The following is a 134593-nucleotide window of genomic DNA, read 5'->3' on the forward strand; positions in this document are numbered from 1 at the left end:
TAAAATGTCTATACTACCCAAAGCAATCTATAGATTTAACACAATGCCTATTAAAATACTGATGGCATATTTCACAGATCTAGAACAAATATTCCAAAAATTTATATGGAACCTAAAAAGACCCCCAAATAGGCTCAGCAATCTTGAGAAAGAAGAACAAAGTTGGAGGGATCATAATACCTGATACCAAAATCTAATCAATAAAGTAACCATGAATCCTTTTTGAAAGAAACTATTTTAAAATGAAATCCAGCCCATTAATAAATGAGTCATCTGCAACTCATAACAAAGAGCTAATTTACCTAAAATGAAAAGATCTCCTATAAATAATTAAGAAAAAGTCAACAACCTCAAGAAATAATAAACACTACACAGATGACTTTTAAACATACGAAAAAATTCTGTACCTCCCTCCTAAGAGAAATACATATGAAAACTATGTTGAGCTATCATTTTCACCTGCCCATTCACTCTCCTCTGTGTATAAATGCAATGAAAATTTATTCTATTTTTCTAATATTAATGGTAATAATTTGTAGATGGTAAGGTTTGGGGGAGCTTTTAAAGCATATATTGTTGTACTTTCTATAGCATTTATATTCCTTACAATAAACATACATAAGTTTTGTAGTGGTTTTTAATTAAATAAAAGTGGGCATAAATATGCAAGATGAGGACATGGATGAATTATTTTCTTCTGTGCACTTTTCAGTATTTTAAAAAACTCCTCCAATCTCTTCCCAAAATTTCACATACTTTTAATGTAGTTCATTCAGCTCCTGACATGACGCATTCCAGTTTTATATTTTTCCTTGACACTCCTGCCTTTATCCATACATTGCCCTCCTTTGTCTCTGATTATCCCAATGCTATCTATGTTCAAGATTTACTTCAAGCACATGCTCTCTCTGGGTGGTACTATGACTTATTGGTGAAGTCCCCACACTAGAAGCAGATATGTGGTCCATGTGGTCCAGAATATGCTTCTCCACTGACTAGCTCAGAAAGTTGGGGCAAATTACTTAATCATTCTGAGACTCAGTTTCCTCACTTATAAGTAGAGGGCCTATCTCATTTGGGTTTTTATATGGATTAAATTAGGTCATGCATATGAAGTGCGTAGCAGTACTAAATTTGTGTTAACAATAATAATATTGTGAAGACAGTAGCACAGATAAACATAACTTGCCTCCTCCCACGACCACATCAAAATTAACTAAACTATACAACAACCATCATTCAGAACCATCAGAAATTGAGCTGAATGGAAGTCCTACACCTATGGAATTAAAGAAGAAACCACATCAAGACTGAAAGGAGGGGCTGAGATGTGGAACAAGGCTGGCTCCATACCCACATGTGTCAGGGGGGATATCTCAGGAGCAAGGGGTCCCAGCCCCACACTAAGCTCCTCAGCCCAGAGTTCCTGTGCCAGGAAGATAAGCCTCCATAACATCTGGCTGTAAAAACCAGCAGGGATTGAGGGATCTATAAGACAGAAACTGCTGGAGTCCCAGGGAGTTCCTCTTACAGGGCCCATTCACAGACTTACTTGGACTCACTCCCTCTGAGCTCCAGCACTGGGGCCGCAGATTGAAAGGCATCAGATATACATGGGGAAGGAATTGAATTGTCCAACATCAGGGTGAGAGCTGGGGGGCAGCTTTCTCTCAGACAGAAGTGCTGGTAGAGATCATTGTTCCTTTGCTGAGCCCTCCCCTCACAGAGCTGGTAGGCGGATGCCATATCTTAGACTCCATCAACCTAGCTCATACTGTTTGCCCCACCCTGACGATTTTCTGAGGCTCTGCCCCACCCAACTTTCAGGCCCACTCAAGCTATTTCCAGTGGCTTTTCCATACAAATGGCTTATCTTGGCTCATGCTTCCGATTTTCCTAAATTCTCTCAAACAAGGAGCATATGGCTTCAGCAAGCCAGGCCAGGCACAAGCAGAAGCTGGCCTTGGTTCACAGCTTGGCCTCACCTGGGCACCTCCAAGTCCAGCACAAGTAGCAGCTATCTGCTGATTGCTCTGTGGCTTATGCTGTGTGACCCTGGACAGAACACAGGCATTGTGTCCCACTGACCTTAGACATGCCAATAACAATCAAGGCTCAGCTACAACAGAAGGGCACACACAGCCCACACTGTGGGTGCACCTTGAGTACCCAGTGTGGGTAATAGGGGAGGCTATGCCAGTGGACCCTACAGGACACCTCCTACATTAGGCCATGCTACCAAGACACAGAGTCAAAGCAGCTCTACCTAATACATAGAAACAAACACAGTGAGGCTGCCAAAATGAGGAGACAAAGAAACTGCCCAAATGAATGAATAGAACAAAACTCCAGAAAAGAACTAAACAAAATGAAGACAAGAAATCTACTAGATGCAGAGTTCAAAACACTGGTTACAAGGATGCTCAATGAACTTAGTCAGGACCTCAACAGCACAAAAAAGATCCATTCAGAAATGAAGAATATACTAATTGAAATAAAGAACAATGTACAGGGAATCAACAGTAGAGTGGATGAAGCCAAGAATCAAATCAGTGACTTGGAATATAAGGAAGAAAAGAACACCCAATCAGAACAGCAAGAAGAAAAGAGAATTAAAAAAATGAGGATAGTGTAAGGAACGTCTGTGACAACTTCGAGTGTACCAACATTTGCATCATGGGGGTGCCAGAAGGAGAAGAGAGAGAGCAAGAAATTGAAAATCTACTTGAAAAAATAATGAAAGAAAACTTCCCTAATGTGGTGAAGGAAATAGACATGCAAGTCCAGGAAGCACAGAGTCCCAAACAAGATGAATTCAAAGAGGCCCACACCAAGACACATCATAATTAAAATGCCAAAAGGTTAAAGACAAAGAGAGAATCTTAAAAGCAGCAAGAGAAAAGCAGTTACCTGCAAGGGAGCTCCCATAGGACGTCAGCTGATTTCTCAAAAGAAACTGCAGGCTAGAAGGGATTGGCAAAAAATATTCAAAGAGATGAAGAGCAAGGACCTACAACCAAGATTACCCAGCAAAGCTATCATTTAGAATGGAGGACAGATATAGAGCTTCCCAGACATGAAAAAGCTAAAGGAGTTCATCACTACTAAACCAGTATTACATGAAATATTAAAGGACATTCTTTAGGAAGAAGAAGATAAAAAATAATAAAATGGTAATAAATACATATCTATCAACAATTGAATCTAAAAAACAAAATAAATGAACAAGCAGAACAGAAACAGACTCATAGATACAGAGAACATTTTGATGATTTCTAGATGGAAGGGGGTCTGGGGGTAGGCAAAAAAGGTGAGGGGATTAAGAAGTACAAATAGGTAGTTACAGAATAGTCATGGGGCTATAAAGTACAGCACAGAGAATAGAGTAGCCAAAGAACATATATGCATGACCTATGGACATGGGCAACAGTGTGGGGATTGCCTGAAGGGGTACTGAGTGGAGGGGCCAAAGGGGGAAAAGTTCAGACAACTGTAATAGCATAAACAATAAAATATAATTTAAATAATAATAATATCGCAGTTCCTTCTGACCTCCCTAATGTAATTGTCAACTCTACAAATCATTAGTCCTTATTATAGTCTCTTTGGTTCCATAAGGGAAATTATACCTTTGGGAGAAGAATACAGGTCTCCTACCCCCAAGATACTTAAGCAGTACATTCACTTTACATTTTGTATTTGGTTTGTTTTTTTAATTTTAACAAATATGTTTACTTATTCAACCATCAATGAGGGACAAAGCCCTCAGGAAAACATACCTTATCATGGCCACACCTACCTCTTTCTTTTTTAAAAATATTTGATTTATTTATTTTCAGAGAGAGGGGTAGGGAGGAAGAAAGAGGAGAGAAATATTGATGTGAGAAAGAAACATCAGTGTGTCAGAGAAATATCGATTGGTTGCCTCTTATACGTGCCCCAACCAGGAACTGAACCCCGAAGCCCAGGCATGTGCTCTGACCAGGAATAGAACCAGCAACTTTTTGCTTTGTGGAACGACACCCAACCAACCGAACCACACTGGTCAGGGCTTCTTTCTTTTCTTCACTCCAAGCACACTAATGGTTCCTGGCCTTCCTGAAAGCGTGCTAACAAAACATGTAAATCATGTCCTGTCAGCCTCCACACTTGACCATGGGATGGGTGTGGGCTGCTAGGGTCTCCGAGCTGACCTACGAGAGCTCCGTGTTAGGTGATTTTGTTCAAGTCCATTTCAATAGCATGAGTCAATGCTGGCCTGAACAGCTCTGCCTGCTCACGGGGGATTCACTCAGACAGAATGCCTATGACTGCAGTCTCCACGGCAGGGCCATCCCGTGCCACCAAGCTCTCCAAGGGCACCTTGCTCAAGGAGACAGAGGTCAAAGGAAGAGCACCTTTGGGAGTACTAGCTTCTGTTCCTCACAGAATAACAGAGCTCTCCATTGGTGTTGCCAAATATGAAACTGCTTTTCTTCAGGAACACTTATGAAAGGCTACTCCTTTTCCCCAGAAAACCAGGGCCCTCAAAACAAAATGACTTACCTTCGGTTGTTCAAGAACAATTGCTCACTGCCTTTCTATGTTTTGATTTTGCTTCCCCCTCAAGAAAGTTAAAGGATATTTTTGCAATTGGTAAGTCATATTTTCCTAGAGGCAAATAGTTCTAGTATTGAGTTCTAAACTGAAGTTCAGAAATTATCCATGCAACAAGAACTTCCCAAGGCCAGGCACTAACTCACACAGATGATAGAGATGATTGTTTCAGAACAAAGCACAAACATGTATTATGATAGGGGAAGTAGATATGGAGGTTCTCTGCCCACCTGACACACCACCCAACACATGCAGAATCTAAGCCCTCTAAGACCTGGTCCTTTTCCAATATTTTCCAGCTCAATAAAGGGCATCATTGTGTCCATTTTGGTCCCCCTGGAGCAGACAACAGCAGTTCTGAGAAAGTGTTGGCCACCTTGATGGGACCCCCAGAGGAGAGACTGCCTGTTAGTGGAGCCCCACCTTGGGCAGAAATGACCTGGCTCTGGTACCCCTACTACGCTCATTCACTGACTGGGAACAACCAGAAAGTGTGGCCTCATGTGAACACTGCAGTGGATCAGAAGGGGCAGCTGCTGGCAGCTATGTTCTTTGTAGTAGGCTCCCTTGAAGAGAGGTCTGAGTACCTGCATGGCTGCCACAACCAGTCATTCAATTATGCTCCCTGGGAATCATGCCTGATATCTCTTTTCCCTTATCTCTAAGACCCAATCCATCACCGTGTTTCAGACCATTTTACCTTCTAAAGCTCTCTCTCATCTGTCCATTTCTCTTCATCTCCTCCACCACTACCACCATCATCTTGCTCCCAAATTGTTACTATGCTTCAATCCATTCACTACACAGCAAAGTTTAACATCAGTGCTCGTAAACACCTAAGTCCTTAGCATGACCTTCAAGACCCTGCCTGTTATAGCTTTTGCCTTACTCTTCAGTCTCCTGTGGACTCTCTGCTCCATTTAACCTTTAGGTGTCAGATAGAGGATAATGGTTCAAATCCAGCCTGCTTCCAGTTCCCCAAATGCTCCAAGTTCTTTCCTTCCTCAGGACTTTTGCACGTGCTATTCCCATCCACCCCCACCACATTTACCTCTTCTCCAACCCTAGTCCCTTTACCCAGTTAATTAATCCTCATTCCTTTGCTCCAAATTCAAACAACACTTCTTCAGTGAAGATTTATCTGACATCAGACAAGTTCAAATTCTCTCCAATTCCCTCACATGCAATCAAATCCACTTTGTAGCATCTACAATAGTACTGCTTATGTGACTGACTCCCTCCCTAAAGCGTGCTCCCTGCAGGCAGAGACTAAGTCTCTTTTTGCTCATTACTGAATCGCAGCATCTCAGAATGGCTGCATTTTGTAGTTGTCCCAAAATATTTGTTGAACAAATGAAGTAGATAAAAGGGTTATTTGACTCTTTTATTTTTCCTTTTTTTTTTTTTTTTTGAATCACACACCAGGTTTTCCTTTTCTAATCAGCAAATTCTATTTTTCTTTTCATTTTATTGCTCTCCTGCTATGTTGCCTGATCTCCCCAACTCTTGGAATTTTGAGTCTTTGTTAATGAGCATTTTTCAGCCTGGATAAAGTGCTTGTTCCAGAACTTTGCTATTTGCACAAGATTTTATTCTAGAGTTAGAAGGTAAGGGAAAAAAGAAAGTAAATTTTTCCCATAGAGTTGGGATATAAAGTTGTGTGATAAGTAGAAAAAGAAAAAAGTGCCTCTCAAATGTAGAGTAGAAAATTACTAAGCACCCCTCCCAAGCTAGCTGTCACCTGCCCCAAGAGTTACATGCCCCAGATGGAACTAGAGTTAGGCAACCATAAAACAAATATCGCCTGCAGTCTTGCAGGACTTGAGCCAACACCTGTGCTAAAACAAAGAGGGTATCCATCACTGGCCGTGTACCTGATCATGAAGTTCCCTGTTGTCAAAGGCAACAAGGTATAGCTGCCAGCATCCTGCTGAGACCTGGTTTCTCTCCCCTTGAGCATTTCCTAGGAACGAGGGCCATAAATCTCCTGGACTTTCTGTTCCCACAGCAACCATCCCTAACTGAGGGTGTTGTTATTTCACCTACATCCTGGACTCTGGAGCTCACCACCATGGTGACTCAGTGGAACCTATCAGTTTTAGACACCTTGAGCTTAAAATGTAACTCTGGGATAACCAGCCAATGGGGAAACAGGGGAGGGCACCCTGCATTAGAGCTTAAATACTCCTGTCTGCCTTGACAACGGTGTGCCAGCCTCTGGCTGCACACCCATTTCTGCAGAATCATGAAGTGAATAAATGTCTCGCTTTGCTGCTGAAGTCCTGTGTCCCAGTGTCTTAATGTGAGCATTTCTCACAGCTGCTTTTTGAAAGTTAAGTTATATATCAAACCAATCAGAACAAAGCCATACAAAATGCTTCCATAAAGAGATGTAAGGACTCCAGGATCCAAACAGTACTGTTACACTTGGTAAGGCCTTGCCCTATCTTTAAAAAAGAAATGTGTGCACCTGAGGAGGGGCAGGCCAGGTAGTATAATAGAGACACTAGGCAACACAGATGCAGGGTCTACCAGGCATCATCCCAAGGAGAAGAGTTGGCCGGGCCAGCTGGAATGAGTGACCAGTCTTCCTATCAGGTTGTTTGACCTTTGGTCTGGAGAAGACACCATGCCAGGCTGCCCAAAGCTGACCTCATTAAATATTTAAGTCAGATAATTCACTCTTGATTCTGATTTCAAGTTTGCTGAGCTACCTTCTGACAATTAGGCTACAAATTGCACAGTAACAAGAAGAGAGAGCACTCAGCAGGCAACCTGGTGACAGGTTTGCTTCTAATGGGAATGGTTAAGCTCCAGGTTTTGGAATCAGACAGCCTTTATTTGAACCCCAGTTCTACCATTTACGTACACACTAACTGGGAATTTCCTTCAACTTTTCCCCCCAACTGAAAAAAATTACAACCCACCACCTGATTATAGGTACAATTAAATAAAACAACATATGTTATGCCCTTGGCATAGAGGTTAGCAAACAGTTAATGAAATCAGTAAGTTGGCATTCTAATTATATATAATGTTGACTTCTAATCAAAGGCAGAACACTGAAAAGTTGAAAATTTTGATCCCACACGGCGAAGGACCAGATCTAGACCTTGGGAAATCAACGCAAGGATAGACTCCAGACTAGCCCTCACCTTGTGGTAACTATCTGCTCACTTGTGCAACATCTATTAACAGGTATCCAGGATTTGACTTCATCTTCTTTTGTCTCTACCTCTTTTTTCCTGACCCTCATCTCCCAGAAGCAGTTAGCTCTATTTTGCTCTCCTAGAGTCAAAAATTATTGTTCTATAACAAGGAAGAGCCTCTAAGCCTTGCCTTGATTTTTTTTTTTCTTTTTCCTTCATATTACGGAGAAAAAGCATCATCTTCTAGAGGGAAAGTATGGGCTCCTGTTTTTCTAAGGCCATCACTTGGACTACCCCACTTTCCCACCTGCTCTTGAGGAAAATTCTGCCACTACACGTGGAAAGCCACAACATCAGACACATATCAAGGAACGTGTCCGAGTTACAAACAGGCAAACCGAAGAGACTCTGGCTGACTAAAGAGCTTTTTTCTGTTGCATTCTCAGACTGCTGTCTGACAAATACAAACAAACACATGGCAAATTGTGTTTGGAGTATGGAGTCTTGTCAGTGTTTTCCAAATAGAAATGCTTACAGAAGTATTTTCAGATCTCAGAAGCGGATGCTGGACCGAGCTGTGGGGACTTCCTCTGACTTCGATTGGAGCAGTGCTCTCTACTCTGATAAAAACTTGATGCAGTGGCATAATTACAGAGCTAATGGTCAAGTTTAGTGTAAGATGCCTTACAAAAAAACTGCAGAGCCCCCTCAGTCCTTCCAAGTCAAGATAACACAGCCCAAACCCTGAAGAAAACTTTCTTTCCTATGATCACAGAGACCTCCGATTTTATCAGCTGACCATAAAGAGAATGTATATCAAGCATCCAGAAAAACCATGACTTGGTGGCTGCCCTCAAAGAACCCACTTTGAGCCTGAGATAAAATACCATGTCTTTTCTCCTTTACATGGTTTCATTTAATTCCTACAATCCCGCGGTAGGTATGGTTATTATCGCCTTCCTACAGGGAGAGAAACTAAGGGTCAGGGAGTAAATATGTTGCCTGAAATCACAGAACCAGTAAGTGAGAGCAGGAGTCTCTAAACCTTGGGTATTGAGACCAGGGGTTCCAAACCTTAAGCTTGCTGTTCCAGTCTTTCCTATCCCTCATTTCACTGACACCATTGACTTTCGGTTTCTCCGCTTACCCAGGATAAAGAGTCCTGGTACCTCGTGTGCCTGGACCCTGCCTGCGCCGGCGATCCGGGCTGACCCCCTGGGGTCTGCGAGAGAAACCGGCCCCTGTTCGCTCAGCGCCTGCAACCTGGATCCACCTCCTCAGTAAGAAACCCAGGAAGGGGCGCCAGATGTCAGGGCTGGCTGCCGCCAGCCACGAAGCCCAGGAGGCGCTGAACGAAGAGAAGCAGCCCTGACGGACCGAGGCGCGCGGGCTGCTAGCTGCCGGCCTGGCTGGCCTCCTGCCCCGGCCCCTCGGGGGTACCCGACCGCCGCCTGGCCGGCCGCGCGCAGCCCCGAGGCCCCCGCCTCTGGCTCCGGGCCCGCGCTCGGCGCTCACCGCGCGCTCGGGCCCGGGCCCGCCTCTCGGCGGTTTTCGCTTTCGTTTTCCTGCCGATATAGTTGAGGAAAATGAAAGTGGCCGTGGCCAGGGTTGATGCGGCTGCCGTCGGGGCGAGGGGCGCAGAGTTCGGCGTCGGCGGCCGGGCTGGAGCCGGGAGCCCGGAGCTGGGGCGCAGCCTGCGCCGCTCGAGGTAAGCGCAGCCCCTTCGCGGTCGCCTCGCGGGCTCCTCCTTGCGGACCCGGCAGGCGGGGCGCCAGGCGGTCGTTCGACGCGGGCCCTCGACCCGGGGTCGTGCTTTGGAGCTGGGAGGGCTGGAAGACTGGGAGGCGGGGACAGCTCCGACGAACGTGCCGAGGATCCGGCATCCTGGGGTCGGGGTGGGACTGTACCAAGGCAGGCCACCGCTCCCAGCACACGTTCGCTTTTTGTAGGACACCGAACTCCACTCCCTGCCCCCAACATTCGTTCCCCAGCCCGGGTTTTGAAAAATGGAAGTGAGGGGATGGCTGCCTGTGAAACGCTTCACCTAGCTCAGCGGGGGAGAAAGCCGCTCATCATTTACGCCTTCTGATCTGTCAGACCCATCCTCTTCCCCACCCAGCTTGTCCCTCCTGCTGTTGGCCTTCGGCGTTTCTCAGCTCTGGTGCACTTGGGCGCCCCTGCGGGGCCTTCCAAGCGTCTGGCAGCTCCCCTCTCTTGTTCTAGGCTTGGAGAGTTGCTAGACCAGGATGCCGCCCCTCTCCAGGGCCCTGCCCATGTGAAGACCGGGCTCCTTCTGCAGGGACCCCAAACCCAGGGCTGGCATAAATGGCCAGGGGTGGGTGCACTCAGGAAGCCAGTTCTTCCCAAACAAGGAAACTCTCTGTCCACTGGTGGGCCAGCAGAAGGGTGAAAGATAAGGGCCCTGGTCTGCCCTCAATCAAGTCTACCGCTCACGTGTGGTATGAGAGAACTGAGTGCCACCTGGATGCTGTAGAGACAGCCTCTGCGCTCGGGGTGCTCCCCATCCCCTAGCAAGAGACGGTGTGTCTGCAGGCTGCTCACTAGGCCGGTTGTGTGGGACATGCATAGAGCAGAGAGGCGCTGAGTGGTGAAAGTGACAAAATCCACAGGCTCTTGACTTACCTTTGAGTGATGCCAGTTTTTGTAGCCAAGAACCCCCTTCTACTCTTTTGTCTCAATAAAAAGGAATTCGGTTTAATCACATGGATCTGATCATAAGACCCATTACTGAAACAAAACTGGAATGTTCTTAACTTTGAAAACAGCCATCTGAAATTGATGAAATGACTCAACACCCTAATTTTTAAAACATGAAGTCCCCCTTCTGCCCCACCCCAGGAGGGTGATGAGTATTCATTACTTTTAGAAAACACTGCCTTTATCATGAGCCAGAAAACCAGATTCTTTGACTTTGTGACTAACCTTCACTGAACTATTCCCTTTTTTTTGAATTCCCCAATGTCCTTCTTTCTCCCTCCTATTAACTAAAATTTAACTATCATGGACGGTTCTCTCCCTTTCCTCTTGAGGGGGACCAAAGTCCACCACCCCCAAAAATGCCTTTTGGGATATTGACTTGTAAGATGGCTATTCTGAAGAAATAAAAGACTCAGCAAGAGCCTTTTCTGCATACAGGGATTCAGATAGGAAAGCCTGCTTCGGGAAGGGAACCCTAGCATATTGGCCTTGGTATGTATATTCACGTTAGCACTTGTGAACTAAGTGTGGCAAACAGGGAGAAATCTAGCAAAGGCGGTTTGTTGGACTCCCCTCTGTGTCCGGTTGATTCTGGGTGGCCCAGCAAGAATTTGTGGACCATGTGTTTACTCTTTCTCATCTACCTATGAATTGCCAACTTTCCCTTTGAAAGCCTAGACCCCTGCTTCCCTCTCTCTAGACTAGAACAGCATATAAGCCTCAACTGCCCAGGGTATCCTCAGTCTTATATTCTTATGGAACCCCCATGTGCAATGAAAGTTCACGTTTTCTCCTATTAATCTGTCTCATGTTGATCTGATTATTAGTCCAGCCAGAAGAACTTAGAAAGGTGAGAGGAAATTTATTTTTAACCCCACCCACCCACAGACACACACTCTCTTACCTTCTGTCTGAGGGTAGGAGGGTGTAGTACAGTGGGCACCACCCCTGCATTTTCACCACCCAGGCTTCTTGCTCCCATGTTCCTGAAAACTGATGCTCAACTGCAGACCAAGCAAGCCCCCATCTTTCCCATGCCTTTCTTTCCTCCACCAGCACATGATGGCCTTTGTTATTGCATTTTTTCCCTAGAAAGTAATACAGGGATTTTATTTCTTTTCCCCAGTCTGTCTTTCATTTTGTTTTATTTTGTTATCTCCCCCCTTTATATTCATTGCTCACCCTCCTCCCCGGGCACAGACACACAAAGGCAGCCATGATGGCATGTTTGTGTGTTCTTCCAAACTACCTTTCATTACATCTTCTTAGAAAGTGTGTATGTTTGAAAGACAGGTCATGTTTTGCTTTGGTTGTACTTACCTAAGTAAATAGCATTGTGCTATAAATCTCATACTGCTTATTTTTTCCTTCAACATTATGTTTTTGAGTCAAACCACGTTGCTCTGTGTAAGTCTAGTTCATTACTCCTGGCGGTTGCATAGTTTTCTATCCAGAGTGGGCACCACAAGTACTTAAGCAGTCTCCTGAGAGAGACTTTGGGTGGCCTCTTGACTCCTTGCTTTCATAAACAGTGCTGCACCACACATCCTTTCAGGTGTATCCATGTGGTCTTGTGCAAGAATTTCTCTGAGATAGATAGAAAGATGATGGGAGATTTCTAGTTCTAGGACATTAGTATAATGTCATTTTCTAAAAACTGCTACTTTGTGTTGTAGAATGTCTCCATCAGTTTCCTCCCACCAGGAGTGCATGAAGAGTACTTTTCCCAACATCTGTCACCACTTACTATTGTCTGCATAATTTTTGTCAAATTGGTTAGCAGAGCAGTGTTCTGTTTCTGTTTCATTGAACATCCCATCATATTGTCTGCCATCAGTGAATTGACTAGCCAACTCATTTGCCTTTATTTTATTTTAGGTTTCTGATATTTTTCATTCTGGTTTTCATTTTGTTCCTTATATATTAATATCCTTACACAATAAAGTGTTAATCCTTTGTCAAAGGTAGATGTTGTAAGTCTTCTCCTCGTCTTGTCGCCCATCTGTTAACTTCATGTGTGGTCTTCTTTTTACTAGTAGTAATAGTGTAACTGAGATTCATTTACATACCATAAAACTTGCCTATTTAAAGTATACAGTTCAGTGGTTTCTGTAACTATCACCATAATCTAATTTTAGAATATTTTTATTACTCCATTAGCACTCACTCTCTTATATCCCTCAAGATGCTCCTCCCCAGCCCTAGGAAAGCACTAATCTATTTTCTCTCTATATATATTTTCCTGTTTCTGGATATTTCATATAAATGGGATTATATAATATGTTATTTGTTGTGACTGGCTTCTTCACTTAGCATAATGCTTTGGAGGTTTATCCACATTACAGCATGTATCAGTACATAGTTAGTTCCTGTTTATTGCTCAGTAATGTTTCATCATATGGATATACACCATTTTGTTAATTTTTTCATTAATTGATGGACATTTAGGTTGATTCTACTTTGGGGCTATTATGAATAAAGCTTCTGTGAGCATTTATGTACAAATTTTTGTGTGAACATATATTTTCATTTCTCTTGAGTATATACCTAGAAGTAGAACTGCTGAATCATGTGGTATATCTATTTAAACTTTTGTGAAACTTCCAGACTGTTTTCTGAAGCAATTGCAACATTTTATAAGCAGTGCACGAGGGTTCCAATTTCTCTACATCCTCACCAGTACTTGTGTTTTTTTATTATAGCCATCCTAGCAGGTGTGAAACAGTAGCACACTGTGGTTTTAATTGTACTTCTCTGGTGGTTAAGGACGCTGAGCATCTTTTCATGCACTCATTAGTCATTTGTCTATTTTCTTTGGAGAAATGTTTTATTCAGATCTAGTTTTAAAATGAGGTTATTTGTTCCTTATTGAGTTGTGAGAATGCAAAACAGAGTTTATTCTTGTATTATTATTCGATAATTATTGTATTATTTATTTGTATTGCAACTGTAAACCTACTTTTGCCCACTCCTGTAGTCTCGATACCTGTCCTTTACCAGATATGTGAGTAGTAAGTAGTTTCCCCCTTTTTGTGAGTTGACGTTTCACCTTCTTATTTTTTTTAAGTATATTTTATTGATTATGTTGTTACAGTTGTCCCAATTTCTTTTCCCTTTGCTCTCCTCTGTCCAGTACCACCCTTCCCTCAAGCAATTCCACCCCCTTAGTTCATGTCTATGGGTCGGGCATATAAGTTCTTTGGCTTCACCCTTTCCTATATTATTCTTAACTTCTCCTATTTTGTACCAACCAATTATGCTTCTTAGTCCCTGCACCATTTCCCCATTTCTCCCCCTTCCCCTTTCCAGCTGATAACCCTCCAAATGATCCCCATACCTATGATTCTGTTCCTATTCTGGTTGTTTGCTTAGTTTTTTTTATTTTTTAGATTCAGTTGTTGATAATTGTGAGTTTGTTGTCATTTTAATGTTCATAGTGTTGATCTTCTTTTTATTAAATAATCCCTTTAACATTTCATATAATAATGGCTTGGTGATGATGAACTCCTTTAGCTTCACCTTGTCTGGGAAGCACTTTCTTTGCCCTTCCATTCTAAAGGATAGATCTGCTGGATAGAATAGTCTTGTTTATAGGTCCTTGCTTTTCATCACCTTGAATACTTCTTGCCTGCAAAGTTTCTTTTGAGAAATCAGCTGATAGTCTTTTAGGCACCCCTTTGTAGGTAACCCTTTGTTTTTCTCTTGCTGCTTTTAAGATTCTTTCTTTATCTTGAAACTTTGGCATTTTAATGATGATGTGTTTTGGTGTGGTCCTCTTTGGGTCTAGCTTGTTTGGGACTCTCTGTGCTTCCTGGACTTGTATGTCTATTTCTTTTGCCAAATTTGGGAAGTTTCCCTTCATTATTTTTTCACATAAGCTTTCAATTTCTTGCTCTCCCTCTTCTCCTTCTGACACTCCTATGATTTATATGTTGGCATGTTTAAAGTTGTCCCAGAGGTTCCTAAGCCTCTCCTCATTTTTTTCAATTCTTGTTTCCTCATTCTGTACTGGTTGACTGTTTTTTTCTTCCTTATGTTCCAAATAATTGATTTGAAGCCTGGTTTCCTTCCCTTCACCATCGGTTTTGTGTAGGTTTTCCTTCATTTCATTTAACGTAGCCTTCACTTCATCCCTTATGCATTTGACATACTTAAGCATATCTGTCAAGCCTGTGACCATCTTTATCACCAGTGTTTTGAGCTCTGTATCTGTTAGGTTGGTTATCTCCTGGTTTGTTAGGTTAACTTTCTCCTTGTCGCTTAGCTCTCCTACTGGAACCTTGATCCGTTCCCACTTTTGGACCATACTTCTCTGTCTCCTCATCTTGACAGGCTCCTGTGTTTGTTTGCCTCTGTGTCTTAGGTAGAGCTGTCACACCTGTTACATTGTAAGGGACAGAGCCTTAGGTATTCGTCAGTACAGGGAGACCTGTTTCACCACATTATGGCACTGTATGTAGGGGAGGGGTCTGAGAGGGTACAATGCCACTTGCTCAGTACTCGCCCCTTTTCCAGGCACTTCAACTTCTGTATGGGCCTGGCGCCTCTCAAGCTGTCGCCCTGGCTGTCGTTCCCAGAGTGAGTGGGTTTGCAGTCATTCTAGGACCGTGGAGGCCCTTTAAACAAGTGGACTCTACTGAGAGACCAGCAGTTTCTGCCTTCGCCCCAACTCTCACTGGTTTGCACAGTCAGAAGCAATGAGGCTTTAATTTCTCTGGTGCTGGAACTGTGAGCTGTATGTTGTGGTCTGATGCTGGGAGTGCTCCCCAGGTGTCCCTCTCGACTTTTTTAAATGTTTGACTGAGCTTTCCACTGGCCTGCCACTGTTAACACCACCACACCACATCCTCTCCACCCTGGCTCAGCATCACCTACCTGTCTGGATGAGTATTTTTTCTTTATATCTTTGTTTGCTGGACTTCCATGCAGCTCGATTTTCTGGAACTTTTGGTTGTCTCTAGTTTTGAGGTAGTTGTATTCCTTCTTAGTTGTGGAGGGAGATGCAATATGTCTATCTAGGCCTCCATCTTTGCCGGAAGTTGACTTTTCACTTTTTTGATGGTGTTCTTTGAAGCAAAAAATTCAGTTTTATTGAGGTCCAACTGATCAATCTTCTCTTCTTCCTTGTACTTTGGTGTCATATCTAAGAAATCCTTGCCTAACCCAAGGTCATGAAGAGGCACTTCTATGTTTTCAACTAAGAGCTTTTATAGTTTTAACTCTTATATTTAGGTTTATGGTCTACTTCTCTTTCTTTTCAACATAAACATTTAAACTGTAGATAGTCATATCCATCATTTTTTTACTTTTAATTTGTGGTATCTTTGTCTTATTTAAGAAATCCTTGCCTACCTGAGGATTGTAAAAAATTATTTTCCCATATTTTCTCCTACTGACTTTATTGTTTCTTCTTCTACATTTATATCTTTAGCCCAACTGGATTTTGTGTTTTTATTACAATGACTTTGTTATATATCTTAATATGTACTTCTTCTTTTTTGAGCTCTGCTTAGCTTGTCATGACTTGCTCTTCCATAAACATTTTAAAATCTGTTTGGAAAGTTAACAAAAAGTCCTCCTGAAACATTCATTGGAATTTAATTGAAATCATATGTTGATATGGGAAGAATTGATACCTTTCAATGTCAAGTCATCTCACCCATGAATGTGGTCTGCCTCTGCATTTATTCATGCTTTCTTTTATGTACTTTAATCACATTTCAATTTTTCTGCACAGACTCTTATGCATTCTTTATTAAGATCATTTCCAGATTCAATAATATTACTATTATAAGTGGTGTATCATTTTGTTACATTGTTGCCTGCTACACTGTTACATATTTTCTCTGTTTCGGATGGGAGTTAGTTACTACTGGTTTGGAGAAATACAACTGATTGGTTTTTTGTGGATTCTCTTGAGAGTTCTATGTAAATAATTTCACTAGTTGCAAACACTGATAACTTTTGTCTCTTTCCTTCTGATTTTATGTTTGTTTTTCTTTTTATTATTTCCTCATAGTGGCTACTGCCTCTGTAATTGTATTATGTGGTGATGGTGACAGCAGACATCCTGTTTTTGTTCCATCCCTTAAAGAAAATAGATATAGTTTCTCTATTAAATATGATGTTAGTGATAGGTCTGTAGATGATAGCATTTATCAAGTAACGGAAGTCCCTTTCCTTAGGATCTGAGATAACAAGGAGAATAACTAGAACCCCATGCACTACTTTCTAATGAAAAATATAATCACAAAATGTGGTGACTAAACCAATGAATAATCCAGCCATGAAGAAAAGAAGGCGGTGGGAAAAGAATGAGCTTGGGCTCCTAGTTCTGCTTCTCTAAGAGTTGTTGCTATTGTTGTTGGATTTTTTTTTTTTTTTAATCATGAATTAGTCATTGAACTTTGTCAAATGCTCTTTCTGAATCTGGTGAGATGATCGTATGATCCTCCCCCAATTTTTCAGGTATTATTAGGGTATATGATGTTGGCTATTGTAACAACTTCAGCACTTCAATGGCTTAAACCAATACAGCTACTTACTTATCACCCATGACAAGTCTACCTATATTGGCGAGGTGGTGGGCTCCTCTGTACTTAGTGGTTCAGGAACCCAGGCTCTTTCTAGCCATTGCTTCCCTAGCCACTAGGACCTGAGTCTTTCATCGGATCCTCTATGTTGGCTAGAGATGACAAATATCACTAATACTGGCATCCCATTGTCACATGGCCTCACCTAGTTGGGAGGTAGCTAGGAAGTATAATGGTGTTCGCAGGAGGAAAAGGAAACCAAAGAGGTGGTGAGCAGCACTAACCTCTCCTATAATCCATTAATGTAATGATACACATTAAAAGGTATTCTGACTTTGAACCAATTTTTATTACTTTGTCATGATATAATCTTAATGCACTTTTATATTTGATTAGATAATATTTAGGTGTTTAGCATCCATGTTTATAAGTGAAATTTTTCTGTATTTTTCTTTTTTTGAATAGTCCATATTCCAAATTTTGAAATTATAGTAACCTTAAATTGAATGGTGTTTCCTCTTTTTTTTAATTTTCTGAAGCAACACACTTCAGATAGAGATTTTATGTTCCTCAGAAGTTGGTAGAAGGCACTTTTAAAACCTTCTTGGCCTGAGACTTTATGGGGGAGAGGTTCTTAAAATTATTTCAATTTCTTAAATGGTTATTCACATTTTCTATCATTTGGTGCTATTTTTTCTAGAAATATATTCATTCCATCTGTGTTTTGTTTCCAAAATGTATTATCATATAGTTATGTGTATTATTCTTTTATAAGTTTTGCATTATCTGCTATATTTGTAATTTCCTCTTTTTTCTGTGGTCTTTGTTTTTTTTTTCCTTCCATTTTCTGTCAGCTATTCTTGACCAGTGTCCCTAGAGGTTTATCTTTTTTCAAAGAAATACCTTGGGTTTTGTTAACCATTTTTATTTTGTTCTCCTCTATGTCTTCTACTTCAGTAATTCTTCTCTTATATTTATTATTTCATTTCACCTTGCCTTTTTGGCTATGTGCTGCTTGTAATAGATTCAAACAATGTAGACATGTATAAAGTTAGATAGGAAAGTCCACTCCTGTTTCCTATAATTCCACTCTTGATAGGCAACCACAGTTACCAACTTGTATTTTTCTGGATTCTTTTCTATGTTTATACATTTTTCTACAACTTTCTAACCTCTGTAAGGCCTGGACCTCTTCCTATGGTGTACACACATCCACTGCAATGGAATGTCATCATTTGTTTATTCATCTTTCCATTTGTGGGCATTTAGATCAAAGTCTTAGTTTTTTTAATAGTGGAATATAATTCATTCATATTTAGTTTGATCACTGGTAAATGTGGCCTTCTTTCTGCCATCTTGTTTTGCCACATTTATCACGACTTCTTCCTTTTTTTCTTGTGGCTTTTTCTGGATTCATAAAGGTGTCTTTGTCTTCCTTCCTTCTTTTTATTTAGTGACTTTGAATTCTGTATCTTACTAGGAAGGCTTCATTAAGTTCTTAAGCATAGATAAACTTTTATTTCCCTACAAATGCCAAAAAGTAATCAGAATCTCTAACCTCCTTCCAAACATAAGAAATGTTTTAGCGTGTTTTTAATTATCTTCTCCTCCCCAACTTTTCTCCCTTGGGCACATACACGCATGGGTATCTACCCAGAATTATTGAAATAATCTAGAAGTTTCCCATTGTTACTAACTCTTCGTACTTCAAAATGCAGTTTTCTATTTTCAAAATCTTTTCTTAACAATTGCATTAATCTATAATCTGTCAGTGCAGTTGCCTATCATACCAGGATAGGAAGGCTTCAACATTGTTTCTTTTAGAGTTTTTCTTGACTTACTGATAGTTTGTACTGATTTGTGTCTCAGAACTAATGCTCCTCCAGCTCTCCTATTTCTCATACTTTAGAATCCATGCTACTCTGATCCTCATTTGACCTTTGTTGGCACAAAAACATTCTGCAATATTTGCAAGTGCTAGAGTCTCTTCATCTTGTTGCACCACGCTTACTTTAGCTTGGTTAAAAAGTGCAGTATCAGTTTGTGTGGTCTTACCACTCGCTGCAGATTCATGTACTGGCCCAGCCGCAGGACCAGAGACTGGCAAAAGGAGTATGAGGATAGCTTTGAAAATTCAGCTGCTGAATATGTGACACTTAAAAGCTTGACACTTTAACATTTTTGTGTATCATGCTTACTGTTTGAAAGGAAAGTAAAATGGGCACTCCCATAGTAAAATGATGGATGCCTTTTGTCCCAATAGTTCGTGTTCTAGTAGTCCATCCTCAGACATGTTCCCGTGAGGTCATCTCAGGTGCTGCAGAGTAATCCTAGGTTGAGCACACTTGCAGCCTTGTCTAACCTTCCCTCCACAGGGAGAAGTTATTCCCCCTCTCAATCTTCTGTTCCAGGGAAGGAGAAAAAAATCTCATCTTGGTGCTAAGTAGGTCTTTAATACCTCTCTAAATCTTCCTAATCTCCCTTTTGTTTTAAAAGAATGACCAGAGGGATAGCAGTATCCTAACTGCATTTTTACCGTGCTGTTTTGTTTTCCACTGTATTTATCTTTGCAATTGCCTTTATTTAGGACATATGATGCTGGATTTCCATTTGTGACAGTAAATAAAGTTTGCTCTAAAAACACATTTAGTTAAGGAAAAAATGAGTTGATTTAAAGAGAAATGTTAAGTATGGTACAGATGGTCTATGATGGCAAACTAGTCATGGTGATGTATGGATTACTGAAATGTGCAAACATGACCCCAAGGAGTGATCAGAGCTTCAGACACACATTTTAAGTGGAGGTGGTCTTACATATGGGACTGTTCCTCCCACTGTGACTTCTTCTGTCACCAGGTTAGAAACCACTCAGTTGCCCAGCAATAAAGAATTGGTTAAGTGATTTTGATACCATTCCATGATGAAATACTGCCAACTATTTAAAAAGTATATTTCATGACATGGAAAAATGATCTGCCACTAGATGAATCTAAACTGGTTGCAAAAGAAAAATATACATAGTCTCCTAATATTGTTTTTTTAAAAAAGTATAGATGCACACACAAACACACACACACTAAAATTATTGGAAAAAAGATTGCAAGAAATATTTCCAAATAAGTTATCTCTGGATGGTTGGGACTCAGGAGATTTTTGTGTTTTCCAATAATGAACCCATGGCACTCCTGTCCCCAGAAAAACAATACACACATACACATTTATCTACTTTTTAATTAACCTGTTCTGACCTTGACAGGACTACCTGGTATTTGCCATCTGCAGACACTCCTGGGTCTTTACCTGCTCCTAGAATCCACTTAAGTCCCCGAGGCCTGATGCAAAGCCACCTGGTGTGGGGGTAGGGAGCATGGTGCCCTCAAGCCTTCCTTGTCCCTCCTTGGTAGACTCCAGAGTACTCGGTCTTGGTGGCTATATGTTTATACTTTTGCAGTGAAATAGGGAGAAAATATCTAAAATTCTCTGGAGTCATTTTTATTGCCTTTTCTTCTCAATAGCCCTATGAGGCCAGGACCAAATTAAGATTCCATTTTTTCAGTAGGCCTGGATTATTAAACAGCAGTGGAGTAGATGCTGAGAGAGGGTCTCCTAGTTTCTCGTTTGTTCTTTCTTTCATTTATTATTCCACTGACCGTGAAATGTTGACATGTTGGATATAATTGTGATTATGCGTCACCTGGATTGGAGATGTGTGTATTTAAATTTGAATGCTTCATTTCCAGGATGACGAAATCCCTTTGTTTGGAAGAAAATAATGTTCACTGTTAGGCCTAATGCTTGGCAGAAAAAAATTGCTACCTTTTGCCCAGGAGAAATTCCCAGGCTGTTACTTCTTAGAGCTTGTCCCTGGAACTCCCTGGCTCCTTTGTGGGAATGGAGTTGGCAAGTCCCTGTTGAGTGAGTCCAGAAGTGGCCTTCCAGCTGGGTGCAGCTTCCTCCTTCTTACAAAGGGTGCTGGGTTCTGCCCAGAAAGACCCAGCCATGTTGTCCTGAGCCTGGAAGAAGCCTGATGTTGCATTCCAATAACATCTGCCAGATTGCAGCAAGACCTCTGACTGGCTGACTCCTCCTTTCCTGGAGTCCCTCCACTCCTCTCCACTCTGACTGCCACCACTGTGGTTCAAACTCCACATTGCTTGCCTGGGTAACACAGTGACCTCCAACTGGTCCCTCCCTCCCCTTCCCCTTCCCTCCAATGTGTTATTGCTCAGAAGCCAGTGTGCATTGGTCTCCTATTGCTGTTGTAACAAATGAAGGCCTTTCCAGCATCTAGAGGCTTCCTGCATTCCTTGGCTCATGGCTGCTTCCTCATCTTTCCAACCCACCAGTCTTTCTCACATGGCATCACTCTGACTCTCCTCCTCTGTAATCAGATCGCCCTTTGCCACACTCTTATAAAGACCCTTGAGATGGCATTGGGCTCTCCTGGACGCTCCAGGATAATCCCCGCAACTCAAGATTCTTATCTTAATCATATCTGCCAAGTCCCTTTGTAAGAGGACATATTCACAGCTTCCAGGGATTCAGTCAACATTCCGCCAAGCTCATAATGTGATCTTTTAAAAGCACACACACCCAGCCACATTACTCCTCTGCCAGACCCCTTGAGTGGTTCTGCCATTCTCAGAGGATGGGGACCTGTCTGGGCTGGGGTACCATGCACGAGCTGCCTAAGCCCTTCTCTACCTCCCTCTGCCTCCTCTGTCCCCACTCCACTTCTGGCTCGCTGCTCACAACTCAGCTTTTGCACACGGTATGCTTTCTGCCAAGGATGCTTCTTCCCACATTCCATAGCAGGCCTTCCCAAGCCTTCAGACAAGGTCAGCCGTCTCTGGGATGCTCTCAGAGGGACCAGTGCCATTCAGTGGTCACACTTACCATAGGTTAGCAGCTTGGCATTTATTTAGGGGACCATGTGACTCACAGGTGCTTCTCCTGTGTGTTAAGTACTCCATGCAAGCAGGGAGCCTCTCTGTTTCCTGCCCATCACTGCATCCCGGCACAGGGCTTGGCTGTGGTAGGTGGTTAGTGAGTGCTTGGGAAACCTGGGAATGGATGAATAATCGAATGATTACTAATATCTTTGTCATCTCTGCCTATCCCTTTTATCCTGCACACCATCTGTCACCTCTTCCAGTGTTGCCTCCCTCCACCAAAAGGGAAGCTCCACGAAAGGCAGGACTTTGTCTTTGGGTTCATGCCTCTATTCCCAGGTCCTAGAGCAGTGTTTGGTCCCTGACAGGCACTTGACAAAAATCTAGGGAGTGGATGACCTGCAAGTGCTCAGTATCTCACAGTTTTCATATCTGACCCCTCTTTGAAATCGGGTTCTTCATTTTCATGATCCAACCTAACTCAGTAACCAGGCAAATTGGCAGAGATCTTCTAAAATATTCACCTGTTTTTGTGAGGATAAAGGGAGGTAATAAATGCAACCCATTTAGAGCAGCGTCTGGCACATGGGGAGCCCCATGTAAGAGTTTGCTCCTGTGATTACGAAATATGTGAACTCTTGATAGTTTAGAATTTTTACTCTGTCTGTCGCCACTCTGTGGTGGGATCCCACACACAGAACTGAGGGACTGCTCCTGGCCCTTGCACCAGGATGGGACTCAGGTCTTCCAGCTGCTCCAGGGAGCCCCAGGCGGGGGCTTGACTTGGGCGATAGGAGCCACAGCGTGTGCTTTTCCTCGTTATGCCTGCAGGTGGCAGCACGCCCCGGACTTCTCTGCACAGCAGGCAGACCTGAGGCTGGACGGCAGGGCAATAGGAAAATGGACTCCCTTCTCCTAGACACAGGAGTGAATGCCAGCCACCAGCAGTGAGTGAGTTTAGAGCTTGACCGGAGTTTTCTGTTTATTTGTTCCACGTTTGTTTGTTTTTTAAATATAGGGGTTGATGTAAATCACACATGCTGGATTTTGAGGTCATTTGCTGATTTTCAGTTTGTTTACAAAAACAACAATCACAGTGGTACCAGAAATATTACTAGAATGTTACAGAGGGGATGAGGGGCGAGGGGTCATCCTCTGCACCATGATTGTGGTGTCCCTTTAGTCTGCACCGCAGGCCATCCCCTTTGTCATCCAGGGAGGCAGTACCCACCCAGAACAGTTCCCTTGAATTCAACAAATATGTGGTCAGCGGGAGCTATGAGGTGTTCTTTGCAGGGAACTTGTGCTCTTTCTTCCAGTTGTTTGAAATTTAAAGGGACAATTTCTTTGTGCAGATGCAGAATTGCATGCAAAGAGATTAACTATCTAATATGAAGTTTCAATCAAAAGATATATCCAATTCTTCGTATCAATTGAGTTTTCTCAGTTTTGTCTTTTAAAGTCTTGTTTGAAAAAGCATAAGAAAGAACAATGTGTTGGTCCTGAGGTCTCATTTGAAGTAATGTGGAATTGCTTTGAGTGGAAGGTTGTGCAAGGACGTTTTTCCAGCTGTATTTATTTAGCAGGTAGGAGGGGAAATGGAGGCATGGAGGAGGAACCAGGCAGGGGGAGAGTCTGGGTGATATGGGGCACCCATCTGCTGTTGGTTCAGTTTCCCTACAACCCACCCTGGTGGCCACAGAGCACTGGCCAGTAATACTGTGGCTATTGCCTGCTGTCTGGGCAATGTGCGTCCCAGCTGAGTCCCTCTGTGTCTGGTTTCACTCTGCTTCTGACTCACAAGGAGCTGGTGTTGGCCTGTTGGTCTTTAGTAAAGCAGGTGTCAGAAGGACGAAGCCACCCCTGAGGGACTTTGACAGACACTCCTAAAAACATTTCCGGGCTGTTTGCCGTGTTTGTTTCTTCAACACCAGTTAAGAGTTTTCAGTTTAACTGTGTGTTCCTTCCTGAAATCTTGAAGTGAGGCTGGTCCTTGTGATTTATTTTGTGCATTGTTTTTAGGGTTGCTCTCTACTCTTCAAGTCTGGGTTGGAGATAGAGATGATTTTTTTTTCCTCACGCAGGGCAAGCATGCAGAAATAGGAATGATTTGAATTTGTCTCCAATTTAATTTATTTCTATATCTTTCATTTCCTTCCTTTGGGAGAGAGAGGGAATATCTGGGGGCATATTAACTTCAAGTGAGTCAGTGAGCAGGGATTCTTGTCTATTATTTAGTGACTGGTAGGGGAAAACCTCCTAAGAGAAGAGACAGTTGCCTTCAGGGATCCCATGATCTGGTTGCAGTGTCAAAACTTAGTTTCTAGTTGGGTACTGGAAATATGAGGGAACACTTTGCAAAGTATATGATTGTCTACACACTATGTTGTACACCTGAAACTAATAGAAAATAATGATGAATGTAAACTGTCATTAAAGAATAAAATTTTTAAAAGAAACCCAAATTTAAAAAACTGAGTTCCTTCCTGTTAACATGCAACATATACACCGCTGGGTGCACGTTTTGAGTGCCCAATCAAGCCTGAGTCAGGGAAGACTTTGTGAGGCCGGCTCCTGGGGCTTTAGGAAACCCAGATGGGAGAAAAGAAGGTGCTGGTGGTTCCTGGCACACAGGCGAGAAGGAGCAGGAATGTCAGAAGGGATCCAGAGGCGTCACATAGGTTGAGTTGACCCAGTTTTGGTGGTGGTGGGTTTTGATTGTCAAGCCAAAAAATATTGACTTAAATATTGTCAAGAAGACAGTAAGCTTCCTGTTAAAGTAGGGACTTTTATTTCCATTTTACACCTGAGAAAAGCAGTGCTTTTATTTTGTCTTTTCAAGTAGTTCTCCAAGGTCATGTGGCTGGTGGAGGGTGGATGTACCAGACCCTGGGTCTGTACACACCCTCGCCTATGTTATCTGCGGAGCACAGGTCGGTCTTGGGATTGCCAAGGCTTCATCCAGCTCTGACCTTGTGTGACCCTGAGAGTCTAGACTTAACTGCATGTGTTTGTCAGCATCACTCCCTGGGCTGAACCAGATAGGGAGAGAAGGAAGACTTTGGGTTAGTCACTTGCCAGGCTTTCTGAGACCCAGGGAAAGTAGGGGCAGGAACCCAGCCAGGTCTCCATGGTCTGCACAGCAACAGTCCAGACAAGTCCCAAGAGCTGCAGATGTTTCAGGGAGTTTTGGAGCTACAGGTCCCCGAAACAAGTCTTCCCTCCGAAGTGGAAGCCGCAGGGCTGATCACGATCCGGGCAGGGTGACAGCGCAGCTGCAGCCGCAACGCAAGCTGACTCTTGTTATCACCCTGCTCTTCTAGCACAGGCAGGGGGATGTGTGCACTTAGTTTGTGCTGAAGTTTCCCATTTATTCCTTTCTTCGTTCCTTCACAGAGTATCAGCAAATAGCTAAGTTCCAAAAAGAAACCAGTCACCACTCTGGGCTGCAGGCTGACAGCAACAAACAGAACCCATGCCCCTGCCCTCATGGAGCTTTCGATCTCATGTGGGAGACAGACAGCACTTAACACAGTGCCAGGGAGTAATGGGTGCTCTGAGGAAGAGTGAAGCAGGGAGAGGGCACAGAGTGACAGGGCAGTCCAGGAAGACTTCTCTAAGGAGGGGGTGTTTGACCAGGAACCAGGGAGCAAGCCATGTGCATGTCTGTGTTCCAGGCAGAGGGAACAGCAAGTTCATAGCCCTGAGATGGGGTTGTTTGGGGAACAACAAGGAAATCAGTGATGGGGAGCCAGCGAGCAGAGTGGGAGCAGCAGAGGCCACAGAGGGAGGAGGGACTGGCTACCAGCTTTGCAGGCCACCTGAGGAAGATAAGACAGTGTTCTGGCCCAGCAATAAGATGTGTTTGAGGCGTGTTCCTGACTGCTTGGCCTCTAAATCTGCAGCCCTCCCAGGGAGCCTGTGGATCTAACCTATATCCTTTTATACACATAGCCTCTTTTCTAGCTATATTATCAGTAGTTACCATTAGTTCTGCTGCCTGCCACCACCAGCGCTCTGCTACACAGAGCTTTGCAGTGAGAGGAGGAGGTCCAACTACATTCAGAACTGAATGTTGACCAGCTTGGTAGTGAAATAAAATTTGTGTTTAGGGTTAGAAAAGATATACTTGGATATTATGCTAAAATGTCTACATTTTGGTTGGAGGGGCTCCACTTTGACACAAATGGGCCTTTTATCATCATTGTCCTCGCCCGCAGGAGCCCCACTTCTGTCTTCCTCCTTACCTGCCAGCTGAGAGTCTAAACTTGACCTTTCTGGTCTCACCTGTAGAATTTGGGTAGTCATGGCATTCCTGCCCAGAAGGAGGGGGAGATAAAAAATATAACTTATTGTGGGTCTTTCTCCTCTTGGAGGTCTCTGATTCTATGGGCAGTTTCCACAGGATGTGCTTAAAGGGATTAGGAATATTTCATAAGTCATGTCCAGGGGTTGTAGTTTATATTTGTATTATTGCAACCCCCCCCCTTTTTTTTCTTTCAAAACACTTTTACATCTGTCCTAGATCTTTATAAAGTAACTCTGTATGCCACAGTGGTTAAGAGCTTGGAAAAACCAAAGCCGGTCACCTTTCCTAACCGTGTGACGGGGGACATGTTCCCCTGACTTTCCTAAAAATGGGGAATGAAAGTCCTCACCTCAAAGGGTACTCTGAGGAAAACTGCTGGTGCTCCCAGAACAGGGCCTGGCTCAGAAGAAAACCTCAGTGAATGTCAGCTGCAATGATGATTATGTGTAATTATTCCCGTTTAAGAGGAAGCAAAGCTGAGACCAAGGAGGTTAAGTGACTTGCTTAAGGTCATATAGAGAGTTAGAGGAAAAGCCAGAAATAGAAGCCTCACCTCACAGGGTCCTAGGCCAGTGTTCTCTCCATGGAATTCACTCTGGTCTCCAGGAAACAATATTAATATATGAGGGCAGTTCTAGCTGAGTTAAACCCTTGGGCAGCTGGTTTTGGGTCTTGTAGGGGTTTGGCGGACAGGGCTCCCTCAGCACACAGGACCCTTAACCCTAGGCATTCGGAGCTCCCCTGGGTGGGGCGTCTGTGGAGCAGAGGGCAGGGGTGGAGGTGGTACACTTCCAGTACTCCCCACCTTTGCTCCCTGCTGGTCAGATCCTGCAGGGCCCCCATCCTCCCCTTGGACCCCCACCTCGGGGCATCACAAAGAACATACTTGGTGTGGGGAGGGAGCCGGGACAAGCCTGCAGGTGGCAGGGGGGCCCTCTAGAACTCTTCCTGCTCAAAGCTGGGCCCTCACTCTTGTGGCTAGACTCTGTGGCTGAGGCCCAGGAACTGGGTGGGGGATGCATCTCCCAAAGGCCCTTTGGAAAAAGAGGCCTGACTTTGGCCCTAGGGGGCAGGGAGAACAGATGATGCCCTTTTCAGCTGCCCCAGTCACCTGGATTGTTCCCCCGGTCTTAGATTCACAGTGGTGCCCATGCTCCTGGCAAATTAGACTTAAGGACCCCCCAGTGGGTTTCCCCAGGAAATGGACGGCACTTAGACTCTTGCTGCAGGCAGCATGGCCCAGTGGAGATGTCCACAGTCAGGCTGAGATTTGAATCCCAGCTCTGCCTCTTTGTGTGTGGGGGTGCAGGTGGGGGTGTGCCTGAGAAATTATTCAACCTCTTCAACTCTCAGTTTCTACATCTGTAAAAGGGGAACAAAAATACCTATCTCACAGATTTGCAGTACAAACTAAATAAAATAACTTGTGTGAACTGCTTAGCATGTGCCTGGCCGGTGGCAGCTATTTTTTTTATCATCCTTTTCATTATTATTAAGCATATCAATGGGCTCCACCAGTGTGCGGGGAAACAGCTTTTGCATGCATCTGCCATGACACAGGAGCCTAATACGACTGAGCCAAAGAGCTCAAGACCTCTTTGCCACATTGTCATTTGAAGTCATTTCTGTTACTCGGGGTGGATGCTGAAGCTTCTGCCGTTGTGTGATGACATGCCGCTTACTTCCCGGCTTCTTTCCTATTCTCAGTGTTTTTGAAGGAAAAACTTGTTTTGTAGCTAGCATGTAGGAGGGTTTACTGTACTAAAATTTTACATGTACTATCGTCTTTAACTCATATAACAACCACATGAAGAGACTGAGGTTAAATGATGCTGAAGGCTACATGGCCTTCATGCAGCCAACCTGGACTTTGCAGGCCCAGCTCCAGAGCCAGCCCCCAGCCCCTGTGCTGCCTCCCTGAGCAGGGCATGGTCCACACATGGCCTGGCAGGCAGTCTGCTCCCCCCAGCCCCCTTCTGGACTGAGCTGTGGCCCACTTCCCTGAGGACACTGTGGGCCCTCCTTCAATAGTCATTTCAGGGTCTGCAGGACAGTGGCTTCTTCTTTGGTATTCTTGCAGCGTCCCCGTGAAGCCAGCATCCATCCTCGAGAGTAGTTAGGGATGCAGTTTGAGCATGTGCTGGGTGAGTCCCGGGGTGAGCACGAGGACAGTGAGGGTGACATCCCGCGGAGTTCAGCGGCTCTTACCATGGTGTGTGGCACCCAGTGCGAGTGTAGCCAGATGTCATCCCCACCTGCTGTCCAGGCGAGTTGCCTGGAAGCAGAGGAAGTGGTCTGTGGGTCAACTGAGTCACTGGAGGGGCTAAGTGGCCATGTTAGGCCTGGCCTGCAGTCCCTGGGATGACTTGGGTGACAGGTAGGAGTAGATCTGCTCTAGTCACTGTAGCCACCGAGGGGTTCTCTAGGGTCCTCGTTGCCTTGGGGTACCTTCAATCAGCAGGCATTTATTGAGCACCTACTGTGTGCCTTGAGAGACCATGTGAAAGGGACCTCAGGTGTGAGGTGGCACAGGGCTGCCTCCAGCCCCGAGGGCAGGGCCGCCAGTGGCCACCAGGGAGCTCTGCCTCTCTCAGAAGGATCCCAGGCTGGTGCGGGGGAGGGGAGGTGCGAGAAGCAGGTTGGCCATGTTACTGTGTATCTGTGCAGCTTCCATGACAACCAGAAGATAAATACCTGAGGTTAAGTAAAGCCTGGAGCAAGATTAGGTGTCTGGGTAGGGCGGGGCCTATACTGTGATTTGGAGACCCTTAAGTTACCAGAATCTTCTGGGTGGCATACTCCTATGCTTAATTAGTTTGTTAATTAGTTAATTTAGGTCCCATCCTACTCTGGAAGGGATTCAAGGTAGCTCCAAGCAGCAGGTGTCTTGGAGGGAAGAAGGTGTCCTAAGCTTGCTCTGAGTAAAATGTTGGGGTTCAGGCCCTATGTGGGTCCTTTACCAGCTGCCAGCTCAGCTCAGCAATGCGCTCACAGGCCTGGCTGCCTGGGAAACACAGCTTCTGCCACCAAAGCTAGTTTGCAGCGGTTCTGTGATCACCTCCTGGTCTCTTTGCAACCAGTGGCCCCACCACCTTCCTGCCTGAGGCAAATCATGTGACTTAAAGGAAGCAAATTTGACCTCAATTACAAGGTGCAAATATCAGTCACTGGGAGTAAGTAACCTGGAGGCCAGTGCCTCTGGTTGGTCATTGATCATGGGGTTCATCCTCTGGCGTTAACATTGAGTGCACTGTTCAGGGTGTGATAAAGGCTGTCTCCCATACTTTACGATTTCCAGGAAACTAGAGGGCTTTAAGGAAGAGCCAGGGGCAGGTGTGAGACTCCTTGCCTGGCCCTCTGCTGAGCTGGCAGAACAATTTCTGCAGGAGCGGGAGGGGCAGGGGCCAGGCCACAACTTCTCAATCCTAGCCCTGCTCCACAGCAGAGCAGGGAGCCACACTGCCCCGCCCCAGGAGGCAGGGCCACTTTCAGCACCCTGCCAGGCAGCTGCGTGGTGTGCTCACAGTGGCAGTCTTCTGTCTGCAGTGCTAACCACTTCGCCTGTTTCCTGCTGGGTGCCAGGCCAGCTAGGAGCCTTGGGCATATTCCTCTTTCAGGCTGGGCCACAGGCAGCTGGAGCTGCTGTCACAGAAAGCTGGAGGAGCACTTCCAGCATCTGGGGGCTGCAGACACATGAGCTGAGAGTCCTCAGCATCTGGCCACAAGGAAGCTGTAGGCAGACAGCATAACCGACTTTGGCCTAGAAGGGAACTGAGCTCCCCTCCCACCCTCCAATGCCATGAGGGAAGTCCTTTTGAGTGCCTCTGGAGCACTTAATCCAACAGCAAAGACAGAAGACATACATCCAGCTGAATCAGAATGCAGCAACAGTAGCATGCATTCATCTAACAGATATTTAATGAACACCTTGCTGTGTGGCACACACTATACTAGATGCCTGCCATACGACCATGAACAGACAAGGCCCCTGTTCAAATAGAGCTAACAGAAAACAATTAAACAAATACATGAATCAAATGTTAAGGCCAGAAATATGTGCTATACAGCACATTAAAACACACTGATATGTACGCAAGTGACTGAGTAACTCCTTTGGATTCAGTGGTCAGGGACAGCCTCCAAGGAGGTGGCATGGAAAAGGATATTTGAAAAAGAAGACTGAGAAAAGAACAAGTGAATGGTCATAAGGTTACCTGTCCTGATGGCTTTTGGGGCAGGAGATCCAGGGTGACAGGAGATAAAGAAGAATGTTCTAGAACATATAGCGTGGCTAACTAGATGCTTTTGGATTTGTGACACTCGTTTTCTTGAATTATGCCCCAAACATTCATTCAGTAAATCTTCACTGAGTGCCAGCGACTCTGCTGGACGGGGCTGGAACCAAGATGAATTTGTCAAGGTCTCTCAAGAGATGTTCGATCTGTTGAGAGACCTGGGCCAGGACGCCAAGACAGTGTGGTTAAGTACTGTGGGTAAGAGGCTCAAAGAGAGTAATGGGAGCACCAGAGGGGAGGAGACAGGGTCCAGTGAGGCTCTTTCAAGGAGATGATCCCTGAAAGGTCTTGGAGGATGAGGTGAGGTTAGCCAGACAAAGAGGAAACAGTGTGTGTTCCAGGCAGAGCAAGCAGCCGTGCAGAGGCCCAGAGGGAGGGTCCACGAACGTGAGAAGAATGCTGGAGGTGGAACAGGTAGCTGACGAAGCTTTGCTCTGCAGCCTATACCAGATACTGAGAATAACTTGTGGCGTTAACTTGTGGAATAACGTGATTCCTAAGGGGCCAAGTCAGCAGCAGGCAAAGACTTGATGAGAGGACACTGAGGGTCATGAGCTCAGACCACTCTCTCAGGGCCTCCCTTCCCACCGGGAGCCACCCCAGGAGAGGACCAACTCGTGCCACCCAGCCATTTCCCAAATCAGAATAGCACACTCACCTGACCCAGGCACCCAGATGGGAACATGGAAGGATTGGAACATCCATGTGAACACATTTGACTACTTGGTTTTGGAGGGAAGGGGCGCCGAGATAAAACCTGTTAATCTAGAAGTAACAATAAGGTTTTGCATCTAGGGCAGGAAGATCTACTTTGCAAGTCTCATGAGGCTGTAAATTGCAAAGTCACTATTTATCTTAAGGGGAATGCATAGTTTGATCATAAAGTCCGGCTTTCTCTCACTCTTTCCTCTTACCTTCTCCCCTTCTTTTGTTTCCCTCTCTCATCCTCAGCCCCAGAGTCCCTGGTTGTTGTTTTTTTTACACACTCATTACTTGGAAGTCACCTCAACCATTTGTGGTCTCTTGAAAACTAGGAAGTAAGCAGTAAGTCAAAAAGGCAGCCAGAACAAGGGAGAGAGAAGACCAAAGTCCAGAATTAATTAACATTTATTGAGAACCTGTGGACTTGTTTTACTATGTTCAAGGTACTGTGCTGAAATCATCATATCATCTATTTGTTTAATCTTCCCCAGAGCTCTTCTGTTTGCCCCTCCAAGTCTGCTGTCCACCCTTGCCACCTGCTCTGTGCCTCAGAAGGCTGGCGCATAGTGCACAGCAGTACCATCTCCCTGGCCTCTGGCTGCTGGCAAGGTGTGGCCAATGGGAGTGCTGTCAAGAGATCAATGGACACAGGAATTTATGTCCCTGGGTCCCCTTTGGGTCACTGCAGGCCAAGTGCATCCTCCACTGAAGCCCACAGATCCTGCCAGATGCCCGTTCCTATAGCTGCCATCTCTGGGTTCCCTTGCCTCTTTCCATCCTTCACACCTTCAGGTGGAGGTAGTAACAGCTCCCCTCTGGGGCTAGCTCTCAAGTTCTTCATGCTGCCATATTGTTTTTCTTAAACACTTCCAGTCTGAATGTGCCATCTGTTTCCTACAAGACCCTGATAGTATGATAAACCGTCTGAGGTGAGCTCTGTGGTATCCCCATTGTAAGACAAGGAACCTGAGGCTCAGAGAAGTTCCATAACTTGTCCAAGAGCACACAGCTAGTGAATGGTAGAACTAGGACTCAAATCCAGGTGTATGTCAAGTCATTATATCACATTGCTTCCCACACACTCAAAACCCTTTCCCCCAGACTCCACAAAATATCCACTCACTCCTATATTTTGTTCCCGAATCCACAGCCATTTAAAAATAGCAAAAATTAAAAATGGGGGCTGAAATCAGGCTTTCAGGTAAATAGTGAGAAGTGATTGGTAACAGTATGAGATGGAGAAAAGGTATAGCAACTATTAAAGAAAGGCCTAAGCCATAAAAAAAGAAGGAACTCTTACCTTTTGTGACAGCATGGATGAACTTAAAGGGTATTATGCTAGGTGAAATGAGCTGGTCAGAGAAAGGCAATAACTATATGATCTCACTTATATGTGGAATCTAAAGGACAGAATAAATAAACAAACAAAATTGAAATAGATTCATAGACTGATGACTGCCAGAGGGGAGAAGGTTTGGGAGACTGGGTGAAAAAAGTAAAGGTATTAAGAAGTACAAATTGGTGATTACAAAATAGTCATGGGGATGTAAAATACAGCATAGGAAATATAGCCAATAATATTGTAATAACTGTGTATGATGCCAGAGGGGTACTTGAAAAATCAACAAATCGTATATTTTCTTAAGTATATAATTGTCTAACCACTATGCTATACACCTGAAAGTAATACAAAATAATATTGAATGTAAACTGTAATTGAAGAATTAAAAGAAAAAAAAATTTTTTTTAATGGGCCTAAGAACTTACAAAGCCTTCAGGGCCCACACTGGCCATGCCTTCTGTATTTTCTGAGGGACGATGGCATTGACATTATAGTCCTCTAGAGCCTGGGGTAAAGTTCTGAATTTGCCAAAAAAAGGTTGATTTGTGGTTGCCCAATTTTCCCCAATACTGGCCTTTATTTTAATGCCCATTTTCATGCTTAGTTTGTGATACCCCAAGCACAAGGAAGAGATTCTTTTTAGTTCTGAAACTGCTGATTCAGTTTGCATGAGGATATTACTTTTTAAGGAACTTTCAAAAACACCTAAAATTTAATTGTAGCCATAGTTCAGCTAGAGAATCCCGGGTGCAGAATTTTCTCCACTTCCTAGCATTTACAGAATCTGATGTCACTTGGGGTTGGAGGGAGACTCTGGGGAAAAGGTCCAGGAGCTACTCAACAGGCAGAAGGGCCTTTACCCCAGAACTTTTACTAAGACAGTAAGTGTTTGATTGCCCTCTTGATGGCATGTCTGGCCAGCCCTTCAAGATCTTAGCTGAAGGAGACCTTAAGAGGGCTGCTTTACATTTATTTGATTATTGGTAAGGTTGACCCTTTTTAAAAATCTTTTATATTTATATTTATCTTGATAATTCTGTTTACATGTATATTAGAAACTACTAGTTGTTTTCGAATATCCATCCCCCTCGTCTTCCTTAGTAACAGACCCAATTTTTAGCTGAGCCCTTTACTGCCCAACTCAATGACCGTGTTTCCCAGGCTGCCTTGCAGCTAGGTATGGCCATGTAACTGAGTTCTGGCTGTGAGATATAAGTAAAAGTATTGTGTGGGCCTTAAAGAAGACTCCTTAAAACCAGAGGGACATGCCCTTCTACTCACCCTCCCTTTCTCCATCCCATATCCTTAAATTAAGGCACATTGACTAGAGCTCTAGCAATCAATATGGACCATGAGAGCTGCACCCCAGGGGTGGGGCAGAATGAGCTGAAAGAAGCCTAAGTTCCCTAATGACTCTTGGAGCCACCATACCAGCCGTGGACTGACAACCTCTGGACTTTTTTTTTCTTGATTTGAGAAACTTCCATCCTGTTTTTTTTAATATATTTTATTGATTATGCTATTACACTGTCCCAATTTTTCTCCCTTTGCCCCCTTTCACCCAGTACCCATGTCCCTCCAGCAGTCCCCCCACTTAGTTCTTGTCCATGGGTCCTGCATATAAATTCTTTGGCTTCTCCATTTCCTATACTATTCTTAACATCCTCCTGTCTGTTTTGTACCTACTAATTATGCTTCTTGATCCCTGCACCTTTCCCCCATTCTCTCCCTTTCCTCTCCACGCTGATAATCCTCCGTATGATCTCCATATCTATGATTCTGTTCCTGTTCTAGTTGTTTGCTTAGTTTGTTTTTTTAGATTCAGTTGTTAGTAGTTTTGATTTGTTGCCATTTTAATGTTCACAGTTTTGATCTTCTTCTTTTTCTTAAATAAATCCCTTTAACATTTCATGTAATAATGGCTTGGTGATGATGAACTCCTTTAGTTTTACCTTGTCTGGGAAGAACTTTATCTGTCCTTTCATTCTAAATGATAGCTTTGCTGGATAGCGTAGTCTTGGTTGTAGGTCCTTGCTTTTCATCACATTGAATACTTCTTGCCAGCCCCTTCTAGCCTGCAAAGTTTCTTTTGAGAAATCAGCTGATAGTCTTATGGGAACTCCTTTGTAGGTAACTCTGCTTTTCTCTTGCTGCTTTTAAGATTCTCTCTTTATCTTTAATCTTTGGAATTTTAACTATGGCGTGTCATGGTGTGGTCCTCTTTTGGGTCCAATTTGCTTGGAACTCTCTGTGTTTCCTGGACTTGTATGTCTATCTCCTTTACCAAATTAGGGAAGTTCTCTTTCATTATTTTTTCAAATAGGTTTTCAGTTTCTTGCTCTTTTTCTTCTCCTGGCATCCCTGCAATTCAGATGTTGGTACATTTGGAGATGTCTCAGAGGGTCCTTATACTATCCTTTTTCTTGTTTGTTTCTTTATCCTTGTTTTTGTTTTGTTTTTTTAATTCTTTTTTCTTCTTGCTGTTCTGGTTGAATGTTTATTTCTTCCTTATGTTCCAAATCGTTGGTTTGAATCCTGACTTCCTCCCCTCCACTGATGGTTCCCTGTAGATTTTTCTTTATTTTACTTAGTGTAGCCTTCATTTCTTTCTTTATGCTGTTGCCAAACTCAATGAGCTTTTTGAGCATCCTGATCACCAGTGTTTTGAACTCTGCATCTGATAGGTTTGTTATCTCCATTTCATTTAGCTCTTTTTCTGTAGTTTTGGTCTTTTCTTTCATTTTGGCCATATTTCTTTGTCTCCTCAATTTGGCATCCTTCCTGTTTTGTTTCTGTGTATTAGGTAGAGCTGTTTTGATTCCCTGTCTTAGTAGCATGGCCTATTGTAGAAAAGACACCTGTAAACTGTGTGGGATGGAGCTTTAGGTAATTGCCAGCATGGTGCAGCCTTCTTCACTACTTTGTGGCTCTGTATAGAGAGGGGACAATACTGCTACCTGGCTTCTGGAGGTTTGCCCGGCACTAACCTCATTTCCAGTCACTTCACCCACTTTTCCTATGTGACTGGCACTCTTCCAGCTGTTGCCATGGTGTTGAATCCCAGAATGGGTGGGTTTGCATACAGTCTAAGTCCATGCAGGTGCTTTAAGCAGTGTCCGGAAAATCTGGCAGTTTCTTCCACTACCCTAACCGCCACTGGTTTTTATAGTCAAAAGTTATGGGGATTTATCTTCCTAGCACTGGAACCCTGGGCTATGCAGAATGGCCTGGCACTGGGATCATTCACTCTCAAGGTATCCCTCACAGTTTTTATTCACACATGTGAACGTGAGATCGTCCATTCCACCACCGCCACCTCTCCACACCACACCACATCTCTGCGCCTCTCTGCCTGTCTCCACGACTCCACCCCTCCTAAATCTGGATGAATGTGCCTTCTGTCAATCCTTGGTTGTCTGACTTCCATACAGCTCAATTTTCTGATGGTTCTGGTTGTAATTTATTTTGATATCTGGTTTTAATTCTTTCTATGGTTGTGCGAGGAGGTGAAGCATGTTTACCTACGCCTCCATCTTAACTGGAAGTCAACTTCCACCTTGTGTAAGCCCTTTTGTTTTCTGTTTTATGTAACCGAACCAAATTTTAACCAATACAAAATAAATGTTGTAGTTTTTCTTTTTTCTGGAGTCTTCTTAAACTACTAATCTAAGTTTTTTTTACATATAAAGGTTATTTCCTCACTGTAAGTGTTGTGAATATTCTCCCTGTTTTTGCTTGCCTTTTGATTTTGTTTATATGCTCTGTTTTTGAAAGATAAATATTTATTTTTAATATTAAAATTTTATAGACTTATTCATAGCAGCACTGTTTACAATAGCCAAGTGCTGGAAACAGCCTAAGTGCCCATCTGTAGATGAGTGGATTAAAAACCTGTGGTACATTTACATAATGAAGTACTATGCAGCAGAAAGAAAGAAGTCCTGCCATTTGCGACAACATGGATGGAACTAGAGAGAATTATGCTTAGCGAAATAAGCCAGGCAATGAAAGACAAATACCATATGATATCACCTGACACAGGAGACTAATGAACAACACAAACAAATGAACAAAATTGAACAAGGAACAGAATAACAGTTATTGGGGGTGGGAAGAAGAGGGGTAAGTAGGGGAAGGGGCTAGTAAAGGAACTAGTATAAATAACCCATGGACATGGACAACAGGGTGGGGATTGACTGTGGGCCAGGTGGGGGGGAGCAATGGGGGGAAAAAATGGGACAACTATAATGGAAAAATGATAAAAATAAATTTAAAAAATTTTTTACAAACTTAAAATGCAAGTTGCTCTTGTGTTTAAAGCCCTTATCTCTTCAGATCAGATAAATATTCACCAATTTTTTTCTAAGGTTTTTTTTTTTTTTTTTTTTTTTTTTAATGATTTCACTGTTTATATTTAGCATTCTAGTTCATTGGGGAGTGCCACTGGTGAGTTTTGAATCTTTTGTAGGTCATGAGTTTCTAGCCCTGATTACTCTCCTGGGCTTCAGGAAAGGATCCAGCATCACTTCTCATTTACACCACTTGTCCTGGCCTGAACCTCAGCACACATACCCCCTCCTGCTACCTACCTGTTACCCAGGACAGTACTCTGGGCTTCTGGAACTTCTCTTTACCACCCTGTGTTCAGCTCTATTCTAGCTCAGTTCTAATTCCTGTTTACCTAGACTGGGCCACTGATGGACGTCCCAGCTCCCCCAGGAGCTTTTGTTATTCTTTTCTTCTGGGAAGGCAATATGAAGAATTTTAGATTTTGTTTTTCCTCAAGTAGAAATGGAGCTTTTTAAATTAAAATTTTGTTTTCTGATAAGAGAAATGAACCATGCTTGTCATCTCAAAAGTTAGACAATATAGAAAAACACCATGCAAAATAAAAATAAAGCCAGAATCTACTACTACTACTTTGTAAACACACATAAAAAAGTGGTAGTCCTACCAGCCTAAGGAGTGACCTGTAGCAACAGCTGATGTATCTTCTTCCCAACTTTTAAACAAACAGATGCAAAAGATATGCATAATGTTGTACATGAGAATTGGATCACGCAATATAATTTGTCCTGCAACTGGCTTTTTACAAACAGAAATAAATTGTGTGCCTCCTTCTAACATAGTACAGAGACCCAATACATTCTTTTCAAAGGCTGCATAATATTCTACTGCTTGGATGTGCCATTATTTCATTTTTCTCCTATGGAAGAACATGGGTTTTCCAATGCCATGCCAATACATACGAGGCTACCACAAACATTCTCATCCTTATTCTCTTACATATTTGTGTTAGTGTTTCTATAAGATTTCTCAAATGGCAGTTGTTGAGTTCAAGAGTACATACATAGTAAATTATAAATGCTGCCAGTTGCCTCTCATCAAAACCTTGTACCAATAAATGCAGTGTACCTTTTAAGTGGTTTTTCACCAGCCCATTACCTCCCCACTGGTTCATTCCTCACTCTGCTGCTTAATTACTTTTACGGATTCAGATCTGATCACAGCTCCCCCTGTTTAATGGCTCCTCACTGCCAACAAGCTCAAGTTCAGACACTGAGCATTCATCCGGGATCCTTCTCAGTCATTTTGGGGCCTCTGAGAGGCAGATGCTGAGATGGACTTGGAAATGCAGGAGACTGGAATGTGGGGGCGGGTATTGCCTCTGAAAGGGGAAGGGAAGGGACTGGGAGCAGGCAGGGAGAGGAGAGTCTTAGGCTACAATCAAGGTCTAACTTCTGGGAAGAGAGAGGCGGAAGGGAGGAGGATTGAGTAGGAAGATCCCCCAACTGTGATGCAACTTCAAGACCATCTCAACCAGTTCAACAAGAGTTCCACCGCAAAGATTGCCCATCAGAGGAGTCCCACTTTGGGCAGAAATGGCCCTAGCACCCCTGTCATAGTCTGCCATTAGCTGGGAGCTTCCCAGGAGGCAGTGTGGCCTTGACTTGAATGTTAAGGCAGATTCTGAAGCTGAAGGCTGTCACTCCGGGCAGCAGGTTCTCTGAAGGGCACTTGTCTGTGGCCAACATAAACCACAGTCTGCCTTTTCTCTTCTCTTTCCCTGATCCCAAACCCCACACGACCACCTGTCCATGCCGCCTCCCATGCCCAGCCCTGTCCTTTGCTCACACACTTCTGTCTCCCTGGGATGCCGCTCCTTCCCAGCTGTACCCATCAAACTCCTAATATGTTTCAAAGCCCATCTTGTTCATGCCCCCTCTCTGGGCCACCTTCCCTGGTCCCGTGGTGCAGAATTAATTGCTCCTTGCGCCTGTGGTACTCGTTGTAGATCAGTACTCCCCAGGTTGGACTCGTTTTTCTCAGATTGTTATCCCCTCAGACCTCAAAGCCTTGCACAGTGTAAGCACACAGTAAATGTTGACTGAAATGTTTCCCTGCGCCTCTCAAAGCACCTCAGGGTGGCAGAAGTCCAGCTCCTGGCATGGTTGGAAGCACACAGTCAGGGGTCATCCGTGTTTGTGGAGTTGTCCGGGACCTCATATGGATGGGGAAGGGAGGCAGAAGGGTGCTGGAGAGAAGATACTCACTATTGCTGGGGATCACTTAGTTTGGAACCAAGTCAGAGTTTTAAGACTAGAGCGTGTCCCCCTCGGTTTACGTTTCCCTCCATGATTTGGAAAGGCCCCAAAGGTTTTTTTTTTTTTTTTTAAGTCATCATTTTAATTGCCTCTGGTTGACAGATGGGAACTTTTGGGGGGCTTCCCTTTCTCAACCACATTTTTATGAGTTGGGAATTTGCAGGTCTTCATCACTCCTTATGCTTGTGGGTGTGAGAAGAGCCCTCATAATACCTGCAAGGAGATCTTCAGGTTGGATGAGCCATCAGTTTCCAATCGGGTGTCCGTGGAGTGGAGGGGGTTGGCAGGGATGGAAATAGCTTTTCTCTTCCTCTTTCCCACACCCACCAGTTAAAGAACTCGCCGGGGAGGGGCCTGTGGGAAGCAGCTGAGGGTTTCCGGGGCGGGCACAGTGGGGCTGACGTCAGGGCTCGAGGATGAGGGTGGGTGCGGAGAGCAGAGAGGAAGGACCTCTGGAGCAGTCTCCCCACCCTCCTTTAGAAGTCTCTTGGCTGCTGTCCCTCAGCTGAAGGGGACTAGGACTGTGGTGGCCACACCCTCTACACTTGCTCCCTTTCACCCCTCCAAGCTGCTGGGCCCTTAGGGGACACTCTAGGAGGTGGGGGCCATGTGCCCTTGCCTTCTCTGTGAGGGCACTCAGTGCTGGTGGGAGCAGGGAGGCTCCAGGCTGAGGCCGTGGCTGCTGGCGCTGGCTTGACAGCAGGTAGGTGTTCTCGGATGCTTTGTAATATCAGGAAGCCTGTCGTGAACCCTTCTTGCCAGGTCCACAGGCCTGTGTTCAGGGGCTGTGAACCTATCCTCTCCCCTCAAAGGGTGTCAAATTGTGCTCTCACTTTTCCAGAAAAGTCTGTGATCCAAACCACTGCTTTAACCCAAAGAAGAACAGCCTTTCTAATAAAGAAGAGGATGTTTGCCCTGGCCGGGTAGCTCAGTTGGTTAGTGTCCTGATGCACCAAGGTTGTGGGTTCAATCTCCAGCCAGGACACATACAAGAAGCAATCAATGAATGCTTAATAAGTGGAGCAACAAATCAATGTTTCTCTCTCACTCTGTTCCTCTCGCTCTCTAAAATCAATAAATTAAAAAATGTTTACAAAGATGTTTTTATGCAAGAGACAGATGCTAGCTGGATTGTCAACACTGAGTAATGAAGACCCTAGGGGCATTCTAGAATGAAGCCCAGGCCATCACCTTCAGACTGTGATTGTTCCCCAGGAACCTCGCTTTCCCCTTGTAATCAGGGCTTTTGGTTTAGGGACCATATTGATCCAGTTGGCACAAATCCAGAGAGCTGAACCCCTGAGAGCTGGAACGAGTAGTCTGACACCCACCTCCAAGGAGACAGAGCAGCCCTGCCGACGTGTGCAGGGGTAGGAGGGAGCTGTGTTGACTTTGGTAAGCATGGAATATCTATGAGAATAGAATATTCCTAGGCTTTTAAATGAATTCCAGCACAGTCATTCTAAAACCACCGAAATACCAAGTTGTGAGTAGATTCTGATCTCTATTTCAGGAAGACAGTTCTGATGTTTCCAGAAACTCTCAGGAGTGTACAGTGCACAGTAGTGGACAACGAAGGAGAAGAAAACCAGAATAGGGGGGAAGTGCATAAAAAGAAACTTCTCAAATTTGAGTAAAATATTGAACTTGGATACCAAAACACCGAACTTGAACATGACAGCCTCTCTGATTTTGACAACCCCATACCTCTATTTTTTTAATCCTGGCCACAATTATAAGTAGGGAACCATGTCTGTTGAGACTTTCCAAGGGTTACATAAACGGTTTGGATGGGTTTTTTTTTTTTTTTTTTTTAAACAACCGTTTCTGAAAACACTGAAAAAAATCCCACTTATTTAACAGTCTGCTGTCTGAGCTAGCCCTGAGTCCCTGGGAGGCCTTGAAGAATCACTTCCTCCTGCTGGTAGCGGGGGCAGGGCCCTGGCTCAGCCAGGAAGCTCTGGGAGTCTGGGAGGAAGAGCTGTGCCTGGGAGGAAGGAGGAGCCCTCAGATTGCTGCTGCTGAGCACAGCTGTGAGGTGTCACCAGCAGAGGGCGGGGCCCAGGAAGCAGCAGGCGCAGGAGGGACTCTGTGCTCCAGGCAGGCCTTCAAATTCTAGAATCCACAGGACAGTAGAAACAACGTTCCTGGGCCTGTGTCATGGTGGGAATCGCCTGGCTTTTTTTGTTTTAATTCTCGCCCGAGGATGTGTTTATTGATTTTAGAGAGAGGGGAAGGGATCGGGGGAGAGAGAAACATCAAACATCCATCGATCAATTGCCTCCCACATGCACCCCGACCCAGGATCAAACCCGCAACCTGTGCCCTGACCGGGGATTGAACCCAACAGTGAGCCACCCAGCCAGGGCTCCCATCTTTCTTAAGGTCTTAGCAGCCTCAGTTGCTTTGAAGTTTTCTCAAACCTGAGGGACTGGGCTTCATCGGAGAAATGCCTATGTCTCTTTTGACACATTCTAGTCACCAACCCTTGGCCCCACTCCAGTAGCCTCTAAAAAACCATCTAAAGAGAAAACCTGGCCTTGTGCACCAGAGGGAATGGCTTCAAGGCTAGATAGCAAAAAGGCTCTCCTGCCTCAAAGTCAGCCTCCCTCCGGTTTCAACTGTAGCTTAGGTTTGCCACCAGGGATATATTTGCAATTGAGTGTTCTCCTTCCTCACGTGTTATTCCAGAATGCAGGCAGCTAAAGATGCGTGACTCAATAGGGTAAATTAATTTTACCAGACTGATACACTCTGTTTAAAGAGGGCCTGGTTCCTAGCCTCTTTGAAGTCACAGACCCTTTCTAGAATCTAAAAAACTAGATGGACCCATTCCCCAGGAAAGTGCCCAAATGTCCAGAACTGTGTGTATCATTTGTGGATTTCAAGGACTCCTTTGACCCTACCCTGGATTCTGAGTGCTTCTTATGAGAGGATGGTAACTGGGGAAATGTGGTAGTGAGGGGTGGGGACCAGGGACAGACCAGGAATCTGGGGGCTGCGAGAGATCACTTTGTGGCTTTCCCCAAGACCAGTAATGTGAACATATCAGAAGTGAGTGAGTGTCACCCAGCCATAGTCACTGCCCTGCCCTGGAGAGAGGTAAGCTCTGTCAGCAATGGGGCTGGAGACTTGTGCACCGTGTCTCTGAGCTCCCGGGGCCTTGTGCAGTCTTACCTGCATGAAGCTGGATGGGGAGGAAACGCCCTGGGGATGCTGGAGCTGGCTTTCTGCTGGAGGAGGCAGGAGTCAGCTTGTGTCATGTGATGGGTTGAAGTCCTGTTGGCAAGGTGATGGGCCAGCATCCTGCTACCACCGCCCCCCAGCAGAAGAGGTGGGGGCTTGGTCACTCCAAACTGTATATTTGTAACCTGAAATCTGAGACCTCTTTAATTTTCTTTGGGGAAGTCGATTTGAACAGGCAGCTTGTGATTCCCTGGGTATTTGAACTGGGGGAAACATGGGGAAAGTTTTTGGATCTAGACTTCATCCAGCAGCATCACAGGGGATTTTGGAAGTGAAGCAGCATAGTGAAACAAGTGTAGTAATCAGCTGTAGTCCTGTGCTTGCTCTACAAAGCTCCTCTTGTCTGTGGTGACTCAGGGAGGGGAGAATTTCCTCTTTTTGAGCCAGCTGGACCCGTGTTAACATTGTTCTCTCAGCAGGCTCCGGCACAGAGGAGCAGGAGCAGGGCCTGAACGAGGGGGAGTCTGCAGGGTTTGGGAGGCTGGACCCAGTTTAACACACATGAAAAGAGGTGGTCCTTCTCTTGCCTGGTCAGCCAGGGTCTCCCTCCCCCACAGAACTATCTCCAGCACCTGGCATAGCACCCCAATCAAACTGGGCACCAGATTTGCTCACTGAACTGACCAGAGGCTCACCTCTCACCCACATCACGTCATAGGACAAAGTCCAGGCTTCTCACATCATACTCAAGTGGCAAGCCATCCCGATCACGTGCCATCCCTTCTCTGACACTTCCCATCAAACTCTCCTTCACTTCTTTGTGCTTTTAATATGAGTGAGTTTTATTTTATTTCTGTGTTCACTGGATGTTAAAATACAGATTTCTTAGCATACAAAAAGTACCATTCATAGATGAAAAGTAGATAAATTGATCTTTCATGAACTTTGTTCATCAAAAGGATCATTAAAACAGTGGAAAAGCAAACCACAGACTGTATTCTCAGTACCAAACCACGACAGAGGACTTGTATGCAAAATGTTCAAAGAACTCTTACAAGTTAGTAAGAAAAAGACAGACAAAATGAGTAAGAGTCTTAAACAGAAACATCTTAAAGTGGATATCTAAATAGCCTATAAGCAAATTAAACTTATAAGATACCTTATGTACCCACCCAAAGGACTAAAACTTTAAAGACTGATAATACCAAATATTAACAAATCCTTATACATCGCAGGTAGGAGTATAAATTGGTATAAACACTTTGGAAAACTGTTGAGCAGTGTCTACTAAAGCTAAGATGCTGTCCATTCCATAAACCGCCAGTTCCACTTGTAGGTATAAACTCAAGAGCAGTGAGTGCAGAGGTCCACCAGTGTTGGTAGTGTTTTTATTTGCAGAAACCCCAAGGTGGAAATGGCCCACATGTGCATCCGTACCTTGTGTCACAGCCATACAGTGGAACACACCAGTTAATTCTAAAAAAGAACAAATCATGGAGACCCTTAACAACATTGCTGAATCTCACAGAAGTGTTGAATGAAAGAAGCCAAATGCCCAAAAATTACATATGCTATGATTCTGTGCCCCTGGAGGACAAGAACACACATTTCTCTTTTGAAGCCTCATGGCCCAGTACAGCTCCTGCCGCATTCAGTGGGCCCTTGGTAGATGTTTTCTGACAGACTGAGGAGAAAGTAAGACGTGACCTTTACTCCTGAAGGTATTTTCAGGGTAACGTGTGTGTGTGTGTGTTGAAGTGGAATCAGTCTCGGAGACAGTTAACAAGGGAGCCCCGTTCACTGTAAAATGAAGCAGAAAAGTCGTGCTGTAAAGAGAAGCAGAAATGAAGCCCTTTCACCAGAATGGGGCTGCGGGTTCCGGGAAGAGGCTTCTCAGGTGCCTGGCAGACCAGCAGGGCTTCCTAAAAGGGAGCATATTGATCTGAGCTTTGAAAGGTGGTTAAGGCGACAACAGGCAGCCCAGGCGCAGGCAGTGCCTTTCAAGCTCTGGTGTGTGTCCGAATCACCTGGAGGACTGGCGAGAACACAGATGCCTAGGCCCTGCCCCGGAGACTCTGATTCAGTGGGTCTGCTGGTCTGGGAACTGCACTTGGAGAACCACTGGCTTAAGCCGAACCCAGCTGGTCCAGGCAGTGGCATCTCCCCTGAGCCACTGTGTTAGGTAAGCGGCGTGCAAGGTGGAAGGGGTTGGGGAGATGGACTGGGCTGTGGCCTGGAGGCCTCTGGCTGCTATCTGAGGAGTTTAGACCTAATTCTGTAAGCTTAGTTTAGGGCCACATGGATGGTCTCTGGGATGTCCCACTCCAGGATCTGGGTACCCTCAGCCTGAAGCTGAAAGCTATACACATATGCAGGTGACAAACGCATACTGAGTTTGGCCTTGTAGAGACAAGCCCCACACACAGCATACCTGCAGAGGAAGTCATGGTTTACCCTGATGGACAGACAAGGATTTAAAAAAGGCATTGTTTTAACGCCACCTCAGGAGTCTTGCGGCCATGTGATACATGCATGCTGTGGGGATGGCCGGGGCAAGAAGACACAACTGGTTGACTGTTCAGGCAAAAGTAGCGGCTTTACTCTCAACAGAGATAATTGCTCTGAATTCTTCTCTCTCGTGGCCACAGTCCTCCCAGAGTCTCAAGGGCAAGGATGTCACACCACATGCCTAGTCCCTTTATGTGGCCAGGGAGACACCTAGATCCAGTAGATTTCCCCATGTGGTCTGTGTTTGGCTAAGGGAAGGGGAATCAGTCGCCTGGGTGGGATTTGGGAGGGAGGTGCATTCTGTGAATGACACAGGTGAAGAGTCTTCACCCCTCCTCAGGGCCGTCCTGAGCAGGACACTGGGCCAGCAGAATTGGCCATTTCCTGCATGACACAGGCATGAAAAGCAGATGCCTTCTGTCATCCTATGGGCGGGCTTCCAGGGATATCTCCAATAAGCTACACTTACTGAGGACCAACTGTCTGCAAAGTAATCTGGTAGAGACTGAGATGAATCAGCCACAGACCAGCCCTCCAGAAGCCTGGGATGCAGTATGGGGGACGGCAGACAGCGCCACTCTTGCTCATCAAAAACCCTCCTACCCGATCACCCGTTTCCTCCTCTGCATCCCTGGCTTAGGTCTGGCTGCCTCCTCTCCCCCCTCCTCCTTCTCTCACTCACTCAGCAGGAATTTGGAGTCACAGAGATGAGTAAATCAAGATGCTTGTGGTTTGGGTGAGGAGCCCTTCTTGTCTCATAGCTGGAAATAGGTCAGTCCTGAGCAGATACCCTCAGCCCTCCACCCTCTGCAGCTGGGACTGTGACCATTGTCTCGGGGCTGAGGAAACCCAAGCCCACGTGCTGGCTGGGCTGCCCATAGAGAGAGGCAGCCTGAGGGCCCCACCTTTGCATCAGCCTCTCCCAGACCAGCCAAACCACAGGCCTTCAGGGGCCACCGCTGCTGCTCGCATGATGGTCTGCAGGAAGCTGAGATGGGGCCCCCAAGACTGTTGGTGTCCGTCCTGCTGACTCCCCGAGGACCTCCCTCCCTCTTGGAGTTCTGCATGCCTTTTCCCTTCGGGACATGGGACTGGCCTGCTGCCTCCTCACCCCGACTCCCATTTTCAAGAGAATCCCCTAGAAGAGAGCAGGGGAGAAGACATCAGAACCAGGTTTAGACCTTGCTCTGCCACGCCTCAGCTCCGTGACTTCGGACAAGGCATCTAACCTTTCTGAGTCTCTTTCCCTATCTGCAGAATGGAGATAAGGACCTTGCTTACTTCATAGTATTGTTCAGAAGCACGGAGCATACCAGGCAAAATTCCTGTCTCTAAATGCCCTGAAGCATAACAGAGGAGCTGGACAAACACACATGTACAGTGTGATGTGTACCATATCAGAGGCATGTTTTGGGTGCAATAGTAGGCAGAGCAGAACCAAACTAATTCTAACAATGGGAAACTGCAGAGCTTCCTGCCCAGGCTGGGCATGTGGCAGGGCGAAAGCAACTTTGCAGGTCTTTGTTGAACACCAGACATTGTGTTAAGTATGTCACATATGCTTGATAGCGTTCTCAGAACAAGCTGGTGAGATAGGGGTTATCACCCCCATTTTACAGATGAACAAACTAAGGCTCAGAAAGGCTCATGCATTGACCTGGCTTAGTAAATATTTATTGAGCACCCACAACGTGCTAAGTGTTGCAGATACAGCAGTAAACAAAACAGACCCAAGTCCCTTCCTTGTGGCACTTAATTCCATGAAGCCACTTGCCCAAGATAAGCCTGGAATGTGCCAGAGTTGAGATTCAAACCCAAGTCTGGTGGCCTCCTGGGCCTGTGCTTGTCCCATCTCGCCCCAGAACTCACTGCCCCTGAGGACATTGCTTCCATGAGGGGCAGGGTCTGTTTCAGACTTCAGGAGCAAGGCTGGGTCAGGGACATGAGAGGAGCTGCCATTTCTGCAGAGCCCTGCCCCAGAGGAAGGCTAAATGCCTGACCCATAGACATTTTCCCCCCGGAAGGGGAGGAGGAGCCCCCCCCCCACACACAAACACACACACCAAAGGGATACAAGGGAGGATAGGGTGCGGCCTGTGCTGTCAGAGTGACACCCTCTTCCTGGCTGAGGTGGGGAGTCCCTTTGGATTTCCCTGGGTTGATGGGAGGGGCCTACTGTTTTTCTACTGCTCTAGCCCTCCAGGGAGGAAAACAGGCTTAGGGTAAATGAAAGGATTAAATCAACCTCTGGCATCTGAATGACCTCTGGGCTCCACTCTGCTCTGCCCTGGGCCTGCGCTGCCCCTTGATCTCAGGAGACCTGTGGCACGCCTACTGGGCAATGACGATTCCTTGTAACCCAAGGAAACAATCTGAGTTTTGTAAGCCTCCCCAACTAAGAAAAAAAAGATACAGGATTGTTTATTATAGCATTTACTCAGAGTAGCAGTCACTTGGAAACAATCTAAATGGCCAATGTTTGAGTATTAAATAAAATATGATAAAAGTATACATTCAAGCCCTGACCGGTGTGGCTCAGTTGGCTGGGCATTGTTCCACAAAGCGAAAGAGCACCAGTTTGATTCCCAGTCAGGGCACATGCCTAAGTTTTGAGTTCAGTCCCTGGTTGGGCGCATACAGTCAGGGTATGTACCAGAGGCAACCAATTGATATTTCTCTCTCACATCGACGTTTCTCTCTTTCCCCCTCCCTTCCCTTCTCTCTAAAAATAAGTTAAAAAAAAAATTTTAAGTATACATTCAATGCAATACCATGAAGCCATTGAAAATCATCATATTGGAAAAAATTAAATGACATGAGAAGGGTGCTCATATGGTTTAGTCAAAGTTCATGACAAACCATATACACAAATCAGAATGTACAATAGAATCTCATTTTTTTAAATATGCACCTAGAAGGGTGCATACCAAATGTGAACATAGTTATCTCTAGACAGTGGAATTGTAAGTGACTTGTTTTCTTCTGTTTTCCATATTTTCCACTTCCTCCAGTGAAAATGCATCTTTTGTAATCTGGAGGGAAAAAAAATCCCCACGGCACATTTTAGACATAGAAGTGAGAGAGAATGTCATCTTCTGGCCCTGTACTTAGATACTCCAGGCCCACCCAGACTTGGGAGATTTGGAAGCCCCAGAGTAGTCGGGGAGGGACCAGCTTGAGGAGAATTAGCGGGCCATCATCGGCCATTGTCATCCAGGTCTTATCTTAATGTCATCTCCCAGAGAGGCCACCTGACCACACAACCTGGCTAAAGGAGGCACCTCCCACACTTTTCTCCCTCTTTCACCCCATTTTACTGTCTTCATTGCACTTGTCTGCTTGTCTGTTTCCTTGGTGATTATTTGTCTCCAACAGAAGGCAAGCTCCCAAGAGCTGGGCCTGCCTCTTGCTCCCTCTGACTTAGCATCTGGAGAAGGGCCTGAGTGAGATCTTGGTTTGTGAGGAACAGAGCAGCCCCAAGCTGTGGCCATTGATCCTACGGCTCCATGCAACAGTGAAAACACGGGAATAATTTTGTGGGAGTCTAGAAATAGGCAGAGAGCCAGCTCCTGGGGCCAGAGCTGCATGCAGCTCGGCAACCTGGAACACCTGGTCCAAGCTGGGTAACAAGGGCTGCCGTTGACAAGTGTTGTGGAAGTGCCAGCCTTGTGCTTTATGTTTTATAACTGAGTGGAGGGAAGGTAGAAGCAATTGATCTTCTTATCCCTTTCCCCTTTGCATCCAGCGCCTCTGTCCTCCAGCTTGTGACTTCAGCTCCTGTTCCAATCGCATGCTCATCCCAATCGTTCCACTTGATCTGCCCCTTGACCAGGATTACTTGTGACTCTAAGGTGCTAAATCCAATTATTAATACTCTGTCCTTCTATGACTTGACCTATCACAGTGGATTGCCATGTCTTCCTTGGAGACTTTGCTTCTGGTTTTCCTCCTATTGTACATGCTACTCCTTTTTCTTCCTCTTTTTCTTTTTTTAAATCCTCACCTGAGGATTTTTTTTTTTTCATTACTTTTAGAGAGAGAGGGAGGGAAAGAGAAATCAATGCAAAACAGAAGCAATGATTGGTTGCTTCCTGTACATGCCAGGACCAGGGGTCATATGCCAGGACCAGGGGTCATATGTCAGGACCAGGGGTCATATGTCAGGACCAGGGGTAAAGCCCGAAACCCTCTGGTTATGGGACGACACTCCACCCAACTGAGCCACATTGACCAGGGCATTACTTCATAATCTCCCTGGCTGAGCAATTGAATGGGCCTTAGTCCTTGGACAGCTTCTCTGTTGACAGTCACCCCCTTGGTGATCTCATCCTAAAAAGCTACCTGCTGGCCCTGGCTGGTGTGGTTATTAGTGGGAGCATCATCCCGGAACCAAAAGGTTGCAGGTTTGATCCCCTGTCTGGGTGCATACAGGAGGCAGCCAAGCGATGTTTCTCTCTCACATCGATGTTTCTCTCTCTTCCTTCCTCTCTTTCGAAAAGCAATGAAAAATTGTCCTTGGACAAGGATTAAAAAAACAAAACTAAACAAAAAAACCCTACCTACTGAGCACTCAAAAATATTCATTTCCAGCCTGGACTTCTTGGAACCCAAGACTCAGATATCTGCCTGCCTACAGGCCTCTCCACTTGAACATCAAAAAAGCATCTCCTACTTAACACGCCTGAAACTGAGTTCCTTATCTGGCCCCAAACATGCTCCATCAGCAGCTGCTGCAGTTCGGTAACAGCAGTTCCATCCTCCCATTTGCTCAGCCAAGTATCTCAGAGTCCTCCTTGACTCCTTTCTCTCACACCCCATTTCCAATCCATCAGCAAATCCTGTTGGCTCTACATACTAGTATCTGACATATCTCAGTGCCTTCATTCTGCCTCTTGAGCCCAAGCCGCCTTTGTCTCTTGTCAGGACTTCTGCCTGTGTTCTACCTATGCTCCCCAATTTATTCTCAATACAGCATCCAGATGTGAGTCACATCATGGCGCTTCTCTGCAGAACTTCCCAGTGGTTCCAATCCATTTCAAAGCTCAAGTTCACATAGGACCTTCTTTTAATGCTCTGCACACTCCGGAACTTCTCACTGCCTCTCTGATTCTTTCTTTCTTCCCTTTGCTCACTCAACTCTGGCCACTCCACCCTCCCCACTGATCTTTACTGTGCTGGGCAGGCTCTTAACTCCGGGCCTTTCACATTCTGCTCCCTTCATCTGGAAATATCCTTTCCCATTAATTCTCAGGATTTGTGTCCTCATTTCTTTCAGGTCTTTATTCATAATTCAGCTTCTCAGATGTCTGGACTCCCCTGGCCTCACTATTTAGAATTTTGGCACTTCTTCCCACCTTCTGCTCCAACACTCCCCTCCCCGCCCCGCCCCCCGCTGCCCTCCTGCTTTATTTTTCCTCCAGAGCACTTGACTACTATATATTTCACTTATTTATTTATCTGGTCATTGGTCTTTCTCAGTAGACTGTAAGCTTCATGAGGGCAGGGGGTTTTGTCTGTTTTGTCTGCTGCTGTACCCTCAGAAGCGAGGACAGTGCCTGGCATGTAATAAGTGCTCAATAAATATCTGATGACTGGCTGTATGGATAAAAATGTATGAAAGGACCACTCACTATTTATACAAAGCCTTGAAACAGGATGGAAAGAGCACTGGGGTTCCTGCCAGCATGGGCGCATTCACAGGCCAGTGACAAAGAAATGGCCCAAGCAGAGAGTCCCTCCATTGCCTCCCGTGTGGAAGTCCCGGTACCTGTGTCTGTCCCTGGGGCAGCGTGTAGCCGCTGCTACCTTGGTGGCTTCTGAAGAACTCACACAGGTGAGCACACTTCACTCAGTTTCCATCCAGCTTGCTTTGGCCAGAGGTCCACTTTAGTGCTCTGCCTCGATCATTTATCACCACCCCTTTTTTTCTAGGTACCAGAGTTTGCAGCCTTTTGGAGGGAAACAGCATCAAGGTAAGGGAACAATAAGACTGTGTCTAGTTTGGGACTCCTCAACGTAAAAGGCTTTGGAAGGGATTCAGGGAAGACCAGAGAGCTGAAGTGTCGGCCTGAGCCTTCTGCTCTGCCCCCTCTAGACCCCTCGCCTCACTGGTTCTCTCTGGAGCTTCTGCCCTGCATGCTAAAGTCAGGGCAGGCCTTGTTGGAGTGTCTGGGGCCTTTTTTTGGTTCTAGATCTAGAAACAAAGCATGGAGGTTCTCTGAGGTTCTCTGAGTCTGTGTTAAATCACAGTCTAAATTTCAAAAACTGAAAATACCAGTTAAAAAAAATGGATGTGGGGAAATGTGCACTGCTGTGTACTGCTGATGTGATTAGAAATGGGCAGCTTTTAAAAATGTGTCCTGCCCTGACCAGTGTGACTCAGTGGGTTGGGTGTCATCCCACAAAGCGAAAGGTTGCCAGTTCAATTCGCAGTCAGGACACATGCCTCAGCTGCGGGGTCCCCGTTCGGGGCATATGGGAGAGGCAACTGACCGATGTTTCTCTCTCACATGGATGTTTCTCTCCCTCTCTTTCTCCTCCCCCTTCTCCTCGCTCTAAAAATAAATAAATAAAAGAAAAATATGTCTAGGTTTTGACCAAGCAATTTTGCTCTCCGAAGTTGATCCTAGGAAAATAGTCCCATTTGTGCAAAGGTATATGTCGAAGATATTTATAACTGCATTGTTTGTGATAGGAAAAAAGGAAACAGTGGAAAGTCCAACAAAGTGGAATTGGTCATTTAAAATCTGGCACATCCACAAAGGGCATGTCATACAGCAGAATGGCCTAGGTGTAGATTTATTGACAAGAAGGATGTTTGCATATATTGCTAAGTTAAAAAAAAGAAAAAGAAAAATGGAAAAAGCTTACAAAACATGCAAGGAAAATAGCTTTGGACTCAGCCTGGAGGGCGGAAACCCAGATCAATCTCTTAACCAGTTTGGGAACTCCGGCAAGTGATGTGATCTCCCCAGGTCTCTGCTTCCTGCCTGTAAAAAGCACACAACACCAGCTTCACAGAGTTGTGAGAATTTGGTGGGATTCATACAGCTAAAGGCCCCAGCAGTGTCCGGGCACAAGGTGAGTGCTTAGCAGATGGGTACCTAAATGAGCTGTGGACCAATAATAGTATATTTACCTGTGTATAAAGCTGGAAGCAGTCTGGACATTTATAAACAAATAGTGGTTTTATTTGGCTGGTAGAATTATGGGTGATTTTCAATTTTTTCTCATGTTTTTACTTGGAATACATGTTACTTATATAACAATGATGTAATTTTTAAAAAGGAAGTAACAATTGAAAAGATTTAAAAAATACAAACAAAACACTGCAGTGCCATTGGCAGGCAGGCCAGCTGAGCAGTTCAGGGCTGAGCCTAGAGGATGGGCAGAGGCAGGAGGGGGAATAAAAGGGCAGTGGTGAAGCAGAAGAACAATGGAGAAGTCTGTTAGAGCCAAGGACTGGGGCCCTAGGGGTGTACCTCATAGGTAAGGCTCAAGCCCCTGCAAGCATGGTACCCACATCTGCTCCTCCTGGGTGGGGGGGGCGGGGCTGGTAGGAGATTTAGTGACCCGGGGCCCATCTGTCCCATCAGATGACGCTGAGTGTGTGCAGTCCCGTTCAGCAGCTGAGATGACCAGCCTCCAGCGCATCCCAGGAGGGGCCCTGAGACTCCAACCCTGCACTGGGCTCCTCGCCCACCTTTAAAAACCCAGCTTCTTGTCCATGCTCGGAGTGAGAAAGGCAGGGAATACTAGCTGTTGGTTTGGGGGAGCAAAATTATGCTTAGAGACTGGATTCTTTCTGCTGATAGTTTATTTAACATGGGTTCACTGAGGGAATTGCACAAACCAATAGCATACAGGTTAAGGTCTCTTAATAAGTCAATAAAAATACCATACTCCAAAGCAATGATGGATTAATTACACTCATGTTCCAGGCAAGGGGAGATAAAAGGGGGAAAGTCCAAGTTTAATTGAGGTGTACCTTTGTGCCTGGCCGACTGGGAGCTGATGTCCAACCACCGGAGCACAAAGTAAAAGTCCCTTGTTGCTAGAGCATGCTGCTAGGAGACAGTGGCACCAGTATGGAGGGCAAGGCGAGCTCCTTCTTTGGGTGGCTGCATGGCTTTCATCACTGTCAATGAGAGCCACCTTCACAGGAGCAAGAGCTTATGCCCCAGGTCTTCAGAGAGGTTTTAAGTCAGCAAAGAATTGCCTTGCCCAGCTCAAAATGCTCAGACATTCCTCAGAAACTGGCAGTATTTATAGTCTGCATATCCCTGGCCTCAGTGGCTGCTCCACATGATCTCATGAATGAGCCCCAGGCAAGGCTTCCCAGCAGCTGAACCACTGACAACAGATGATGCCATCCTGATGATGATGGCGCCTGGCACACTTACTTCGTTCTTATATCAAAACAACTTAACTCCAAAAAACACCCCTTTTTTCTTCTTTCTTTTCTTTTTAAAATATGCTTTATTGATTATGCTGTTACAGTTGTCCCAATTTCTTTTCCCTCTGTTCCCCTTCCACCCAGTGACCCCCCCTCCTTCCAGTTGTCCACCCCCCTTAGTCCATGCCCATTGGTTGTGCATATAGTTCCTCTCAACATCTTCCTGTCTACCCCACTCCCTCCTACTATTCTCCTTAATTCCTGTACCATCTCCCTCCCTTTCACCCCTTCCCCCTCCCCGCTGACCTCCCCCCAAAATGTTCCCCATACCTATAATTCTTTTCCCACTCTCATTGACTACTTAGTTTGCCTTTGTTTCAGTTCCCTAGCTTCTGTTGTTGGTTGTTGTGATACAGTTTTCATTTTAATGTTCATAGTTTTGATCCTCCTTCTCCTAAATAAGTCCCTTTAACATTTCATAGAACAGTGGTTTGGATCTGATGAACTCCTTCAGTTTTACTTTGTGCTGGAAGCACTTTCTCTGCCCTTCTATTCTGAATGACAGCTTCGCTGGATAGAGTATCCATGGCTGTAGGTTTTTTCTTTTTGTTACTTGGAATATTTCTTGCTAGTCCCTTCTTGCCTGCAGTTTCTTTTGAGAAATCAGCTGATAGTCTTATTGGGACCCCTTTGTACATGATTCGCTTCTTCTCTCTTGCTGCTTTTAAGATTCTTTCTTTATCCTTAATTTTTGACATTTTGGTTATAATGTGTCTTGGTGTGGTTCTCCCTGGGTCCAGTTTATTTGGAACTCTCTGTGCTTCCTGGACCTGTCAGTCTATTTCCTTCCCCAAGTTAGGGATAGTCTGCTTCATTATTTTTTCACATAATTTTTCAATTTCTAGTTCTTCTTCACCTTCTGATTTGGATGTTGGCGCAATTATAGATGTCCCATAGATTTCTGAGCCTCTCCTCATTTTCCTCACTTTTTGTTTCCTCTTTCTGTACTGGTTGACTGTTTGTTCCTTCCCTATGTTCTGATTTGTTGATTTGACCCCTGGTTTTCTTTCCCTCACCACGAGTTTCATATCTGTTTTCATTCATTTCAGCTGGACTAGTCTTCATTCCTTCCCTGTCTTGTTTAAGATCTGCTGTTAGGTCTGTAAGCATTCGTATAACCAAAGCTCTGAACTGAGCCTCAGAAAGATTTCCTATCTGCTGCTTCATTAGATTAGATATTTGCTGTCTGGTCAGCTGTGTGATTGGGATCTCTATCATGATCTGTGCCATCCTGACAGTTTTGTGTTTACCTTTGCTTGCTGGGCAGGGCTGTCACACCTCCTATGCTATAGGGGGCAGAGTCCCCTGCACTCGTCACTACCGGCGACCCTTCTCACCACGCTGTGGCGTTTTGTGTGGGGGAGGGGTCCAAGATGGATTCCTGCTGTTCACTCTCTGCTGAGAGACCAGGAGACTCCTCCTCCGTCCCCACCCCCTCTGGCCCTCACAGTCTGCAGCAAATGGGGATCTGCCTTCCCTGGTGTTGGAATTGTGAGCTGACAGGTTTGGTCTGTAGCTGGGGGTGCTCCCCAGGTGCTTCTCGCCTCCCCTTAAATATGGTTGTCTGTGCTTACCGCTGTCCTGCCGCCATTGCCGCAGCTGCTGCCGCCAGCGCAGCTTGAGGTCTCTGCCCCGGCTTCGCCCCTGCTACCTGTCCGGACGAGCACCACTTCTTCATAACTTCATATGTTGGACTTCCATGTAGCTTTATTTTCTGGAACTTCTGGTTATTTCTGGTTTTGTGGTAGTTGTATTCCTTCTTAGTTGTGGAGGGAGATGGAGCATGTCAGTCTAGGCCTCCATCTTGGCCAGAAGTCCAAAACACCCCTTTTTTCTTCCCTTTGCCATTAACAGGTGAATTAAAACAACTTCAGCTGAGTCATAAACAAGTGGGTTTGAAGTCATATCAAACCAATACACAGCACTAACGAATTTCCAGAAGTCATCCTGAAAGGACGACCCACTCCTCTCTTCCCCTGGCAGCCTGGTAGGATCCATAGTCAAGGGCAGGGTCCCCCAAGCAAATACAACGTTCTGAGAAAGAGAACCCAAGGGCTGCTGTACAGGCTCCCATCCCCACCCCACCCCACCTCACCAGCTGCCTTACTGCTCAGTGCTGTCAAGAGAAACTCCACATGAACAAGGTTTATGCCAGACTGTGCAAATTTATTGAACATTTTTGAGGCATAGCTCATCCACATGAATGAATTTTCCAAATAAATAAATTTCGTTTTATCCCATGCCAGTTTTTTATTATATTCATTTCAACTAATTTCTGTTTGATCAAATGAATTAAAATAAGGCGTGCATTGGTTTAACTATCAATAGTACAGAGAGACTCTTAATCAGAATCCCCTCCCTGCCTTTTTCAGTCCCACACTCTCTAGAGGTATCTCTTTCAACCCTCTTATTAGTTTCTATTTCTGTTTTAGATACCTGTTGACGTCTTGTGATTAGATGGGAATTGCGCTTTACTACAAAACCCCTCTCATCTCCACTCCCCATCCTCCCAATGAGAATATAACGTGAGTTTGGGTTAAATCAATAGTGAATGTAGACATATTTTTCACTGCTGAGCTAAGTAGTGTCTTTGTGTTTTTGGAAAAATTTTACATTCTTTGATAATTCTCTCCCCTCTATTTTATCTGTTGGGTCTACTGGATTAACCATCTAAGTATTAACAAATATTTTTCCCTTCTTTTTCCTCCCTTTGCCTTTTGGGTTTACTTCCTTGGGAAACCTTCCTTGACTTTATCCTCCAACTCTTGATTTTTTTTTTAAATTTTGGCTTTACTACTTTTAATATACAAGTACTGAGTCTTGTTTTCTGACTGTTCCTTTTTTCATAATATCACATTCTTATTATGGATCTACTATCTCCCTCTTAGGCCTCTGAAGGTGTTATTTACTTTTTATTTGTCTATTTGTTTTGTTTCAATAATCTTCCATTCTCTATATTGTCTTTGTTTCCCCTTTTCGTTTGGTTTTTCTCTCATGTTGGAAGCTTTCCTCAAACATCAAATACCCTAGCTGTCTGTTTTATTTATGAATGAAGCAATAAAAAAACTGAATTATACTGTGTGTTTGGGGAGGACTTATCAACTGGGGTCTCGCTGTAGCATGCAAGCCAGTCTTTCATTAAACAAGCCTCTAACTGTCAGCTTCTTTTCTCTAGAGCCAGGTTTTCAACCTTGGCACTATTAACATTTGGGTCCAAATAATTTCTCTGTGTCAGAGGCTCATGTGCATTATAGAATGTTTAGCAGCATCACTGAACTCTGCCCACCAGATGCCAGTAGCAACCGCTCCCCTCCAGAGCTGTGATAACCAAAATTGTCTATAAACTTTGCCAAATAACCCATGTGTGGGGCGATCTGCCCATTGAGAACTATGAGCCATTCAGCTTCTCAAAAGAAGCATTCCAACTCCTTGTTCAACTTATCTATGACTGCATGACCAACCACCCCAGAATGTAGCAGCATAAAAAACCTTTTTTTTTCTTCCTGTGAGTCAGGAATTCAGAAAAGGCACAAGCCTCCTCTTTGCCACAGTGTCCCCGCCCAGGCTGGGAGGACAGGAACAGCTGAGGGTGGCTCGGGTGGCTGGGAGTTACAAGAGCTGGCACTGAAGGATCTACCCCTAAGATGCTTCTTCTGTCAGCCAAGAGCGCTGAAAGACTGGGCTCCTCTGGGCCTGGTAACCAGAAAGATGACATGTGGCCTCCTTAGCACAACAGCCTGGGAGTTGGACTTCTTACGTGGTGGCTCCAGGCTGCAAGGTGAACGTGCCAGCCAGCAACATGGAAGCTGCGTGGCCTATTATGGCCTGGCCTTGGGCGTCACTCAGCATCACTTCCACTGCAGCCACAAGCCTGCCCAGGTTCCAGGAAGGAGACAGAGACCCACCTTTCAACGGAAGAAACATACAAAAAAAATTTTTTTTTTTGCAGCTGTGTGTTAAACTCATCATGTTCCAGAACAGGGTGATAGATGTATGTCCAGGGCAGGGAAGAGAGGGGGACACTGAGGCTCACTGTTTCTGCTCAGGCTGGGCCCCCGTCCTCCTGTTTTCACCCTTGTGTTCCCTGCCTCTCTCCTTGCTGAGTCTCTCCACTCAGCATCTTCAGTCTCCCCCTGAGCAGGGCAGAGTGTGGGTGGGGCCTAGAGGATCCCAACCAATTTCCCTGGTTGCCTCCCATACCTGACCCCACCATCATCATAGCTGGTCTCCCAACGTCTGAGCCCTTCTAGGGTCTTGGGGTGGGAGAGATGCAGCTTGCCCTCTGTCAGCATCCCCCTCTGTGGCCCTTGAGAGACTAGCCTCCCTCATGTCAGCCATCATTCCTCCGGCTGCTTCCCAGCTTCCTGGAGTTGGCTGAAATCTCTCCTCCACCGATGTCACCTTCACTGTTCTCTTTGCCCTGGAGGGTTTATACCACTTCATTTCTTGACCAGCGTGTTCATGGTACTTCAGGAGAGAGAGGAGATCCAGACGCAGATGACCTGCCATGTTTAACAGGGGCCCTGTTGTACTTATTTTGGTTGGAGATAACTCTATATTGTGTTATAATCCCCCTGCCGTGTTGAAGCTCTGTTCAGTAGTCCAGTGACCACATTGAACCTTTTCTCTTTTTTTTTTTTAACATACATGTTTACCTTGAAATGACTCAGCTAAGTAGAGCTATTTGTCCCTCCATGATGGGGCCCAGATTACTGGGATAAAATCCCTTAGATCTTTTTTCATGGTCATCTCTTTCTCTGGCTGTCCCTCGTTGCACTTATTTGTGATGAGGGTGCCACACTATAGCGTATTAATTTCTAGATGATGCATTTTAAATGGTTAAGCCAGATGACTGTGCAGGCATTCTCCCCGCTCCCCACGCTGCGCTGCCCCTGCCCCTTTCCCACCCTTCCCCACACCTCCTGGGCGTCTGACCTTTGTGGACACAGCCGCCAGACTCCACACCCTCCTGCTTCCAGCTGGATTTGGCCAATGGAAGACCCTGCAGGAGATCGCAGAGTGATATTGGGCTTCATTATCCCCCAGCACCCTCCCTTGCCAGGCCTCAGATCAGCAGGGTCAGTGTTTGTCACCCTAAAGCCACAGCAGCCCTCTCCTGCATCTCTCTGGTTCTAGTAACCACCCCACCCTCCCTCAGGCCTGTGCTACACGCTCCCCGCCCCCACCTGCCGGCTCCTGGGTGCCTCTCATCCCCTGTCGTCTCCCTTAACCCTGCTCACCCCAGTTCTCAGCCTTCCTTAAGCTCTCCTCGTCCCCTATGGAGTGTGCATCTGTTTCCTCTGGGACTGTGACCATACACAGAGTCCCATTTGCATCCCAAACAAGAATAGTCCCTGAGTGAGCCTGAGAACCCCTCCTAGGAGTCCCAGTCAGAGCTTTGTGACATCTCTGGGCTACTCGGGTTTGTTTGTTTTTTTAATTCACTTTCTGGTTTTTAATGACAATAGCTCATAGAGGGCACTGGACTAGTGGCTCCTCTGTATGGGGAAGTATTACTTATTGTAGTCTTTTGAGAAGGAAAGTAAGCAGGTAAGTAAAACGAAACCCAGAGTGAGAATTTATGATTTTTAAGCTGGGAAATATGAACAGTTTTAGTTATCCTTCTTGGATAACAGATCTGTACTGGATCTTAAGGTAAGGTGTGTGTTCGGGGGACATTTAGGCTGTGTGTGGGTGGGATTCCCCGAGACGTGATGTTAGTTGTCCCTCAGGTGGGACCCACTAGCCAGGCCTCTGCACTTTCAGGTCAACAGTTCCTTGGATGCTTTTGCTCTGACAAGTACTGTGTGCTTGTCTGGGATGAGGGTCAGCTGGCTCCCAGAGAGGCCCTTGGCCATGCCCAGGACCCCTCATGCCCCGAGGAGCACCTGGAGCCCAGCAGCCTGGGCCACCTCCTAGCCACCCTGAGCGCTCTCTGCATTCTCCTGCCTCCGCCAGCTCCTGGTGTGTTAAACTTGTGTACCCCTTTGAAGCACATGTTACGTACCTCTAGGGAAAAAATAGAATCAAGAATGCTTTCTGGCCACCCATTTCCTGAAGCACAAAAAGGAAATATTTTATAAATGCTTCTTAAAACAGAAAACAGGAAGGGGCAGTGCCCCTCTGGCTGGCAAGGGCTGCCGTTGTGGTGTTTCACAAACGAGGGAGTAGATGTCCCAGCCAGGGGCAGTCGGGGCACAGCCCTCAGTGCCCAGGGCCCCTCTGCCCCAGTCCCTGCGGCAGAGCCAGGGCCCCTCAGCCCTCCTAGGAAGGAGAAAAGGCTTGGGGGGCCCCACCCCCATTTACAAGGAGAAGAGTGAAGCCAGGGAAGGGGTGGAGAGGCACTCATATCCTGGCTTCCTTATTCCTGATTCTTTTACTTGTAGGGATTTTTTTTTTTTAATTTGGGGAGTGGGGGCTGGGCAGTTGGAGACAGATTTGTTCATTTTTAATGTGTGATGGCTTCCCTCAAGTGATGTAGCCTTTATCAGTTTAGCTTGTTTTCCTCCAGCCGACGCCACTCCGTGAGGTCCCTGCAAGCGTCCCTCCCAGAGGAGGTACATGAGACCCAGGCCCCTTCCTGTCCACTCTTGCCCTGTAGACGCGATGCTAGGAGGCTGATGTGCAGGGACACAGCCAGAGGATCCAGTCTGCAGCTCCATGGTGGAGAGCCCTGGAGGGCTGGGGAAAGCTTCTGAGGCCTCTCTGCAGGGGCCCTCCCACAGCGCAAGGCTCATGGTCGATGCACTTCTGGGAGGATAAATGAGGTCCAGGGGGCAGAACACCTGTGTAATGTATAAGCCCACGCCCTGTCTTGTCCTGTCCAAGCAGCGTGTAGTTAGACCAGAGTATGCTGAAGGTTGGCCATTGCCTGGGTGACTGCCACTAACCACATGAAGAGGAAGAACAGTCTCAGCCCAGGCACTTGAGCCAAGGCCAATGTGGTCCTCAGCATGATGTTGCAAATTCCTAATCTGGACCCAGAGGCCAGGGAGTTTGGGCATCATCTGGAACCCAGAGTTGGCTGTTACCCACAAACAGACACCGTGAGTGGGTCCTACACCCACCCCTCCCCCAATCAGGTGTCAGCACCTCAGCAGTGCCTCTGGCCCTGGTAGCCATCCCTGGGAAGCCCAGCTGCCACTTCTCTATAAATGACCTTGTAGCAGCTGTGTTGAGTGAGCCACTTCCCTGGGGTGGGGCTGGGGCCCACATAGTCCCCATTATACACCAAACTGATGCAACCAGCTTTCAACAGCCACTGTCAGGGAAGAAACACATTACAACAACATGCTCCAGTATTTCCTCTGCCCATGCAGGAGGCTTGCTTACATCGGCAAAGACTGCCTCTTACCCGCTCCCCCTCCCCACTATCTCATTCCACCGGGCTGGAGGTGCCTTATGTCAGGACCATTTACGGCCTTTGAGTGGATCTGCTTTGCCCAAGAAATGAAACCAGAGGCTTTCAATTCTGGCTGCACATTCCAATGATCTATTATATTTTTTAAAATAATGCCCTAGTTGGTGTGGCTCAGTAGATTGAGCACCGGCCTACAAACTGAAGGGTCACCGGTTCAATTCCTGGTCAGGGCACATGCCTGGGTCTTGGGCCAGGTCCCCGGTTGGGGGCATGTGAGAAGCTACTGATCAATAGATGTTTTAATGTTTCTCTCACACATATGCACATCGAGGTTTCTCTCCCTCTCTTACTCCCTTCCTTCCCCTCTCTCTAAAAATAAAAATAAATAAAATCTTTTTAAAAAATCTTGATGCCTGGGCCTTATCTTCACGCTAAACATACTGACTGAATTGATCTGGGTTTTTAAAAAGTATTTATTGAAGGATAACATACATCCAAAGAAAGAAAGAAAAAAAGCACAAACCATGAAGTGTGAAGCTTAGTGAATTTTCACAAAGTGAATTTCAGCACCAGCATCCCTGCTTGCTCCAAAGGGTGATTGCCACTCTCACTTCTAACGGTAGAAATTAGTTTTGCCTGTTTTTGAGCTTGATATTATATATATGGAATCATACAGTAGGTCTGCTTTGGGGTCCAACTTCTTCCACTCAGGATCGTGTTTGTGAGATTTGTCCAAGCTGTTGCTTACATGTGTCATCAGTACATTCTCATTGCCAACCATATGCATGTTCCTCAGTTTACCTGTTTGTTCTACTGTTGGTGACTTGGGGTGTTTCAATTGTTGTTTTCAGTTGGGGTTATTCTAACTCCTGCTGCTATGAGCATTCTAGTAGTGCCTGTGGGAGCATTTCTGTTGGGTCCATACCTAGAGGTGGAATTGCTGGGCAGGTATGGATATAAGTGTGTGAGTTCAGCTTTAATACCTTAGGCCAAGGACTTCTGGCCAAGATGGAGGCCTAGACAGACACAACTAAGAAGGAATATAACTACCTCAAAACTAGAGACATCCAGAAGTTCCAGAAAATTGAGCTGCATGGAAGTCCAACAGATGAAGATATAAAGAATAAATACTCATCCAGACAGGTAGGAGGGGCAGAGCCGGGGCAGAGAGGACACGGTATGGTGGTGGCAGCAGTGGCAGCAGTGGCACGCCAGAAGAAAGCACAGTCGCATGTTTTTAAAAGTTGGGAGGGAAACCTGGGGAGCGCTCCCAGCACCAGACCAGACTATGCAGCTCACGTTCCCAGGGAAAATAAAGCCTCATTGCTTCTGACTGTGCACACCAGTGGGGGTTGGGGTGGAGGCAGAAACTGCCGGTCTCTCAGCAGAATCCACTTGTTTAAAGGGCCCCCATGGTCCTAGAATGTCCACAGACCCACCCACTCTGGAAATGATGGCCAGGGCAACAGCTAGAGGGGCACCAGTCCCATATGGAAGTGGGAGGAGTGCCTGGAAAAGAAGCGAGTGCTGAGCAAATGGCTTTGTACCCTCTCAGACCCCTCCCCCACAAACAGCACCGCAACATGGTGAAACAGGTCACCCTGTACTGATGAATACCTAAGGCTCCGCCTCTTACAACATAACAGTTATGACAGTTCTACCTAAGACACAGAGGCAGACAAACACAGGAGCCTGCCAACATGAGGAGACAGAGAAGTATGGCCCAAAAGAGGGAACGGATCAAGGTTCCAGTGGAAGAACTAAGCGACAAGGAGATAGCCAACCTCACAGATGTGGAGATAGCCAACTTAAGAGATTTCAAAGCACTGGTGATAAAGATGATTACAGGCTTGACAGATATGCTTGAGTACGGCAAACACATGAGGGGAAAAGTGAAGGCTATGCTAAATGAAACGGAGGAAAACCCACACAAAACCTATGGTGAAGGGAAGGACACCAGGGTTCAAATCAATGATTTGGAACATAAGGAAGGAAAAACAGGCAACCAGTAGAGAATGAGGAAGTAAGAACTGAAAAAAATGAGGAGAGGCTTAGGAACCTCTGGGACAACTTTAAACATGCCAACATCCAAACCATAGGGGTGCCAGAAGGAGAAGAAAAAGAGCAAGAAATTGAAAGCTTATGTGAGAAAATAATGAAGGAAAACCCTCCAAATTCAGGGAAGGAAATAGACATATAAGTCCAGGAAGCACAGAGAGTCCCAAACAAGCTAGACCCAAAGAGGACCACACCAAGACACATCATCATTAAAATTCCAAAGGTGAAAGATAAAGAGAGAATCTTAAAAGCAGGAGAAAAGTAGAGAGTTACCTACAAAGGGGTGCCTATAGGACTATCAGCTGACTTCTCAAAAGAAACTTTGCAAACAAGAAGGGGCTGGCAAGAAGTATTCAATGTGATGAAAAGCAAGGACCTATAGCCAAGATTGCTCTATCCAGCAAAGCTATCATTTAGAATGAAAGGGCAGATGAAGTGCTTCCCAGACAAGGTAAAGTTGAAGGTGTTCATCATCACCAAGCCATTATTATGTGAAATTTTAAAGGGACTTATTTAAGAAAAAGAAGATCAAAGCTATGAACATTAAAATAACAACAAATTCACAACTATTAACAACTGAATCTAAAAAAAAAAAAGAAAAAATCCAAGCAAACCAGAATAGGAACAGAATCATAGGTATGGGGATCATTTGGAGGGTTATCAGCTGGGAGGGGGAAGAGGGAGAAATGGGGAAATGGTGCAGGGACTAAGAAGCATAATTGTTTGGTACAAAATAGACAGGGGGAAGTTAAGAATAATATAGGAAGCCCTGGCTGCTGTGGCTCAGTAGATTGAGCATCGACCTGCGAGCCAAGTGTCGCTGGTTCGATTCCCAGTCAGGGCACATGACTAGGTTGCACGTCAGGTCCCATGTTGAGGGCGCGAGTGAGAGGCAACCACACAGTGATGTTTCTGTCCCTCTCTTTCTCCTTTTCCCTCTCTCTAAAAATAAATAAACAAACAAACAAATAAATAATATTTAAAAAGAAAGAATATAGGAAAGGGTGAAGCGAAAGAACTTACATGCACGACCCATGGACACGAACTAAGGGGGTGGGTTTGCTGGAAGGAAGGGGGGTGCTGGGCAGAGAGGAGAAAAGTGGGAAGAAATGGGACTACTGTAACAACATAACCAATAAAATATACTTAAAAAAAATACCTTAGGCCAAGTAATTTTCCAAAGTGACTGTGCCAATTTACACTCCCTCCAGTGAGGTGCAACAGTGCTGGCTGTTTCACTTCTTTGCCAACAATTGCTATTTTTTGTCTTGTTCATGTGAGCCATTCTGTTGACATGTAATAGCATTACAGTGTGGTTTTCATTTGCATTTCCCTGATGACTAATACTGTCAAGCACCTTTTCACATGTTTATTAGCCATTTAGATCCCATCTTTATAAAGTGTCTGTTGAAGTATTGGGACCAGAGTATTTTTAAGAAGCTCCTCAGGTGGCTGTGATGGGCAGCCAAGGTTGAAAAGACTTGAAGTATAATAAACCACAAGTTAGTATCTGCTGCTTCTTTTCTTGATGTCCTACCCTTGAACTTAGAGGATTTTGGATCTGAGGGCATCTTGTGGACTGGGGAAATGTAACCCTCACCGCCCACCCGCAAGATGAGCCTACCAAGAAGAAACAAGAAATTGGAGCTGGCATGTAGGCAGTTGAGAATCATTGGGAATATGGCCTGCACATCAGAAAGGTCTAGGGAAGGCCTTTGGTGTCCACAGCTGCCACAAACATTTCCTGGCCACAAAAATGACTCCTTGCTAGTCCCTCCGGAGCCCCAGGCAGTCATGTGGAGGAAGTGGAGGGCCCCATGCCAGGTACTTCCCAGTTTCTAGGCCAGTCTGAACAGGACATAGCTCTTGTGGGGGTTGTGGTCAGGCTGGGGACAGTGGAACATGTTTCTGGGGACCTGGGTGGGGCTGAAGGAGGCCTGCTGTCTGTGGGTGAAAGGCCAGCCAGCAGGGCTCCCCACCCGGGCCCAGGCCTGGCCTTGCGTTCGGATGGGTGTGCATGCAGCATCCAGCTGTTTTCCTGGCCTTTGATGGTCTCCTGTATCCTCTGATCACCACCTTGGTGGCCCTGCTCCAGGGTCTTCCCTGCCCACCGCGCCCCGCCCCTGCGTGACCCATCTCACCTGTGACTCCTAATAGCACAGTCCCTGGTACTAAGTCCCCTTTGTGGCATCTGTGTTCACCTCATCCTTGTCTCTGGACTGCAGCCTCATCCCAGGGGCTGCTGGGCACTTGTCTGTACTCCCCCACAGTGAGCAAAGTGGCATTTCACAACTCAGTGACAATGTCCTTGAACTTGAGAAGGAAGATGCAATAAAAATACTAACCACACACAGTCAGCATTTTCCTATCCACAGACTTGAGCTGTGCAGAAGTCAAGCAGAGCTGCCCCGCATGCGCTCCGAGGGGGCACCATGCTGCACGTCTGGTGAACAAGGGGCTGTGCACTGGGTCTTGGACCAATTGCTGGAGGCTGGGATGCTGGTGCTGGGCTGGGAGTGCAGAAAGGCCCATTGGGCCTGATGGACGGACCTCACCACAGTGCTCAGGGGTGGGGATGGACGGAGATTGGCCATGCCTATCCCAGTGCTCTGGAAAGAGCAGGGTCCACCTTCTGTTGATGGAAGTCCTGCCAGCTATGTGACCTGTGCTGAGGGGCAAGGAGGCACGTAGGAAAAGTTGACATTTTGGAGGCGGGTAAACACAGAGACAACTCTGGGCTCTCAACTGTGCCATGTCCCATAAATTCAGGCCCTTTTGGGAGATTGCTCTGGACATAGAACATTTCATGTCTGATAGTTTAAGTTCAGATGTTGGGGTTCCCTTGATCAGCCCAAATGGTATCCTGAACCAACCAGCAACTGGAGTGCTGTCTGAAGTCCAGAATAATAGCAGGAGGAACACTCTCTCCAACGGTGTATGTGAGTTCCGGGTGCTTCACACCCTTGTCAACAACTGGCATTTTCTGCCTTGTTCATATTGGCCACCGGAGTCTCACAAAAAGAGAGACCCCTCTCCTTCCACTGAACCTGAGTCACAGCCTCTCCCCTGTCCCCAGGGCCCCTACCCAGTGATCATGGCCTTCTGTTCTCTCAAACCTGGGTCTTCAGATGCTCCTTCCCCTCTGGCCTCTGTGGTGAGCGTCTGGCATGCTCCTGTCTCCATCACCCATGTGACACGTGCCTCCAGCCCATCCTCATGGAGTACAGCCACGATGCCTGCTCTCGTGGCCGAGGTTCCAGAAGGAGACATCTCCCCTCTCCTCTTCAACCACTCACTTATTCAACAATTTTATCCTGCTGGTGCTAGGGTCCCACAGAGAACAAGACCACCTGAACCTGCTCTCATGAAGCCTGCCGATGAAGAGGGGACACAGACATAATAAACAAACAAATGCTTATGTAATGGCAGTTGTGATCAGCATTGCCACACCCCAGTCTTCTGCACTGGGGCACCTACAAATACCTCACTGTCTGGGGCCCAGTCCTGTGCTGCCTCATCTTCACTGCCTCTCCCAACACTGCACCCACAGGACAGGGTGGCCCTCTGCGCCCACTGCAGCCTCGGCTATAACTGCTCCCAACAGAGGCTGAAACCCAAGGCCAGAGGCCAGACCATGCGCACCTTAGAGACCTCTGCCTGGTGCATAGGAGGGCCTCAGTAGATAGATGCAAGTCCCTGCCTGGACTGAGCCAGAGTGTGTGAGCATCGTAGGGACTGAGAATCCACCACTTCTTCCTTTTGAAGTAGGCTTTTCTTTTTCTTATTAGTAAGGTAATTTGGGTTAAGTCACAACGACGTGAATTTGTTTAACAATACTTAGCAAATGGTTGAGATGCTCAATTTTATCTTATGTGTATTTTAACATAATTTAAAAAATCATAATGTAGCCCTGGCTGGTGTAGCTCAGTGGATTGAGTGCCAGCCTGCAAACCGAAAAGTCACTGGTTTGATTCCCAGTCGGGGCGCATGCCTGGGTTGCGGGTCCCATCCCCTGTTGGGGGCGCACGAGAGGTAACTGATTGATGTTTCTCTCTCTTTCTTCCTCCCTTTCCCCTCTCACTAAAAATAAATAAATAAAATATTTTCTAAAAAAAACATAATGTAGAGAATAAGTACAAAAAAGGGAGAAAGGTCCATATTATAAGGAAGTAAAGGACAAATGATTGGATTCAGAAAGAATTCACATAAGATATAATTGGGTTTAAAATTAGTTGTTTGAATTAGGGAAATGCAAACCAAAACCGCAGTGAGCTACTTCTTCACACCCTTTAGGATAGCTATTATTTTTTAAAAAAGAAGAAGAAAATACAAGTGTTGGCAAGGATGTGGAAAAATTAGAACCCTTGTTCATGGCTGGTGGGAATGTAAAATGATACAGTCACTGTGGAAAACATGGCAGTTTCTAAAAAAATTAAACATGAAATGACTACATGATCCAGGAATTCCAATTCTGGGTATATGCAAAAGAACTGAAAGCAGGATCTCTAAGAGATACTCGTACACCCATGTTCACATCAGCATCATTCACAATAGCCAAAAAATGGAAACAACCCAAATGTCCATTGACAGGCAAATGGAATCCGTACACACAATGGAATATTATTCAGCCTTAAAAAGGAATGAAATTCTGCCACATGCTACCACATTGATGAACTTTGAAAACATCATGCCAAGAAGTGAAATAAGCCAGACAAAAAAGAACAAATATTGTATGATTCCATTCCTGTGGGGTACCTGGAGTAGTCAAATTCGTAGACAGACAGTAGAATGCTGGTAGAGAGATAGGCGGTAGCAGGGAGTGGGGAATTAATGGGACGAGTTTGGAGTTTATGTTAGGGATGATGAAAAAATCCTGGAGCTGCATAACAATGTGAGTATAAAACGTAATGTTACCCTGGCCAGTGTGGCTCAGCTGGTTGGAGCATCATCCCATAGCCAAACAGCTGTGGGTTCTATTCCCTGTCCGGACAGGTAAAATTCCTAGTCTGGGTACATATGGGAGGCAACCAATTGATGCTTCTTTTTCTCCCTTCCTCTCTCTTTAAAAAGCAATGGGAAAATGTCTTCTTGTGAGGATAAAAAAAAAAAAAAATTTTTAACTTAATGCCATTGACTCACATTACTAAAAACTGTTAAATGGTAAATGTTATGGTGTGTATATTTAACACAATAAAAAAGTAATTTGGGCATATTGTGGACATTCTAGAAACTATTGGCAAGCAAAAAGGGAAAAAATTAAGTCATTCAGTATCTTACCAGCTAAAGACAGCTGCTGTTAAAATTTTAGTGTCTATCTTTCCATTCATTTCCTGTTCTCTTTCAAAAAAATAAAAGTGTGTGTGTGTGTGTGTGTGTGTGTGTGTGTGTGTGTGTGTGTGTGTGCATGTATCTTTGGAGGAAGTCTCTTCCTCACACCTGTCTCTCGATTGTCCCACCCCACCGAGGCTGCTTCCTCCCGTCGGACCATCCAGAACAAGTCCAACCTGGTTCTGGACATCGATCCTTTGAACACATTCTGACACCTGATTTCACTACTCTGCACCTCTAGGGCTGTACTTTCCGGAAAGTGCCCGTTTCTTCCTTGTGCCTGAGAATGAGGTCCCAGCATGGGCCGGTAACATTGGAAGGTGAGCACGGAAGCGAGTGACTCCCCCACCCTCTCAGACACCACATATCTGAGACATGCCCACATGAGCGTGTGGGCTCTCTTGGACAGTGCTGTCATTTTTGCAGCTCCAGAGAGGGTTACTGGCAGCTAAGCCCCTATGTCTGTTGGTCCAGGTTGCACTTGGCCCAGGTCCCCGTGCCCTGCCTTGATGTCCTTGCTCCTTGGAACTGGTGCTGAGCTTTACATTATCCCTGATGATGCTTGATTCGAGCTCCCAAAGCCAGCTTCTGCAGCCTGTCAGGAGCAGACCTAGTGCCCCAACGCAGAGCAGACCCACACCTCCTCCCTGAGGCAGTATGGGGAGGAGTGAGGACTCCACAGCCTCTGATCCCTGCTGGGCACTGGGAGGAACGGCTGCTTCCTTTCTCGCTCCCCTGATAAATGGGCCTCCTCCTCCTCCCCAACCCCAAGCGCCACTCTGCCCTGCACTGCAGTAGGTCAGCAGGAATGAGCCAAAGGGTCAGCAACAGGCTTCCTCCATCATATGGGCTCTGAGGAACCCAGGGGCTGCCCTGCCTCCTCCACTGCCATCACGCCTGGCCCCCGAGCCATGCCACAGCTCTCGCCCCTGTGGAGGTGCCCCCAGACCCCCACATTTGAGCCCAACTATAGCCTCCTTCCCCACCTTTGCCACCTGGCCCAGGAGTCAGGGCATGTCCAGTGTCACCGGCAGCAAGAGGTGAAGCAAGAAGCCACAGCCACTCAGGTTATTAAAGTTCACATCTGTCCCCACAGATTAGAAATGGATGGTGCCTTCATTTGCCTCCAAACCCAGCTACAGACACAAGACCCTTCTCTCTTGGCTTTGAGGCCTCTATAGAAGGGCTTATTTAAGAACCTTTATAGCCCAGTACTGAGAAGATTATCTTTTTATTGCAGCTTTGATTAATGATTGATCAAACACTGATACTAGAAACACTGAAGAACAAATTTGTCCTAGAGATTAGGAAAGGTCTACATCTGCCAGGCTTGGGGACCTGCCCACCTGCTCGCTCCAGGGTCAGATCAGGACAAGGGTACAGTGGAAGGCCCACCCCACCCACAGTCATGCATGCACACACACACAGGGGAAAACATATACCGTAAATGCCCTTCAGCTAGGCAGGCTATAAATTACAAATAAACAGGGCAAGGGAGAAGCACCAAAGGACCTGACCCGAAGGCTCTTAGCAAAAATTTTCTTTCTAGTTTTGTTTCCATTAATGCCTATTGTAAATAAGCACCTAAAAGGAAAGTTTGGAGTGTGGAGAAGAGAGGAGCTGTGTGAAGACCATAGCCTGGGCTTCCTACAGACCTCCAGTCCCAAAGAACTGACAACTGAAATGTGTGCAGTGCCAGGCGGGGAAGGGGCGAGGACGCCAGGCATTGTTTCACAGGCACTCACCGTGGGAAGAGCCTCAGAGGGGGATTGGCTGTTCTCAGCTGGGCTCTGGCTCTTCCGGTGGCTCTGAGACTGTGACTGCCATGGTGGGGTCCAGAGGTCGTGCCAAAATCACCCAAGGGCACAAACCCACCATCTCAGAGACTGGGGAGCCAGGAATCTGCATTTTAACAGCTGCACCCCCGCGGTGGGGCGAGCCCCCACCCTCTGAGAGCCCCATGATGCTGGCCGGGACACTTTCCTCTTGCCCCTCAGCTCTTCTCTGGTGCCTTGTGGGAGTAGAGAGTTGGCAGCGATGCTTCTAAATGGAAATTGGAAAATGAAACTGGAAATCACAGCCTCAAAACCCCAAGTGCCGGGTTCCTTTTCCACAGGCAGAGCCCCCTGGGTGAGAAAGGAGCAGAGGACGGGAGAGAAAGCATAGTCAGTGAAGGCTACAAGGTGTCCTGGGTGTTCCGTATGCAGTTTGGCAGGGTTGCGTGGACCCTGGGCCTCCTCACTGGTGGGAGGCCCGGAGAGCGGGGAGGGCACCCCATGTACCAGCCTTGGGGGAGGTTATCCAGCTCTCTGTCACCCCAAGAGGGTTTCCTCTCTGGGAGATGCTAATTTCACACCTTAGATTGAAACATGTTTTCAGAGGTACTTTAAGAATGGCCCTGGCTCTTGGCTAATGTGAAAATGTCTCATCTGAAACTGTTTCTCAGAATTAGGTATTTCTCATCAGCAGCTCCTTGAGCTCTGGGCTGCCTTCCCCAACCCTGGGCCTGCCAGGGCTCCCTCGGGTGCACAGATGGGGGGCTTCGATGAGGCATGGAGGTGTGTGAGTTCAGCTGAGGATCAAAGATCCAAACCCTCACCCATGAGTCTTCTCACCCAGGCAGAAACACCGGGAGCAGCTGCCAGCAAGGGTAGCGCGCAGGACAATTTTGACACCAGCAGATCAGCTTTCAGGGAAGCCAGTTTCCAGAGGGACTGGAATGCAAGGGAGAGGACAGTGGGGAAGGGACCAAGAATTGTCCCTAGCCCCTAACTCTGCACCATCCCTCTGTTGTTCAAGGAAGGGCCACCCTAACCCCCAAGCCCACACACTCCTTAGATGAGGCCCATGCCTTGCACTTCCATAGCACCCTGTGGGTTCAGTTGTCCGTGTGATCGTGTCTGTCTCCCTCCCTGTGAGGCCTGGACCTGGTCTGTGGTGATTACTCTTGTGTTCCCAGAGCTTGGAATCCTGCCTGGCACTTGGTAGGTGCCCCAAAAAGAATGTGCTCAAGGTGTGAGGGTGGCCCAAAGGTCCCAGGAGAAGGACAGCACTCCAGCAAGGGACCTGCACAGGCCTTCCTCAGGGTCCAGACCCTACCCCTGCCCTTAGAGAACCTTCAGTTGAGGACACTGTGGACAGATGCCCCTGCTTCACTGCCTGCAGTCCTGGCACCCCAGCCCATGGATTACTTCGTCCCCGCGGTTGCAGGAGTTTCTTAGGCCCACAGGCTTAGCCGGGGGGAAGGTGGGGGGTATGGGGAACGGTGTCCTAGGGCACATTCTCTGTGGCCCTGGCTTTTCCCCCTTATCTAACAGATGGGCTCACATAGTCTCTTCCAGACAGGCCAGGGCACTTAACTCCCTGGGCTTCCCAGAAAAGAAAGGCCACTCTTAGTCTATGGGTCAGAAGACAAGGGGGTGGGGGAGTGACAGTGGTACAAAAGAAGGGGGACAGTGAAGGATGCCAGTAGATGGTTCTCTGAAGGAGACATGGACAAGGAAAGCAGCCTGACTTCAGGCCCCACAGCACCCTCAGCCTTCTCAGCCTCACCTTGTCACCTGTGGGTGACATTTATTCTGGTGCCTTGAGAAGCAATGTAGCAGAAGATAATGGGGCTGACTCTGGAACTGGGCTATCTAGAATAAAACCCCAGCTCTGTCACTCACGAGCCGCATGACTTTGAGAATTACCGACTCTCTCTGCCTCATTTTTCCCACCTGTGAAATGGTAACAATGATGGCGAATTCTGTGAGCTACTTCATGTTCCTGACACATGGTGAGGCTCGGTCATCATTGGCCAACGTTACCTTAGCCGGGCTTGTGAGGAGCCAACGAGACCGCAAACGCGAGCACAGTTCCGGGATCAAAACTGCCACACAAGCACAAGGAAATTGTATTGTTTTAGAAATACCGAAGACAGCTTCCCTCCCACATTTGGGGTGGAGCAGCAGTTTTACTTATTTAACGATAAGCTAGAAGATGCATGCAAAGGAGGTGGAAGACTGAACCTGCCAACCATTTGAGCCATAGGCTGCACCAAAGCAAGGTGGCCAGTGCAGATGGTGGGGGCGTGGGCAGGCCCACTTCCTCCCTGCGCGTCCGAGTCTTCCTCATACCAGCCACTTCCCAAGGCTGCAGGAAGTGGGGCCAGGACACTTCAGGGTGTGATCGGGAGGCCTGGGCAGGGGTTGGCAACCACCATGGTAAGAACACAAGCCTTTGAGGTCCTTGCTGTATCCGGAGGCCCCTGTGCAGCAGCCCTGCCCTCTGCCCCTGCCCAGGCCGCCCCAGCTTTTCTCCCTCAAGGTTGTGAGCTATTGTACAAAAGACGTCCAGCCCGATAGGAGCGGGTTGGAGACGAGAGCCGAATCTTTCTCAAAGGAAATGAAGTTGTGGTTTTGAGATGTTCGTTTCACATCTGTGGTTGGCGTTTCCCAGGGTTCTCAGAGTTGAATGCAGGGTCAGCTGGATGTCACCAAATAAGGTTCACCAGTGACCTTAGCAACAGGCTAGCTGCCTATTGGCTGCCCCAGCTGCCGCCTGCCAATGCGGTCTCTGTCCGGGACGCCAGCACCGAAGCAGGGTGGAAGCTCCCACATGTGCAGGGGTCCAGCTGCTCCCTGTCCCAAATCACTGCCCTTTGAAGCAGCCGCAGCTAAGTGGGGAGCTCTGAGCAAAGGTGCCAGGGGGCTGGACTGCCTGGGTGCCAGCATTTCAAAGTCCACCTGCCTCACACAGCCCCGTGTCAGCTTCCTCAGCTAGATGGCCTGGTCCCAGCTTGCCAGGATGAGCAGTGCCCTCCCCCCCGGACCCCCACCTCTACCTTGGAGCCCCGTCGTTCCCATTTCATAGTTCTGCTCAGTTCTCCTTCAGCAAGCACTGAGCTAAGCTCTTCTAACTCTCAACAGCCCTGTGAGCCCAGTTAGCCTATTCGACAGAGGAGGAAACTGAGGCCGAAGTCAGATAACTTGTCTGCAGTTGCAACAGAAACTAGGGAAGCCACAATTTAAACGCAATTTAAACAGGTCCAGATCCCACACTCTACTGTCTGTCACTCAGTGTCTCTGCGCCTCGGTGTCCATCTGTGACACAGGGAGGGCGTCACCTACCTCACAGGCATGGGGTGAGGCTTGCACAGAGTGACTTGTATATAGGAACCCAGTGCCAAGTGGCAGCTTGGCCAGTGGCACACCTGGCCTGAGTGGGCCTGGTGCCAGCTAGGCGCGCTCCATGGGCAGCTTGCATGTTCCTCTCCCATGCAATGCGCTGCCGAAGCTTTGAGGTCTGTGAACCAGACTTCTCTGTGGCCCTCATTTGTGGGTTCCACTTCCTCATTCTCAGCCTCCTCCCACCCCCACCCAACTACATCACTGAGGGACAGTGGCCGGAGAAGATCCCACTGCTGCGGGACTCCAGCCCATGGGTGCCAAAGGTGGGGGAGGGTGGCTGGGCTACAGGGAGGGATGAGGCTCTGAGAGCCAAGGGTGGGCTAGGCACACTGTGAGGGCAGACATACCTCATTCTCTGCACCTCAGGTGATGCTGCTGTATTACAGCACTATTTCCCTGAGAACCATTTTCAGAATTAAAAAGTAAGTAAGTGATCTGGTAGAGATGAAAATACATATACCCTATAACCCAGCAGCCCCACCCACTTCTCAGAATGTTCTCTAACCAAACTCTTACCCATGTGCTCTAATTACCCACACAGCACCAGAAAAGTCCAAATGCTCATCGCCGCTAGAGAACACGAGAACGTGTGCGAAGCTCCTGCAGTGAAAACGAGTGCACCGCAGCAACTAGCAGTGCTGGTGCTGTCTAATAATACTGTCGTAACTGCTGGCTCTCATCAATATCACGTTAGATGAAACGCACAAAAGAATATGTGTAAAATTCCTTCCATGGAAAGGTTAACAGCTGGCAACACTGGACTGTATTATTTAAGGACACATGCAGAGGAGGTGAAATATAAAAAAGAAATTATTATCACAAAAGTCAGTTTAGTTGTGACCACAAGGGAGGGTTCGGGCTGTGATTAGGAAGGAACACAGGGGTCTTTGAGGGTGTTGGCATTGTTTTGTCTCTGGACCTGGTGGTGATTATGTACATATTAGCTTTATAGCTTAGACTTATTAAACTGAACGTATGTTCTGTGCATTTTTTGCATAATTATTATTTCACAATAAAAGTGTATTGTGTCAGGTCCAGCACTAGACAGTGCAGCGAGTGGATAGGGAATTGTGTGAGCCTTCTTTCAGAGCAGCTCTCAAGAGTGCCCCACTGCTTGCTGGCCCACAGCTGCCACTGTGGCCTGAGGAGCCTTGTGGGGAATGGAAGACAAAGACAGATATGCAGCTTAGGACTGGAGGACATCCTTTGACATGTCACTGCAGCCGGCAAAGGCCCATCACTGTGTGCGGAAACGGGGCTGCAAGCCATCATGGTCAAGACCTGACGGGACTTGCAGGGACCAGAAGGGGTAGAGGACACACGCAAATGACCATGCCTGTGACCCAGCCCTCCCTGACCCCCACAGAGCATTGATTCACTGGAGTTCCCACCTCAGGATCCCCTCCACAGGGATGCCTGTGTTTGCTGATTATCTGCCATTACACCTGGCCTCTTCAGAACACAAGGCAGAACATGGCCTTCAGCAGAGGATGGGACAGGACCCAATGGGATGCATAGTAAGGAGTCTAAGACTGCAGGATGAGGCTTTCCTCACTCTGTCCCCGAGGAGACTGGCGTTTTCTAAGGTTGCAAGCTTGTTTTGTTCATCCTATTTCCCTGGCTTGGAATAGGCCATGGATGACAGCTGATGAATGTCTGCTGTGTGAACAAGGGCGTAGCGCATGTGCTGTAGACAGTAAGGCCTTCCCAGGTCCCGAAAAGGCAGCCCATCAGTCCCCTGCTTCTCTGGCCCATCTCCCAAGAGTGTGTTTCCTCAAGTGGTAAAGATGACCCTTTGTTTTCTTCCCCAGCTAAACATCACCAGTTCCCCGATGGTCTTATAGTCCTCAGCATTCTGGTTTTCCAGGCTATAGAGGCAACGAGAGCATCCAGATGTGTTCCAAGCAGGTGGAGCTGTGGAAGGAGGTGGGCAGTTAGGGTTGTATGCTTTGGCAGTCAGTGTATTCAAGCTGTAATGGGGACAGCAGCTGGCATGACCCCCAACATGACAGGAAGGCTTCTGATCTTCTTTTTTTCTCTAGTGTTCTCACAGCCTTCACACAGACCGTTTTTTTGATGTAAAAGTCCATGAGGGAGTCCCTATTACCAGTGTAATATTTCTTCTCAGCTCTCCCGGAGACTCCCTGAGAGCGGGCTTGTGGTAGGCACTCCATAGATGTTAGCTCATAGTATTTACTTTGGTGTTTCATTATTTGATAAACAATCATGAATGCAGTGTCATTAATTGAGCAAATACTATGTACTGCCTGGTGCCAGAATGTAACAGTGAACAGAATAGGCCTGTTACTGCTCCCCAAAGCTTCCCAGGTGCTCTGGGAAGACCTGTTGATTGACTGGTAAACACTGGTTGAACTCATAGCGATTGACACCACCACCAGCAGGCATGTTCTGGGTCCCCTCTGTGCGTTCAACTCAGAGTACACCATCCCTGCCCCCCAGTGCTGGAAGGTGGGAGCTGAGGAAGAGCCCACCATGAGTGAAAAACACTGGCACTGGACTAAACCGACCAGAGATCCAGCCCTAGCTCTGCCACATACTAACTCACTGTATGACCGTGGGTGAGTTAACTTGACCTCTCTGACCTTCAGTTATCAGTGAAATAGGGCTGGCACCCTAGACCTCAGACACCAGAGAGGATCAAACAGGGCCCACCTCCACAGCATACTGCTCCCATTTTAGCGTGTGCAGTTGCTGGTTGCCCAGAATTAACCGAGAGCACTCATGCTGTGGGGCCTGACGTTAACAACAAGACATGGTAGCTATTGTTACGCACAAGTGAGAGGAAAGCAGGGGTCACTGCAGGCCAGCAGGCTGTAGAGGACTTGGCCAGGCTTTGTTCTTAAAGGAAGGGCAGGGCTCTGAGAAGGGCAGCCCATGGTGCAGGCAGATGCCCGGTGGCTTCTCCAGTGCAAGTCTGGGGGCAGCCAGGCTGATAGGACCAGAGAAGCCGCTGGAGGCCAAGCATGGGGCAGGGGTGGATGAGCTTAAGGGGGGTCCTTTCTGGAGCTGCCAGGATTCTAGAGAGTGTCTTATCTGGCACCTTGCCTCCCGAGCTGGCAGAGGCCAGGACGGGAGAGCGGTGAACCTCCCAGGCCCCCCAGCAACGACTGGGCCAGGCCCTCCCGCCTGTGCAGAACCAGCTCAAATGACTCCTCCAACGCAGTTGTGCCCCACAAAAGGAAGTCCCTGGTACTTTTCACATATACATATTTTTTTACTGTCAACATTATAGGTCATTAGAGAGCATTTTTAATTATGAAAATGCAAAGAAGAAAATACAATCACTTCATCTCACCACCAAAGGCAATCCCAGTTAGTAATCTGATGCATTTCTTCCCGTGGGTATTCCATGCAGAATTACATATCGTATGTTTGTTAGATTGGAGCTGTAGCGTGCATAGTTTCATGTTCTACCTTTCCCCGGTTAAGTTGTGAGTGTTCCATGAACAGAGGGGTTGTTTTAATGCAAAAAAGGAAAAAGCAAAGGAAAAAAAGAAAAAAAACTCTAGAAAACGTTTTCCTTAGCAAAGACTGAAAAATAAAAAAATTAAAAAGGTGCAAAGCCACAGTCTGTGGTGGTTGGGAGGACATCCTGCAGGCTGCAGGGTGGCTCTGGCTCACATCCGGTGTGAGCAGCTCAAAAAGGCAGGTCTGTCTCTTCTCTCCTGGCCAGGCTGCAGCCTCCTGGCTGCAGGCAGGACAGGCTAAGTCTGCCCACCCCAGGATCTGCGATCACCCACTCCGACCAAAGGCAGGTGGGGTTGTGATCGTTGCTGTTTATTAACAACAGCATCTCAGTCTGGGCAGCACAATGTTTTCTCAGGTGTGTGTCACCTGAGACACACACCCTGTGAGGCCAGTAAAACAAAAACTGTTATACCCACTGTACAAATGGAGAAACTGAGGCTACAAGAAGTCGAGTGGCTTATTCGAGGCTACACAGCTAATAACTGGCAGTTATAGCCTCAATTTCCCCAGGACACAGGTGTGGCTGATGTCCAGTTTAGCGATTTGTCCTCTGAACTTTCCACCCTCTAGTCCTAGCTTTTCCTGCATACACTGGATCCCTGCAGTGAGTGAGGCCAAGGCCGGAGAGCTCTGCCAGTGTGGGGCTGTGTGGGAAGGCCGAGAACCCTGCCCTGGGAGTTTTAAGCCACGCCTGCAGGCTCTCACTGGCTGTGCAGAGTGGCCTGACCTAGGGGCAACTCCACCAGCAGGACTCAGAGCCAGCACCCTCGGGGGTTTGGGGAGTGGGTTCTAGGAGGCAGCCGTTTCCTGCAGACATGTCCTTCTTGACCACCCAAGCTGTGGATGCCCATTTGCTGCCTGAGTCTCCAAAACCTCAAGGCCTCTCAGAACGAATAGGGCCTCTCACCAAGGTGGGGACCTGGGAGACTGGCTTTGGCAGCTGCATCCCCCAGGTGGTTTCTCAGTATTGCTGCTGTAACTAATTACTGTAAATTAAGTGGCTTAAAAAAACACAGATTTATTATCTTTCAGTTCTGTAGGCCATAAGTCCAAAATGGGTCTTAATGAACTAACATCAAGGTGTCAGAAGGGCGGAATTGCCTTCTGGGGGTCCCAGTAAGAATCTGCTTCATTGCCATCGACAGCTTTAGAGGCCAACTGCATGCCTTGGCTTGTGGCACCTTCCTCTGTCTCCGAAGCCAGCAAGTCAGGTTAGTCAAGCCTTTCACACAATTCCATCTCTCTGGTTCTGATTCTTCTGCCTCCTTCTCCTTTTAAGGACCCTTGCCATGACATGGACCCATCCAGATAATCCAGAATAATCTCTTTATTTTAAGATCACCTGATTAATTCCATCTGCAACCTTGATTTCCCATTACCATGCAACATAACATATTTACATATTCTATGCATTAGGACGTGGGCATCTTTATCCCACCATGGGCCATTATTCTGCCTACTTTCTGTGTTGTCCAAGGGACCCGTCCTTGGGCATAGACAGGGCACAGGGCCAGACCACTATCAGGATGTGCCAGCCACTGTCAGAGAGGTCCCTTCTGCCCAGGTCCCCTCCCACCTGCCTGCTCCTCACTGAGCTCAACCTGTCCTGGCCTCCTCTTTGCCCATCCTCTGCTCCCAGTCTGAGGCAGAGAGGTGCTGGGTGGGAAGCACCAGGGGTATGGACATGGAGGAGGGGGTGTAAGGCTGGCTGCACCAGGACTGTAGGACACCCTGGGGGACTAAGCACTTCCCACCCAGAGACCCTGCACTTTCCAAGGCCTGGGGCTAGAGCCTAGCCTCTGAGGACACAGACACAGATGTCTAAGGGTCCCTCCAAGGCTAGAGGGCAGGCAGCTGGCCAAGTACTGGGGCCGTCCACCTCTACACACCTCGCTGCCCTTGACAGCCAGGTTGCAGCTGGCCCTTCTCTTAGGGCAATGACGCCTGCTACCTCCCTCTGCTCCTTTCTGACTGCTCACTGTGGGCAGCACAGGGCAGGAGGGGCAGGACAAGGCCTTTGGCCCTCCAAGTATGCTGACCGACTTACCCCAGTCTGTCCAGGACTTTCTCGGTTGTAGCACTGAAAGCCCCATATCCAAGGAGATGCTTCAGTCCTGAGCAAGGGCCTTTGCACCTCCTAATCTACTCTAGATTACCTCTGTATCCTGGACACCTGGCCCTTTGGACTCTGGGATGCTAACCTCTGCACAGCATCTGGGTACAGAGAAACCTGGGGCTGAGGAAGGGCCCCTGCCAGGGCCAGGGGAATGCAGAATCCTGCCTGCAGAGGCAGCCCTTGTGGAGGCCATGCCTGTGTCTGCATGGGACAGAGCTCCTGCATATGTGCACACATGCACAGGGGAGTGAGAAATTGTATTTGCACCTGAGTCGAAAAACATACCAGCTTGATTACTTCCGGGTGGTGTACTACAGGTGGCTTCACTTAATGTTTCTATTTACTCATTGTATTTCTTACTCTGTACAATTAAATCGTGTTCCTTTTACTTGTGTACATTTTTAATAAAAGAAAGTAATTGATGACTCGGCCTTGCATCTCTAGCAGTCCTGCCGAGGGACACAGACGGGCTGCGCGGTGTGCTGTGGGAAGCAGTGGCTCTTGTTCTGGGGCCTTGGCTCTGGCTGCTGCTTGGTCATGGCCCGTTCTGCCTGAGGCTCTACTGCAGGGACAGAGCGAGTTACCACGCTGTGCCTTCCCTGCCTCTCAGTCTGCTCCCCGGCACCCTGAGTCCAACCTGGATTGCCCCCCAAGGAAGGACTCAGAGAAGCCAGGTGGGCAGGGTGGGTGAGCAGGTGTGACCACAGGGTTTCACTGACCCAGGGTTTTTAGAGATGGTCCCAAGTGCTGGTCCTGCCTGAGCAGTGCAACAACATGGAGGAGGCGACTGCCTGCCCTCGGGCGCTCCCAGTCTGGTTGGAGAGACGAGTGGCCCCCACATGGGAAACAGCGGACAGGAAGGGGACGGACACCAGATAGTGACGCTTTGCCTGGGTGGGTTGTCAGATAAGGGAGGGCCCCAGGGCCATCCTGCATGTGTCTTAGTATGGCCAGAGACCAAAACAGGAGTTCTCCCAAGTGAACCTTGAGGTAGGTCCCCCAAGACAGGGCAGAGGATCTCCTGAGCTGAGCACTCTGGCTGCTGCCAGTTCACGACAGAAGGGTGGTGACGAACAGTCACCAGGCTGCTCGGAGTCTCAGAAAGTTGCACACCCCTTTGGGCGCCCCCTCTGTCCTACCCCCCACCTCCCACCCCCATATGGGAATGCCTGACCCCCACATCTACCTGCGCAGACCTCACCATGGCTCTCAGCAACTAGACCTCCAGCTCCTCTCCCCATCCTGGCAAGCCAAGAAGGGAGGGGGATGCTTTGTCCAAACAGAGGCAGCCACCCAGCCTCCCCCACCCAGTTCACCCTTGCACCAGTGAATGTTCTTAGTTTTAGAAAAGTAATAGCTCTTCTGGCATAATGATTCCCTCCCAAATGCCACCACTGTGCCCACACAGCTCCCTTGTCCCATGAAGCTAGTTTTCTCAGAGAAGCCTGGCACACCATCCTGCCCCGCACACTACCCCGAATCCTGGGGCCTGGGCCACTTACTTCACTCCTGAGCTAACATCCTAGACGTATCACTTCTGCTCTCTAAGCAAACATGTGGCTGCGTAGATTGATGCCCTGGAAGGATTCACTGCTGCTCCCTGATTCTGGGCATATCCCAGATTGAGAGTATGATGAGAAGTGGTAGCAGAACAGGACAGCACACAGCCATCTGGCCTTTAAGGAAATGTAGAGGGCAGAAACCAAGAAGGGGACCCAGGTCAATGCAAGGCATTTGGCCAGAAATAGCAGTGAGGGCCCCGCCCGACTGCCTGTCAGCGGGGTCTGGAGGGCAGGGTGCTGCGGAGGCTTCTGAAGGAAGCCTGCAAGGAGGCTGAGCGCCCACCTGATGGAGGGTAGCAGCCAGCCAGCTGTCAGAAGTGCTGGGTTACTCAGGGGCCAAGAAGACGGAATTAGACTCACGACAGCCACAGGGTGACCCCCCAGCCACATGGCTGGGAGTTAGGATGCACCATCACCAGAATTCAGCCTTCTGGGGACCCCAGGACCCCACAAAGGGTCTGGTTTTGAACAGAACAGGAGAAACCTGGTCACATTGCTCAAACAGACACCCAGACTCAATGAAATGTCCTCTTTGATCCCTAGAGCTGAGATAAGGGCCAACAGGCCAGAGTCCTGTTCACAAACAGACTTGTGTGGTGGAGCTCCCTGCACTGAGACCAAGTTACAGGCAGCCCATGTCCCACCCTCCTGGGGCCCCCATCCCTCCAAACCGCAGGTGGCCTCCAGGGCATAGGTGGGGCATCGGTCCCCTTGAGAACCAAGCCAAACCCTCCCCAGTTGGGGCCCTGGGGCCTGTAGCAGCAGAGCCCTGTTGCCGGTGGGGAGGGGGGTGCAGGGAGGTCACAAGAGTGAAGGCAGGGGCTGGTCCTGTGCAGTGCTCAGAGCAGCTGCAGCTTTTGCTTCCTTCTCTCCTGCCCCTGAAGACTTTTTTGCCATGAGGTGCGAGTGCCCTCCTCCCAGGCAAGCTCTCCCAAACTGCCTCCCCAGGCCTCAGTTTCCTGCTCAGCAGGCAGCCTAATAATGTGGAAGCAGCTTGGGTTCTGGGCACAGACAGATGTACTTTGGAATCCAGGCCCCATACTGATTAGCTGAGTCATCTTGGGAAAGTGCCTTATGCCAGTTGAGCTTTGGTTTCCTGGTCTGTGAAAAAGGTGCTGTGGTGGGTGCCAGTGCTGTGGTGCCTGTGGGGTGCTTGGCACAGTGCTCAGGGCAATGGGAACACTCAAGGACCATGTTGTCATTATCCAGCCAGACTTTAAGGTCCTTTCTAGTTGTGCCCATTTCTGAGCTCAAGCTGCTGGATAAGGGATGGCGTGCTGGACCGCTGCCTCTCCTCTTGCTCGGTCCCCATGTCCTTGCTTTATTACCTTCAGTACCACCCCCACTGAAATTAAACTCTTATCAAAAACGCTTTAGATCTGACTCATCCCAGAGCCTGCAGAAGCAGGGGCTTTACTCCAACTCCCCAGCCCCAAAAGATCAGCAAAAAGGGGTCTGTGGGGAGCTATGTGGATTTAAGAAAACCACGTGGCCAACCAGCTATTCCCTGGTGCTGCCTGACACTTGGCCTCACTAGGGAGTACTAGCTGACAAAGGCAAGTCTCACTCTGCCCAGAACTTTCCCGCCTGGGAAAGAGAGCACACCAGCTCCCCTTCTCCCTCCCAAGGCTCCTGGCCCTGTGACCATGGGGACAGGCAGGACAGGCTGGTGCAGTGTTCTGATGAGCTTCAGTCTTCCTCACAATGGAGGTTTAGTCATGCCCAAGTTAAGAAGGGGCATTACCTCTGACAGAGACCAGAGCTTCCTGGAGGTTCCAACAGGGCTCCTTGTTTTCCGCTAATACAAGGATTTGGGGATCTATGAAAACAGTGTGAAAGAAGACCAAATGGTTCCAGAGAATGACAGCTTGGGTGTGACTAGCCAGGGGCATCACTCCTAGGGGAAAGGACTCCACCTCAACCAGGCCCCAGACTTTCCCTAGGACTTCAACTTTGTATTTGGCAGTCCCCACCTGAGACTCCCAGAGTGACCTGAAAAAGTGCTTATTCTGCATGTGCTACACTGACAGATGTTGAAAACCAATGTTCCAAGAAGGGATAGTTTGCATCTGTCTTCCGTGAAGATCTGCCACTAGGAGCCTCTGTATGGGCAGCTAACATGTTAGCCTATAGCTCTCTTCCTATTGCCAAGTGAGCTGAATGAATAAACCAATCCAATTGAAGTGACACCTTTGGAGTAAGGCAAGGAAAGCCCGTAACGAACCAGAAGTGCCTTTGAACATCTGTAGACTTGGCAGGAGTTCCAGCTGGTGTGGCTGAGCCCCACTTTGCCAGTTTGCCCCATTGGAAAGTGGCCTTTGATGGCAATGATACCGTCACAACGCCAATGAAATAGGGTTTTCAGTGACCTCTAGCTCCCTCAGTCAAGAGCTCCCACCCTTAGTGCTTGCACTGAAACTCTTGGAATAACCCACAAAAGCATTGGCAGGGCCTTAAGATGACCTAATATTATTATCCCCAAATTTGGCTCAGATTACACTGATGTTGTTCCACTGATGTGGCACCTTTTAAATCATGAGTTAGTGTCAGCGGCCATCACGCTTGGGTGAGCGGCAGACTTTCCCGTTTCTCCTGTTAGGCACAGGCTGGAGTCAGGTGCAGCAGGACAGCTCACTGTCCTGGAAGGTCTGGCTCTATCCCCTACTACTCCTCCAGGCCTGGTTGCTGGGACCCAGATCCGTTGTGACAGGGAGGGGTGCAGAGCATTCTGAGGAGCTGGCCCAGCTGTTTAGGGCTCCTGGGGTAAGAACTGGAGGAGCTCAGCACTCCAGCTTGGCTCTGGCGATTGGGAGCTGATGGCTGTAATTCCTCTCCCTTTTTGGTAACTTACGAAGTGATCAACTTTACAGACTAGAACTTGAGATTTCCACAGCTCCCTGGGACTTCAACAAACCCACTTCAACATACTCTGTCGAGGATGAGGTTGAAGGACATGGGGAGAGTACAGAAGTCAGAAATGGTCCCTGTTTGCTCTGGGTTGCATTCCTTCCATGCCTACTCAGTCCACTCTACCTGGCTTTACACACCCCCAGCTATCCTTATCTGGAAAAGCCACACACTAGAAGACCTTGCCAAGCTCCCAATTAAAAGCCACAGGAGGCTATTCACCTCGATGCAATTCTTCTCAGTGGGGCCTGGGCTCTGGAGGAAGGTCATCTTACCCATCCCTCTGCCCATAGGTGAGGCTGCTCTTGAAAAAATCCAGGTGGATCTTCTGATGGGCAGGGCTTGAGAATGGGGACTATCCAGGCATCCCCATACAGAATAACCGTGCCCCCGCCCCCAGCAGCAGGCCATCTACTACTCCCCACACTTCTTCCTGAGTCCAAAGAGGGATCATAGTGCAAGTGGTTTGGGACTAAGGACATGGAAGCTGTGTCAACAGGGCTTGGTTTCCCTGAGCAACCCCTTACCACCATGGCCTCATTCCCTAGATGATGTGAGTGATGCCAGCTGGCTTCCCTTGGCCAGCCTGCCGACTGCTGGGTACCATTCATGCCCCAGGGCAAGACTCGGGAGGGAGACAAGAAAAGCCCATATCCTGACCTCTCACCTTCAGACATTCCTTACCTAAAGGGGGTTTATCTGAAGGGGCCTTTGCCATACGTCAATGGCTCCCAACCTGTGGTTTTCAGAAACACTTCTAATCAAATAGACCCCTTCAAAGATACTCCGGGTGCGTTAGCCCAGCTAGACCCCGAAAAGCCATGGAGGAGGGAAACCTGCTTCCTGTAAGGTCATCCAAGGTTTTCCTGACACATTTGTGCACGGACCTGTTCCACAATACAATGCAGGGCTGGTGTTCAGCACCAATGGTTATTGTTGGCTGGCAAGAGTAAAACACTCTGTAACTGGCAGGTAAATAGCCCTAATCCTCTGACCCCAGTGTTCTGTCACCATTCCACTCCACCCCCTCAGATCTGTCCCCAATCCCGTATCCACCTGTACTGTCCAGTATGGTAGATAACTGGTCACATGTGACTATTTACATTTTAACTGCTGAAACTTAAAATTTGGTTCCTCCATTGCACTGGCCATGTTTCAAGTACTTAACTGGGACATGTGACTCTGCTCCCATCTGCTGTGTTGAACAGCAGAGTACAGCAGGCCTCAGAGACCTTTCTGAGTGGCTCTCTGTTCTGATTGCCCATGACTGAGCTGTACCAACTGTTAACTTTCAGGAGTAGCCCCGGAGTACCTACGGCACATTGCTCAGAACTCAGAACCTTATCCTCCCCAGTCCCCAGGAGCCCCAACTCAACTCATAGCCCTGGCTCTAAAGCCCAGGGCACGTGACTATATTTACATAAGTAAGTCCCTGTGCCATGGCTGTCCCCTCCTCCTACCATCTTCTCTGGGAACATAATTGAAGGGTGCTGCAATTAGTGCACGTCACCTCACTCCACAGTCAGGCTCAGGCAGGGTGCCAAGAATGAGTCCATCAGAATGTCTCTACAGCAAGTAAACTCAGCTATAATTGCTCTCTAAATAAAAGGCCACACTTCTTAGAACAATTAACTTTTTATAAAAAGACAATGTACATATTTACACACATGTATGTATGTGGTCATACATGACTTAGTGGTTAGGAAGCTTTTCCAATTTACAAGTCACATTGAGGCACTCCCACTTCCCTCACTGGGCCTGTGGAAGGCTGCCAGTGGGCGCAGGGCAAGGCACTGTATAAATAAATGCAAAGGCCAGGAGCCCGGGGAACGTTAGTGTACACCTCTGATCAGGGCGTGGCGAGTCCACGAGAAAAAGTGCCATGTTTCTTCCATAAGCCCCTCAACCCAGGCAGGGAGCAGGGCGGAGCTCCTCTGTGGCTGAGGGGGCACTGTCCCGCAGGACCCCGTCTTTCCTTCACATTTCACTGGCTTTGGAACAGTCCCCAGGGCTCAGCTGGGAAGGGAGGCGTCTTTGGGAACAAGATTCACTTAGTGCAATTGTCTCTTAGTGCAGAGCCAGCCCTGGGGTTGGAGCTGGGCTTTTCTGAGGACCCCACTCTGTTCCCTCAGGCCAGCTCAGTGACAGGGCGACCCTTTCTGGGCAGCGGGGCCAAAGGGAACACCTGGAGGGCTGACTCCTGGCTGAGGCCTCCACCTGCCACCAGTCTCAGACCCCATCTTCCTGGGAGGCAGGGCCAGCTTTACCCCATCAAGTGAGCCCAGACCCTGACCTGCCAGGCCCCGAGAAGCCACCGTCCCAAGGAGGGCGGCCCCATCCCCACTTGGAACTGGGGTCACACTTTGTATGTCAAGGGGCCCACAGGAGTCCTACTACTCTGCACCACAGTCACCATGATGCCAGGTTCTGCTCGTCTAGGAGAGCCAAAGGGGGCCAGGAGCCCAGCTATGGTGCACAAGGAATGGCCTGAATGGAGGGGAGCCTGACTGGGGGCAGCAGGCTGTCCAGCCAGCTGGTGTCCATGTTCTTCAGGTCTGTGAAGACGCGGTGTAGGCTCAGTCCGATATCCCCTAGAAGGTGTCAAGAAGGTTGTGTGAGGATATGGGGGTTGGAGGAGGCATGTCCTCCCCCAACGCCTATCCCTGAAGGCTGCAGACACAGCAGTCTCTGCTTCCCATCCCATAGCCACAACACCCCTCATCTTTAGGCAACTTAAGGGCCAGTCTGCAGCTGTCTGTCTATACCAGGATGAGTTGCAGAAGGATGTTTTACCTCTGCTGCTCCTGGCCCAACCCGCCACGGCTCTCCCTTCTCCCTGTGGGGCTTCTTACCCCCAAGGCTATCTGCCTCCTCCTTACAGCTGAAGTCTCCATAGACAGAGGTGGGCTGGGCTCCAGGTTCGTTGAGCAGGTACCCCTTCCCATCCACATTTGTTGGCTGCCACTCTGACTGCTCCTGCTCCAAGAGCTGGGGACAGAGGAACAAGAGGCCATCAGCTCACTTCCAGTGCAGACTCACCCTGTGGCCCTGCCCTCAGTGAGCCAAAGCTTCCCAGTCAGGGTCCCACCCTTGGCCATTTTCGCATTCTCAGATGGACACAGATGAGCAGTTCACTTAGGACAGGGCCCTGGATTTACTCTCACATCAAGCCCTGGCACCAAATCTCTAAGACTGTCCTCTCAATGGGGTCAGAACATGACAACCAGGAGTGTGGCTTAAAGCAATGGCTAGCATAAGTCAAGAAAAGATAACTGGAAAAGCTAGCGATAAGGACCCATGCCCATGTCTCAATTTTCTTTGCTCAATTTTCTTCACAACTACTGTAAAAACTGTTTTAGATTCACTTTTAAAACTGAAGCAGAAAAACAACCCTAGAGGATAATTTTCTTTAAAAAAAAAAAAAAAGCCACCATATTACAGATACCCAAGGCTGATTACTGAAACCTGATGCGCATTTCTGAGCCTAGCAGGGCTGGGGCATGTTGGGGCAGAGGAGGACAGGCCAGGGACCTGGTCCTGACAGTGGCTGACTCAGAGCTCTCCAAGGCCCTGAGGCCTGGATCAGGCTACTCTGTCAGAGACCAGGCCTCCCTCCTGTCCTCACTGCCACAAGCACTATCCCACCCGCCATGGAGGGCATGGTCCCCGCCACATGGAGGTGCCGCTATGCAAGCAGCCAGCTCACAGCAGTAGCTGCCTACTCCCATGTGCAAGCTGGTAGTGGGTCTCTCTCCTCACTGAGCAGCAGCTACTTCCAAAGAGTGCCCAGGGAGGAAGGGGCTTTACCTTCATGATGTCTTCAGGTAATCTCCCTTCCTCGTCCTCGTCTGTTGTGGCTGTGGATAGGGAATAGCAGAGAGGTTGGCTGGCAGTTAGCAAGGCTTGCCTTGCACTTCCAGCCCCATCGGGGCTCCCTGCTCCTACATACATGTGTGTACACACACACACACACACACACACACACACAGGCCTCCCAGTAGACATCTGCCTGCCTGCCATGGAGATTCTATAACAGGACACTGTCCCAGTGACTCAGCCACTCCCCCGACCCCCACCCCCCTGCGCCCTCGCTTCCTTCCTCACACTGGGTTGCTAGGAGCCAGGAGAACCAGCAACCTTAGACTAAAATGCAGCCCCCGGTCCCCTTCCTCTTCTCTCTGGCCCACCACAGTCAACTCTGTACCAGATGGAGTCTGAGCATCTCTTCTCCCCCAGGAAACCCCTCTCAAGACCCAAACAGTCCAGGAAGGCAAGCTAGACCCCAGAAGAACAAACCTTCAGAGGTGGAAGGCATGGGTGACACCTGGAAGTTGTACAGGTCACTGGTGCTATCCGGCACGATGTCCACTGGCATGTGCCAGTCAGGAAGAGTGCTACTGACAGCACACGGTGACAGTGCTTCAGGACAGCAGAAACCACAGGTCAGAGCTGTGTGCTTTCTTAGTGCGCAAGACACCCAGCATCCCCTACCCTGAAGCCTGCTCCAACAGGCCACCCCCCAAAAGCACAATGCCTCCTAGAGCCCAGGGAAAGAGCCACCCCTCCCCCAACGTGCATAGTCCCTGCCAGGCCTGGCCCATCTCACCTGGAGTAAGGGCCTGCTCTACGTCCAGGTCCTGCCCCATGTAGCTCTGAGCTGTGTAGCTGCTGTGGTCATCAGGCAGGGTGGAACTGCTGAGGCCATCAGAGAAGGTGTCAGGGCTGGAGTCCCCGTACGACTGCAGAGAAAGAAAAGCTGAGGCCAGGCTGTAGTGGCACTTCTTCCACTGCCCAGCCCGACTTGCATGTGGCCAAAGTCCTGTTGGTTAGGACCACACTCACCTTCCTCTTGGCCTTGCTCTTAGTATCTCGGCTGGACTTAGACTTTCTCTCTGTGGGGGAGACAGGCCGTCACCTTTGGTACAGGCACAGCAGCCCCAGCTGCCTGCCTGCCTCCCTTCCTCCTTCCCTTCCTCCCTGCCTGAGGGCATCCTGAGCACCCAGAGTCCTTGAATACCTTTCCTCTGGTTCTTGGTGAGGGGTGGGAGCATCCGGTACACCCGCACAGCTGAGCTGCCTTTGTTCCTGCTCTGGTCCTTCACCTCCTCGATGTCTGGCAGGGAGTTCATGGCACAGCGGAAGTTGGCCTTCCATGTCTTGGGATCTGGTTCCTTTTCCCCTGCTTTGTATCGGCCTATTGGGCAGGAGAGTGAAGAGGATCGTCAGGGCCACAGGTGGGGATCCTCAGCTGCCCACTGGCCTGGGAGGAGGAAGTCAAGAGTTTCCTAAGCTCCCATGCTGCCAGAGATCCTCCCTGGTCAACGAGAAGGTATCCCTGCGTGACACTCTGCAGGCCCTGGACCCTGGGGCTTCCCAAACGCCCAGGCTGTATACACATACACCCAGCAGGCCTTGCTGAAGGGCCCAGCCACAAGCTCTAGAGGGCCTATATACCCAAAAATACCTTTGTCCTGGACCATGCCCAGACTCCCTGCTTGAGCTATCAGCAGCAGAGGGTAGGGGCTGGGCCAAACATGGGAGTGGGCACAGAGTAAATATCAAAGAGCAGGTGCACTGACTGGTCTGAGATGGGCCAACAGCCCCATCCCTCAAGGATGAAAGGAGGTCACCAACCAGATGGGCCTTGAGCCACAGACCTTGATCAACATCAAGAAAAGTTAGGCCTGAGTCTCTTTTAATATCCTGGCTCATAGTTGCTTTTGCAAGGAGAACTTCAATCCAGCCATAAACTCCCTGAAACCATGGCCCCTCTCCCCAGAAATACAGATGGGTCTGCCATCTGCCTCTGCCCAGCCCCAAATTCTACATGCCATCATGGGGGCTAGAGAGCCCAGGGAAAAGCTGCTGTGTTAACAGAAGTGCCTCCCCTGCCCTCTCCCTGGCTCCTCTCAGACAAGTCACACACCTGTGTGAATGGCCCAGCTCCTGAACAGACAGGCGTCCTTGTTGATGTCCCAGCCATGCTTGGCAGCGTGCTTCCATGGGATCTGGAAGGTCATCTCCTCCTGAACAGCACACACGTGCACAAGGTCGTGTCAGCTCTGAGACCGCAGGCTCTCAGCCTGAAACTGCCCTGCCCCCCGGGTCTGGGAAAAGGCTGACTTCCCTTTTCACCCTGACAGCTGCCTTGGGTTAACCCATCCTGAGATTGGCTTGAACAGGCTACGGCAAGACTCTGGCTCTCTCAGAAGGGCCTATGGGTTTTGATGAGCCATGGCACCATCAGCTCAGCAAAGACCTCCCTTTGCCTATTCCAGATGTGCTCACTGGAAATGAGGACTCTGGTCCATCAGATGGGGCTGCCCAGGACACCTGGGGCTACTGGTTTCTACACTGGGGGTTCTGGTCATACACCTGAGGAAGCTCTGGGCCAGACTTGGATGCTGACTACCTGTGTGACCCTGGCATAGTCACTGTACCTCTTTGTCCCTCACTGTCTTCTATGAAACAAGAAAATACAGTGACATATATATATAGACTAAGGTTTCACTGTTCTTGTTACTGGTGGTTAACAGTATGGATTTCAGAGTCAGACTGCTCAGGTTGAAGTCCTGGCATCAAAGCCATTATCTGTCTCTCAGTGCCTCAGTTTCCTTACCTGAAAATGGAATATTAATATTAATAGGATCTACCTCATAGGACTATTTTGAGGATCAAATGACACAATGTAAGTAACATACTAGCATGGTGCCACACTCACTTGTAGTGAGTGAACAGTAAGCAGTTGCTATTATTATGAATACTGTTACTGCTAAGTCTGCAGGGTCTGTATTGCCCATTATGCACCAGCAAGAGGCTTTTCAGGCCTGGGCAACTGGTGCAAGGTTAATTCTCGGCTCACCTGGTGAGCCAGTCACCTTCCTGCCAGCAGTGCCATCTGTCTGACTGGAGCCCTGCAGGATGCTGTGTGTCTTTGTAGGACTCTCCTTCAGGAGAGACCAGAACTGCAGCTCTTCAGATGCTGGGAGAGTCTAGCTGCTGGAAACTGTCAGTGGCCTCTGGTGGGCACCCTGTCCTTACCTCCAGAAGAGAGGAAGGCAGAAGTCAGGCCAGTGGGCTCAGGGCTGGTCCTGGCACACTCCCTGCATGCAGGACCCACTGAAAACACATCTGCCTCCTCCCCACCACTTCCCCTTTTCAGCTGCATCTGAAGCTTTTGTCCCCCAAAGAACATGGATTAAAATGGGGCAGAAAAACCCGAAGAGTTACACTCACTTTATTAATCCAGATCAGCCCTGGGATTTGGTTGGAATTAATCTGCATCTCTAGCCAGGGTCTCATGCGCATCCGAGTGATGGGCATGTTGGCTGTAAAGAGAAGACAGAAGGCTCCTGTTGGGAGTCTGCTTGGGCAGCCCCTGGGCAATACCCTACCCCACCCTAGGTCATTCAGTCACCCTCCCCTGCCCTCAGCCAGGTAGCAGGTACTATAATTACAGCGGAGTAGGCTTTTACTGAAACAAAACTGCCCTCCAAATCTTTTCAGCATCTTAGGCATAACCACTTCTACCCCTTCCCGGACAGTCCTGGAAGGAAATAGGCATGCACGTGATAGTTGCAGGACTTATGTGGATGGAAAAGAGACAAAATACACAGGTATCTTGATATCAGAACTTTTCTCCCCCAATTTAGATCCTTTGGGAAGGAAGGGGCTTCTTTTGCTTGACTCCAAGAAATTTCCCTACTTGAGATGTTGCCCCTAGCTGTGCACTTTCTCTAATGGGCAAGCAGACACCCTGCTCCGGAGACATCCTCTTCTCAACCCCTGTCCATCTATTCTCCGCCTCCCTGACAGCCACAGTGCAGAGGCCGAAAGGCTAACCCCTTCCGGTCTGGCTCCCGTTCTAGCGAAATGACCCAAAAAACACCTGTGGCGCCTCCTCCCGCTCCTCCAGCCACCTAGGGTAGCAAGTCCCAACGCCCGCCACCTTCATAAACAGCCTGAAACCTGGGCACGGGGCACAGGGCACCCACGCACGGACGTACACTGGCGTTCCCAGCACGGCTTGTGGATGCGCGCAACAAACATACCCGGCCAGCTAGAGGCCCCCGGTGGCTCCGCGCACACAGATCTGCGAAAGCCTCCGGGCGCCTGCAACCGCGGCGGGTGGGCGGTCCACGCCGCGGCCCGCCCTCCCCGCGCTGCAGCCCGCCGCTCCTCCAGCGCCCTCCCGAGCCCGCGCGGGGACCAGGCAACGCCGCGCGTCCGCGACTCTCCCGCCTGGGGTTTTCAGCCCCCACTTCCTGGTGCCCCGCGCGCCTTTGTTCGATGCCACCGGTCCCCTCAGCGGCGAAAACGGGCTTACCTCGGCAGCGGGCGCGATTTGGTGGCTGTGCCCGAGGGTCCAGACGCGGCGAGCGCGATTCCGGGTGGGAACCGGTATAAGGCAGAGGATGCCCGGGTCGCGGGGCCACTGAGCACGGCTGGCCTTGGCTGGGCACGGCTCCCGCTGGCCTCTGCTCTGCCGACTCGGGCGCACGACCAGCCTCAAGGAAGGAGTGGCGCGTTCTGCGGGACAGCAGCGCCGGACAGCGATCTAAACACTTAGCGGGATTCCCCAGCCCAGGCCCAGCCCCGCCTCCTAGAGGGCTGCGAGGGCGCCTATTGGCCAGCGCCGCCCCATCATTTCGGGGAAATCAGGCTGTTGTAGAGCTAGCGACGAAGGGGAAGTACAGGGCGGCTGCCCCTCCCCCGCCCCGCCACCGCCCGGCCCGCTCATACTCGCTCCCACTCCACCCCCACCCCAGCTCGTCCCCGAGAAAGGCTGTCCTGGAAAGCCGAACGCTCCTCCCCACAATTACTCCCCAGTCCGCATTCTCCCAGCCTGCTAGCTCCCGAGGCTATCTCCTCTCCCTCCTCTCCGGGAGGTGAAGACGTCGGTCTCCGGAGCGCGGGTGAGGGGTCAGCCGGGTACTTGCCGTCTTCTTCAGAGTGGATACCGGGGTCGAATACCTGAAAACCAGCCTGGTTCCTCAAGCCCGCAAGTGGGATGTCAAGAAGGGAGGGTTTCAGCCCTCATATTGCCCCCTTCCTGAGGATGGCCCACCTCCAGGTCACTCACCTGCCCTGGGGAAACAAAGGGAAGCCTGCTCTGCCCGGGTAGATACCTGGCGAGAGAAAATTTGGACTGGCCCCTGCTGGCGCAGCTCGCCAAGGAACTCGGGACCTCGCTTTCAACTACAAAATAATCCCATACAGTGGCAGAGAGATACTATCTGTTAAGCACCCTTCCCCACTTGGACAGCAGATGCTGTGTGGTTTGCGAAATTCCTGGCCAGAGTCTAATAGTGACCAGGGAGCCACCTCTCCCCTTTCTCGGGCTACTATTTCCTTGGGACTGCCCCACAGCTGCCTTTAGGGAAAGAAAAAAGAAGGGACTACCGAGTTGGGTGGGGGTGGGGTAACCTTGGTTTTCTCCTAGAACTCCTGCCTTAGGCCACCTGCACAGCCTCACGTGGCCCTTGCCTGGCAGCTCCTCATGGAAGCGTTGGTGGTGTCACTGGGTCCTCAGGGCTTGGCCCAGAGAGGTTCTGCACAGGGTGGGGGAATTTCTTAGGGCTGGCGGAGGCCATGGGTCTAGCCAAAGGGCTGGGGAGCCCGGAGCCCAGGTCCCAGGACCCTTGGGCAGGGCATCTAGTTAACTTTTGAGCTCACAACTAGACCTTGCCTTACCTCCGTACTAGGGGCTGGACTGAGTGCTCCTTTTCCACCCGGAACTCTGCCCCAGCATGCTCCTTCCTTCACTTCCCTAAAGATGCTGACTCAGAATTTAGTGCTCTTTCTGGTGGGAATGGTGTGGCAGGCCCTTCACCCCAGCTCTCCCTCACAGCAGCGCCCAGTTGCAATGATACAGGCTATAAATAGACCCATCAATGCAGCATTCCATCCGTCAGTCACTCCACTGCCTCCCTCCCACAGAGGAAATGGAGGTGTTAAGCCAATTCTGGTGGTGGGCACAGGAGCTGGGAGAGGCAAAGGGGCAGGAGGAACTGTGAGGAATGAACCTGGCTGGGTGGGAAGCAAAATGGAAGGTGCTGAGAGCCAGGAAGGGTTGGGGTGCTTTTAGTGACAGATGAGAATGGGAACCCACTGCAGAGACCAAGACCTTCTGAGCAAGAAGAGCAGAAACAACTGGCTCCTGAGTTGGGAAGTCTGTTCTCTGTGCAGCAAATGGATGCTTGTCCTCTCCCTAAGAACCTGGCAAAGCCACTGAAAAATTCAGAATGAGATTAGGGAGAGGAAGTTTGCATCTCATGTGGTCTGACAAAATGACCCTGTGAAGGCAACAGGAGGCTGTAAAAGTGCTTTAAAACATAATTACAGATAATCACCTGTAACTATATATATATATATATATATATATAAAATGAGCATCTTTCCATGTCATGAAATGTATTTCTGCAATATCATTTGCAATGGGTACATATTATTCTATCATAAGGATAAATAAAAATTTACCCAATTAATCCCCTATTGTAGGACATTTAGGTTATTTCCATTTTTTCATAATGCAAACAACACTGTGGAGCTAAATCTTTGCACACATCAATAATTTTTTGCTTAGGAGAAATCCCCCAATGTTAGGATTTACCAACGAAATTGTCATTTACATCTCTGAAGGGTTCTTTGGTTTTTGGTGTGGTTTTTTTTTAATTTTTAACTTTTAACTTTAGGTATTCTCTTGTATCCTGAAGCCTATAAGAGAATCTGCTTATCAGGATTAGGGTGCTATACTTCAAATCCATGAAATAAAACTACACCCTGCTGAAGTACCTCGTTTTATTATAACTGTTCTTGATGAATCTTGTTCTAAGCTGTAACACATATTCCCTGTAATGCTAAGCAGAAACACAGAGTCATCCCTAGGTTTCTCTTAGTAACTCAGGGCTGGTCCTTTCTCCTCTCTGACATATGATGCTCATCCTCTGTGATTCCAGGGGTCCCCTCTGGGCACGTGATGTCCCAACTCAAGCTCTGGTGAACTTCTGGACACTTCCCTACAGCCCTAGCCACAGAGTCACACACATACAAGAAGTTCTGGCCTCCCTGTTACAGTCAAATGAGTAGCAGAGGGAGACTTGTCTCACCCTCTAACTCAGCAGTTCTGGGCCTGGTCTGATAATATTGCCAGGTGTTCCAACGTCACTATGTTAGCATGGGAGGAGGAAAGTCCTTGGAATTCTATGTGTCCTTTCCACTGTCTGGGAAGGAAAGCCTTTGAAACTGTGGGAAAGGGCCCATAGCGCCTAGAGGAAGAAGCCCATTAACACCTTTGGGTACTCAGACCCCAGTCCTGGAAAACTGACACCACCTTTACCTATCAGTCAAAATGCAACTCTCTCACCCCCATCCCGCCAACTATGTAGGTCTTCAGAACAAAGGACTCCCTCTCTTGGCTCTCATGGCCTTCTGGCTGCAGGACTTCTGGCCGCACAGGCCTTTGGTCACCCTTGTTTTTGCTCTCCCATTCACTAATAAATCTTGCGTGCATGCTAAAGGCTCCCTGATCTGTAATTCTCTACTGTATCGGCAAGAAGAACCAGGGTTTCTCCCATAACATCCCCTCCCATGCCGCCCCGAGTGCGTCCTATTTCAGCTCCCGCTCTCGTGAAGTCTTTCCCATTTGCCACCCCTCTTTGCCTCACCTGGTCCTCTGGGGCTTTCTTCCCTTACACCAAGTCATGTTTCCACATTCCAGGACCAGACCATGTTGCCACAGCCTCCCTGGGCCTGCACTCCAGGTGCCTTTGTACTACAGTCAGCTCCCTAACTCTGGCTATCTTCCTAACATCCAGGTTCACCCCAGAGCCTTCTGAGTTCTCCCAGACTCCTCGGCCCCACATTCAAATCACTGCTTGCTCTGGTCCTGAGGGTCTCATGCCAACCTTCTCTCCCATAGCTCCCCTACCCTTGCCAGTAACTAGAGGGCTGTGGAAGAGAACACAGAATTTGAGTCCAAAAGCCTGGGTTCCTGTGCCCTTGCTATTTGCCTTGGGCAAGTTACTGCCCCTCCCTGAGCCTCAGTGTTCTCATTTGTAAAACAGAGATACTCTAGTCCAACTCCTAATTGTTGTGAAATGAAATTCTATAGATGGTCAAACTTCTTTCTACACTATAAAATATTAGTCAAATGACATTGTAGTATTAACAGAAATGCATGAGTCTTTCACTGCATTTCCATTCTGTGAGCAAATGTTGCCCCAGCCCCCATGTCTTTGCTCCTTCCATTTGCTCCTCAACCCTGACTTAGCAACATTCACCACACCACCCCCAATTTCAGTTCTCCCCTTCTCCCTACCCCTCCCCACACTTCAATTTCGGTCTCTTTTAGGGCCCAGAGCAAATGCTTGGACTCTGAAGCACCCCCAAAGCAGCCAGCTACAAGTCATTCCCCTCCCCCTTAACTTTCACGTTGCCTTTTCTCCACTTATCACATTCTGGGTGGTGACCTCCTGGGGAACTCTGCATTTTTCTGCATGAGACCTGAATTCTTCACACCTGCAGCTGGAGTTAGCTGGGGATCAGCTCTGGAGCAGGGCTTCACAGAATGCCTCCCGTCTACACCGTCTTTCCCTGATGGGAAATGCATGTGTGGTTACTCTGTATTGGGCCCTAGGCTTTTCTCAGCTGGCTGGGGGTTGGGGGTGGGGGCTGACTGGGTGGCAGTCACGATGCTGGAGGCAAGATGAGCCCTGTGGGAACCTCTTCCCTGATGCACCAAATGCTGTCCCCTCCCTCAGCCTCTCAGAACACTCTGTTCCCTGCTAGGTGGGTCCAGTTAGTCCTGAGATGCAGGGCCGATGAGGCTTTAACAAGAATTTTGCAAGTAGGGCAGCACGTGGGCCCCTACGGGGCCTGCTCCCTGGAGAAGATGAACCCCCAGCAGGTGTTCAGCCTTCCAGGTCCAGAGGGAGGGATCTCTTAGATGCTCAAAGTTCCTCCCAGCCACCATCTCCATTATCTTTCTTTCTTTTTTCTTTTTTTTTTTTTTTTTGCAAAATTTCATTTATTTATTTTTGGAGAGAGGGAAAGGGAGAGAGAAAGAGGAGGAGAAACATCGATATGAGAGAGAAACATGGATCGATTGGCCCTCATACGCACCCCGAGCCCCCCGACTTGGATCGAAACAACCCAGGCATGTGCCCAGACTGGGAATGGAACCAGCGACCCCTGGCCCCCCGGACGACGCCCAGCCAATGGAGCCACACCAGCCAGGGCAATCATCTCTTTTCACAGCAAACCTAGGAAGCAGGCAGAGTACAAGTCAGGCATAAAATCATCTAAAAGCATCCAAAGGCTTTACGATAGAATCTAGGCAGCTTCACTCTACCTGAGAGGAGCCTAGTTCAAGAGAAAGGACGAAGTTTCTAAATTCATTCAACAAATACAAGTCACACTCCTGTTCTGGGTCAACTCCAGGTTTTGCCCTGGGGATATGCTGGGGCACGAGTCTATCCGCCCCCCCCCCCCACACACACACAGCTCTGGCAAAAATGTTGTATGACACAGCAGAATGCACGTCGTGCAGCTACAAAAATCCTAAATACAGAGTGGGAGGCTGCAGGCGGCTGGGAAAGCACTAGGGGGCCCTGCCATTTAGAGCTGGCGAGATCTCGCTCCAGAGCCCGGGGCTGTTCCGGAACCCCGAAGGGGAATAGGGTGTCAGTGTGGGCTGCCGCTAATGCCCTGTGCAGTTTCATTTCTCATAAACACTGCGTTGGGAGGAAAGAGGCCTCAGCTCCCCATCCACCCAGTGGGGGCCCCGCTGAGGCGGGGTAGGGAGGCGGACTCCCGGCCACAGCGGCGGCCGCGACCGGGAATGGACCTGAATGGGAGTAGCACCCCCCCACCCCCACGAATGGGTCCTGCAACATGGCCTGCGCCCACTGTCATTCGTTCCAGAGCGCCCCTGGAAGGCTTCTTGGCCTTTATGGGGGTAGCTGTACCCCTACTTCGCCCTGGGGAATCCTAGTCCACGTCTGGAACCCCGTGCTTCTGCACCCCACCCCGTGACCCACGCTCCCGCTGCCCGGGCCTGAGCTGGGTGTGTGTGTATTTGGAGGGGAGGGGGCCCAGGCTCTTCGGGCCAACTTCCACATTCCTGCTCAGCCCGGACTGGGGGTGAGTTAGGGTGAGCGTCCGGCTCCGGGCTGGCTGGCTTCCTGGAAAGGGAGGGAAGGCGGGAGAAAAGGAAAGCCTGCCAGCCATGCCGATCTGGTGGCTGCCTGTGACCGCCCCCCGCCCCCCTCCGCTGGCTGCCCTGCCCATGCCAGGCGGCTCACCTGCCGGGTGCCCAAAGCCACTTCCTCCTCCTTGCCCGCCCAGCCTCCCGCTGCGGGCCTGGGTTTGCAGCCAGCTCCGCAGCTACAGGCTGCGCGAGCTCGGGCAAATTACTCAACTTCTCTGTGCATTATCCCTCCACCCCTACCCCCCCGGGCAAGATGAAGCCAACAACACTTTGGGTGCAGAGCCCTTTGTAAATGCCCCTGCCTTCCCTTTGCCTTCCGGGGCCGCGACACACAGTAGGGGCACAGAAATGGCGCCCAACTCTGTTGCTGCCGGGGAAGGCCGCGTACTGTGCCCCTTATGGGGCACTCTGTCAACCGTCGCAGCCAGGGCGACTCGGGTTAGACTCGCAGCTCTGCCGGCGGGGGGTCGGCGCCAAGCCCAGCTGGGACACTCAGGCTGGCTCCCAGCCCTGCTCGGCCCTGCGGGCGGGGGAGCAGCGGGGCAGAGCCAGGTCGGCCACCCAGTTTTGCTCCGGCCGCGCGCGGAGGGGTGGAGCCTGGGTTTCTGTTTCTTGCAAACGCCGGGGCAACAGAGAAATCGAGGAGTTTCCGGGAACCACGCCGGGAGTGCTGAGGTTCGCGCGGCGGCCGGGGGCAGGGGACGGGCAGGCGTCCAGTGTCTTGGGCCAGTGGCCCTCTGGAAGTTCCAGTAGGAGCTGGGGAAAACCGGCCCTGGAAAAGCCCCACTCAAGGGCAGCTGTCCCCACAGAAGGGGGCGTGGGGGGAGTGGAAAGGGGGCTGTATCCGCAGGGGCGGAGGGGACTGCACAAGCAGGTGGAGTCTGCGGATTTGAGCGGCCCCCTCAAACTGCTTAAGTCCCCAGTTTTATTACTCACTGTCACATCCAGTTTTATTGTCTTCATGGCTCTTATCACTGCTGAAATGATCCCATTTGTGTACTTCATTTGTTGGGGGATTTCTCCTACACGACTTGGAGCCCCTTAGGGCAGGGTGCTGCCTGCCTAGTCCAGCCTGCTAGGTCCCCAAGGCCTAGAACCCAGCTAATCACCAGGAGGGTCTCAGCGAGGACTTACTGAATGAGTAAAGAAATCAGGTGAGGTAGAGGCATCTAGAGTGGGCCTCGCAGACTTCTGACCTGCTCCCAGGTGACCCCTGGGCCCAGCTGTCCTGGCCCTATAGCCCAGTCAGGTCCCATGGACACCCTCAGTGGAAGGAGGCCTCTGTGGCTCCCTGGGAGCTGCCCTCCAGATGGAGTGGGTTGGGCAGTGAGCAGACTGCAGTCATCGCTCAGGAATGCTGCCTGTGGGGGCTGGCCACTTCCTTCCCTCCCCAGGGCTTGCAGCTCAGGCCAGAGATGTTTGTGGGCTGAACCTGGGTTTGAGCCAGCAAGTCTGGGAATTTGGGATGGTGAGGCAGGGTCCAGGACCCTCCTTGACCTTTTCAAAACAAAGCAATAGCTGGGGTCAAGGTGGGCAGTGTCACCTGCAAGCCCATGTCTCCTAAATTCTTGAGTTCAAGACCCCAAGCCTGTGATGGGGGTGGGGGTTGGGGAAGGTATCTCCTTGATAGCCCTGAGATGGTGGCTCTCAGAAAGACAAGTAGAACTTCCCCTGTCTAGAAGAGCTGGGAGCGTTGGTTGCCACTCTGGAAGCAGCCAGCTAGCCAGTGGAGGGACAAGTAGACAGACCCTCAAGCATTCCTTCTCCAGGCAAGCATTGACTTCCTCTGGCTCAGGCTCAGGATCAGGTGGCTGTCCAGGGAAACTCCAAATGCTGCAAGAATGGAGCTTGTGCTGTGAGCACAGCACCTGCTGACCCTGGTGACTCAGCCTGGGAATCCCGATGCCAGGGGCTGCCCTGGAATCGGGCTCGGGACAACGAAGGGGTGTCTTTGAGTGGCCTAGTGACCATAACAGAAGTTTAGTAGAGGCTCCAGACTAAATTGATTATTGTCCCCTCCTCCTCCTGTGGCCCAAGGCTGGACCCACTGATGCTGGTCGTCTGCCTAGTCCGAGTAACATCTTTGAGGCAGGGAGACTAATCAGGATCCAAGCCCATAAACTTGACTTGGGAAAGCACCTGGTCTTCAGAGTATGTTGGGCTCCATTTGAAGTCCTATTTCAGAAACAGTAGATGTAGCTTAAGCTAGAAAACATCAACAGGAATATGCCTTTGTAGCTTGGACTCAGCAAGAGCTGAGTTATAGGTATATTCATGGAAGGAAAGTAGGGCAAGAGGCCGGAGAAGAATAGGATGGTCCAGTGGGTACTCTGTCCTGAGTACTGTGCTCTGACTGAGCACAGCAGGTGCCCTGTGAACCAGTATGGCATGGACAGGGATGGATGGGTGGATGGGTGGGTGGACTGATGGATGGATGGATGACAGATTCTGATTGCTTCGGCAGTGTGTACATTTCCCCTGAGGCAGTCTTGGCAACAAGACAGTTTCCACAGAAACACATGGATGCCTCAAAGGGAGAGAGGGGGAGGGTTATGGCTTCCCTGAGCAGCACTGTGATCATTTCTGTCTGGTTCAGTCCCTCCCAGGGGACCTTGGCTCCTTTTCTTATTGACCTGTTCACATGTGTGGCCCTTCTAAATCCTGTAAAGATACTGAGAGTGAAGTGACAAGGGGCAATTGGCTACACGACAAGGGGAAGGGTGTGTGTGTTAATATCAGGTTGGTGCCATCATCTCTCCTGAAAGGTGAGGTCCACAAAGGGGCTAAATTTAACTAGGACCTCAGCCAGGTGTGAGAGATTTCAGGCCTTTCTCTGCATGCATAAGTCTTCAGGAAAATATTTGTTGACAGACTGGCTGATAGGAGGGGTGAAGTATCAACAGAGACCCACCAGCCTGGGTGGTCTGGGGAAAAGCATGACTGCCTTCCAGGTTGGCAGGTGACAAGCCACAGTGAGTGTGTCACTGTGTCAGATAGCCAATGTGAAATGCTACTCTGGGAGTATTTCAGAGGACTGGGTCCATATTGGCTGGCAAAATGGACCAGGGTGTGTTGGGAGGATCTCTGAGCCAGGGGGCCTCTGGTGACTGGTCACCCCGAGGAATCAAAAGCCAATCTTCCTTCTTCAAGAACCTTCGTGAATGTTGGCGAGGGCTTCCCACAGCCTCGTGTGTATTTGCTCATAGTAGAGCAGTCACTTCAGAAGGCTGAAGACTTGGGGCCATCTGACGGTCACAGAATGTTGCTCAGCCCTGTGCCCATACCAGCCATGAGCAGCCGACGTTCCCACTGCTAATGTAGGAATGAGCTTTCTGAATGTTCCATTTATAGAGCCACCTCCCTGGCACCTAGCACACGCCTTGAAAACAGTAGGCACGTAGTGCGCTCTGATTGCAGAATGGCAGCTGTGTGTCGTACTTGGAGTATGAGGCAAAGGGACAGAGCTACTCAGGTGTGGGGACAGGAGCAGTTTATCTCAGCCAATGTTCACAGATGGCTACTCTAAGGACTAGCATTCAGCCGGGTCAGGAAAGAGTCAAAGTTTAATAGGCTAGCAGGAGGAGAGGGCGTTCCAGGATGTGGGAACAGCCCAAGGAAAAGCCTGGAGGCAAAAGTGCAGGACAGATCCTGCTTGTATATGGCTGTCCTGGGAGCTAGGGCTGGACGGGGACACGCTGTGAAGAAATTTGAATGCTGAATTCAGGGGTCTGGGCTTGATCCTGGCAGGACCCATGGTTCTTCCCTTTCTGGAGAACAAGGGTCTGTCCTCGGATGTTTGTTGAAGTGAATCCTAGGGTTCCCCTGTGAGGGTAACTGGGAGTCTGACCTGTGCTTTAGAACTGTCTGTGGCTGCCAGGAGGAGAAGGAGGAGGAGGTATGTGACATAGCAGAGAAGAACGAGGGTATGGGGAACAGTCTCATAGGCCACAAAACCCGAGGAGATGTTTTGGGGGCCAGTTCTGGACTTGCAGGACCCTGAGAGTGAGCACCTCCTTCAATCTTGCACCCTAGGCACCTACTTGCCTTACCCTAGTCTGGGACCCTGCTGCATCCTGGAAGCAGAGTGATGGGCAGGAGGCAGCTCAAGTGGTCCAGGTAGATTAGGGCTGTGGCCCTAGCAGATGGGAGAGGTAGGCCTCCTTGACAACAGGATCGGAGAACAGAAATTGGGGATGGCCAGGATGTGCGGTGGGTTGGAGCAGGACTCTTCCGAGGCCTTCTCTGGGTTCTCCATGCTGGGAGTAGTGGAGGAAGACAGACCCCCTCTCTGCCATAGGGGCCTGTGTGCCTGGAGCCAGGGCCAAGGCAAGACTTGGAGCCTTGGCTTCCATCCTAGCTTGTGAATCTGGGCAATCAAGGGCATGGAGTTAAAGAGAATAGGGCAGGAGATATAAAGGTCACAGTCTACTTCAGGAATGCCCAGGTCACTGACAACTGCAGTAGAACATGAAACAATACACCCAGACCACTCTGCTGTGCCCTTTGGACACTAGGTGTGGGCACAACAGCAGGGGAGTCTGGATAAAGAAGCTCCTGTTGCCTCTCTTATCAGTTCATCATGCCTCTGCTGCCCAACAGGACCAGGGGCCATCCCAGGGGAATAGTAGTTTGGCAGCTTCAGACTCCAGGATGCTCAGACCTTGTTGCAGCAGCGCCGCCTGCTGGCTAACAGAGACACCCCCGCCCCTCCGGAGGGAGTAGGGTGCAGGGACAACGCTGGCTCTCAGGGCAGGGACAGGAATTGAGACTGGACTTTGGTTAAGGCAGATAGGCAGGTGCCACCTGGTAAACAGAACACCTGTTTCCTGGTCAGTAGTTTTTGAACAGGTGCCAGAGTAGGGAACCCAAGCAAAAGCAGACAGAGATGGGTTTTCTAAAGTGACTACTGAGGGAGGTCAAATGAGGGCCCTGTCCTCTCCCCTCCGCCAAGGCCAGGAAGACCTGCATCCTAGGCTGAGTACATGTTTCCTCAGGTGGGCTCAGGTGCCTCCTGGGTTCCCACAGAGCAAGCCCCTGGGGCCTCACAGAGGATTTGGCCTGGGATTGAAGGCAAGGGGTAGCCTGTGAAGGAGCAGTGCCCTAGACATTCTAAAAAGAGGGAGAGTCAGCCCTGGCCGAGCAGCTCAGTTGGTGGAAGCATCGTCCCATATAACAAAAGGTTGCTGTCTAGATCCCCAGTCAGGGCACCTACAGGATGCAACTGATCAATGTTTCCCTCTCACATTGATGTTTCTCTCACTCTCAAATCAATAAACATGTCCCTGAGTGAGGATTTTAAAAAAGGGCGTGAAGAGTTGTTGATAGTTGTGTTTGTTGTAATTTTAGTGTTCATAGTTTTAATTTTCTGTTTCTTAAATAAGTTCCTTTAACATTTCATATAATAATGGCTTGGTGATGATGAACTCCTTTAGCTTTACCTTGTCTGGGAAGCACTTTATCTGCCCTTCCATTCTAAATGACAGCTTTGCTGGATAGAGTAATCTTGGTTGTAGGGTCCGAGGACGCCCTATGTGCTGCCTCGGTCCCTTTCTTCCTAGCCAAGAAGTCCACTACAGGGCCACCTCCTGGGCAGTCACATCCCAGAAATTTCTGCCACAAAAAAACATGGCTTTCCCCAATAAGCCCTGCCCAACCACAGCCCTGCCAACTGGAGTCCCCACCTCAGATAAGAGATTTCTGGGAGTTTGTTTACACCCTGACCCTTAGTTACAATGAAGGCTGAAGCCTCCCCTGGCTCCTGGGAGCCTGCCAGGGGTCTTGACCTGAGGGGAACTTCTCTCCTGGGCCAAGGCCACGTGGGTGGCCGCTGTTCTCTCTAGGTTCAGGGAAGCAGCTCCTTACCCTGTCCCAGGTGTGGCCTGCACCATCTTGACTTGCCAGGGCAGTGTAAGCTCCTTGCCGAGACTCCTCAGACTGCTTGCCTACAGGTCTCCCAGGGAGAGGTGAGGCCTGCAGGAGAGTCCACAAAGAGAAGGAGCTGGTGCTGTGTGTCAGAACTGTCCATGGACCCTCGGTGCCATGCTCAGCCGGCAGGCCTGGCGCCACATGGCCTGAGAGAGGGTGAGAGCCATGGAGGCAACGAGCTGTCACCAGTTCCAGGGAGGTACCCACCGTGCTGAGGACTGTGGGATGGGAAAATCAACTTGCAGACACCAGGACATTCAGGAGCAGATTGAGCAACAGGTAAGGTCAAAGGGTCTCATTTCCTGACAAGCAGGCCTTGTGGAGGCCGTAGGGCTGGGCCTGCCAGTGGGCATAGCCTTGTGTGTGTTCTCAGAAGGCCTAACAGCCCCAGCAACCAAGGTAGGCTGGCTCTTGGGTGGGAGCCCACACTAGAGCCAGGGACATGGCAACTCTGTCACAAGGTCTCAAAATATTTCTGGAAGAATTCGATCTCTTTTAGGCTTCACTGCAGACTTTCCCTTGTCATTTTCCTGTATGTGTGTCTTTACTGTCCCTCTTCTAGCCCAGGGTTGCTTTTTGACTAGTGTTACCATGGCAATGGATGACTCGACACATTCAGACAGCAAACATTTACTCCGTGGCCAGGTGCCAGGCACAGAGGTAGCACTATGGGCACAGACATGCAACGGGAATTTATTGAGCCTGTATGGTGTGCCAGGAACAGCTCTACACACTAGGGATATAGAAATGAAGACGAAGTCCCTGCTTTCATGAAACATATTCTAGTGGAGGCAAGCAATAAACAATAGGCAAAGTGTTGTTTTGTGATAACTATTCTGCAAGGAAATAAAATAGCATGATGTCATGCCTGTCTGAAGTGGTGACATTTTAATTTTCTAAATGACAGAAGAGTCAGCAATGTAGAGAACAGGGCAAGGAGTACTCCAGGCAGAGGGAATAGTTTATTCAAAGGCCTTAGGAAGAGAAGCTGGTATGTTTGAGAAAAAAAATCATTGTGGCAGCAGCATGGTAGGCACGGGGGAGAATGATAGAGATGGGACCAGGAAGACAGGCAGGGATTGAGGCTTGCGTTTTATGCCAAGGGAATGGGGAACCTTTGAAGGATGTTATGCATGGAGCTGAAATGATGCAGTGTGCATATTTTAGACAAGACTCACTGGCTGCTGTTCGTAGACTGAAGTGTAGGCCAGTCTAAGCGTCCGATTGTGGGGCAAAGGTGTGATGGGTACCGTAATGAGAAGGGATTTTAAGACTGACAAATGGAGCAGACAACCCCACAGATTATAACAATTTGTTGTGGGGTAATTTACTTACAGGAAGATTGGATCAGAGCAGAAAAGACAACCCAGAAGTCTGCACAGATTATTCTTTGCTAACAGACCCCTGTTATAATACTCTTTAAATAGTATGTCTTGAGTGCTAATGATTGACAAGACAAAGGAACAAAGAATGCAATAGTGCCAGGGGCCAGTAAATACCTCCTGGTAGTCTTATGATACATGATTGTTTATAATCGATACTATTACCAGTTGGATATTTATCTTGGTTGTCTTGCTATTCAGCTATCAATAAACACATATTTTTGGCTACATTTTCAGGAACACGGGTAATCATCAACTAGGAAGCTTTGATATGTTTGCTAAGGATAATGAGACTGGAACCTAAAGAATGGAATGAAATCTGGGACCCAGAAATGGAGTTAGTTTTGTTCCCATCTACATCTACACACCAAGTCTTTCTGCAAGTGTGGAAGCAAGAAGATACGGTGGAGAACAGAGCAGGAGAGTGATCCAGGAGAGCTGACCAGGGTGGTGGTGGTATCAGTGGGAGGAGCAGAGAATGGATCCAAGAGGAAGTTGGAGGGGAAGCCAAACAGAGATGAATAAAATGCTATAGATTGAGAGAAAATATTTGCAAATCATATATCCTATAAAGGACTTGTATGTAGAATATATATAAAGAATGCTTACAACTCAATAATAAAACCATACATTTTTTTAATGGCCCAAAAATTCATGTTAATATTTCACCAAAGAAAATATAGCTATATAGGCAGATAAGCAGATGAAAAGATACTGAACATCATTAGTCATTAAGGACACGCAAATTAAAACTGCAGTGAACTACCCTTACACATCCACTTGGAAGGCTAAATGAAAAAGACTATGCCCAGTGTTGGCAACCGTGTGGAACTACTGGAGCTCCTAGGCTACTGGCAGGAATGTAAAATGATACAACTGCTTTGGAAAACATTTTGACAGTGTGTGTATATATATATACATGTATGTGTATTGTATATATGTATACATGTGTGTGTATCCAGCCATGTAATATGGTAAATAGAGACATTTATTGAAGAAGATACAAGACATAAAACACATTGTTCATAGGGCAATGACAACTCAGTCCCCTTCAAAGTAGCCATCTTGGGACCTCGTTCTGCTCTGGTAGCAGAAGCTGTGGAAAGAATTTTGCCATGACATGTTCCATGCCAAGATCTTGAGTCAAAATCTTGGACACAGTAGTTTTTGGAATCCCCAGATCAACTTCTGGTTCTTACACTGTCAGTCGCCGATCTTTGTTGATTGCAGCTCATACGCGTTCAACATTCTCAGGTGTTCTGCTTGTTGCAGGCCTCCCAGAATATGGATCACTTTCAACAGATTCTCAACCATCTTTGAAGCATTTGTGCCATGCTTTTATTTGTGCTACACTCATTCTATTGTCCTGGAAAGGCTTCTGAATCATCCAAAAAGTTTCCGCAGAAGAATGTTCAAGCTTAACGCAAAATTTGATGCAGATTCATTGCTCTGCTTGCTTGGTCATTTTAAATGTAGTGGCCACACAGTACAGATGCTCACTCAGCTGTATGTACTGCCCCCACTGACTAGTACAGTGAAGTCATCATTGTTCACACATGCACATTCCAGTCCACTCTCCTTGGCTGCCAGGTTACATTGATGTCAAACAAACCATTCTCATTATATTAACAATGGCTGGACTTTTTCCAGACAGACCTCTATGTATCTGTCATAAAACCTAGCTTTTTCCATTCCTAGATATTTATCCACAACAAAGAAAGTATGTGGCCACTCAAAGACTCGTACTTGAATGTTCATATGTTCATAGCAGCTTGATTCATAATAACAAAAATGGCCATCAACAAGAGAATGGATAGACTGTAGCATAATCTATACTTGGCAATAAACGGGAATGAACTAGGTAACATGGAGTAAACATATTCCACTCTGTCTCTCCCACTAAATGCAGCAACGAAATCTGCACAGGATGCATGGAGTACTCTGAACAGAGTAAACAGTAGAAGGTGAACTGGGGATGGGGAAGGAAATCAGAACTTGGAGTAGCATTGAAGTAGGGAAGAGTCTCCCATTTTCTCTCCAGCACCCTCTGGGCTGATTGTAAAGTAGTCTGAAACCTGAAAGCAGGCAACGGCACAGACAGAGGAAACTCCAGGAGAAGCCCTGTAGCTTTGATTTGAAGAATGTGAAAGGGCTCCTAATACTCGAAGAGAGTGAGGAAATGCCTCTCTCTCCTTACAAAATTTTCTTCACTGTCTCATGCTCCTGCCCCGTAACATTCCCACTGCAGTGCTGTCTGAGGCTTGCAGGCACCTAAAACTTGAAGGGAGGGAAACTTGTGTTGGAGGCATCCCAAGGGATTGGGATTGCTCTTGCTCTTATTCTCCTTCTCTCCATCCTTTTGCCACTGGGCCCTGAAAGAGGACATTGTAGCTGGAAGTATGCTGCAGAACAAAGTAACAAAAACTCCAGTTTTTTAGTGAAAAGAGGGGCCCCAGAGAGATTATGGAGGAGGAACTCAGGAAACCAACTCCATAAAGTCATTTATGAACTCCTGAGCTCACCTCCAAGCTGAGCAGATGTGTGACAAACCTAAACAGCACCGCAAAGCCTTTGAAGATGGAATTAACGTCGAAATCACAATTCACAGAAGGCTGGTCAGAACTTGTGGCCTGAACCCAATAGTCAGTTGCCTGCTAAAATATAAACATCAATATCCTTCATAGCATTCACACAAGACCCAGTCTCATAAAATTCAAAATGTCTAGAATTCAAAACAAAATTACTTGGCATATGAAGATCCAGGGAAATCTCAACTTGCAGAGCAAAAGACTATCAAAAGAGGCCAACAGTGAGATGTTTGAATTAAGTAACAGACTTTAAGACACAGGATGAGAATGCTCCAAGGAATAAGGACAAACACTCTTGAACTGAATAGAGAGTCACAACAAAGAAAAAGAACACGTAAAAGTAAAGAAATTATAAAAATTAGAACTTAAAAATACAAATTTGAAAAGTTATATACTCACTAGATAAGCTCAAGGGCAAAATGGGAAACAGGACATAGAAAAGAGTCAATCAGTAAACTTGAAAGTAGGCCAATATAAACAAGCCAATCTGAATAACAGTGAGAAAAAGATTTATTTATTTATTTTTCTCTTGTATTTATTTTTTATTGTGAAGCTTGAAGTTTTACTTATTTATTTTTAATCATATCTTTCAATTACTGTTCACATATAATATTATATTAGTTTCAGGTGTATACTCTGGTGATTAGATGTTATATAACTAAGTGATCATTCCAATAAATCTTATACCCATCTGATACCACACATAGTTATTAGGATATTATTGACTATATTTCCTGTGTTGTATGTCACATCCCCATGACTGTTCTGTAACTACCAATTTGTACTTCTTAATCCTTTCACCTTTTTCACTCATCCCCCCAACCTCCCTCCATCTGGCAACTGCCAAAATGTTCTATGATTCTGTTTCTGTACTACTTGTTTGTTTATTTTGTTTTTAGATTCAATTGTTGATAGATATGTGTTTGTTGACATTTTATTATTTATTTATTTATTATCAAGAGAGAGCATGAACACAGTCCCCCACTACTACAAATTATGCAGTCAAGTGTCCCATATTTGGGGAAATCGCAGGGGTCACCACATCCGGAGTGCAATGGATAAGCCTCGCGCTGGTAAAAACCACCTTCATGATCATGATATCTCTCTTACCAGGTAAGTATTTTTTATTCATATTTTTTATCTTCTCCTTAAAGAAGATCCTTTAACATTTCGTGTAATACTGGCTTGGTGGTAATGAACTCCTTTAACTATTTCTTGTCTGGGAAGCTCTATATATGTTCTTCCATTCTAAATGATAGCTTTGCTGGGTAGAATAATCTTGGTCGTAGGTCCTTGCTTTTCATCACTTTGAATATTTCTTGCCACCCCCTTCTGGCCTGCAAAATTTCTGTTGAGAAATCAGCTGACAGTCCTATGGAAACTCTCTTGTAGGTAACCTAATTTCTTTTCTCTTAGTGCTTTTAAGATTCTTTGTCTTTAAGCTTTGCATTTTAATTATGATGTGTCTTGGTGTGGGTCTTTTGGGTTCATCTTGTTTGGGACTCTGTGCTTCATGGACTTGTATGTCTATTTCCTTCACCAGGTTAGGGAAGTTTTCTGTCATTTTTTCAAATAGGCTTTCAATTTCTTGCTTTCTCTCTTCTCCTTCTAGTACCTCCATGATGCGACTGTTGGTATGCTTTAAATTGTCCCAGAGGTTCCTTACACTATTTCCTTTTTTCTTTTTTTTTTTTTTTTTGCATTATTTTTTCTTTTTGCTGTTCTGATTGGGTATTTTTTGCTTCCTTATATTCCAAATCGCTGATTTGATTCTCAGCTTCATTAACTCTACTGTTGATTCCCTATAAATTGTTTTTCATTTCAGTTAATAGATCCTTTGATTCTGGCTGTTTCTTTTCTATGGTTTCTATGTCTTTTTTAATGCTATTGAAGTTCTCACTAAGTTCCTTGAGCATCCTTATCACCATTGTTTTGAACTCTGTATCTGGTAGTTTTCTTACCTCCATTTTATTTATTTCTTTTTCTGGACATTTCTCCTGTTCTTTCACTTGGGATCTGTTTCTTTGTCTCCACCTTTTGAATGCTTCCCTATATTTGTTTCTATGCATTAGGTTAGACCTGCTATGTCTCCCAGACTTGGTAGAATAGCCTTGTGTAGTACATGTCCTGTAGGGCTCAGTGGCGCAGCCTCCCCAGTCATCCGAGTGGAGTGCTCCAGGTACACCTCTGTGTGAGCTGTGTGCACTGTCCTATTGTAGTTGAACCTTGATTGCTATTGGCCTCACTGGGAGGGATTAACCCCCAAGCCGAGTGGCTGAGACAACTGGCTGCAACTACAGCTGAGGAGCTGCTGTGCTGGAGTAGAACCTATGGAGCAGAACTTGCTTCAGTGGAGCTCTGGTGCTCACTGAGTTCATCCCTTGAGTGTGTGACTCATGGTGGTGATAGGGTTGTAATCAGCATGGTCTGAAACTATCCACCAGGTGCACTGGCTCTGGGGCCTTCTGGTAGGTACAAAGTCAGTCACTGCCTGTGCCCTGCCTGGGACCACCTGACATGAGCTACAGAGCGATCTGCAGGTGGCTTCTACTTTTGCTGGGCTTGGAGCTGCCCAGGAAAAACCAAGCTGCAAACCAAGGCTGCCACCTCTAGGGCTGGGCCTGAGGCTACTTAGCAAAAGGTACGGGTTACACAGAGGCTGGATGCTGCTTGTTTAACAGACTTTAGGAAAGCACCTGAGAGATTTTAGGAAAGCCTGAAGCATGAGCCAAGACAGGCCATTTGTATGGAAAAGCTACTGGAAATAGCATGGAGGGAACCACAAATTTGGTGGGGAGAAGTCTCATGCAGTCACCAGGGTGGGACAAACAGTGATAGCCAGGCTGATATAGAGACTCAGATATGGTGCTGGCCTGCCATCTCTGTGGGGGAAGGACTCATCCAAGGAACAGTGGCCTCTGCCAGCACTTTTGTCTGAGAGAAAGCTTTCCCCTCCCCCAGCTCTTGCCCTTATGTCAAACAACTTAGTTCCTCTCCATATGTTCCTGGTGCCTCTCAAGCTTTTGTCCCAGTGCTGGAGCTCAGAGGAAGTTAATCAGAGTAAGTCTCTGTGTGGGACCCTTAAAGAGGAACTGCCCAGGACTCCAGAAGCCCTCTGTCTCACTCAGCTTCAATTCCTGCTGCTTTTTACAGCAGAAGTTATGGGAACTTCTCTTCCCAGGACTGGAACTCTGTGCTTGGGGGCCTTGTGCAGGGCTGGGACCCCTCGCTCCTCAGGGGGATCTTCACAATTGAGGTATCACTCCCTATTTTTATTTGATTCCTAGATGTGGGACCATCTCATTCCACATCTCCACCCATCCTACTAGTCTGAAGCGGCTTCTTTAAACCCTTAGTTGTAGGACTTTCATTTGGCCAGATTTCGGGCAATCCTGAATGATGATTGTTCTGTAGTTTAGTCATAATTTTTATGTGCTTGTGGAAAGAGGCACTACCATCTTGACCAGAAGGTCAAGAAAAAAATATTTTTTAATGAATAGAGCCTCAAAAAAAAAAAAAATCCAGAAAGTTTAGCTTTTACATCATTGGAATTTCATCAGTTTATTAGTTTAATAAACTAATTAACAGATTAATTTCATTATGATGCATGTGGGCATTTATCACACATGGATTTTTGGTTTATCCTGTTATTGGTCTTGCTGAGGGTTTTGTTTTTTCCTCCTTTCTTTCTCACTGCTGTTCAGATCGGTATTGGAAAAACTGGATAACCTCATGCAGAAGAATAAAATTTGAACCTGTCTTACACCGCACACAGCAATTAACTCAAAATGGATCAAATACTTAAACATAAAACTGTTACAGAAACAGGGGTGTTCCAAAAATCCCCAGAGTTTGTGGCTGGGGGATGGGGAGAAGGAAGCATTTTTTCAGACTGCCTCCACATGCCTGAGGCTGGTGGCTAGTGTCTTTCTTATGCAAAATGGCTTTAATGCATCCAAAGCCTCAGGTAGATGGGAGGAGACTTGGACCAGGGGATGATATAGAGAAAGCACACAGAGCCTGCGTGAGGTTCTGTGAGTGGTCATAACTGGTTACCGCACCCACTGCATCAGAGGACGTAGTCGGGGATTTAAAAATAAGGGGCAGACATTTTAGCCAGGCGGACTGTGCGGATTCGACTAAGGCTGAGGCGGACTGTGCAGATTTGACTGAGGCTGAGGCTGACTATGTGAATTTAACTGGGACTGACGATGCAGTTTTAAGGAAGGGACATACCTTGCTGCTTTGAAAAGAAACAGACTGACCATGTGGATTACAAAAGGATCAACTACACAGTTTACAAGGAGACTGAGAATCTATGAGGTTCTGGATTAAAAGCTGGTGGACCCCATAACACAGATGAGGTCTCCCCAATCAGAATTGAATGATTGGCAGCTACCGGTAAAGCTGAACTGTGTTTGGAAAGTAGGGAAAGGGTTTCTCTAACTTCTCTAAAACTAGCCTGGTTTGGTAGGGGGGAGGCAAGGATATGTGTTTATGGGTGTTTTAAAGAACATAAGACTTAACAACAGAAATCTACAAATAACTAAATCTATATAACTGTTAAATAAACAATTCTTTTTCTTTTCACTAAACTCTGGTATTGAGAGTTATAATTTTGGCAGCGGGCAATCGGGCCCGTAACTAAAGAGCCCGTGGATTTGTTTTCAATTGGAGCAGCCCAGGGGTTCTGTAACATAACCTCTAGAAGAAAATAGAGGGAATAAGCTCTTTGACATTGTCCTTAGCAATGGTTTTTTTGGATATGACACCAAAATAAAAATGAGGTGGGACTACATCAAACTTAAATCTTCTATATAGCAAAAGAAACAATCAATAAAATAAAAAGGTTGCTTACAGAATGGGAAAAATAGAACAATATAATTTAAAAATGGGCAGAGGAGCCTTTGCCAGCGTGGCTCAGTTGGTTGGAGTGCCATCCTGTACACCAAAAGAGTTAGGGTCCAGTTCTCAGTCAGGGCACATACTTAGGTTGCAGGTTCAATGCCTGATCAAAGCACATATGAGAAGCAACCAATCAATGTCTTCTCTCTCTCTCTCTCTCTCTCTCTCTCTCTCTCTCTCTCTCTCTCTCTCTCTCCTTCTCTATCTCTCCCTTCCTCTCTCTCTAAAGTCAATAAACATTTTTTTTTAATTTAATAGGCAGAGGAGCTAAATAGATATTTCTCCAGGATGACATCTGAAAGGCTAACAGGTACATGAAAAAGGTGCTCAAAATCACTAATCATCAGGGAAATGCAAATCAAAATCACAGTGAGATATCACCTCTAACCTGTAAGGAGGCAAGAGATAACAAGTTCTGGGGAGGATGTGGAGAAAAGGGGATGGACCCTTGCATACTGTTGGTGCGATTGTAAACAGGTACAGTCACTATTGGGAACAGTATAGAGGTTTTTCAAAATTTAAAAATAGAACTACCATATGATCCAGCAATCTTACTTTTGGATATATATCCAAAGGAAATGAAAACAGGATATCAAAAGATACAGACATAGTGTGTCTTATTGTGCTTCACTTCATTGCTCTTTACAGGTACTGCGCTTCCATCAACATGGAGCAAGACACCCCCTACCAGCAAAACGATTACAACTCGCTGAAGGCTCAGACAATGGTTAGCAATTTTTAGCAATATTTTAAAATTAAGGTATGTACATTGCTTTAGACATGATGCTATTATACACTTAATAGCCTCCCCTATACTGTATATGCACTGGGAAAACAAAAGATTTGTGTGACTTGCTTTATTGCGATATTTGCCTTATTGCTTTGGTCTGGAACCAAACCTGCAGTATCTCCAAGTTATGTCCATACCTTCACACCCACGTTCATTGCATCATTACTCACAATAGCCAAGATACAGAAACAACCTAAGTGCTCGCCAATGGGTGAATGGATAAAGAAGACGTGGTATATTTATTCAATGGGATACTATTCAGCTATGAGAAAAAAGAGAATTGTGCTATTTGCAACAGATGGATGGACATTATGCTAAGTGAGATAAATCAGACAGAGAAAGACACACACTGTGTGGTATCTCTTATACATGGAATCTAAAAAGACCAAAATCATAAAAACAGAAAGTAACATAGTTGTTGCCAGGGCTTAGGGAGTCTGGGGGTAAGAGAGATGTTAAGTTACAAACTTAAGGAATTAGTAGATCAGTTCTGAAGACCTAATACACAATACAGTGATTATAGAGAACAAAACCATGTTATAAACATTAATAGCTAGAAATGTTAACTAATGCTACTATGGCAAAATATTTGCTTTCTTAAAAAAGCAGAGGTGGTGCTACCCCTTCAGACCTGAAAAATGTCTGAAAATTCCAGTGACAGCTATTCCTCTTGTGGTTGGACTGTCATCAATCATGAGGGCTCAGATACAGAGATGGTGAATTCTGAACGTGGGACAGCAATGACAGCTGTGAGCTCACACCAGATATTCATCTTCAGAGCAAGTGGAGCTACTAGTATTGCAATTGGGGCAGGGAGAGAGCAGTCAAAATGTCACAGTGTTTAGTGGGAGAAACTGCTTATCCAGCTTTGGAGCAAAGGAAGTCGACACTGGAGGGAGAGAAAGAAAAGCCACTTGAAGACAATGTCCATTTTGGAACCATCAGTGACGATTCTGACAGTTACCTTTGAGCCACCTAAGTTAGAAGAAATTGGAAATCAAGGAGAAGCCATAGTTGTTACAGAAGCACAGAGACCAGAAGACTTTAACTTACACATTCTGTCAGCCAGAAACTGTATTTTCACCTCAGCCTAGCGTCGACACATCAAGGAGAGATGAAACCAGTCACCAGCCCAGTCCTGCCTTTAGGTGACACCATGCTAGGAAACAGAGCATTTCTAGCTCAGAATCTGAGGAATGACTGCTCACTGAACAAGAAGCCGAACCCTCTCAGGAGAGTATAAGCACGATTTCAGTAGTGGCCTCAATATGTGTGTTAATACATGCTCCAGTGCTTGTAATCAGCATGGGCTTTGGACGTGTCTGTGGCACCATTCAGGTTCAGAAGCATCAACGGTTAGTCACAAAGATACAAGAAGATGAATTGAACCATAGGAAGGCTTATATTTCCCAATGGCATCAGAAGCAGGGATCTGTTACAGATTATAAATCATTGAAGGAAAACCTTGCAAAATGTTGGCCCCTAACTAAAGCAGAGAAGAGGTCCTTTAAAACTCAGAAAAAGAAACTTGATACAGAAAATCAGTATTTAAGAATATCTGGAGAAGGAAGAAAAAGCCCTTTCTTTATTCAAGGAAGAGTTGGAAACTATGAGAACAGATTAGGATATGGGAAGATAAAAGGACAAGTACTGAATTAATTACAGAACATCAGAAACTTAAGCAGCATTTACAAGAAGAAAGGCAGAAAGCGCACAGCTTCCTTAATCAAGGGAGACTCCATTGACAGAAGCAAAGATGCTAAGGAGCAAGAACAACTAAAAACCAAGGCTTTAAGGGTAGAACTTGAGCAGTGAAGCTCTAGGCAATCAGGTGGCAATCCAGATTCCCCCAACGTATTGACTGAGAAAAAGGAAGTAGAAATCTTACAGAGAGACTCCTTGAGCTGGAGCAGAAGTTAAACTTTGAACATCAGTGCTCTGATTTGTGAGAAAGACTGTATATTGAGGAAGAAGATCAAAATTGAAAATGAGAAACTGATAGAAAAAAGAAAGAGAACAGAGGAAACTACAGGGCTAAAATTAAGTCAAAGGAAACATTTTTGGGTTTAGTTAAGGAATCATCTGATGCTATGAAGACTTCTCCCAAGGAGTGTGTGAGGCATCATAGAGAAAAATTAAGCAGGCTAAAGAAGCTGTGAAAGAAAATAAAAAAATTCTCAGATTCAGTTAAATCCACTTTCAGACATCACAAAGATACCACTAAGAAGCTTTGATGAAAAGGGCAATAAAAGAGTTGGTGCTACAAATGAAGGAGCAGCTAAAAAATCCAACGGTTTTTAGTGAGTATTTATATCCAGAATGTAAGTCATGCACACAAAACCAGAATAATAGAGACCCAACCATGCAAAGAGAGGGGAGGAAAGGAAAGCCAACTCATTTTGAAGTATTCAGAAAAAGTACAAATTCACAGAAATCTAGTGCTGAACATGGCTGTAGGGAAAATTCTAATTGTTTCAGAAAGGCAAGTTCTGTTGTATTAGAATGTGTGTGACAGGAATCTATTAACTTTTTAAATATGAAAATGTTGAGTCCTGTAAGGATAGATGAATTTAGACAATTAATTGAAAGGTATTTAATAGAAAAACTGGATAGTTTTCATTGTTGGAAAGAACTTGATCACTTCATCAATAAGTTTTTTCATACATGGTATCTTTATACATGATCTGGAGCCCTTCACTGACTTTGTTAATTATGTTAAAGATTTTCTTAAAGACGTGAAGGAGTATCAAGTAGATAATGATGGAGTGTTTGAGAAGTTGGATGGACACGTATATAGACACTTCTTTGGTCATGCTTTCCCCCTTCCATATGGACCCAGGTTGGTTCACATAACAACATGTTATAATAGTTTTTAACATTTATAGATTAGACAGCATTTATCATTTGACAAGTTACTTGGGATGTTGCTATTTGTAGAATACTCTTTGTTTAAAAAAATACTATTTGTAAAAGTACTTTATTGCCAGAGAGTTTAGAATAAATTAAATTGAAATATATAATTTCAAGTTAATAGCAATTACAAATTGAAAATATCATATAGAGACTTTGGCCAAGATGGAGGCCTAGACTGACACGTTCCGTCTCCCTCCACAGCTAAGAAGGACTACAACTACCGCAAAACCAGAAATAACCAGAAGTTCCAGAAAATAAAGCTACATGGAAGTCCAATGTATGAAGTTATAAACAAATTGTGCTCAACCGGAGGGGTAGGAGGGGTGAAGCCAGTGTGGAGAGGTCAAGCTGTGCTGGTGGTGGCAGCAGCAGCGACAGGCGGCGGGGCTGCGGTAAGCACAGATGCCCATATTTAAGGGGAGGCGAGAAGCACCTGGGAGCACCCCTAGCTGCAGACCAAACCTTGTCAGCTTACGATTCCAACACTGAGGAAGGCAGACCCCCATTGCCTTGGAAAGTGAGGCCCAGAGGACATGGAGATGGAGGAGGAGGCTCCCAGTCTCTCAGAGGAGAGAGAATGGCAGGAATCCATCTTGGATCCCCGCCCCCACACAAAGCTCCACAGTGTGGTGAGAAGGGTAGCCCAGTCGGTAGTGACGAGTGCAAGAGGCTCCACCCCCAATAGCATAGGAGGTGTGACAGTCCTGCCCAGGATGCAAAAAACTGCCAGGATGGCAGGGATAATGATAGAGATCCCAATCATGCAGCTGACCAGAAAGTAAATACATGAATTAATAGACAAACAGATAGATAACCTTTCTGAGGCTCAGTTCAGAGCTATAGTTATAAGACAGCTTACAGAAATAACAGCGGGACTTAATCAAGACGGGGAAGGAATGAAGGCTAGTCCTGCTGAAATGAATGAAAACACATATGAAAGAAGAGGTGAGGGAAGGAAACCAAGGATCAAATCAACAAATCAGAGCATAGGGAAGGAAGAAACAGTCAACCAGTGCAGAAAGAGGAAACGAAAAGTGAGGAAAATGAGGAGAAGCTCGGAAACCTCTAGGACAACCATAAGAGAGCAAATATCCGAATTATAGGATTGCCAGAAGGTGAAGCAGAAGAACTAGAAATTGAAAAATTATGTGAAAAAATAATGAAGCAGAACTTCCCTAACCTGGGGAAGAAAATAGACTGACAGGTCCAGGAAGCACGGAGAGTTCCAAATAAACTGGACCCAGGGAGAACCACACCAAGACACATTATAATCAAAATGTCAAAAATTAAGGATAAGGAGAGAATCTTAAAAGCAGCAAGAGAGAAGAAGAGAATTACATACAAGGGGGTCCCAATTAGACTATCAGCTGGTTTCTCAAAGGAGACTCTGCAGGCAAGAAAGGACTGGCAAGAAATATTCAAAGTAATGAAAATCCAAAACCTACAGCCATGAGTACTCTATCCAGCGAAGCTGTCATTCAGAAAAGAAGGGCAGAGAAAGTGCTTCCAGGATAAAGTAAAACTGAAGTTTATTAGATCCAAATCACTGTTATATGAAATGTTAAAGGGACTTGTTTAGAAGAAGGAAGATTAAAACTATGAACATTAAAATGAAAACTGTATCACAACAACCAACAACAGAAGCTAGGGAATCAAAACAAAGGCAAACTAATTAGGCAACGAGAGTGGGAAAAGAATCTTTGGTATGGGGAACATATTGGGGGGGAGGTCAGTGGGGAGGGGGAAGAGGGGAAAGGGAGGAAGATGATGCAGGAATTAAGAGGCATAGTAGGAGAGAGTGGAGTAGACAGGAAGATGTTGAAAAGAACTATATGCACAACCAATGGGCATGGACTAATGGGGGAGAACAACTGGAGGAGGGGGTCACTGGATGGAGGGGAACAGAGGGAAAAGAAATTGTGGCAACTGTAATAGCATAATCAATAAAACATATTAAAAAGAAGAAAATGTCATATAATCAGTTTGACTTGAGCAAATAGTTTAATTTCTACCTTAAAAATCAGTTAAGGATATATAAATTCTATTTTGTTTCTTTTCATTTTAGTCTATATGAAAGGTAATCAGTCACTTTAAGTGAGAATATTTTCCTTTAATCTTTTATTTACTCACTTCTGGGAAGCTAGGCATGCACAATACAAATTAAACTGAAATCAGAAGAGTTCACATCTAATAATTTGGATGTCCCACTTATTTTCATGTGTCTATTCCATTCACCAACTAAATTATGATATTTAATACACTTATTACAGAATTATTGTTGATAAAAGTAGAGACCAAAGAGGCAAACTTGACAAGCCACAAGTTTTAATGTGTGTGCTTTGTACATAACTACTAACATTACCTGTATCTATTGCTTATCAGCTTTATATTCCATAATGTGAAACTTGACTAATCTTCAAATGTTGTTTTTTTTTCATTTGAGATCATTATCTTTTTGAATAAAAGTAATGTGTCTATAAAATAATGAGACTGATTCTGGTGAATTTAGTCATTAAATGGGTATCTAGTGCTTATAATGAGCAAAGCACTGTGAGGACAACCTGAGGAAACACATGAAAAATTCTTGCTGTGAAGGAGCTCATGAGCTTTTGGATAGTTAGGTAAATTAATGGAAGTATAGAGACATTGTATATAGTGGCCTCAGTCTGGAGATGTGTGGGAAGGCTTCATGAGTGAGGTGGCCTTTGAACTAAACATTTTTAAACTGGCTTTTGAAGGAGAAATGATTTTGCCAAGCAGATAGGGCAGGACATTCCACTCAATGGGAACTTTGATTTGGAGATCTGAAACCATGCCATTTTAGGGAGGCAAGGTAGTGCAGGGGTATGAATAGAATAAAATATTGAGATCATGAAGAGCCTAGTTTTATGTGCAAAGACTTGCATATTGCATTTTGGATCACTGGCAGCAACCCGGAGAACGATTGGAAAGGGTGAAGTAAAGATGGTCTTTAAAACAATATGGACATGAGCTGATGAGGATGAGTGGAAGGGGCAGGACCTATTTGAATAATATATAGTAAGTAAAACTAGTGGTATTTCTTGTGAAGGAGAAGTAGAAACAATGGTTTCCAGATTTCTGGGTTGGGTCACTAGCTGGGCAGTGCGCTCACCAACATAAGGAATACCAGAAGGTTTTGGCGAAGGGGAATTGGAAACGAGAATTGTGCTTGGAGGTACCTATTGACATCCAAATAGGGAGGACTAATTGGCCATTAGTTGTTAGGTGACTATCTCTAGCCCAGACTGTGTGTCTGTGTAGTCCAGGCTGGAGGCATTTATCAGACTCCCAGGGGGCGCCAACGTATAAGGGGTTGTAGGAAAATGAGGCTGAGAATCACAAGACCAGAGAGTGGCATCATGAACATCCAAAGATGATCTCTAGTAAGAAGAATATATATAAGTGTGTCAAACACAATGAAAAGAACTGGATTTCTTGGCTGGAGAATTGGGTGGCCATGGGTGGGATTATGGACTGTTTCAAGAGTAGTAGTGACAAGCCTGATGGCATTATGGACTGTTTGCATGACATTGTAACAGAAGCCTGATTACAGAGAGAGAGGAAAGCAGTAAATGTAGACATTGTTTGTGAACTTTAGCTGTAGGGGAGGAAAAAAGACTTTGTTTTGTGTACAAGAGATGTATATACCTTTCTGTTGAAGGATGAAGCCAATGTGGAGGAATTGACTTTTTTTTTGACAGGAAAGGAAGAAAAATAATGGAAATATATCTTATTATTTTGTCACATTTCTATTTTTTTTTATAGAGTAAAAGTATAGCACTAAATATTTCTGGCAGGGTTATACTATGATTGTACTTCAGATTAATTTGACATCCTTTTTCAGAGTGTTCAGATAATAGATTAATGTAGAAAATAAATAAATACATGAATAAAAGATATCATTAAGAAAATGAAAGTCAAGTAAGAGATTTGAAAATATTTACAAATCCTGTATTGGACAAAGGACTTACAGATAAAATATATAAATAACTTAGGAGACAGGCAGGAAAAAACAATGATGAGAAATGAGAGAACAAACAGAAAACAAAATATAAAATGTCAGGCTGAAGCCATAATATATCAATAATTACATTTATGCAAATGTTTTGACATTATTAACCATTAGGTAAATGCAAATTAAAACTATGATGAGGTATCACTACATGTGTATTAGAATAGTTAAAATAAAAGATATTGGCAAAACTAAGTGCTGGTGAAGGGATAGCAGCTGGAATTCTCATACATTACAGATGGAAATACAAAATGGTACAGTCAGTTTGGAAAACAGTTTGACAATTTCTTTATAAAGTTAAACATATACTTATGTTCACACAAATACCTGTATATAAATGTTTATAATAGCTCTGTTCATAATTGTCAAATACGGGAAGCCACTCAAATATCCAATAAGTGAATGGAAAAACACACTCATACCTTCATGCAATGAAATACTACATAGCAAAATTAATTAATTAAAATAAATAAGAAAGGAAGAAAGAAATCAACACACAGTTTAGATTAATTTCTAAGTCATTATGCTGAGTCAAAGAAGCTGGTCTCAAAAAGCTACATAAACGTTATTCCATTAATGTGACATTCTCGAAAAGACAAAACCATGTCGATGGAGATCTGATCAATATTTCCCAGGGCTCCAGCGTGGAGGGAGGTGGGACTACAAAGAGATGGATAGAACCAAGGAGTTTTTTATTCTGTATCCCGATTGTGGCGGTGGTTACACAAATCTATACATGTGTTAAAATTAATAAAACTGTTTGCCAAAAATCTTTTTATTGTATGTTAATTTAAAAATAAAATAAAATAAATCAAAGAATACACTATTGATCCATGCAATGATATTGATAAATCTCAAAGTAATTCTGCTGAGTTCAAGACACCAGACTGAGGATGATCCCCTTTTTTTTTTAATTCTAGAAAAATCAGATTAATCTGTAGTGATAGAAAACTGATCCATGACTGCCTAGGGTTGGGGAGGTGAGAAGGAGTGGAGGAAGGAATTGCTAAGTGACAGGAGGAAGCTTTTGGGGGTAATCGATCTGCTCACTATCTTGACTGTGGTGATGGTTTCACAGAAGCATACATATTCCAAACTTACTGAATTGTACATTTGAAGCACGGTCTCTCCTTTGTTAATTATGCCTCAGTAAAGCTGTAAAACAAAACAGAGTGGCTGTCCTCCAGGAGCACAGGATGCCGTGACAAGGAAATTGACAATTTTGTAACCCAGAGATCCAAGAACAGAAGCTGTGGCAGCCCACCCCCACCCTTGCCCAGATGAGAAATCCTCTTGTGGCTGGTCACAGCTTTCATTAGTTAACTTTTGCATCCACAGCCTGAGCAACAGAAAACAGAGCCAACTCATGATAAAGCTGATCCTTAGAGGAAATTTTTCTCTTTCCAGAATGCCCTCCCAGCCCTTAATCTTTCCTCATGCTGTATCCCATGCTACCATTCACAAGCTGTGTGACCTTGAGCAAGTTACTTGACCTCTCTAATTCTCACTCTCCTGATCTGTGAAGCATGGATTATCAAGGTTCGTGTGAGAAGTGAATGACATCAGGGCTATAAAGCAACAACATAGCCCCATCTCACAGAGGATACTTCTGGAAGGATTTTGTTTTTTATCTTTATAACGTGTGTGTGTGTGCATGTGCACATACACATGCGCTTGTGTATATATGTCTTTCCGGGAAAAGTCCAGCCATTGTTAATATAATGAGGACATCAATGTAACCTGGCAGCGAAGGAAAGTGGACTGAAATGCGAATGCATGGACAATGACGACTTCACTGTACTAGTCAGTGGGGGCAGTAGACACCGTTGAGTGAGCATGTGTACTGTGTGGCGATTGCATGCAGTGACTGAATCAAATTTTGCATTAAGCTTGAGCATTCCTCCGTGGAAACTATTTGGGTGATTCAGAAGGCCACAGCTATTGGCAACTGGTGACTGGCAGCTTTATCATGACAATGCACCTGCTTATGCATCATGTCTCATGGAGAGTTTTTTGGCAAAACCTCAAATTGCCCAGGTGACTCAGTCTTTCTACAGTTTAGATTTGGCACCCTGCAACTTCTGGCTTTTCCCAAAACTAAAACCACCTTTGAAAAAAAAGATTTCAGACCATCGATGAGATTCAGGAAAATAAAACAGGGCAACTGATAGCGATTGGGAGAACTGTGTGAGGTCCCAAGGTGTCTACTTTGAATGGGACTGAGGCATCATTGTCATATGTACAATGTTTCTTGTATCTTCTATCTTCTTCAGTAAATGTCTCTATTCTTCAAATTACATGGCTGGAGAGGGAGGGAGGGAGAGAGAGAGAGAGAGAATGAGAAAGAGAGAGAAAGAGGCTCTGGGTCAGGATACCACTGTCCTTAGTAAGATTGGGTGCCTTCCCACCCCACTTACTTCCTAGGGCCAAGAGAGAGCCCCATTTCAGTTTACAGAGCGGTCCACAAGAGACAAAAGAGCTCACTGATCACAGAGCTGGGACTCCTGGTCCCTAGCCTAGGGCTCTGACAACAAGGGCAGATTTCTGGGACCAAGGCCAGAGGAGAACCCGGGAAATAGTCACTTGGGGGTTAAAGGTTGGAGAGCCGGGAGTTGAGTGGAAAATCATTTCTAGGAGCACATGCTGCACTCCAAGGCCAGGATGAGGAGGCCAGAGGGAGTGAATGAGGCATCTTTGTTACACTCATTCCTTCCTCCAACCACCCATTCTGCTACCGGGTGTTTATGGAGTGCCAGCACTGTGCCAGGATCCGAGGGATCAGTAAGACAGGCTCCTTTCCCCACAAAGCCAACACTGGGCCGGAGAGATGAGGAGATAAAGTAATTTTTTAAAATATATTTTATTGATTGTGGTGTTACAGTAGTCCCAATTTCTCTTCTCATTGCTTCCCTCTTCCCAGTACCCCCCATCTCTCCAGCAATCCCACCCCACTTAGTTCATGTCCATGGGTTGTCCATATAAGTTCTTTGGCTTCACCCTTTCCTATATTACTCTTAACTTCTCCCTATCTATTTTGTGCCAGCCAATTATGCTTCTTAATCCCTGAACATTTCCCCATTTCTCCCCCTCCCCCTTCCCAGCTGATAACCCTGCAAATGATCCCCACACCTATGATTCTTTCCCTGTTCTGGTTGTTTGCTTAGTTTGTTTTTGTTTTTATTTTTTAGATCAGTTTTTGATAGTTGTGAGTTTGTTGTCATTTTAATGTTCATAGTTGTGATCTTCTTTTTCTTAAATAAGTCCCTTTAACATTTCATATAATAATGTCTAGTGATGATGAACTCCTTTAGTTTTACCTTGTCTGGGAAGCACTTGACCTGCCCTTCCATTCCAAATGATAGCTTTGCTTGATAGAGTAGTCTTGGCTTATAGGTCCTTGCTTTTCATCACATTGAATACTGTTTGCCAGTCCCTTCTTGCCAGCAAAGTTTTTTTTGAAAAATTAGCTGATAATCTTATAGGCACCCCTTTGTAGGTAACTCTCTGCTTTTCTCTTGCTGCTTTTAAGATTCTCTCTTTATCTTTTGCCTTTGACATTTTAATGATGTGTTTTGGTGTGGTCCTCTTTGGGTCTAGCTTGTTTGGGACTCTCTGTGCTTCCTGGACTTGTATGTCTATTTCCTTTGCCGCATTTCAGAAGTTTTTCTTCATTATTTTTTTCACATAAGCTTTCGATTTCTTGCTCTTCTTCTTCTCCTACTGACACCCCTATGATTCAGATGTTGGCACATTTAAAGTTGTCCCAGCGGTTCCTAAGCCTCTCCTCATTTTTTTCAATTCTTGTTTCCTCATTTTGTACTGGTTGATTGTTTTTTTCTTCCTTATATTCCAAATCATTGATTGAACCCTGGTATCTTTCCCTTCACCATTGGTTTGAGTGGGTTTTCCTCTGCTTCATTTAGCATAGCCTTCACTTCTTCACTTATGCATCTGCTGTACTTAAGCATATCTGTCAAGCCTGTGAGCATCTTTATCACCAGTGTTTTGAACTCTGTATCTGTTAGGTTAGCTATCTCCTTGTTTGTTAGGTTAGCTATCTCCTAGTCACTTAGCTCTCCTACTGGAACCTTGATCTGTTCCCTCTTTTGGGCCATACTTCTCTGTCTCCTCATCTTGACAGGCTCTTGTGTTTATTTGCCTCTGTGTCTTAAGTAGAGCTGTCACACCTATTGAGTTGTGAGGGGCAGGGCCTTAGGTACTCATCAGTACGGGGCAACCTGTTTCACCACGTTGTGGTTCTGTGTGCGGGGGAGGGGTCTGAGAGGGAACAATGCTGCTTGCTCAGCACTCACCCCCTTTCTAGGCACTTCTTCCACTTCCATATGGGCCTGGCGCCTCTCTAGTTGATGCCCTGGCCATTGTTCCCAGAGTGGGTGGATCCGCAGACGTTCTAGGACTGTGGGGGCCCTTTAAACAAGTGGACTCTGCTGAGAGACTGGCAGTTTCTGACTTTGCCCCAACCCCCACTGGTTTGCACATCAGAAGCAATGAGGCTTTATTGTCCCCGGTGTTGGAACTGTGAACTGTATGGTCTGGTGTGGTGCTGGGAGCACTCCCCAGGTGTTCCTCTTGGTTTTTTAAAATGTGTGACTGTGCTTTCTGCCAGCCTGCCACTGCTGCCACCACCACACCGTGTCCTTTCTACCCCAGCTCCACCCCTCCTACCTGTATGGGTGACTATTTCTTCTTTATATCTTTGTTTGTTGGACTTCCATGTAGCTCGATTTTCTAAAACTTCTGGTTGTCTATAGTTTTGAGGTAGTTGTATTCCTTCTTAGTTGTGGATGGAGACGCAGAGTGGCTGTCTAGGCCTCTATCTTGGTTGGAAGTCCAAAACTGATGTTTTGTCCCAGTTCTGATTCTGTCAGTGCCCATTGGCCAGTCATCTTTTTTCCCTGGGTTTATTCCTGCTGCCCATTGGTCTAGTGTTTAGGGTGGGGGGCAAGAAGCTGTGAGACACAGAGTGGTCAAGAGAAGGACTTGAGACCTGGGATTTTTAATCTTTTCTTTTATCCTCACTCAAGGACATGCTTATTGATTTTAGAGAGGAGAGGGGAGGGAGAGAGGGGGAGAGAAATATCGATGTGAAAAACATCAATCCGTTGCCTCTCACATGCGAATGCGCAAACCCACAACCTAGATATGTGCCCTGACCAGAATCAAACCTGAAAACTTTCATTTTACAGGGGAACACTCCCATCAACCAAGCCACTCATCCAGGGCAAGGATGGTTCATTTCTTGATGCTCTAGGTCTTCCAAGCTCAGGGTCCTGCTTGACCTCTCTCCTTGACTGGACTCAGGTCATGGCTGAGAGTCACCTCAGTAGACACCCCCCCCCCAATTTAATGGCTCCTATGCAGAATACAGAACTTGGTTTAAGGATTTGACTCTGCAGACCCTTGATGGCTTTTGGAGGATAGTGCTGAGAAGGCTAGTGAGTTGTCTCTGAAGTGGGGACGGTAGGTTCTAGAATTAGCATCTGTCAGCCAGTAGAGGGCAGTGTGGGGGTATGGCAACACCCCAGAAAACTACTTCAGCCAGAGGATGGTAAACAGAGCTTGGCTTCCTTCAGCCTAGGCTTCCGTGTCAAGCAGGCTTCATTTGCTTTTCTGATATGTCTTACGCACCTTAAACACTTAGAACCACTATGTGTGCAGGGGCTTTCCAGGCAGCCTTGGAGCCAGTCACGAATCCTGCTTCAGTAGAAATTATTGGGGAATACCTGAATTAGCCAGTAGAGGGAGGTAGGGAGCTGAGATCATGGGTCCACAGGCGAACAGTAAGCTGAGATCACAAAAGGGGTACCGAAATTGCTCTGTATTAGAAATGAACTGTATGGGTGAGGAGGGAGGAGGAGCTGGCAAGATGGCAAAAGGTTAGAGACAAGGGGAATGAAAACGGGGGTGAAGAATTGGAAAATCCACCACAGTGGGATGGTCACAGGACTTCAAAGAACGGGAAACCTACTGCTCAGTTTGAGATTGCTTCTGCCCATCTTAGTGGCTGGTCACCCAGCTTTACTATGCGAACAGGATTCAGTGGAAAGGGTTGCATTCTGTCTGGTGCAGAATAGGAGTAGCACTTTTGTAGAATGTTCTGGATGAACAAACTCCACAGAGAGCAGCAGCAGGGACCCAGTGGTTGTCATGTGAACAAGTCCCTGGAATCTTACAGACACCTTGATAAAGGCCATGGACTTACACATGGGCAAATGGGATTTGAGCTTCTCATCCAGGTCTCAGGAACCTGGGGGATCCCAGTATACATCTGAGTTACAGGGCAGGGCTCCAGGATCATGAGGCAGCGAGGGGACGGGGAGCCAGGCAGGGACCCCAGGTCCAGGAAGTCCTACCACCTTCAGAGAGAATGGAATTCAAAATGGGGGAGGGCTTTTCCTGCAGAAAGTGGAATTCAAATATGGCTCTTGAAGGGAGAGAAGAGGCTGCAGGGAGTGGAAGAAGACAGATCACGTGTCCATGACAAGCTCTGTCTGCTTGATGGATCCTGCTTCCTCCAGACTATTCACCCCTATCACGCAGAGACCCAAGGTCAAGCCACTCACCTGAGAGCAATAGCCTCCTAACTTACTTCCCCTGAATGAACATTAACATCCTTGTCTTTCCACAGAGATGCAAGAGATTTTTAAAGAACACAAGTTAGCCCTGGCTGGTGGCTCACTCAGTTGGTTGAAGCATTGTCCCATACACCAAAAGTGGCTGGTTTGATCCCCAGTTGGGACACATGTGGAAGGCAACCAATTGATACTTTTCTTTAACATCAATTTTTCTCTATTTCTCCCTTTCTCTTTTTAAAACATATTCTTGGCTGAGGATTGAAAACAAACAAACATAAGTCAGACAAAATGTCCCTTCTTTGTTTTAAACCTTCAGTGACTTCCTATTTCTAAAAGAAGTGCAAAACCCTCTCTGTGGACCCTCCCTTCTCTCCTGGCCCCATCTTCTACCTGCCAACTAGTGTGTTCCAACTGATGTGTTTCTGCCAACTAGTGTGAATGTGTTCCTGCTTTTCATCAACCAGCCCAAGTTTACTCCTACTTCAGGACTTTCACACTTGCTAATTCCTTCTGTTAGCTCTCTCTTCCCCCAGATTTTCATATGTCTGGCTCCTTTTTATCATTTAGTTCTAAAATGTCACCTTCTCAGAGAAGACTTTGCTGACATCTAAGGAGGCACTTGCTTCCCAGCACCGACCTCCGTAATTTCGCTCTGTCACCTCGGTCCCTATCCTTACCACTATCTGAAACGGCCTTTGCTTATCCAGCGACTCTTCCTTCCCTATGATATAAGCAGCTTGAGGTCACGACCTTGCCTGTCATCTTCACTGCTAATCCTTAGTGCCTGGTACGTAGAGATGCTCAATAAATATTTTAGAAAGAATAAATGTTCAGTCAACCCTACTCAGTAGGTTTGATCATCACTTCCAATTTATAACTGAGGCGTAGAAAGGTTCATTAACTTGCCCAAAGTATAGGTGCTAGAGGCAAAACTTGAACACAGGCCTCCTGACCTTCAGGCTCACACCTTGACATTGGGTTATTTTACCTCTACCTTTGTCTGTTCTTTCCTGGACAACACTTAGCACCATTTACAATGGTTTTGTATATTTGTTGTCTGGCTGTGATGCTGCCAGAGCATGTCTGTGTCCTGATTCCTGAGGTGCCTCCAATGCTTAGAGCAGTGCCTAGCACATTGTAGGTGCTTAGTGACCGTGTGCTGGGTGAGTGGATGGACAACTGGGTGAACTTAAAAGGAAGGGCCAAATGTGTGCACTAGTGGCAGCCAGCTCTCCCAGACCCCAGCTGGAGTCCAGTGCCCAGAGCCCCGCAGTCCCTGGGCAGAAGGGCCTGCTGAGAAGTTGCCTGTTGCTGTCATGGAAGGCATCTTTTGAGGCAGATAATGGTGGCCTTGCTTGCTCTTACAACAAGAGTCAATTGCTGCATGAGGGGCTGGGCCTGGCCTTTGCTCTGACCACAACTGGGGCGAGACCCAAGGTTCTGTGTGGAGCTGTGTGAACAACCTTACTTCCACTCATTACATTATGTCAGCACCTTTTTCAGCTTCTGAGAAACAGGAAAAACCATGATGTGTGCTGGGGTTTGAAAGAATGATAAGAGAAGACGTGATCACATTTCTTTGGTTTGGTCCTAGAGGGCTGGGTTCCTGTTCGCTCTAACTCGTCACCTTTTCCCTTAAGCCAGAATCCTGGAGGGTAAGGACTGTGTGGAACATATGCTTTAGGCAGGCAAAAGAGCAAGGGGATAAGAGTTCTTTAAATTATTATTATGAAACATATTGACACAAAAGAAAATAAAACCTACGCATACAGTTTAAAACATAACAAAATAAAAACCCACGTGTCCACCACCCCATCCCCATGAGGATGCTTGCTTCATTCCCTTCCCACCAGAAGTAACCACTATCTTGATTTTTGTGGTTAGTCCTGTGTTTGCTATTCTTTGTTTTATCACATATGTAAATATCCTCAAATTCTACATGATTTTATTTTGTCTATTTTTGACCTTTTTATAAATGGAATCGTGTTGGATGTGTTTAAGGCTCACTTTTATAGCTCAACAAAATGTTTTCGGACTCATGCATGTTGACCCATACAACTAACAATAATTTACTCTATGGTATTAACCTTACTTACCATAATCCAGTGAGTGAATAAGCCACAATTTATGTATCTATTTCATACTGATACATATTTAGTTTAGGATTTTCTTTTTTTTCAGTTTTAGCTATCAAAACAATAATTTCTTTAAAAGGACATGAACATGTGGCTGGGTAGTTAAGTTGGTTGGAACATCACCCCATACACAAAAAGGTTGCAGGTTTGATTCCTGGTCAGGGCACATACTTAGGTTTCAGGTTTGACCCCTGCTTGGGTTACGTACAGAGGCAACTGATTGACGTTTCTCTCTCCCCTCCCTCTTCTTCTCTCTATAAAAATCAATAAAAATAGCCCCCTGTGAAGATGAAAAAATAAAAGACAAGAGGTTCATTACTGTGAAAATTGGAGAAATTGTGTGTAGAGTACATGGGGACTTCCTGTACTTTCTTCACAATTTTTTTTGTAAATCGAAAATTATTCTAAAGTAAAAGTTATTTTTAAATATTTTTCAATTACAATTTACATCCAATATTTTTTAAAAGTTGTTTTAAAAATCCCAGTGCTGTAAGGAACATACCTGCTTATATCTCCTGATGCACATGTGTAAGAAATTCTGGGTCACAGAGTGCACGCATCTTTAATTTTACTAGGCATTGCATGTCAAAAGTATCAACTTACTGTCCCACACATAACATAAAAGAATTCCGTTTACTTCACAGCTTGGGCAAGACTTGTAGTATCTGTCTTTTAAATTTTTGCCTGTCTAATGGGTATGAAATGTTATCTCATTGTGGTTTAATTTTGCATTTCCCTGACTACTAACAGGTTGAACATCTCTTTATATGTTTATTGGCCATCTGTGTTTCCTGTTCTAAGAAATGCTTATTCATGTCATTTATGTTTTTTAAAAAATTTTCTAGGGTGTTATTTCTATTTTTCCTACTGATGTAGAGGACTTTGTTACACATTCTGGAAACTACTCCTCTGTCATTTAAAGTGATATATGTTTGTCCTAGCTTGAGACTTGTCCTTTCAATCTTCTTATAGTAAATTGGATGAATGTTAAATTGCCCCAACGATCTGTGCCCTAACCAACTGAGCTACCCGGTCAGGGCTGAAAATTCCTCAATGCAATTCACCACATTAACCAATTAAAGAAATAAATCACACATCAATGCACAAAAAGCATTCCTCAAATTTAGTATCCATTTACTAAATCAACTTTTAGTAAAGTTGAAACAGAAGGAAACTTTGATCTGATAAGCTGACAGCAAATACTGTGCTCAGTGGTGTGACATGTGAAGTATCCCATTAAAAGCAGGATGACACAGAACACCTGCAGGACTGCTGCGTGTGCCCTGCACAGGCCCACGGAGCACCATGTACACCACAGACATCGTACATTTCAGCCTGTGTTGTGGTAGGTCGTTCATTTATGAAATCCTTCCCTTTGGCTAGAGAGCTCTTGTTTGCTCCTTCACATCAACTCTCAGCCTGTATCTAGCCTCCTCTGCTTCCTGGGTGGGGAGGCAGGCCTGTCTGGGCTACACTGATGACTTTTTTGGTCAAGGACTCCCCATTGATCATTCGGAGTGCTGATGGGCAATCAAAGGTAAGTAAGGTCAAGGTATTTGTCCTCACAGCTCTCTCTTTGCAAAGCTGCTGCAAGCTGGCTGCATCCCTTGACTAAAGGTCCCCACTCCTACCAGTGATTCTCTCTGCACAGCCCTCTGTGTCGCTGAGTTTTAGTAGCTCTTCCATGTCCTGTTACAGCCCCTATAAACCCCAGGGTACTGCATTTTCCCTTGTGGTTTCTCTATACCCTCTTCTCACTTTTATAGCGGTCCCTTTATTAAATAAACTTTCCTCAAGTCACCCAATATGAGTGTACCAGCTGTTTCCAGCTGGATATGCTCACCCCAAGCTCTATTTTCTTCCTTTTTTAATTAGTTTATCCCTATGCCTGGATTCTCAACCTTGGCACTGTTGCCATTTTAAATGGGATAATTCTTTGCTGTGGGGACGATCCTGTGTATCATTTAGTAGCCTCCTTAGGCTCTACCCACTGCTGACAATAGCATCCCTCCTTCATCTTTAGTTGTGACAACCAAAAATTGCCAAATATTCCCCTAGGAGTGGGGAAGCATCCTCTGTTGAGAACCACTACTCTATCCCCATGTCAATACCTCACTGACCTAATTATTAAAGCTGGATATCTAGAGGACACATTCTCCCAATCTGATCTTATTTAGGATTGTATTGGCAGTGCTTGGACCTTCATTCTCCAGTGTACATTTTACTAAGCACCATGATCACTGCGTTTTGATAGGAGTTACATTGAATTTATAGACCAGTTTCCAAATGACAGTATTGGTTTTCCTAACCATGAATATAGTACAATAAGTCTCTGTATTTGTTAAGGTCCTTGGTAATGTTTTTCAATAAAGTTTTAAACTTTTTCCTACTATTTTCTTAGATTTATTCTTTGGAACCTCATTTTTTGGTATTATAAATATCTTCAAAATCACATTGCTCTTTGTTGGTGATGTATGTAACTGATTTTGTATATGATCCAGCAACTTGCTAAATAAACTGTTTCCTTTTAATTATTTGACTGGCTCCACATTCTTTTGGGTTTTATTTTTGTCATATCATCTGTATATATATATATATATGAATTTTGTTTTTTTCATTACAATCCTCATACAAAGTAATTCTACTTATATCTTATTGTGAAGCCAGGGCCTTAAGTCACAGTTTTTAATAGAAATGGAGTTAATAGTATCCAGGGTCACCATTGGCCCATATCAAGCCTTTGTGCAAATAGGAAAAAGAAGCCTCTTTCTCAAGACACTTTACTTCCATCTGGTGGGAAATTGTCATAACACAGGCTGAAATGTACAACGTCTGTGGTGTACATGGTGCTCCGTGGGCCTGTGCAGGGCACATGCAGCAGTCCTGCAGGTGTTCTGTGTCATCTTGCTTTTAATGGGATACTTTACATGTCACACCATTGAGCACAGTATTTGCTGTCAGCTTATCAGATTAAAGTTCTCTTCTGTTTCAACTTTGCTAAAAATTGTTTTAGTAAATGGATACTAAATTTGAGGAATGCTTTTTGTGCATTGATGTGTGATTTATTTCTTTAATTGGTTAATGTGGTGAATTGCATTGAGGAATTTTCAGCCCTGACCAGGTAGCTCAGTTGGTTAGAGCATCATCCCTATACACCAAGGCTGTGGGCTCAATCTCCGGTCTAGGCACATGCAAGAAGCAACAAATGAATGCATGCATGGGTAAAACAACAAAATTGAAATTTCTCTCTCTCCCCCACTAAAATCAATCAATCAATCAATACAATTTCTAATGTTGAATCCTGAATTCTTGGAATAAACTGAACTTCATTACATAATATCCTTTTACACATGCTGTTTTTGCATTGAAAGCATTTTGTTCACAATTTTTGTGTCCATGTTCATGATTGAATATAAGATCATAATTTTCTAATACTGTCTCCTCTGATTTTACTGTAATATATTTTAGCATCACAAAAGCAGCTGGGAAATACTCCATTTTATTTTCTGGAGGATTTTATGTTTGGAATTACTGTGACTTAAAAGTTTGGGAGTACTCACCTATAAGACTAGCCTTTGTATATTCTTTGCGGTAATATTTTTTAAACAATTAATTCCATTTTTTAATGGTTCTAAACCCTTCAGATTTTTTCTTCTTACATCAGTTTTTGTAATTTTCAGTTGTAAGGGTCACACACTTTGCGCCTTCTCAGATCCCTGCCCTTCCACCAACACAAAGACACCCCTTGCCTCCTGGACATGGATGAAAGGCTGCGCCATGTGGAACGTGGTCTGGCCTCTTCCGTGGCTGCCAATGGCCCAGTTTGGAAAATCAGGGAGGGAGGGAGGGAGGCTCCTGTGGAGAAAACCTTTACCAATGGCATATGAGAGGGAAAAGGGGAGCTGGCACATAAATTCCCCTCTCCTTTGCCCCTTTTCTCCTGTTGTAAGGTAAACTTTTTCCTTTCCACCCTTCTAGAGGAAGTCCATGTAATGAACCAAGATACCTGCTGAAGGACTTGCTGTGCTTCTTCATGCCTCAGTGTGGCGCTGTGGCTGGTGCCGTAAGGTATCACTTCACTTGATGTCTCACTTCACTCGCTGCACACCTTTCTCGTCTCCCTCCCTTTTTTCCTTAACCTCACCAATTTAGGCTTATAACTCCCAAATGCATTGCCCGCATTTTAATCCTTGCCGCAGGCTCTGCTTTCCGAGGAGACCTGACTATGACAATTGGTATCTAATGCAGCAAATCCTCGGAATAAAATTTTATAGTTGGATTGTTCCCCCTCTCTAAAATAACAGAAACCTATTGCTGAGGATAAAAGTAGGTTGGCAATAACTTCTAGTGTTTGGTGGCTTTTCAATTTCTTAAGCTTTTAACTCTGGTTGCTTTGGATGCAGAGAAAGACAAGGGAAGATGAAGTGGCTGGGGTATGTGAGAATCATGTTCATTACACGTATGACAGAGTACAGTGACTGACAGTACTGGAGAGATTACCAAAGACAACGAGAGTCTCAGAGCAATCCAGTTCCAAGGTAAGCTTTGCTCTGAATGCTGGAAGGCTTCTGTGGTAACTTTAAAGGCAGCCCTTACTTCTCTCCTGCAGCCACAGGGCAGTCTGAGCTGAAAACTGGGCTCTGAGTCTGAGCACATGCAGGTCTCAGAGCTTCAAAGGAGAAGCATTCTAAACTTTTGACACTCTTCTATGTCAAAGTCAGGACAGGGTGGGACCACAGACGTTCATTAGGAACATTTGAGTGTAAAAATCTGAGAGGAGGGTATAGAGGGGATAAATGGTGATGGAAGGAGCATTGCCTTGGGGTGGTGAACACACAATACAACATACAGATGATGTATTATAGGATTGTACCCATGAAGCCTCTATAATTTTATTAATCAATGTCACTCCAACACATGAAATAAAAAAGTAAAAAACAAACAAAAAACCAGCAAGATTCTATTAGCAATCAACATACTTTATCTTTGATTCTCAGGGATCTATAGTGGTTTTTAATACATTAAAGTGTTCCTAGAGTCAGGAGAGGTAGATAATCAAACAACCTGCTGTTCAATGGACATGTAGTCAGGTAGAATCAAGAACTTGTAGGTAGACACCTGATATCAGCCTCCATGATGGAAAACCAGGCCCTTCCCCCATTTCTCAGATCTAAGGCAATTCAGATATCCAGTCTCCAATTGTTAAATAGGAGGAACCTACAATCCCACTGCAGGTACACGCAATAAACCTTCTTCAGTTTCTTACTAAAGAGATCTAGAGTCATCAACAGAATAACCATGCACTGGTCAAGGAAATGCCCAGACTTCCAGAAATTGATACACATAAGGTCTGAACTGACACTGGCACCAGAAAACCTAAATGCCACTGTGATTTTCTAGTCAGAATGGAACTTCTGTGGGATAACTAATCAATGGAACTGTGGCATAAATCTTTCTTACACCCTGTGATTATTTTCCTAATTCTTTACTCTATACATAGAATAAATATTCCGAGCACCTGGGTTTTGGGATCTATGAAGTAAGGATCAAGTGGAAGGCCTTGAAGTTACCCTAATTCTGCTCAAGATAGTAAATCACAGGTGACATACAATACAGTATGGTGTTCCTGGGTGACTGTCATCATGAAAAACTTGAATATGCAGGAGTACTGGCCCCTCTCACACTCCCATTCAACTTGCCCTTATGGTCTCTAGTTCAAGCCAGGCCATGGCCAATTAGCCTATACAGACTAGCCCTCTACTTAAGAACAATTAGGAAAGCTTGTCAAATAGTTTTTAAAATAGGCTTGAAAGAATCAGAGAGCTAACGTGACATT

At 46.6% G+C, this 134593-nt stretch overlaps 1 protein-coding gene, 2 long non-coding RNA genes, 1 other non-coding gene and 1 pseudogene across 8 annotated transcripts; 3 read left to right on the top strand and 2 right to left on the bottom strand.

The window, feature by feature from the left end:
- Positions 1 to 9288: 9288 nt before the first annotated feature.
- On the top strand, positions 9289 to 51056 carry LOC150000543 (uncharacterized). Its single transcript, XR_016513289.1, has 3 exons — positions 9289 to 9453; positions 22720 to 22839; positions 50767 to 51056. It is a non-coding gene; the product is annotated as an uncharacterized LOC150000543 (long non-coding RNA).
- A 33841-nt stretch (positions 51057 to 84897) lies between these two features.
- IRF1 (interferon regulatory factor 1) lies at positions 84898 to 91895 on the bottom strand. Of its 3 annotated transcripts, none has more exons than XM_090288039.1 (10): positions 91608 to 91895; positions 90518 to 90609; positions 89208 to 89307; positions 88299 to 88475; positions 88124 to 88173; positions 87888 to 88020; positions 87578 to 87700; positions 87089 to 87138; positions 86161 to 86269; positions 84898 to 85872 (listed from the first exon to the last, which is right to left on the bottom strand). In XM_090288039.1, exons 2-10 carry the CDS (start codon positions 90602 to 90604, stop codon positions 85748 to 85750), a joined length of 954 nt encoding a protein of 317 aa, XP_090144165.1. In that variant the 5' UTR covers positions 90605 to 90609; positions 91608 to 91895; the 3' UTR covers positions 84898 to 85747. The 3 variants fall into 3 exon arrangements, with proteins under 3 accessions (XP_090144165.1, XP_090144164.1, XP_090144166.1); XM_090288038.1 differs by having other exon boundaries at positions 86134 to 86269; positions 91608 to 91886; XM_090288040.1 differs by lacking the exon at positions 91608 to 91895 and adding an exon at positions 90144 to 90322 and having other exon boundaries at positions 86134 to 86269; positions 90518 to 90536.
- Positions 91896 to 108341: 16446 nt separating this feature from the next.
- Positions 108342 to 108506, bottom strand: LOC150000545 (U1 spliceosomal RNA). Its single transcript, XR_016513845.1, has one exon. It is a non-coding gene; the product is annotated as a U1 spliceosomal RNA (small nuclear RNA).
- Positions 108354 to 117005, top strand: LOC150000546 (uncharacterized). 3 transcript variants are annotated; one of them, XR_016513503.1, is made up of 3 exons: positions 108354 to 108498; positions 112939 to 113050; positions 116195 to 117005. It is a non-coding gene; the product is annotated as an uncharacterized LOC150000546 (long non-coding RNA). The 3 variants fall into 3 exon arrangements; XR_016513504.1 differs by having other exon boundaries at positions 112939 to 113017; XR_016513505.1 differs by lacking the exon at positions 108354 to 108498 and adding an exon at positions 112542 to 112600.
- Positions 113719 to 115956, top strand: LOC150000547 (cell cycle progression protein 1 pseudogene; annotated as a pseudogene).
- Positions 117006 to 134593: the final 17588 nt, after the last annotated feature.

Source organism: Furipterus horrens, unplaced genomic scaffold (assembly GCF_987537825.1).
Source record: "Furipterus horrens unplaced genomic scaffold, mFurHor1.1.pri manual_scaffold_10, whole genome shotgun sequence".
Taxonomy (NCBI): domain Eukaryota; kingdom Metazoa; phylum Chordata; class Mammalia; order Chiroptera; family Furipteridae; genus Furipterus; species Furipterus horrens.

Coding starts and splice junctions, on each gene's coding strand:
- IRF1 (XM_090288038.1), bottom strand. CDS start 90,604: ATGCCCATCACTCGGATGCGCATGAGACCCTGGCTAGAGATGCAGATT. Junction 87,701..87,887: donor AGAGCAGGCCCTTACTCCAG/GTGAGATGGGCC, acceptor GCTGTCCTGAAG/CACTGTCACCGTGTGCTGTC. Junction 85,873..86,133: donor GGAGGCAGATAGCCTTGGGG/GTAAGAAGCCCC, acceptor GACACCTTCTAG/GGGATATCGGACTGAGCCTA.